The 144179-nt window shown below is 39.7% G+C and overlaps 2 long non-coding RNA genes across 2 annotated transcripts in view; both read left to right on the forward strand.

The window, feature by feature from the left end:
* Nucleotides 1–5040: 5040 nt before the first annotated feature.
* Nucleotides 5041–76007, forward strand: LOC132775418 (uncharacterized). The gene is made up of 4 exons (XR_009631532.2): nucleotides 5041–5111; nucleotides 5701–5751; nucleotides 66211–66265; nucleotides 75867–76007. It is a non-coding gene; the product is annotated as an uncharacterized lncRNA (long non-coding RNA).
* A 20338-nt stretch (nucleotides 76008–96345) lies between these two features.
* Nucleotides 96346–144179, forward strand: part of LOC137097084 (uncharacterized) — a 70556-nt gene continuing 22722 nt past the window's right edge. Inside the window, exons 1-2 of the long non-coding RNA XR_010909962.1 lie at nucleotides 96346–96506; nucleotides 129275–129403. This is a non-coding gene — a long non-coding RNA (uncharacterized lncRNA). The remainder of the gene's footprint in view (nucleotides 96507–129274; nucleotides 129404–144179) is intronic.

Below are 144179 nucleotides of genomic sequence, written 5' to 3' on the forward strand. Positions count from 1 at the left end.
AGCCCCTCAAGTCCCCCCCCCCCCCCCCCCGGCTACATACCTGGCCATGTATAAATACATGAGATGAAGTCACAGGAAGGAGGGAACAAGTTTGTTTTCTGCTGCCCTGGAGACTACAAGAAAGGAGATTCCATCTGAACATTAGGAAGAACTTCCTGACGGTGAGAGCTGTTCAGCAGTGGAACTCTCTGCCCTGGAGTGTGGTGGAGGCTCCTTCTTTGGAAGCTTTTAAACAGAGGCTGGATGGCCATCTGTCAGGGTGCTTTGAATGCAATGTTCCTGCTTCTTGGCAGAGGGTTGGACTGGATAGCCCATGAGGTCTCTTCCAACTCTATGATTCTATCTACTTCTAGGGATTTTTTCCTAAGTTTTGAAAAAAAATGTAAAAAAAAAGTCACAACAGCAATTTCATTGAATACCACACATATTAACCCTAAACTTCCATTTAGGGATTTCTTCCCAGCCAAGCACAGAGATTTACTTACTAGAAGTATCAATCAGTCCTCCTCTTTGCAGGGTCAACAATTTTATGCCTGTTTTATTATCAGTACAATAACTTTTTATTAAGCTGGTGTTGAAAACAACTTGAGAAAATTTACAAGAGTGTTCAGAAAAACAAATTTATATGTTTACATATTTTAATCTCACTTGTTGGACTCCATGCCACTATCATTGCTGTCAGTATCTATGTTAAAGTTTACTATGTCATTTTTAATCTATATCTCGTTTACCTGTTGGTTGTATTATATGACATTGAGTATTGCTGTTATATGTTGTTAACGGCTCTGAGTCCCCATCGGGGAGATAGTGGGGGATACAAATAAAGTTTATTATTATTGTTAGTGCACTGTCCTCAGCACTGCTCATGTCAGATATTTTTTCCTGTCCGCAGTGCATCATCTTTAGATTCATTCATTGCATTAGAAATCTCAGTTTTTATAAAGCTTTTGACAACAGTGTCCTCCGAGATAAGGTCCCAGTTCTTAATTACACATGTGAACATTGGTTCTAAGGACAGGTTCTTCACATTTCCAGCAGGTGTCAATTGATGATCACTACTCATTATCCACTCATTGTAAAAAGTAGTCTTCAAGTGGTCTTCAAAGGGCTTGTTCACTGGTACAGACTGTGATTTTTGAGGCCCTTTGTCCATTCAATCCTTTGCCTGCACTCTTACATGAATTCAATGGGGAAATTGTACTCCCTTAGGCATTCTTTTCCTCTTTGAAAGGATATTATTTATTTATTTATTTATTTATTTATTTATTTGCGATATTTATAGCCCGCCTTTCTTAGCCATACGGCGACTCAAGGCGGGTTACAGATTGGCACAATTCAACGTCAGGGATTCATAAAAGTGCCATTAAAAACAATCACCATTACAATATAAAACATATATAAAAACCATTAAAGCATATAATCATATGTCATCCTGTAAAAAACGTTATCCAGTAACATCGTCTGGCCATTCCATGTTCATCATTCATAGTTCCTTGCTATCTATTTCGCTGCATTCTCAAAAGCTTGCTCAAAGAGCCAGGTCTTTACTTTTTTTTCAGAAGGTCAGGAGAGAGGGGGGCGATCTAATATCCTTGAGGAAGTTCCATAGCCGGGGAGCCACCACTGAAAAGACCCTGTCCTTTGTCTCTGCTAATCGCACATGCGAGGCAGGCGGGATCGAGAGTAGGGCCTCCCCAGACAATCTTTAGCTCCTAGATGGTTCATATATAAGGTGGAGACTTCCTTCCATCAGCTTTAATTTTTATAATGCACTGTAATGTCCCATGATCACTGGTTCTCATGGTGACACTGGATGACCCATTTAATACAATACTACTGTTGTGGGACATATCAAAGAACACTGCAGTCTGATCAGGATTATCAATTTGAGAAAGGTGGTGTGGCTTTTCCTTGCACCTATGCAAGACAAATCAATGAAAGCTTTCAACCTTCTTGGTGTAATCAGGTGACAGCTTTTGATGTAGTACGGTTCTCCTTCACACAGACAGATTGTGTTGCCACATGAACATAACCCAACCACAACTTGCCTTAAACTGAGTTGGGAGAAGGTTGCATTTGCATGCTACCTCCTGTGCTTTCATTTGCAATATCTCATAAGACACACGACAGCCATTATCACACATTTTCTTCACATATACAAACATTTGTGAAAACTTTCCTGTTTTAGGCCCTCTAATTGCACACCGAGTGTTGGTGTTCTCTATTTTGTCTTTACTTTTCCATCAGTTGTGCATCAACTTCTTGTTTACAGAAAACTGCCTTCCTGCAGCTCTCTTTCCAAGCTGCTCAGCAAAAGTAATAACTTTCAGCTTGAACCCTGCTGAATAGCTTTTATATTTACCCCTATTAATTATCACCAAGATATTCTGGCCAGCACACAGCATAGAGGAAGACAACCTCTTCGCAGCAAACAATCTAGCATTCCCTTCCACATGTCTTGCTGCCTTGCCTAAACAGCTTTACCCACTTACCTGCCCTCTTTCAGTAAAAGTACTTCACTCACTCATTCATCCACTCACCCACCCAGCCTATACACCCACCTACCTATACATTCAACCACCCACTACTTCATTCACTCATCCATCCACTCATCCACCCACCTACCTACCTATACACTCAACTACCCACTACTTCATTCACTCATCCATCCACTCATCCATCCACTCATCCACCCACCTACCTACCTATACACTAAACCACCCACTACTTCATTCACTCATCCATCCACTCATACATCCACTCATCCACTACTTACCTATACACTCAACCACCCACTACTTCATTCGCTCATCCATCCACTCATCCACCCGCCTACCTAGACACTAAACCACCCACTACTTCATTCACTCATCCATCCACTCATACATCCACTCATCCACCACCTACCTATACACTCAACCACCCACTACTTCATTCACTCATCCATCCACTCATACATCCACTCATCCATCCACCTACCTATACACTCAGCCACCCACTACTTCATTCGCTCATCCATCCACTCATCCACCTGCCTACCTATACACTCAGCCACCCACTACTTCATTCACTCATCCAGCCACTCATCCAGCCACTCATCCATCCACCTACCTATACACTCAACCACCCTCCCAACTTGAAGTACTTGCACCTCTTAATAGCCAGCATCCTCTTGGACCGGCTCCACACACTCCAACCTTCTTTGTAGTCTTTGCCTTCTTGCGGAAGATAAGCTTCGTCTGGCTACCGTATCTGCTTCTTTGGTTTTCTCGATATTCAGTGAGAGGCCGAGCTTCTCCTAGGCTTCTGCAAAGGCATTTAGAGTGGCTTGTAGGTCTTTCCTGAATGCACACAGATGACATTGTCATCAGCATATTGGAGTTCTATAACAGATGTTGCTGTGACCTTGGTTTTGGCTTTCAGTCTGCTGAGGTTAAATAGCTTGCCATCTGTCCAATAGATGATTTCACTTCAGTGTGAAGCTTCCCATCAACAAAATGAAGTATGATAGCACTGAAGATGGAAAATAAGGTTGGGGCAATAACGCATCCCTGTTTGACACCTATTTCCACCTTACATAAGTCACTTTGGGAGCCATTGCTGTCCAAGACTGTTGCCATCATGTCATCGTGGAGGAGCCACAGACTGTTCACAAATTTGTTAGGGCACCCAATTTTTTGGATGATGGCCCAGAGAGAACTGCGATTCACGGTGTCAAATGCCTTTGCAATGAATGCCATGGACAGAGGTTGATTTTGTTCCCTGCATTTTTCTTGGAGCTGTCGTGCAGTGAAGATCATGTCCACTGTTCCTCAGAGGGGTGGAAGCTGTTCTGGGATTCTGGGAAGGTGTCTTCTGAGAGGGGTAGAAGGCGATTTGCAAGGATTCTTGCAAAGATTTTCCCAGCGGAGGTTAGAAGGGAGATACTTCGATAGTTTCCACAGTCTGTTCTCTCCCCTTTTTGAAGAGGGTGATGATGGTGGCATCCTTGAAATCTGCTGAGATTTTCTTGGTCACCCACACTTTTTCTAGAGTTGTGTCAGCTCAGGTCCTCCCTCTTTAAAGATTTCAGCAGGGATCCCATCAGGTCCACTGGCTTTGTTATTTTTTTGTTGGCTGATGGCATTGCTGACTTCCTCCAAACTAAGGAGTGCTGCAAGCTCATCCCTGATTTGTTGTCGTGGGATTTGTGAGAGAACCTCTTCGGCCACATTGGAGCTGCGATTCAGGAAGCTTTGGTAGTGCTCTTTCCAACGTAGTGCAATTGATTTTTTGTCCTTCAGAAGTAATAAGCCTCAAATCTGCAAGACCAAGTCCCTATATAGAACAATTATTCAGTTATCTCGGGAGGGAGCAAAGATTATTGCCTATCCCTCACTTTTTGTCCCTTGGGAGCCATCTACATTAATGTAGGTCAAGGCTAGCTTCAAACTGTGACAGCCAGACAACAACTACCACAAAAGTGTGCAAAAGAAGGTCCTTAATATGCATCAGTGCTTTGTGCCTTGTGTAATCACTATCCAGGTGTCAAGTTGGTTCCAGGACTTCCTGTGTAACCATCTGCACCATGTAATCACTTACTTCAATATTGGTTTTAAACTGCATTAAATAGTCCCTGTAGATGAGGCCTTGGTGCATGCTATGCTAGAGCACTTCAGAATCTATTTGTAATATGCATGGAAATATCAACCATTGCTGCAGAGTTTCAAAATCCCAGCAGTTTGAACTGGAAACTGAGAAGCCTAATGCATTTTGCAAATGCTGCTTTTCTGCGGAGAGCAGCTGCTGAAGCAGAGCCAAAAGAAGTCGTATTGACCTCTGTATCTATTCTGCTGTATTTGAAAATATATGACTTGGAACTGTAATAGTGTCTGATTGGTTGGCCATGAAAACATAAGAGTTCGGGGAGGGGGGGTGGGCTGACACCATATTTGGACTGTACGGTCGTTGTGTAATCCAATTTTATGCGGTGCAGAATGCTTTGCATGAGATTCTACCCACCAGGAGATGGCAGCAAAATGGAAAAAGTAAGCACGAACTGAGCCTGCAGTGGACAAAAGATTTGAGATTTCCAACAGCCTTAGTTTCACTAGCCTGTTTTGAAATACAAGGTAAGTTAGCAAGGGCATAATCTTGGGCTAGCCATTCCTCAGCAATAGTGTGCATACATCTGACCTATATGTTTGGTATATTTAAGATTTATGATGATGATAATTGTTTTTGCATCACCAGGTTTTTTATGTAAAACTTCAATTTCATGCCTGTATGAAGACCCTACCTCACCCCTACACACACACACATCAATCTTGGTAGATAATAAATGTGTTTTGAGGGGGGTCTTTTATATTATTTGAAACCTATTTTTGTTTTCCGACTGTTTGCAATATTGACAACAAAATATTTCTGATACTGAAGGTTTATTAGTTGCAAATAAGGCCAAAATGCATAGGCAGGTTATTTTCTGGAGTTGGTGAAAACTTAATTGTAATCATTTTACATCATGAGTAACATTTTGCATGAAAAAGAAATTAAATGTATAACTAAACAAAACAGTCCTGCATTTTGAAATCAAACTTTGTCTGTTAGTATTGCTGTTTTTAGGTGTGTGGTCAGTTGCATTTTGCGATCTTCTATTTTGAGATGTGTAGGCATGGAAACAATCCCATTGAAACGAATGTGTGTATGTTTGTTCGATTGTAGGTCTAAAGCTACAGAGTGGATTTCCCGGCTTGATGAGAAGTAAAGGAAAAAGTAAGGAATATGGTTCATAATCTATCATTCATCCGTTTTGCTTTGAGAATAAGTTTTAATTTAAAAGTTTAACAATAATTTTTGAATAATCTTTTAAAACTTATTTTCTGATATAAAACTTATTTTACTCGGTGTCTGGTACTGTTCCTTAATTTTTTTTAACCTACAACATAAACCATATTAGTGTGTAGTTGAGCATTTCCATTTTGATTATGAGTACCAAGAATTCAATAGGACTGCTGTACAGATGCTAGGAATATATAATAATTAAGGGGTGCATATGCTCGGAATAATTATCACTTTATGTTGAAAATACTCACCAAAAGAAAACCTGCGCTGCACTGGATATGTTGATACATATTGTGGGGAATTAATCTGAACTATCCTATTGATGTGGGATATTTTTAATCCTCCTCTTCACCTTATTCACCTTTCTAACCAATATTTTGACAGTTGTAGTGATAATGCTCCCCATTTCCGCTAACTCCACCCAATGTAAATGTTGTGCTGCAAATGTCTTTGATGGTAAATAACCCCAGGGTTAGTTTGCGCATGTCTTTGCTCAATACAGAGCCTGCTGTTTGTGAACAGTTGAAAGCGGCGCATCCCTATTCAGAACTAGAAATGTGAATTTCGGGGTGGCATCTCTGAAGGAGGCACTGGAATGGGCGTTGCATATCTTCTTTCAATTCCTTGGAGAGGCTACAAATAAAAGGCGAAGGGAAAATATATATATACCATGCATCATAAGATACATATTCCCAACCCAGACTGGAAAGATTGAAATGTCAGCATACTGAGATATTGCAGTTTTAGACGGAACATTAGAAAAGTGGATTTATCCTGTGAACCAAGTTAAAATGTAGTTAGCAAAAGCTAGAAAGCTGCATTTCATACATAGAGTTTTGCTCTTTCTTGAATGGCATTACCTCATCAGGAATCCATTCAGGAAAAAATAATTGCTGTACTCAGAAGGGCTGATTTAAGTTAGCCAAGATTTTAGCATGAATGTAATATATTTATTTATAAAAATATAAATATAAATATAATAAAATACAATGCAGTGCAATAAAATAAAATAAAATAAAATGAAATGAAATGAAATGAAATGAAATGAAATGAAATACAATACAATACAATACAATACAATACAATACAATACAACACAAATGTAATATTCGTTTGTGGGATTAACGTAACTCAAAAACCACTGGGCGAATTTGGACACAATACACCTATCAGGCCAACGAGTGACCATCACTCATAAAAACACTGAAAAACACAACAGAAGAGACTTAAAAAGCCAAAAATAAAAAAAAACATTACAATGCATGCACAAAACCACATATATACGCATATACACAAATATATACACACACATATACACATATATATACACATACAAAACACAAAATACACAGACTGGGCCACAGCAATGCGCGGCAAGGGATGGCTAGTATATATATATATATATATATATATATCTTCATTTTCGAGTAAAACACCCCTTGCCTAATAAGTTGCATTTGTTTTGAAGTTTATCATTTTGCATTAAAATGTGTTTGATATGCAAAAGCGCAGGCTCAGTCAACATGGATTTAATCCAGGATTCCCTTAGATGTTATCTAAGGCTGGATCTATGCTGCCATATAAAATCCTGATGATCTGCTTTGAACTGGATTATACGGCAGTGTAGACTTATATAATCCAGTTCAAAGCAGATAATGTGGATTGTCTGCTTGGATCATCTGGATTTTATGGCAGCGTAGAAGGGGTCTAACATGTCAAATAAACAAGTAAAAGAAGAAAATCCCACAAAATGTTTACCTGGAAGTAAATCCCATTCAAAACAGTGAAATTCATTTAGGTGTAAACAGGGCTAGACCAGGACATTACTGTGGGAGGAGAAGAGAAAGTACAAATTTCCCAAAATTCTTGGTTAAATATCATTTTAATGTGATAATAAGACTTCGCTTGCAACAAGTTACACATTGCTTCCATTGAGGATTTTCTGGGATTTTGGTTGACCAATTAATCATCTTCCATTGTATTTTTATATTAGAATTATTATTATTATTATTATTATTATTATTATTATTTGAAACACAACAAGATGAGTCCACAGCAGACAAGCTCTCTCTGCTGGCTGTTGTATTGGAACATTATTATTATTATTATTATTATTATTATTATTATTATTATTATTATTAACACAACAAGATGAGTCCACAGTAGACAAGATCACTCTGCCAGCTGTTGTATTGGATTATTATTATTATTATTATTATTATTATTATTATTGTGTTGTTGAAGGCTTTAATGACCAGAATCATTAATCATTGCTGTGAGTTTTCCGGGCTGTGTGGCCATGTTCCATAATAATAATAATAATAATTATTATTATTATTATTATTATTATTTATATCCAGCTTTATTTCTCCCAAAGTTGCTTAAAATAAAAGCATTAGCATACAATTTAAAATAGACAAATATGCAAACATTAAATATAAACAGTATTTTAAATTGAAATTAATAATTTATATTCTGTCTTAATCTAATAACTATATTTATTTATTATTTATTTACATTATTTCTATCCCGCCCATATCAGCCCGAAGGCTAACTGTAATCCAAATACAAATTTACCTTTGTGGTTTTATTTTAGTGTTTTGTTCCCTCAACTGGGAATGAAGTATAAAGAAGAACACAGCCAAGACACAAATCCAGTCAAAGTTAAATAAATCTGAAAGAGAGCAAAAAATGTCTTTGAGATACACACACACATACACACACACGTACAGTATGTGGGTTTAACAGGAAGGTTAACATAATTTATTTTCTACCTCTTACATTAGTGACGTGTTTGAGGTTAGCATTGGAGGGAGAGAAAATTACATGTAGCTTTGAAACATTTATTAATATTTTGATTTCGCATTAAACTAAGTACACCGTATGTCGGGGGGGGGGGATTCACTTTCAAGGAGGCAAACATATTATTTGGTCTGTACTTTTTTAGACATAACTAAGTGGTGAGTAGCAAATATTAATTTGTTGATGTGAATCAGCTACTTCATAAATACCTTTAAAACAATATTAATGTGGAGGAGAGTATGCAATACCTATGTAACATTACCAGTAGTTAGCTCTTTCAGATGTATGCACCTTGATTTATGAGCTTCTATTTACATATAGCCATGAAGGTACTTTTCCCAACAGTTGAAAATATTAGCACAGACAGTGAGAGTAGATCCTCTAAGAAAAAAGTACGTAAATATGTACAAATCACGTCCATCACATGCAGGGGGTTATTATAACACTGTTGGAATAGTTATTAAATTTTCCTTCACAAAATAGAAAGCTATATTATATCACTACCTCTGAGGATGCTTGCCATAGATGCAGGCGAAACGTCAGGAGAAATGCCTCTAGAACATGGCCATATAGCCCGAAAAAACCCACAAGAACCTAGTGATTCCAGCCATGAAAGCCTTCGACAATACTATATTATAAAATTTTAGTAAAAGTTTCTATTTCTGAGTAGTGTTTTGACATTCAAAAATGTTCGTTATGTACTGTTATTTGAGAGAACATCCTATTAAACACTATAGGATGCCTTTTTCAATTAATATGCATAACTCTGACATGAAGTTTCACAGTTGGTAAATATAACTGAAAATAGTCCATAGACTTAATTTAAAGTATTCGCATTTTTCGGTTATTTTCATCAGAACGAAAAGAACAGACATAATCCTCTTTTGAGGAGGTGCTATAATCTAGAAATATTGTCCAGTCCTAATCTGTGAATCACATAATAAATGGTCATAGCCTTGAATCTTCTCTCCTTCAGAAAATGTAACATTTTTGTCAAATTCGGTGTTAGTAATATAATAAAATGAAACCTGGAAACTTGTGCAAGTCTAATGTACGCCTAGCAAAGAGCAAGCCACACTATATTTAGTGGGACTTATTACAAAGTAAATGGCCATAGCATTACAATTGTAAATTTAATAAAATATTTACATAATACTAGCTGTCCCCTGCCACGCGTTGCTGTGGCCCAGTCTGATGATCTGGAAAATAAAGTAATGAGAAAGTTTTGGTTTCTAATATATGTAATTTCTTTCTGCTTGTGGGTAAACAGTATTTCTTGCTGTTTCATTGTCAGTGTTGATGTGGAGATTGTCTGGTTTGCCTACTCTGGAACATGCAACATATAACTGTCCTTCTTTAGGGGTACTTTTCAAATCTATACTATATATCTCTCTGTGTGTGAATCATATATATCTATCTATATCTATGGCTGGATGGCTCTTTGTCAGGAGGGCTTTGATGACATTTTCTTGCCCTGGTGAAGGGAGTTGGACTGGATGGCCTTAAGTATTTTCTGTTGCTCATGGGGGTTCTGTGTGGGAAGTTTGGCCCAATTCTGTCATTCATGGGGTTCAGAATGCTCTTTGATTGTAGGTGAACTATAAATCCCAGTAACTACAACTCCCAAACGTCAACGTCTATTTTCCCCAAACTCCATGTTCATATTTGGGTATATGGAATATTTGTGCCAAGTTTGCTCCAGATCCATCATTGTTTGAGTCCACAGTGATCTCTGGATGTATGTGAACTACAACTCCCAAACTCAAGATCAATGTCTACCAAACCCTTCTAGTGTTTTCTGTTGGTCGTGGGAGTCCTATATGCCATGTTTGGTTCAATTCCATCATTGGTGGAGTTCAGAATGCTCTTTGATTGTAGGTAAACTATAAATCCCAGCAACTACAACTCCCAAATGACAAAATCAATTTTTTAGTGAAAGACATACATTGGGTTGTTAGGTGTTTTATGTCCAAATTTGGTGTCAATTCGTCCAGTGGTTTTTGAGTTCTGTTAATCCCACAAACAAACATTACATTTTTATTTATATAGATACCTGATATTAGATTTCATAAAGCAAAATCCATTTTTAAAAAATGTTTAAAATATTGTATCAAGGAACAAAATAACCAATATTACGATTATGTAAAATATAGGCAGTCTCTGAGTTACAAACATTCGACTTCCAAATAACTCATACTTAAGAACAGGGGCAAGACAACAGAGTTCTAGTTTTTAATTGTTTAATTTATAGTTATATGTTATTGTTTTGGATGTGTGATGTACTGCTTTTATTGTATGTGAAGCATTGAATTTTTGCCAATGTATTTGATGTGAACCACTTTGAGTCCACCCAGGAGTGAAAAAAAGCGGTATATAAATATAATAAATTAATTAATAAGAAGAATCAATTTCTCAAAAGTGACGTTCACTCCTGGAAAAGTTATCATGGAAAAGTTTCCACCATCTACTTCTCTGGCCCTGGAACTCAACAAAAAAGCTCCTGTTTTGTAGCAGCTTTCCTATGAGGCGGGTGAGGTGGTCGTCCTTTGTGATATTATACATTTTTCTCAGGAGGAGGCGGTGGTTCACAGTATCATAGGCTGCTGACAGGTCTATGAAGACAGCTCCTGTGATCTGCTGCTTTTCAAACCCATCTTCTATGTGCTGAAATGATAAGACATGATTCCTCATGTTTCCATTTTATTAATTTATTTTTGTTAATTTATATACTGATTGCTCTGTACCTGGCAATAATAAGTGTATGATTTATGCTCCTTTCATGTTCAGGAAGTTTAATATATAGTTGATGCCAGTTTTTCAAAATTGGCGACCTTTCCATTTTTGGCTGCCAACTCCATTGTTTTTATCTGCTTTCAGGAAAGAACTGAAATGGAAGATACTATAGTGTTGATCTCTCTCTCTCTCTCACACACACACACACACACACATGATATTTTACATTTGAGGAATAAAGCAAAACTGTAGGTTCTCCCTATGGTAAAATAATAGATTTTTAAAATCTTTAGCAGTTCATATTTGCTACAATCATCACTCTGTATATATATATATATATATATATATATATATATATATATATATATATGGCAGTGCAAAGTTTCTGTTCCTGGAGTTAATTAGTTATGGATGGCAAGAGGAGGAGGAGAAGTGGAGTAAACCAGCCTGGTGATTGCCAGTCAAACTTGCCTCCACTCCCTTATCACATAATCCGGTTTTCTCTTCCTTGCATGCATGTGGCCGGGGGGGGGGGGGGCTTGAGGGGCTCCAGCCCCTCCCCCTGAAATTCTCATGGTGGTTCGCGAAAAGGCCTTACTGGTGCATTATTTAAACTGTTATGTTTATTCATATCATGATCTGATCACCATGCTCAATATATCCCATATGCATGGGGGTATTGGGGTAACGATACAAAAGGTTTGCTAGGCTAGACCCTCTTTCACTCAGACTCAGCCCCCCCCCCCCCACGAAACAAACTCAGCCCCCCCCCCCCCCGAAACGAAATCCTGGCTACGGGCCTGCTTCCTTGTGAAAATATTTCCAGATCCCTGCTGTCTCTTCTGTATTTTTTTTAAAGGGGCTGTCTATCCTTATGACCTTAGCCTGAGGAATAGCTCTTCATCATCAGAAAAAGCTTAGGAGAAACATTTATTTATTTCGAACATGTGTACCCCGTCCTTCTCAACCCCGAGGGGGGACTCGGGGACAATGGCAGCAATTCAATGCCGACAATATACAAAACACATTATATGCAACATTATACAATAGGTAAAAACATTAGGTTAAAAATCCATTTAAAACATTATTATTCACCACATAGCTGAATCCATGTCTGATTTATTGACCAACGAACCAGTCCAAAGCCTGTCATATTATTACTGCCAAACCTACTATCAGAATTCCTGGTCCCAAAACCATGTTCTGAGCTTCTTTCTGAAAGAGAGGAGGGATGTAGCTGACCTGATCTCACTAGGGAATGCATTCCAAAGGTGGGGGCCACCACTGAGAAAGCCCTGTCTCTTGTTCCCATTTGTGAAGCAGGCAGAACTGAGAGCAGGGCCTCAGAATCTTGGATTCCGAGGCAGGACGTAGAGGAAGATGCGTTCGGACAGGTAAGCTGGACCGGAATCATATAGGGCTTTATAGGCCAAGACCAGCACTTTGAAACATCTTAACAATAACAGCAGTTTGATAACGTAATCTTTTATTTAGAGGGCTTCTGGCAAAGGCAGATGATCAATCTAGCTCTGGGTCCCTTAGGTTTTGAGTAAGTGGTAGGATTATATACAGAGGCGGCCCTAGGTAATTTTCAATGGTAAGCAAACAGTATTTTGGCAGCACCGCCGACCCCCCCCCCCCCCCAACCAATCATTGATATATATTTTCTGTTCGTCATGGGAGTTCTGTGTGCCATATTTGATTCAATTACATCACTGGTGGAGTTCAGAATGCTTTTGATTTTAGATGAACTATACATCCCAGTAACTATAACTTGCATATGTCAAGGTCTATTTTCCCCCAAAAGTACCTCAAGAGCACCCCTGGGCAAAATCAACTATACTGCAAATGCTTACTTTGCATAATGGGTTGAGCCGCCCCTGATTATATGGTTTTAGTCCTGTGCCCCTCTGATCTGGGACTACTTTTTTGGTTTCTAGGCAGAAAGATTTGCCACTACATTTGCTTACATTTGTAACATTTGTTCTGATTAAATCAACAGCTCTTAAAGTATGCTCCATGGAGCCCTTGGGGCTCTGGAAAGCATACTGAGGGGCTTTCCTTTCTCTTTCCTGCTCCTCTTCCTCCGAGCATGTCTGGCACGGTGACTTTCCCGCCATGAGGGCAGGAGCGAGGGAGGGGGGAATGGGTGCAGGCCTGGAAAGGAAGGCATTACATGAAGGGAGGAAGGCCCTACTGAGGTGGAAGGCAAGGTCTCTCTCAGGCTCAGTCTCCATGGCCGAGCCTCCTTCCTGCTCCCACCAGAAGCTGCAGCGGCAGCAACATTGTCCTCCCGGGGCACCCCCTTGCTACCCAGACCGCTTCCCCCATGCCCACAAGCCATGCAAACCCTTTCCCCCATTCTTTCTTTGCTTCTAGAACACTATTTCCCTCCCACCACTTAAGGGGTGCTTTAATTTTGCTTTTACTGCATTGCAGAAGGGGATTGGACTGGATGGCCCATGAGCTGGCTATTATTATTATTATTATTATTATTATTATTATTATTATTTGAAACACAACAAGATGAGTCCACAGCAGACACTCTGCTGGCTGTTAAATTGGATCACACATCAGACACTTCCCAAGTGTCTAGGACTGTGTGATGTATCAGCAAATGATGCATGCAGATCCCAGTAAGGTGGCCTTCTGCAGCTGGCAGGTGGTAATTTTGTCAGCTCCAATTGTGTTTAAGTGCAGGCCAAGGTCTTTAGGCACTGCACCAGTGTGCCGATCACCACTGAGACCAACTTTACTGGCTTGTGCCAGAGTCTTTGCAATTCAATCTTTAAATCCTCATATCATGTCAGTTGTTTCTCTTCAGTCCTGCTGTAACCTGGGATTGCAACATCAACAATACATACTTTGATTTTTAACATGACTGTGAGGTCAGGAGTATTATGCTCCAGAACTCTGTCTGTCTGAATTTGGAAATCCCAGAGGAGTTTGACATGTTCATTTTTTGTAACTTTTTCTGGCTTGTGATCCCACCAGTTCTTTGTCGCAGGCAGATGGTATTTGTGGCACAAGTTCCAATTAATCATCTGAGCAACGGTGTTGTGCCTCTGTTTGTAGTCTGTCTGTGCAATCTTCTTGCAGCAGCTTAGGATGTGATCTATTGTTTCATCTGCTTCCTTGCAGAGTACATTTGGGATCTGTCATCGACTTTTCAAATCTGACTTTGATGGCATTTGTTCTAATGGCTTGTTCTTAGGCTGCCAGAATCAGACCCTCCGTCTCCTTTTTCAGAGTCCCATTTGTGAGCCACAGCCATGTTTTTTCTTTGTCAATTTGGCTCTCAATTTTTGCCAGAAACTGTCCACGGAGTGCCTTCTTTTGCCAGTTTTCTCTACTCTGGATTGTGTTTCTATGATATTTCCTCTTTGTCTTTTGCACTTTAAGCAGTTTACTACTGACTTCCCTCAATGTTGGTTCTTGACTGCCTTTCAAATAATCTGCCAGTGCATTTTTCTCTTTTTCTACCATTTGTTTCACTTGCAGAAGCCCTCTCTCTGCCTCCTGATTTTCTGGGCAGGTAAAGTCTGTTGACATCACTACATGGGTGTAATGAGTAGTGGATTGTCATCAGTTTTCTTGTTCTTCTGTCCAGATCATCCAGCTCTGCTCCTATTATTATTATTATTATTATTATTATTATTATTATTATTATTACTACTACTACTACTACTACAAAGGCCCATCTGTCAAAATGCAATGGGTCAAAAAGTTTGCCCATGCATGACATATATACATTAGATATATTATATAATGGGACTCCACAAGAAACTTTTGCTTCAAAAAGGGCTCAGAGGCTGAAAAGGTTTGAGAATCACTGGATTAAATGATAGCTCTTCAAGAACCTCAACAGTTTTACAAAGTCTTTGACCTTTTTTGCCAAAGAATATTGGTGCTTCACCAAACTACAAATCCCTGGATTTCATAGCATTGAGCTATAGCAGTTAAAATGGGGCAATGCTGCATTAATCCTACAGTGTAGATCCTTGTTTGTTTGTTTGTTTGTTTGTTTACTGTATTTGTATGCCACCCTTCTCAGCCCTCAGGCAACTCAGGGTGGTTTTAACACAGCCACAAACTTTCTAAGTGACTTCAGCAATTACTCTTTTATCCAGTGCTTCATTTGCAATGTAAGACTCACACGCACACACACACACACGTATGTATGTATGTATGTATGTATGTATGTATGTAATGTTCGTTTGTGGTATTAACAGAACTCAAAAACCACTGGACGAATTGACACCAAATTTGGACACAAGACACCTAACAAACCAATGTATGTCCTTCACTCAAAAAACATTGATTTTGTCATTTGGGAGTTGTAATTGCTGGGATTTATAGTTCACCTACAATCAAAGAGCATTCTGAACACCACCAATGATGGAATTGAACCAAACTTGGCACACAGTTCTCCCATGACTAACAGAAAATACTGGAAGGGTTTGGTGGGCAGTGTCCTTGGTTTTGGAGTTGTAGTTCACCTACATCCAGAGATCACAGTGGACTCAAACAATGATGGATCTGGACCAAACTGTACACGGATACTCAATATTCCCAAATGTGAACACTGGTGGAGTTTGGGGGAAATAGAATCTTGACATTTGGGAGTTGCAGTTGCTGGGATTTATAGTTCACCTACAATCACAGAGCATTCTGAACCCCACCAACAATAGAATTGGGTCACAGAACCTCTATGTGGGCCACAGCAATGCGTGGCAGGGGACGGCTAGTATAGATAGATAGATAGATAGATAGATAGAGTAGTGATTTTCTGGGTTGCTGTAAAGATAACTAATACACATGTGCTTGAGAGACTGTGGGCAGAAAAGTCCGTGCCAACCTGGGTTTAAAAAACTGTACTCTGCATGCCATCTCAAAAGTCTGAGCTTTCTGCGGGCATTGTCTGCATGTTTTCCTGGTACCTACCAGGAGAACAGGGAGACAACCCACACCCCCTTACCAAACCCCTTAAAACCCCTTTTAAAAAGAAAATTATTTACGGGGTTGACCAGGCCCGTAGCCAGGATTTCGTTTCGGGTGGGGGGGGGCTGAATTTTTTTTCAGGGGGAGTTTCGGGGGGAGCTGAGTTTTGGGGGGGGGGCTGAGTCTGAGTGAAAGAGGGTCTAGCCTAGCAAACCTTTTGTATCATTACTCCAATACCTCCATGCATATGGGATATATTGAGTATGGTGATCAGATCATGATATGAATAAACATAACAGTTTAAATAATGCACCAATAAGGCCTTTTCGCGAACCACCGTGAAAATTTCGGGGGGGGGGGTTCGGGGGCCCCCCGAACCCACCCACCCCCCCCCGGCTACATGCCTGGGGTTGACATTTCCTTTCTGCTAGCCCTCTCCTGACAATTAGGAATGATGCGCCAGGAGAAGGGGGAAATTTAGGAAATTTAGGCATTTAGGAAGAAGCTCAAAACCTGGCTTTTTGAGCAAGCGTTTGGCTAATCAGCGCAATTGTACACAGAATGACGGTAAACTGAACATAGGAACGGTATAAGGATATGAGACTGGATCTTGGTTGCGATCGAGGCACTGTATGAATGGTTGTGTGTTTGTTATTGGGTATGCTGTGTTTTAATTGTTATTGTTGTGGTAATTAATATTGTGTAAACCGCATTGAGTCACCTATTATAGGTTGAGAAACGCGGTATAGAAATAAAGCAAATAAATAAATAAAATAAATAAATAAACAGGAGCAATTTTCCTCCCCCCTTCTCCTGGCGCATCATTCCTAAGCAACAGGAGAGGGCTGGCAGAAGGGAAATGTCGGCCTCATAAGTAATTTTCTTTTTTAAAGGGGTTGGGGGGTTGTGAAGGGGGTTGGAGCCCTCTCACGTTTCCCTGGTTTGATTCAACCCAGAAAATACAAGATAGCTGTGCAGACAGCCCTTTTAGAAGTCCCAGGAGATTAGCCAGTCCAGACAGCGGCCATAGTGGGTTTGCCCCAATTTACAAATGATCTTACCACAAAGCAGAGTTTTCCCCTGAGACATCATCTGGGCACCCCAAGAAAAATGCAAGAGAGTGCGCACTTTAGGTGCTGTCTGGATGTGCCCTGTGTTAGAAAGAGAGACTGGGAGAAGTAGGGATGTGTGTGTCCTTCTGTATATGTATTTTCAGCTATGTGTTTTCTGTATGCATTGCTGAAAATAAAAAACCCAAACAGCTTTATAGACTTGGAGGTTTGGAGTGTGGTGGCTTATTTTGGAACCCTTCATAGTTTGATTTATATGGGCTTCAATAAAACTGTTCATTTGGTTCAGCCTCAGTTGAAGAGACAAGACATCTGCTTCTTTCTGTGAGATTGCCAGTAATTATTCCTTCCTGTGGAAAAGCCACTAAAGCTAAGGCCCTCTTCCTATGTCTGATGTGTGAAAGTTTTAAAGTGTTACTGGTTGCAAAAGTGAGTTATGGCCTACCTATTTCAGAAACGATGCTAGAGTAATTACTGTAGTTCTTCGATTTTAAGATGCATCCCACTCTGCATCTCTTAAAAACAGTGTGCGCCTTAGAATTTCTTGTACTGTTTTAATGTATGTATGTATGTATGTACGTAAAACTTTTGATCTTTCAGTAGTATTGGAATTAATGTGTATCTTACAATCAATGGTGTCTTAGAATCAAAGAAATGTGGTAATTCATTTAGATAGTTGGCATTTTTAATGCTTTAATTGCTATTATTATTTATTACTATTGTTGGCATTGAATGAATGCCTGTTGTGAAACCACCCTCCGGGGATGAGAAGGAGAGTATACAAATATGTGGAATAATAAATAAATAAATAAATAATTTTTGAAAGATGTAAACCTGATGGAGTCCAAACTTGTAATTCAGGCCGGTGTGGATTTGCATGTTCATTGTTTGTTGATCATAACATGAGGTTGATGGGCAAGTGAGTCATCACAAATGTTCAGTCATTTCACATAAGATCTTCCATTCCTCTCCCATTCCTCCAAAGACCACACAATTCACCTACTATTAGTCAAGTGTAGGGAAGAAGGCTGAACAAAGGAAGATAGATGCTTTTGAACTGTGGTGTTGGAGGAAAGTTCTGAGAGTGCCTTGGACCGCGATAAGATCCAACCAGTCCATACTTCAGGAAATGAAACCCGACTGCTCATTGGAAGGAAGGATATTAGAGGCAAAGATGAAGTACTTTGGCCACATCATGAGAAGAAAGGAAAGCTTAGAGAAGACAATTATGCTGGGGAAAATTGAAGGAAAAAGGAAGAGAGGCCGACCGAGGGCAAGATGGATGGATGGGATCCTTGAAGTGACTGGATTGACCTTGAAGGAGCTGGGGGTGGTGACGGCCGACAGGGAGCTCTGGCGTGGGCTGGTCCATGAGGTCACGAAGAGTCGGAAACGACTGAACAAATGAACAACAAAGGGAAGAAAAGTGGTGTGCATGCATTTGAAGCGGGAAAATCACAGTCACCAACCCTCAAAGTCTCTAAGAAATTGTAGCATTATGGCCCAATGAAAAGAAGGTACTTTGTTTGGCTCCAGTGTAAAGCAGAGCTATTCATTCCAAAACAAGGGGCAAGAAAAGAAGTCAGGTGCAAATGTTGAGTAGATAAAGAAATGAGAGAAACTGTGGCCTTTATGTACAATAGTTGCAGGCAATAAATAAAGGGCTGATACTATGGATAGAAGCTAATACCCTCATCTCAAGAAGAATTCAAAGTTCATTTCAATATGAACAGGTAGAATCTCTGCCAGTGTGAAAGTTGTTCAAGAAATAAAAATAGCCACAACCATAGTACAGTGCTGCAGAGGTCCATTCATGTAATTCTGTGTTGCTTATCGCAATTATAAATTTGAGACAAGACTGGAAATTTCTTTCCACTTAAGCAAACTATCAAAAGATGTTGTGAGGAAGCTCACAGGACTTTAGTCAAATTTGCAATACATTCTAAAGATAAAACTTCTATACATTATCTTGCCAGACATAAAGTAAGGAAAATTATCTGATTAATTTGAGCTATATCATACTCGGCCATGAATGATCACCTATAGATAGACATCCAAATGTGAGTCACATCTCACTGATAGGAGTTTGATCATGAGATGTTGTCTACTTTGCAGATATAATTGTTTGTCTTTGGGATTCCTATTCGGAATGCAAAATTATTATTTACATGAATAATATTATTTTAAATTTGTTTTTGTTTTTCTGTATGAGTTTCCATCTGTCATTATGGCTCTGAGTGGAAAATTGTATGAAAAATTCTGCCAGTTTTAAGATGTTTGTTGGTATGTTTGGGTGGTGTTAGAACATCTCTTTTGAACATTGCAAATCTTTGGCTGAAAAACACAGTGTCGACCAGATCTACCTACCTACCTATCTATCTATCTATCTATCTATCTATCTATCTATCTATCTATCTCAGAGTAATGCTGTTGATCATATCAACATTCCAGAATTTGAGGCACATATAAATGCTGTCATGTTATTTCATGCCAGAAGGTTATGCTTTCAGCACTTACCCATGTTGTGGGAGTGGGGATAGGAAAGCCCATCTAGAAACTCAAGCTGAGAGGGCTTGGAAAGCTTAAAAATGATTTTTAGAAATATTTGTAAACACTATGTACAGAGGATGAATTATAAAGACAATGATTGTGTATATAAAGACATATACAATGATGTATATGTATATATGTATATTGTTGTAGTACAGTGTGCTGATCAAGCTACTACTAGTAGTAGAAGAGGAAAGAGGGCTGCTCAGGTGCTAGATCAAGAGCAGCAAAGGAAGCAAATTAGGGAGATATTCATGACACCTACAGATACTGAGTCATTCGAAGGTTTTACAGACTCTGAGATGGAGGAGGCGGGAGATGGGAGTAGAGGCTTGAAACGGGTTACTTGGGAGCAAGAGTCAGATGAAGAGAGGGAAAGGAAGCGGATCCGTGAAATACTTAATGCTCCAACTGAGGAAGAAGACTTTATGGGGTTCACGGGGAGTGATGGGACTGAGAGTGCTAATGGGGAGGAGAATGGGCTGGACTGGACCCGTGTACAAGAGATCAGGGACATATGTACGCAACCCACCTCAAGTGAAGAGTTTGAAGGGTTCTCGGGAGACTGGCAACCTGGAAATACTTGGGGTGATCTAAGTCTTGATAGACGCTGAAAAAGCTGGAGGGACGGCTGGTGGCGAGCAGCTGTGGAAGCAAAAGCACCTGAGAGCGATGAGGACAGGGTGGAGTCCACTCCACCTCTGATGAGGAGTTATAGGATAAAAGAAAGGTATCAAACTATTGGAACTTTGCAGTAGGCAAAGTGTTGTATTGGGCTTGGAACTTTGTTGCTGCCTTTACTGTCGCCTTGGGTCCTGGGACTGCAGATCGTTGTGCTTCCATGATTCTACCAACTGGAATCCTGTAAGTGCTAACTTCTAACCCTTGCTGACTTTGGATTGTTTTTGGACGACGACATCACGTTTTGGACTTAACATCTGTTTTTGGACGTGCCTCGACCTTGGACTGTTTCCTGACTATGTTTTTGCTTGCTCCCACCTTGTTACTTTGTGCTTTGTGAACTCTGAATTTTTGAAGCAGTTTGCTTAAAGTTTTTGTTATACTGGATTATATCTCTGTATAATCCGGATTATTCTCCAAGTTGAGTTTTTTGCTTAGTAGTTGCTACAGACTTTATTTTATTGCTAGACTCACTGAATTCAAGTGTTTCTAAGCTATTTTTGTTTGTTAATAAACCTTGTTTGCACCCTTTTACTTGTGTTTGGCTCCTTTAAGGCTTCTGGTTCACGACATATATATGTATGTGTGTGTATATATATATACACACACACAAACACACAAAATCAGTGGTGAGATCTTAAGTATTCAACTCAAGTTCATTCAATTAAAAAAATATTTACTGTATTTGCATTTATAATACAATAGAGGTCAAAGAGAAGGTTATCTATATATCATGCTTATCTTGGTATTTATTTATTTATTTTTGCTTTTAGTTGGAATGATATTTCATGCCCAATTTTATCCAAATGCAGTGAGAAGAATGCTAGCTGTGTAGTTGCTAGCTGAAAAAATGTGGGGTTATTTTTTTTTCTCATGCTTTCTGCAAGCAGCCCATTTGGATTTACAACAAGAGGTAATCATCGGATTCAGTAAAAGAAAGGCAAGGCAGAAGCAGAAAATTCTTTCCCAAGCAGTCCGGGTAGTCTTGGATGCAAGATAAATGCCTCCCAAACTCTTAGGAACTTGCATACTTTGCTTAATGATCCACTGTCTGTACCTGACCTGTGGCTGCATTGTGCCGCAGTTGATTCATGGAGTGTTTGAGTGAGTGTGGAGAGTCCATTTATCAGGAAAGCTCTCTGGCTGAGGCAAACCAAGAATGTTGAGGTTTGCATCATATGATATGAATATCTGGGCCAGTGGTTTTCAGAAATTGTACTTGGGGACAATGAGGCTCCTTGGACATTTAAAGGGAGCCCTTCCTTCGTGGCAGTGTAACAGACAAGCTTCTGTGAAGGCAGTTCATCTATCATCATTTAAATTCCTTGGTATTATGTGATTATATGGGAATACATATAGTCCCATACAATCACATTCACTTTCGTTGGGCAGTTGATACTTCTCAGTTTTTATTATTGTCCCATCTAAACTGAGCTCTAGCTCTCACTAATATTTATTTGTTTGGGTTATTGTGGGTTTTTTTCAGGCTATATGGCCATGTTCTAGAGACATATGCCTCTAGAACATGGCCATATAGCCTGAAAAAAACCTACAAATGCCTCTAGAATGTGGCCATATAGCCCGAAAAACCTACAAATTCCTCTAGAACGTGGCCATATAGCCAAAAAACCTACAAATGCCTCTAGAATGTGACCGTATAACCCGAAAAAACCTACAAATGCCTCTAGAATGTGGCCATATAGCCCGAAAAAACCTACAAATGCCTCAAGAACGTGGCCATATAGCCCGAAAAAACCTACAAATGCCCCTAGAACGTGGCCATATAGCCCAAAAAAACCTACAAATGCCTCTAGAACGTGGCCATATAGCCCGAAAAAACCTACAAATGCCTCAAGAATGTGGCCATATAGCCCGAAAAAACCTACAAATGCCTCAAGAATGTGGCCATATAGCCCGAAAAAACCTACAGATGCCTCTAGAACGTGGCCATATAGCCCGAAAAAACCTACAACCCAGTGATCCCGGCCATGAAAGCCTTTAACAATACATTTGTTTGTTTGTTTGTTTCATGCATGGAACCCTTTTCTTACTTCTCTGCTTAGGGCAGTGGTTCTCAACCTATTGGTCCCCAGATGTTTTGGCCTTCAACTCCCAAAAATCTTAACAGCTAGTAAACTACTTGGAATTTCTGGGAGTTGTAGGCCAAAGACACCTGGAGACCCACAGATTGAGAACTACTGGCTTAAAGAAATGCAACATTTAAAGCAATCATGTACGTAACCTCCTTGTGGCACTCAGCTTTCTGATGTTACCACCTTGCCAATCCCGGTGAAACAACTGGAAAGACTAAATATGCACCCATGCATTAGATGACCTTAGGTGTAAGTTTGAGGCCATTATTATGGATTTTGATTTGACTTGTGGATACATTTTATGGAGAGGGAAAAGTGCAAGTGTTTGTCAGGAGACCAGTCACTCCTGGCTGTCATCTTCCCCATTTTCCTGCACAGGCATTCAAAAAGACCAGAAGTGGTACCACATCTGAGAGAGTAGTTGGCAGTGGTGCTTCTTTTAGGTTCTCTCAGGATTGACTATGGATCTCATCACAATGTGGTCCTGAAGCTGGGCAACAGCGGAGCAATTCACCAGGCAGCTTGGCAAATCCGTGGGGCAGTGTGAGAAACTGTTGTCCCACACCCCGCATCGCCCACTACATCACTTTCTCCATCACATGAAGGAAAGCATTGCTGCCCAGTTGTAATAAGAAATTCAGTGTGCAGATTTGATAAATGTGAATTTAATATGATGTGTGGGAATGAATGGAAGAATGGAAGACGAATGTATGGATTGAACTAATAATTTTAGAGACACCAGTATAATATTAAGGCCTGCAATTACTAACTACCTGCTTGCTGGACTGTAATTAAAAAATGCTAATAACAAATGAAAAGTAAACTCTGATAAGAACTGGGACAGTGATAACAGAAATGTTTGGAACATTCCTTATGTTAAGAAGGAAGTCAACACAAGCCTTTTGTTTGTCAACACCAATCAATAAGAGTCAATATGTGGCCAGAAAACTGAAATGGATCCAGGATGGAAGACGTCTATCATTAATTTACAACTTTGGAACTACATCAATAAAATATTCTTATAAAAGACTCAATCTAATAATGCTCAAAGTGTGGCAAACCTGAAGAGTCTGTTCCACCCGTTATGCTCTGGTCTATGGGAAGGAGAGAAATAGTGTACCATGGAGTGGCAGATTTGCACGGGAGCAATCTTATCACTTTCTTTCTCAAGGGAAGAGGAAGAAGTGCACTTTTGGAGTCTTGGATTTTGTGCAGGGAGTCCTGCTGTATGGAAAACAAAGACCTGGTCCTTGGCATTGTTCTTAGGGAAAGAAGTTTTGGCATTTCAGCATTTTGAAGTTATGGAACTATGCGTTGGAAGCACTGCAGGAAAGCAGTGTCTGGCCTAGCAGGTGCTTCTCCAAGAGGGAGAAAAGGATATACTATTTGGGTGCATAAGGATGAATGCAAGTTCATGTGTGTAAATGTTGAGTGAAAATATAATTCCCCTTTGTCTGTTTGTTAGTCCAATGTAACTGTAAGTTGTACAGCCAATATAGTTGCGTAGAATCTGTATATCTGTATGTCTAATATCATTCTATGTCTAAATGTTTTTCCGTAATCTGATATACCTTCTCACATTGGAAATTGCAATAAAAAGTGCCTATGCTCCAAAGTTATTGAAAAGTCATTCATGACACACTTTCCCCATTCTATCTAATGAGAACACGAAAAGATTCCTCTACAGAGCCCCACCAAAAGTAGCCTTGCATCATATCATGGGCTCTGTTAGGCTCCATCGAGGAAGCGTCCTGAAAGCATCCTAAACAATGTGAGGAGGTCCTAATCCAGGAGTACTATGCACTAGGGCTGGGCGGTTTCGTTTCGTTAATTCGTAATTCGTTAAAAATTCGTTATTTTTTTATTACGAAGCGATAACGAACCATTCTGGAGCAACTTAAAAACGAAACGAATTTTTAAATTCATTTCGTAAATGCTTCGGATTCGTTATGTATTCGTTTCGTTATCGGTTTGAAGTCGTTTCGTTATTATTTCCGCATGTCTGGGGCAAGTTTTATAGTTGTTTTTTGTTTAATTAGTGAAAAAAAAATATAATATCACACCAACAGTCAACAACAGAGGGAGAGGGAAGCTTCAGAAGTTCCCCCTGTCCCATTTGGAGGTTTTTTAGCGTATTGCGCGGTTGCGTCCGCCATTAACGAATCGATTCGTTATTGTTTCGAAATTGTTTCGTTAATGTTTCGTAAATTTTTTTACATTTACGAAATTTCATAAATATCGAACTTTTTAAAAGAAGAATTTCGGAATTCTTTTAAATATCGAAACGCAAAAAAACCCCAAAAAACGAATCGATTTTAGAAACAAATTTTTCCGTTGTTACCCAGGCCTACTATGCACACTGCACATATTTTATTTGTAGTGCAAAAAAAAAAAAAACCACATGAAGGAGCAATGCAATATTTAAAATGAAGGATTATTTTATTTATTTATTTATTTATTTATTTATTTATTTATTTAGAGCTTATTTATTTATTTATTTAGGGCTTTTATGTCCTGTCCTTTCTCAACCTCTGCATAGGGACTCAGGACGGCTAACAAAGTGGCACCCTATGGCACCCACCTCAAAATATAAATATACAATTAACAGCAATGTAATAATAACAACAAACAGTATAAAAACGTATAAACAATATAAAAACAGACAACAAATAGTCAGTGGTCACCGATTTAAATCATTATCCAAGGGCACTCCATCAGTTCTAAATAAGTCAACATGTCAGTAGGTCAGCCTATTCTCTAAAGGCCTGATCCCGAAGCCAGGATTTTACTTGTTTCCAGAAGGTCAAGAGGGATGCAGCAGATCTAATTTCACTCGGAAGGGAGTTCCACAGCTGGGGGGCCACCACAGAAAAGGCCCTCTCCTTTGTCCCCACCAGGCAGGATTGCGACAATGGGGGGAGAATGAGCAGGGTCTCCTCAGATGATCTCAGGGCCCTAGGTGGATCGTAGCGGGAGATACATTCGGAACCAACAAAAACTTGCCAACACTTCAATGGAAGTGTGACCTGCTTTTGGCTGATGAGATAGTCATATTAATTAAGATTGTGGTTTTTGTGTGCCTTCAAGTCACTTTAGATTGAGGGTGACCCTAAATCTAACATTTATAGCAGGGGCCAGGGCTGCCTTTGTTTTGGGGACTCCTGTACTAAGCTCATTCCTTTTGCCCCTCTACTAAAAGAAGGGAGTGACTCCTTTTTTTGATGTGGATTAAGATTCAGTGCTGTGCTGTCGCACACTGGGCCTGTGCATAAGACTGTAGACAGGACATAAATTCTGTGTGCCCAACCGGACGCCGGGGCTGCCTCAGATTAAAGGCCCTTGGACCTCCCCAAAACAAAGTCTTTAGATTGCTTAAAGGTTCAACAAAGTTCTTTATTAATGAAAACAAACAGGTATTTCAAGGCTTTCTTAACAGTCTATAGGCTCTTTCAATCTTGTCCACAGGGAACAGGCACTATCTTCGTAAATGTTACTAATGGGGAAATCCTTAACTTCTAATCTGGGCAGTCTGTCTTTGCCTCTGTTGGCGTGGAGCCCCTACACCCGGTACAAACTGCTTCTGGCTTCTGCGAGAGACCCTTACCAAGCAGAGCTTTGTAGACTTCCAAGGGAAAAGGAGTTCAGGTTTCGGTGATGGCTGGCTGAAGTCCCTCAGCAAAGGAGCTGTAAGGCTGTATGATCCTAGACCAAGCTGTGGGCTGTATAACCCCGGCCAAGCCGTAGGGCTGTATAACCCCGGCCAAGCTGTAGGCTGTATATATCCCCAGCCAAGCCATGGGGCTGTATCTCCTCGGCCAAGCCGTAGAAGACTAAGCTTTCTACAGGAGCTCTTCGTTTTATGTCCTGTGCAAAAGGCTTCTCTGTGTGGACTGAACCCAAAATAGGCTCCTATTCCCTCCAAAAACCCAAAAACGGGCAGGACCAGGGAACCTAACTATAATTGACAGGTGGCTTGCCCTATGATTGCAGCCAAAAGAAGTCACCTATCTGCAGAGTCCCTGAAACTTAGGACTGCAACAAACATTCAATGCAAAGCAAACAAAACTTGAGCTCCTGGTACAGTTGTACCTGCACAAGTGCTAACAGTGACCCGTGGATATGATGACCTAGGTTTTTGGGGTCAATTTTGAAATAAAATGTCTAGACTTATACATGAGTATATACAGTAATTTACATGTTCCATAGGCATGTTTAACATTGTTTTAGGGATATTTCACAGTGAGCTTTCAAATTGTCAGTTATACAAGTAGCCGAGCTTTCTGGCTATAGGGATAATGTGGTGCACCTTGCAGCAGTGAATGCCTTCCAGATATGATGTCATAATGCACATTTTAAGCAGGGAATGACATATGGGTTGTCCTTGCTATAAAAAACCCACAACCTTCTATTATTGATTTAAATATGCCAAAGAGTGGAGAAAAATGACCAGTCCTGAGGGAAAGTTCTAAAAGTTCTGGAAATGAAACAAAATGCAACATGCATTCATATTGGTAGTTTTAGCAATAAATTAGCTACCACTAAGTAATGGGGTTCTTAGTTAAAAATGTAATGCTGGGTTGCAACCCACAACGATTTTGATTTTGTGCCTGCTAGTTCACACAGGTGGCATGGACTTTCCTGTCTCTTTAGCTGCAAATGTTCTGGCTCATTACTTAAAATAGCTCGTAGTCCATTGGCTGTGTGTCGCTGACTAAGTTGTCAGTTTAATACTCTGGCGGGAATGTAGTGAGGTTAGAGAGGGGGGCAAGATATGAAAAACTAGCAGTAATCCCCTGGAATGGGATGTAGATGAGATCACTAATGGATATGATGAATACTAATATTATGTGATTGCTGATGATCACATCTTCCCAGGGGGAAAACTGTGATTCAGTCCTGCCGTGTGAAGAGGGATGGAGTTTGTTGAGTCCTAACCTTAAGGTAGGTTAAGTCATAACTGGCAGGAGGCCAAGTTGCTTTAGAGCTCAAAGTCCCAAATAGAAGGATTTATAGCAGGGTTTTAAAAATGAGGAGTTTCTATATTTATATGTCACAAGAAATTCAATGTGCAGATCTGACAAATATGAATTTAATACGATGTGTGGGAATGAATGGAAGAATGGAAGGATGTGTGGTTGGAGTTAATAATTTTGGAAACACCGTTATTGTGATTGTGTTTATCAATTTTTTCTATGTAATTTTGATGATGTTGATTGTCGGTTATGCTTCTTCTTCTTTTTTTTTTCTTTTTTTTCTTTTTCTTTTTTGTTTTTTGCCGTGTCAGGAGCGACTTGAGAAACTGCAAGTTTCTGGTGTGAGAGAGTTCGCCGTCTGCAAGGACGTTGCCCAGGGGACGCCTGGATGATTTGATGTTTTTATCATCCTTGTGGGAGGCTTCTCTCATGTCCCCGCATGAGGAGCTGGAGCTGATAGAGGGAGCTCATCCGCCTCTCCCCGGATTTGAACCAGATTTTTTTGGTTTATTTTATTGTAATGTTGTCCGGGCTTGGCCCCATGTAAGCTGCTCCAAGTCCCCATTGGGGAGATGGTGGCGGGGTGTAAATAAAGATTATTATTATTATTATTATTATTATTATTATTATTATTATTAGGCCTGCAATGACTAACTACCTGCTTGCTGGAACTGTGATCAAAACCTACTAATGAGAATTGATAAGAACTGTGACAATGGTTCTTTCAAGTTAAGGAAATATTTGCAACATTCCTTATGTTAAGAAGAAAGTCAACACAAGCCTTGTGTTTGTCAACACCAGTCAAGAAGATCAACATCTGGCCAGGAAAGTGAGAGGGGAGCAGAAGACATTTCCATCTTGTCTTTACTAATAATATAATGTAGTATATTGTATATACATATAATATTTATAATATTATAATGTAATACAATATAATACTAGTAATAATAATACAATATTATAATTATAATTATGTATTTACATTACATGTAATATTATTAATAATATTACAATATAATGGTATAGTGAAATATAGTAATATATAATACTGATATGGTACTATGCTAATAATATAAGATATTGTATGAAAATATATCTTGTAAGCCGCTCTGAGTTCCCTTCGGGGTGAGAAGGGCGGCATATAAATGTTGTAAATAAATTAAAAAAAATAAAGAAAATAAAAAGAACCTATGCTTCAAAATCATTGAAAAGTCATTCATGACATATACCAGCTCTATATTCCTAAAACAAAGGTATCATACTATATATTTATTTAATAAGTTGTGAGCATGAGAGTGGGCATATTTAATGTGTGTGCTATCTTGTCCATAACTGCTAGCAGAATTTCACATAAAGCAATATGCAGGTGATTCCTTTAATACAGTGGTTCTCAACCTTCCTAACACTGCGACCCCTTAATACAGTTCCTCATGTTGTGGTGACCCCCAAGCATAAAATTATTTTTGTTGCTACTTCATAACTGTGATATTGTTACTATTATGAATAAATATCTGATATGCAAGATGTATTTTCATTCACAGGACCAAATTTGGCACGAATACGTCCAAATTTGAATTCTGGTGGGGTTGCGGGGGATTGATTTTGTCATTTAGAAGTTGTAGTTGCTGGGATTTATAGTTTACCTACAATCAAAGAGCATTCTAACTCCACCAATGATGGAATTGAACCAAACTTGTCACACAGAACTCATATGACCAACAGAAAATACTGGAAACAAAACAAAAGGATAGACTAATTTTTCTAATAAATAGTGTTAATTACCTAAGCTGCTTCTGCTGCTCCTCCTCCTCCTGGTGCTGCTGGGCTGCTTTCAGTCCCACATCTGGTGAGAGAGCCTGCCCTGCGCCCTCGCCGAATGGCGAGAGAGCGAAGCAGGTTTCACGCCAGGCCAGGCCTCACATGGAGGCGGCCTCGTGACCCCTCAAAAATGGCCAGGCGACCCCCCCCCCCAGGGGTCGCGACCCCTAGATTGAGAACCGCTGCTTTAATATGATGATTCTCAACCTGTGGGTCCCCAGGTGTTTTGGCCTACAACTCCCAGAAATCCCAGCCAGTTTACCAGCTATTAGGATTTCTGGGAGTTGAAGACCAAAACATCTGGGAGCCCACATATTGAGAACCACTGCTTTAATACCTACAAAAATGTTTTGGATTCCTCAGAACAGGAGGAAGTATATAAGTTACAATAATGAACATATGATGAATTTAAATTTTTTTTAAATGTATTTATTTACTTACTATATTTATACCCGACCCTTCTCACCCCGAAGGGGACTCAGAGCAACTTACAAGTAGGCAACAATTCAATGCCATATAAACAGAATACAAATAAAATACATATACAGTGTTCCCTCTGTACTCTGCCATTCGCTTCCCATGGACTCACTGTTTCACAGTTGTTGTTTTTTTTTTTTAATTAAAATACAAGTACCGAGGGAACACTGTATACACAGATCTATAAATCCCACTTGCCAAAGTTGCGCCAGCAAGGGGCGCGGAGAGGGCTGCCAAGGCAGCTTCTGCTGGGGCTTCTTCTTCTTCTGGGGCCGGAGAGGGGGCCGCCAAGGCAGCTTCTGCTGGGGCTTCTTCCTCCAGGGGTGGAGATGGCCACCAAGGCACTTTCGCCAAGGCTTCTTCCCAGTTGCTCTTCCTCAGGTGACCAGGTGAGAGCCCCATGCCAGTGAGGAAGCAGGGAGGGAGGGAGAAGAGTGGCTCCAGTAAGGGGAGGGAGGAAGGGAGGAATTGAGGGGGTAAGAGGAGAGGAAGAGAGAGGGGGAGGACGGGGAGAGAGGAGTGGGCAGAGCTGTACTGTACATATACAGTCTAGTGTCCCTACATCCCGGTTTTTCACTTATCGCGGGGGTTCCTGGAACAGAACCTCCGCAATAAGTGAGGAAACACTGTACATTAAAACCAAAAAGTTAAAAGCATCTAAACATTAAAACCAATCATTATTAAAATCACGAAATCCAAAATCATAGTCTTGGAGTCATTCCAGACGTAATGGCACTTATTCCATATCCACTTATTGCACTGAATTATTGTTCCAAGGCTTGGTCCCACAGCCACATTTTTAATTACTTTCTAAAGTTCAGGAGGAAGGGAGCTGATCTGACTTCACTGGGGAGGGAGTTTCACAGCAGAGGGGCTACCACTGAGAAGGCCCTGTCTTTCATCCCGGCCAACCACACCTGAGAAGGAGGTGGGACAGAGAGCAGGGCCTCCCAGAAGATCTTAACCTACAAGGTGGTTCATAGAGGGAGATACATTCAGACAGATAAGCTGGGCCAGAACTGTTTAGGGCTTTATAGGCTAAAGCCAGCACCTCAAATTTGCCAAACACCAGTTCATTACCTGAAGAGCCTCCTTAGCAGCAGGTGGAAAGGAGTGATGTAACATGTATATATTGTGTATATTGTATTGATGGGCTTGGCCTCATGTAAGCCACCCCGAGTCCCCTTGGGGAGATGGTGGTGGGGTATAAATATATTATTATTATTATTATTATTATTATTATTATTATTATTATTATGTACCCCTTATTTTTTCTATGTCCTTGCTCATGAAAAGGGATGTTGTCCTCAGAAATAAAGATGGACCTACTATAAGTTATTATTTCTACATACAGACATCAACATTGTCGTTATCCAGAGTGAAGCTTATACCATTTTTACCCTTTCTTCTTAGGGCAATTTACATTGTCACCTCTGTTGCTGTGCCTTTGGATCTCAGCAACACACACAGTAATCAAAGCAAGCAGGAAATATTTTTAATGTGGTTTCCTGCTAGAATGCCACAGAAATTCATTGGCAAAATGTGGGAACCCCTTTAAAGCAAACATTTTTCCCACTGAATTTTAATAGTGTTGAATTTTAGTGACACAATTTCCCAATGAATTTTGGCAATGTTTCCTGCTGAATTTTGGCAACAGTTTGAAGAGGGGGTTCAAAAACAGCTCACATAAAATTTTAGAAATGCTCATCATTACCATCAAGAACCGGAGCATCCATGCTGCCGGAAGAGTTTGAAACGGGGCGTTTTCTAACCAGGTCTCTTCCATATGCTTTGTGATGTGGCGTAGTTGTGCCAAGGGGCCATACCACATGCCCTCCCCTCAAACATCTGAATTTGAATTGACTAATTATATTATATACTGCATAGCTAAGTACCTTATTGCCTCTGCCCTGGAAAATGGATTGTTAATATTCTCCCAATTCAAATTTCGCTCCAGAAAAATCTACATTCAAAAGATCAGGTGGTTAATCTATACCTATGGGTTCTCTCTCTTTCTCTTCATCTCACCGTATTTTACCTTTGGGTTTTAGGAAGAATCACTCAGTAGCTCCTTTTATGCCAGCCTTCTCTTCTTCAATTTGTGCTTGAAGTGTTAGTGTTTTTGATGTGCTGTTGGGTATTCCCAAGCCAATTAACTCCTGCCTTTTTCTATCAGTTCATATTTATTTATCACAGCTATAGGCAAAATATCCTTTGCATTTAGGTTGAAAATTGGGGGAAGCATTTCACAGTTCGCTCAAATGAATTTTTTGATAGAGTTTGAAGAAACCTTGTCAATATGGGATTTTTTGTGGTGGCTTTTACTGCTGTGTATTTGTCACAATGCGTGAAACTATCTTACACCAGAAATTGTATATTTTAAATGGCTATGCTGATGCTTTTATGTTAAGCTGCTTTGAGTCCCCTTTGAGGGAGATAAAGTGGTGTATAAATCAAAATAATAATAACAATAATAATAATAATAATAATAATAATAATGTTGTTGTTCATTCGTTCAGTCATCTCCCACTCTTCGTGACCTCATGGGCCAGCCCACGCCAGAGCTCCCTGTCGGCCGTCACCACCCCCAGCTCCTTCAAGGTCATTCCAGTCACTTCAAGGATGGCATCCATCCATCTTGCCCTTGGTCGGCCCCTCTTCCTTTTACCTTCCACTTTCCCCAGCATAATTATCTTCTCTAGGCTTTGCTGTCTCCTCATGATGTGGCCAAAGTACTTCAACTTTGTCTCTAGTATCCTTCCCTCCAATGAGCAGCCGGGCTTTATTTCCTGGAGGATGGACTGGTTGGATCTTCTCGCAGTCCAAGGCACTCTCAGAACTTTCCTCCAACACCACAGTTCAAAAGCATCGATCTTCCTTCGCTCAGCCTTCCCTAAGGTCCAGCTCTCACATCCGTAGGTTACTACAGGGAAGACCATGGCTTTGACTAGGCGGATCTTTGTTGCCAGTCTGATGTCTCTACTCTTTACTATTTTATTGAGACTGGACATTGCTCTCCTCCCAAGAAGTAAGCGTCTCCTGATTTCCTGGCTGCAGTCTGCATCTGCAATAATCTTTGCAGCTAGAAATACAAAGTCTGTCACGGCCTCCACATTTTCTCCCTCTATTTTCCAGTTGTCAATCATTCTTGTTGCCATAATCTTGGTTTTTTTGATGTTTAGCTGCAACCCAGCTTTTGCGCTTTCTTCTTTCACCTTGATTAGAAGGCTCCTCAGCTCCTCCTCAATAATAATAATAATAATAATAATAATAATAATGGCAGATCCAAAGTGTAGACTCTGCAAGGAAGCAGATGAAACAATAGATCACATCCTCAGCCGCTTTGAGCCCATCTTTAAATCTCTTTTCCTGTCCTCCAACATTCCGTTTTCCATTCTTGAGTTCAGAGTAAAGCAACTGCTTTGGGAGACGATCAGGCATCCAGACAATGCGGCCGGTCCAGCGGAGTTGATGTCAGATGACCATCACTCCAATGCTGGTAGTCTTTGCTTCTTCCAGCATGCTGACATTTGTCCACTGATCTTCCCAAGAGATTTGCAGGTTTTTCTGGAGGCAGTGCTGATGTAATCGTTCCAGGAGTTGCATGTGACGTCTGTAGACAGTCCATGTCTCGCAGGTGTATAGCAGGGTTGGGAGGACGATAGCTTTATAAACAAGCACTTTGGTATCCCTACAGATGCCCCGGTCCTCAAACACTCTCTGCTTCATTCAGAAAAAAGCTGCACTCGCAGAGCTCAGGCGGTGTTGTATTTCAGTGTCAATGTTGACTTTTGTGGAGAGGAGGCTGCCAAGGTAGCGGAAATGATCAACATTTTCTAATGTTACACTATTAAGCTGCATTTCTGGAACTGGAGAGGGATTGGCTGGTGACTGCTGGAAGAGCACTTTGGTTTTCTCGTTGTTCAATGACAGGCCGAGTTTCTCGTATGCTTCTATGAAGGTGTTTAGAGTGGCTTGTAGGTCTTCTTCTGAATGCGCACAGACGACGTTGTCATCAGCATACTGGAATTCTATAACAGATGTTGCTGTAACCTTGCTTTTGGCTTTCAGTCTGCTGAGGTTAAATAGCTTGCCATCTGTCCAATAGATGATTTCCACTCCAGTGGGAAGCTTCCCATCAACAAGATGAAGTGTCATAGTGATGAAGATGGAGAATAAAGTTGGGGCAATAACACATCCCTGTTTGACACCTGATTCCACCTTTAAAATTGCACTTCTGCAGAGGGGCAATATCAAAGGTGCGCAACCTGTAATGTATCCATTATCTGTGCTTATGCAACTATAGCAGAATAATGATGTGATAAAGTCCTTAAATACATTATCTTTTCAGTTACAGCTGACAGTATGTGATAGGTAGTATTCTTTTTGATTATTTTAATGGATGAAAATTGATGAAATAAATGTTAAAAGGTTCCTCTAAAAGATGAAAACTGTTGTCCAATTATATGATATTTTTTCAGGTTTTAGATATTTCAGTGGCTTCATTTCCTCTTTATAAAGAGTTAATTTGAACCTGATTCTATCATCGGCAATTTTCACCCCCTCTCTGTTGTGTAAGGCATTTATTAGCACTTGTAGGGAACACTTTGTCATTTACAAATCCAATGATACATATTCAGTGAAGGCTGAGATTTAATTGGAAGAGGAGGAGACAAGCTGTGAGGTGTCCAAACAATGTCCTGCATCATGTAGATTCGATAATTAATAAAAAAAATGTGTAGGCAAATTGTGAAATTATGGGGTGGGGGTGGTGGGGGTGGAAGGGTGAAACCTTCTGGTTTACTGGAAGCAAGCCTACAAGTGTAAATCTCATAGAGGAAGAATATACTAGCTAGAATATGCTGGAGCTTTGTCCAAAATTCAAATATTTTCACTCTATATTGAATGGTACGCTGATGTTTTGTGATCTTCTTTAAGCTCCTTTCATATCCACAGATCCCCTTCCAAATATTCAGAGCAAAAGCACACTCTTTGAGAAAGGGTTTTTTTCTGATTTATAGCACCTCTAATGCAGCGTTGGGGGTCAGGACCCCGGGGGGGGGGGGCAGGGGTGTCAGAGGGGTCACCAAAGGCCATTAAAAACACAGTATTTTCTGTTCCTGGATTAGTGTATTTGCAAATACACTAATCCTGGAACACTATCCTTACTCAGACAACGAGGGATTGCCTAAGTAAGTAAGTAAGTAGTATTTTCTGTTGGTCATGTTTGGTTCAATTCCATCATTGGTGGAGTTCAGAATGCTCTTTGATTGTAGGTGAACTATAAATCCCAGCAACTAAAACTCCCAAATGACAAAATCAATCCCCACTAACCCCACCAGTAATCAAATTTGGGTGTACCGGGTTCCTGGATTAGTCTATTTGCAAATGCACTAATCCTGGAAGACTATCCTTACTCGGACAACGAGGGATTGCCTAAGTAAGTAAGTAAGTAGTATTTTCTGTTGGTCATGTTTGGTTCAATTCCATCATTGGTGGAGTTCAGAATGCTCTTTGATTGTAGGTGGACTATAAATTCCAGCAACTAAAACTCCCAAATGTCAAGGTCTATTTTCCCCAAACTTCACCAGGGTTCACATATGGGCATATTGAGTATTCATGCCAAGTTTGGTCCAGATCCATCATTGTTTGTATCCACAGTGCTCTCTGGATGTAGGTGAACTACAACTCCCATACTCACAGTCAATGCCCACCAAACCCTTCCAGTATTTTCTGTTGGTCATGGGAATTCTGTGTGCCACGTTTGGTTCAATTCCATCGTTGGTGGAGTTTAGAATGCTATTTGATTGTTGGTGAAATATAAATCCCAGCAACTACAACTCCCAAATGTCAAGGTCTATTTTCCCCAGACTTAACCAGTGTTCACATTTGGGCAATTTGAGTATTCATGCCAGGTTTGGTTCAGCTCCATCATTGTTCGAGTCCACGGGGCTCTCTGGACGTAGGTGAACTACAACTTCCAAACTCAAGGTCAACGCCCACCAGACCCTTCCAGTATTTTCTGTTGGTCATGGGAGTTCTCTGTGCCAAGTCTAGTTCAATTCCGTCATTGGTGGAGTTCAGAATGCTCTTTGATTGTAGTCAAACTATAAATCCCAGCAACTACAACTCCCAAATGACAAAATCAATCCTCTCCACTCCACCAGTAATCAAATTTGGCTGTATTGGGCATTTGTGCCCAATTTGATCCAGTGAATGAAAATACATCCTGCATATCAAATAAGATGAAGTATTTTGGCCACATAGTGAGAAGCGTGAGAAGACAATGATGCTTGGGGAAATGGAAGGAAAAAGGAAGAGGGGCCAACCAAGGGCGATATGGATGGATGGTATCCAGAGGCGGCCCTAGGTAATTTTAAATGGTAAGCAAACAGTATTTTGATCCCCCTCCCCCCAATATATATTTATTTTCTATTCGTCATGGGAGTTCTGTGTGCCATATTTGGTTCAATTCCATCATTGGTGGAGTTCAGAATGCTCTTTGATTGTAGGTGAACTATACATCCCAATAACTACAACTCGCATATGTCAAGGTCTATTTTCCCCCAAGAGTGCCTCAAGAGCGCCCCTGGGCAAAATAAACTACACTGCAAATGCTTACTTTGCATAATGGGTTGAGCCACCTCTGATGGTATCCTTGAAGTGACTGGCTTGACTCTGAAGGAGCTGGGGGTGGTGATGGCTGACAGGGAGCTCTGGCGTGGGCTGGTCGACGACGTCACGAAGTCGGAAGTGACTGAACAAATGAACAACAACAACAAATATTTACATTACAATTCATATCAGTAGCAAAATTACAGCTATGAAGTAGCAACAAAAATAATGTTATGGTTGGGGGTCACCACAAATGAGGAACTGTACTAAGGGGTCACGGCATTAGGAAGGTTGAGAACCACTGCTCTACTGTGTTCTGGTGTACAGTCTAAATATTAGAGGTGCAACTGATCATAGCATTTTTCAGCAAATACTTGAAATTACCACCTGCTTTAGTATTTCTGGTAGAATTCATATTTGCGGAGCGATCCTTTCCCCTTTCTAAAATGTAGTAACATTTATTAAAATGTAGTAAAAAGAGTCCTCTTTAATAAAATGTAGTAAAAATATTGTTTTTCCCATATAAAAATTGTAAAGAGCTCCATAGTTAGAAATGCGGAGAGCAATGTATGTTTCCTTAAATAGCTGTTGGCAAGCCCCATCACAACAAGTATGATCGTCAGTTGTGTGTGTTTGTTTTGTAATAGGGAATATTTGTGGAAAAATAGACAAAGAGCATGGAGTGTTAGTTTATCTTCGCTATGTGAAATGCAGGGAAAATACCAGCTGGCACATGAATATGGTCCAGGTGAATGGAAGCCAAGACGGAAAAAATGGGCAGTTCATGCGGACAGCTTGAAGGGCGTAGTCTAAGAAAATGAATATCATTCACAGCATTCTTGGTTCTTAACTGTCGCAATGTTGTTTGCCTTGCACATTTACATGATTGTTTCTCAAAGTACTACTGTATCTCATGTTTACTAGTACTGCTTCAGCCTCTAAGTTCACAGAAAAGGTTTAGTATGACCGAGCATGTGCAGTAGGGCAAAAAGTAGAAGTTGAAAAGGTTATTTGTCTGGTCTACAACTCTAGCTGGGAAATTTTCCATTTTTCCCTAAAGGTCTGGATAGTCGCATTTAGCAAGCTGTGTCCTAACTGACACACAGTCACTGAATGTTGACCGCATTTCTGTGTACAAACCCACACGATTTCTTCAATCATCTGGAGAGGCCCTGCTCATGCTCCCACTTCCTTCACAGGCGCGATTGGTGGGGACGAGGGAGAGGGCCTTCTCGGTGGTGGCCCCCTGACTCTGGAACTCTCTTCCCAAGGACATCAGACATGCTCCAACTCTGGCAGTCTTTAGGAGGAGGCTGAAAACGTGACTGTTCCAGTCAGGCATGTAGCCAGGGGGGGGGGGGGGGCTCGGGGGGATTCAGCCCCCCCCCCTCGAAATTCTCATGGTGGTTCGCGAAAAGGCCTTACTGGTGCATTATTTAAACTGTTATGTTTATTTATTTATTTATTTATTTCTGCTACTTATACCCCGCCCTTCTCACCCCCCGAGGGGGGACTCAGGGCGGCTTACAAAAAGAAGGCACAATTCGATGCCCTTATCCAAATACATACATATATAAAACAATTACAATAATTAAACAATTAACAGTTTATTCATATCATGATCTGATCACCATACTCAATATATCCCATATGCATGGGGGTATTGGGGTAATGATACAAAAGGTTTCCTAGGCTAGATCCTCTTTCACTTAGACTCAGCCCCCCCTGAAACTCAGCCCCCCCCAACCCCCCCCCCCTGAAAAAAATTCACCCCCCCCCCCCCCCCCGAAATGAAATCCTGGCTACGGGCCTGGTTCCCGTGTGCCTTCCCAGAATAAGGAAAATTCTCAGCAATATGCCCTCAGAATGCACTTTACTACTGGTTTAGGACTGACTGCGCTCCGTCATCTCTCTTTGAAAACCCTATACCAGTTATATCCTACCTTGTTCATGCCCAGCATTTATTTTTTAATTTTTAAACTATTACATTTGGCCCGGCCATAGATTTTTAAATCCTTGTGTGTTACCGTTTATTGGTTATTGTTTATATGTGATTTATATTAATTGTATTGTATTGTTTTTGTTTATTGCTTTTGTTTATTGATGTACTGTTGGTCTTGGCCTCATGTAAGCCGCTCTGAGTCCCTTGGGGAGATGGTGGCGGGGTATAAATAAAGTATTGTTATTATTATTATTATGTTGAACATATCCTCGTGCCGTAACATTCAGATGAAACTGGTCATTACACATTTTGGAGTGGAGACTGCTGGAGAGGATGGAGCTACACTTGTGTTTTTCTAACAGCAGCTTTAGGCAACTTTTTGCATACTTTGTGAACACAATGCTGGACTAGGAAGGCATTTGGTCTGATTCCTGGTCAGAAGCACCATGGTTTCTCTTATGTTCTTGCACTCCTGGCTCAAAGAACTGGATGAGGGCCAATACATTGAGATACAATTACGATGCTGATGGTGGAAGGTTTTCCTCTTCTAGAGTTGTGTTGTTATTGTGCCATTGGATGATTGTTTCTCAATCTGATCTATGTGGGGTTTGCTGTCATAGAATCATAGAGTTGGAAGAGACCTCATGGGCCATCCAGTCCAACCACCTGCCAAGAAGCAGGACAATTGCATTCAAAGCACCTCCGACAGATGGTCATCCAGCCTCTGTTTAAAAGCTTCCAAAGTTTACGGTATCATAAGCCGCTGACAGGTCTATGAAGACAGCTCCTGTGATCTGCTGCCTTTCAAAGCCATCTTCTATGTGCTGAGTCGGGTTCAGCACTTGCGATATGCAGCTTTTGCCTTTCCTGAAACCAGCTTGCTGTGGGATCAGACAGGGGTCTATTTTTTCCATAATTCTATGCAAAATAAGTCTCTCTAGAATTTTGTAAAGGTGGCACAACAGGGAGATTGGTCTATAGCTTTTTGGATCATTACGGACTTTGCCTGGCTTCAAGATGGCTATGACTCTTGCTTTCCTCCAGATTTTGGGGATCTGACAGGATGCCGTGCAGTTGTTCATCAGCTCCAGCAGCCAGCGCTTTGCTTTTGGGCCAAAGTTCTTGGTTTGTTCCATCTGTAGATCATCCAGGCCAGCTGCTTCGCCATTTTTACATTTATTGAGAGCCATGTCCAATTCAGTAGGTGTAAAGGGTTCATGGAGGTTGTTGTTCTCAATCTCTGGTTGTCTGGCTATTGGTTTCTTTCCTACTTTGGTGGCAAAGTTGGGTTTCCCATTCTTCAAGAGTTGGTGTGCTATCTGATCTGCCTTTATGTTGGTATGGGTATTAGTTTGTGAGGGGTCATTGCTCAGCCGTCTTAGCAGCCTCCACGCCTTCTGGCTGCGCCTGCCCATGTCGACTTCTGTGATTAGCTTGATCCACTGTTCTTTCTTGGATTCAGAGATGGAGGACACAATGCTATGCGCTACCTGAAGAGTTTGTTCACTAAATGGGTCTTCGTTGTGGAGCCTGTAGTAGTTTTCCAACAAGGCAGCTGTTTCAGGAGTAATGCCCTGAAGGTAGTTGGTTCTGCAGCCTCTCGGTATGGAGGCCCGTCAGGAGGTTTTCACTATTTCAATAAAGTGCTCGTATTTCTCAGGGATTGGCGCGACCGATGTGATCATGTCATCTAACATGTCTGAGAATTTAGTCCAATCTGCCTTTCTGAAGGTGAATCTTCATTTAAATCGAACTTCCTGGGGCCTTATAGTTGGGAACAGTTGGCATACTATTGGTTGATGCTGTGTGTTTGGGATTGGTGGTCCCACTGATTTAGTGCGTTGCTGCACAATGCTGTCGCTCACAATGCTGTCCCCTGGGCAACGTCTTCATAGACGGCTGATTCTCTCGCTTCAGAAGCGACCAGAAGCAACTTGCAACATGCAAGCAAAACAACCAACTGACCTTTTCAGGACCAACCATGCCAATAATAAATGTACTGATAATCTCAATTTTCTTCTTTTTAAATGAAAATCCTGTTATAACTTTTTAAAATGTGTTGGTGAAGTTTGATGAAATTGCATAAATCAAAAGAGGTGGGGAATAATTTTTCTAGTGGTTGCAAGTGGATTTTTCAGAGAAAATAGATACCTTTGCCCACCTTCTTTAGATCAAGTGAATCAGGATACATCCTAAGAGTATTCTAATGCAAAATGTTATTTTTGTTGTTTCTCCATTTTTAAAATTTACAGAGGCCACAGAATTCAATCATTTTTTCATATATCATAGATTGCCAGAGGACAACATTTAATATTTGCTATTTTGAAGGGAGCGGGGTAGTGGTAGATTGCAATGGGTAGGATAAGCTTTTCCATCAAGCTTCATTCACAGGAAAATTCCATCATGAGTAAATGGCAATGCCATAAGTGTGTGTTTCGTCCTTGCTTCTTAACTGAAAGCTAAACAAAGATTTATTACCGCCTGTTTTGTTAGGGCACCTGCCCAAGCAGTTACTGTTTTTCACAGCTCAAGAACAGAAAATAGAATGTCGGTAGATAGCAAAAAAGATTTTAAAATGGGCTTAAATCCAAACTTTAAAATGTGGAATAAATGTCGAGAACTAGGAAGTTCTGGCCCTTAAGCTTTCTAACTGGAGTCCAGCTGTTACCAATGGTGCTATGGATTTTGAAAGGGTATGACTAGAGCAGTGTTTCTCAACCTGGGGGTCGGGACCCCTGGAGGGGTCGCGAGGGGGTGTCAAAGGGGTCACCAAAGACCATCAGAAAAAACAGTATTATCTATTGGTCATAGGGATTCTGTATAGGAAGTTTGGCCCAATTCTGTCGTCGGTGGAGTTCAGAGTGCTCTTTGATTGTAGGTGAACTATAAATCGCAGCAACTCCAACTCCTACATGTCAAGGTCTATTTCCCCCAAACTCCACCAGTGTTCACATTTCGGCATATTGAGTATTCATGCCAAGTTTAGTCCAGATCCATTATTGTTTGAGTCTACAGTGCTCTCTGGATGTAGGTGAACTACAACTCCAAAACTCAAGGTCAACGCCCACCAAACCCATCCAATATTTCTTGTTAATCGTGGGAGTTTTGTGTGCTAAGTTTGGTTCAATTCCATTGTTGGTGGAGTTCAGAATGCTCTCTGATTGTAAGTGAACTATAAATCCCAGCAACTACAACGCCCAAATGACAAAATCAATCCCCACTAAGCCCACCAGTATTCAAACTTGAGTGTATTGGGTATTTGTGCCAAATTTGGTCCAGTGAATGAAAATACATCAGATATTTACGTACAATTGATAACAGTAGCAAAATTACAGTTATGAAGTAGCAACGAAAAGGATTTTATATTTGAGGGTCACCACAACATGAGGAACTGTATTAAGGGGTCCTGGCATTAGGAAGGTTGAGAAACCCTGGACTAGAGGATGAAAGGGAGAAACGTGTCAAGAGAAAGAGGTGTCAAACTCTTGTCATGATTGTCTTCCACCTTGAAATCTATGTCCCCATTGCAAAAGACCGTGTGGATCCACAATTGGTCTCTACAGTCACTTATGGACCCATTGCCAAGATTCTACTTTTGGAAGACAATCATACCTGGCCATGAGTAATCGCCTATAGAATACAGGCATTTATCTGAACAAAAAGAACTGAACCATTATACCAATGGACCTAGGTGCACATTGTTTCAGTGCTGTTCACTTGGAGAATCAATTAAAAGCACACCTCCATGTAAATGCAAGTGCAAGAATGTAATAAACACCTTGTATATTAAGAAGCAACGCCTTTAAAATATGTGTTGCATCTCTCAGTGTATCCTGGCGTTGTTCAATTAATAATTCCCAGGATTACAAACTAAAATGAAACATGCCCAATTCAGTGTCATGGTGCTAAATTTAACAAACCAAATATGATATTATGTGAATGTAGTGAGGTAGCTTTATTCATCCACACTTGTGTATGTTTAATTTTATCTCTCTATAACCAATATAGGGGAGGGTATTTCTAATTAATAGAATTCAATATGTTCTTTCTTTCTCCACAAGAATCGATCTCAAGACATATCACACAAACATTAAATATAAAAAGCAATATAAAAAATCAAAAAATTAAAAATGAGACTGTACAGAAGTGTTTATAATAATATGCTTATAACTGTATTTATGTTTGCATTGGTTGCCCTAAGGCTGGAGCGGCCTAGCTATGAGAAATGTGTTACCATGGAAACGAGGCAGAAGAGGAGGTGGGAGGAGCTTAGAGAGTGAAGGTTTTAAAAAAGTGACAGTTAGAGTCAGTCAGGGGGAAGACTCTGAGAGAGCAGCAGAGTCAGTTTTTAGACTCTGAGGAGTGAAGAAGTGAAGAGTCAGATTTTAGTGTTCGTGAATAGTAGAGATTTCTTCAGCTAGGAAGCTGAAGGGAAAAACCTTGTTAGTTGCTTTAGTTAGAAAGAACTAACAGAGGCTTGTTAGGATCGCTAGTCGGAGGAAAACTGGAGATCTGTGATTTGATCAAGTATAGATCAAACAGAAAGACTATTCATTGCAGGGAACACTGGTTAATAAAGCGCTTCACCACAGCAAGAGTTCATAAGTTGTAACATCGAAAGTCTGAATTGTATCGCAACCAAGTTACATGTAACCATCAAGTATTTGCCAAGCTTAACATCTTCATACTGCAACCATACGCTTTGTTTAAAAATAAACTTGTTCTCTTTGGTTTTTAAAACTGCCTCATCTCCATTAATTTTACGTTCTGCGCACCCACTCTACCAAAATTACCTCACAACACAAACAGAGCCTTAATACCAGAGCCTTTTACAAATCAGTGGCTCCTCTCTCCTAAACCTAGGCGCTTCCTCACTAGTTGGTAGCGTCTCTCTACAATTGGGTGGCAGCTTCATTACCAGTGGCGGAGGTTCTTTACAGAGACGTTTAAATAATAACCCACACAGCACAAGAACCATTGACTTTATTAATATTTGTAGTCAAGAAGCCCTATTCTTCCACAAACTGAATAGAATAAATTTATGTATTGTTATTGTCTTTTATCCTGCTTCTGTTTGTGTGCCAAGCATTGATTGTAAAATTTCAAAAGCTAGTTTTCAGATTTGGGGCCCAAGTGTTTGATCTGCTCCATCATTAAGTCATCTAGGCCAGGTGCTTTACCAGTTTTACATTGCTTAATAGCTTCTCTGAGTTCTTTCAGGTTCATGGGAGATGTCAACCAGGCATGTAACCCCCGAAATTCTCATGGTGGTCTGCGAAAAGGCCTTACTGGTACATTATTTAAACTGTTATGTTTATTCATATCATGATCTGATCACCATGCTCAATATATCCCATATGCATGGGGATATTGGGGGTAATGATACAAAAGGTTTGCTAGGGTAGACCCTCTTTCACTCAGACTCAGCCCACCCCTCCCGGAAACAAACTCAGCCCCCCCCCCCCCGAAACAAAATCCTGGCTACCAGCCTGATGTCAACTGATGGGTTTCAAGATCTGGCACCCTGTTGATTTTTCACCTTTCCTTTGCTGCAGTTGGTTTTCCCATTCTGAATTAGCTGGTGTGCTATCTGGTCTGGTGTTATGTTTGTATGTCCACAATTGACCAGAGGGTCACTATCCAGACATCTCAGTAATTGCCAGGCTCTTTGACTGCTCTTAGACATATCAAGATTCTCAACCGTGAAGCCAACAGGAAATTCAAAGTCACCTGGGAAGCTCAAGATCTTGAACACTGTTTCCATCCTAAATATCTCGGTGTCACCTTAGATCAAACACTAGCTTATAGGAAACACTGCTTGAACACCAAGTACAAAGTAGCTGCATGCAATAACATCCTGCGAAAACTTACTGATAGCACATGGGGTGCAGACCCAAAATTAGTAAGAACATGAGCCCTAGCCTTGTCTTACTCAACTGCCAAGTATGCCTGCCCTGTTTGGCATAGGTCTGCTCATGCAAAGCAGGTGAACATAGTATTGAATGAAACATGCAGAATAATCACAGGTTGTCTTAAACCTACAACTGTTGATAAACTCTACAAGCTTGCTGGTATTGCCCCCACTTATGTGCGATGAGAAGTTGCTCCTAAATGTGAGAGAAATAAGGTTAAACACTGTGAAAGCCACCCACTCTCCTCCCAGTAGACTCAAATCAAGGAAAAGCTTTATGAGAACTACTACTCTTCATGCCCCCCGCTCCCAGCAACAGCAAGGGTATCCTTCTGGGCAGCTAAACCAGGAAATTCCAACTGGATGGCCCCCCACAAGGGTGTTTCTCCAGGGGCAAACCAAGAATGGGCAACTTGGAAGTCCCTGAACAGACTCAGAAGTGGAGTGGGCAGATCAAAAGACAATCTGGCAAAATGGCACTACCTAAAAGAATCCCACACCTTGTGTGACTTTGGAGCAGAACAGACAACTCCACATCTGTGTGCCTGTCCACTATGCCCTGCCTCATGTACAGAGGAAGAATTGTTGGAGGCTACAGACAATGCCGTTGCTGCTGCCTGTTTTTGATCGAAAAATATTTAACCACCTGCGCTCCTTCTATTTTTATCAGTTTTATATTAATTTATGCAATGCTTTTGATACATAATAATAATAATAATAATAATAATAATCCTGCTTCTCAGAGTATTATACACCATAGTCTTGCTCATGTGTTCATCTGAACATGCAAATGGAACAGACTTGGAATGGGGACAAACATGTATGGATAAGTTCCAACCCCAGTAGCCTAAGCCCTTGGAAACAGATCAGACCTTTGTGACTTGAATATGCTTGACAACATATCTTCCCCCTTTTAGTTACAATCCCAGATAGAACAATGGGTTCCTCAAGACAGGGCAAATACAGTAGGCAGGCCCGTAGCCAGGATTTCAATTCATGGGGGGGGGGGCTGAGTTTGTTTCAGGGGGGGGGGGCTGAGTCTGAGTGAAAGAGGGTCTACCCTAGCAAACCTTTTGTATTGTTACCCCAATATCGTTACCCCCGGTGGCGCAGTGGGTTAAACCCCCCAAGCCCCCCCCCCCCCCCCCGGCTACATGCCTGACAGTAGGAGTTTGCAGTATTTGTTTTTGTCACATTAAGGAGAGAGCCAGCTTGTTTTCTGCTGCTCTGGAGATTAGGACACAGAGAAATTGATTGCAATTGCAGCAAAGAAGGTTCCACCTAAGCATTAGGAAGAACGTCCTGGTGGTCAGAGCTGTTCAGCAGTGGAATATACTCTTTCGGTGTGCGGTAGAGTCTCCTTCTCTGGACATTTTAAAGCAGAGGCTCGATGGCCATCTGTTGGGAGTGCTTTGTGGTTTCCTGCATGGCAGGGGGTTGGACTGGATGACCCTTGTGGTCTCTTTCAACTGTATAATTCTTTAATTCTATTAGCACTGGTCTCCAGAGTTGTAGCCCAATGCTTGAGCAACTATACCATGCTGTTTTTTTTAAATTTGATTTTATTTTTTTACTCTGACATAATAAATAAATAAATAAATAAATAAATAAATAAATAAAGCAATAAGAGATCAACAAATCCTCAGCCTCTTAGGTACTCCTACTCGATTCAAAATGTTAAGCCAATTTGTGTTTATAATATACACAGATTCTCCATGGATCTGTGATCCATTCATAGGAGACAATGTTAGAACTGCCACAGTATTTACTTCTTCAAATGTCTTTCAGAAGTGTCACCAATGATTGACATAATGACCATTTTAATGGCTGCCATCCTACGTTTCACTTATTTGCTCTATTTCCATTGGGTGTTTCTTTTCCCCCAGAATTGCCCTCTTCCATGCACCCATTTATAGCACATGTTCAATTGCTACTACATCTGGCATATTGATGAGCGGATTGGCCCAGTTTGAATGTTAATGTTCTAATTTTATGCAGAGTAAGAGTAACTGTAGTTACCACATTGTCTTTCATTGACTCTGCTGTTACCACATTGCCTTTCAAAAGCAAACATCTGATCAGACACACAGTCTCTGTGCAGAACCACATGCTAGTTCCATTCTATGTATTTTTAAATTTTTGTTTTGTAAAATACAGCTGTAATTTGAAGGGGAAATGGTACAGGGAGAGAGAAGATCCTTCTTAACACATTCACTTCAACCCTCCCCCCCCCGACACACACACACACACACACCCTTCCAAAGCATCCCTTTTCACTTGTTTTCCCCAGGAAAGAAAAATAGAAGAGTTCCTAAGTAGTTTCATCAGGTCAGCAATAAGAATAATTTGAGATGAATTTTCAACAGGGAAATGTCTTAAAAGTCCTGTAGCCTCACATGCTAGACCAGGGATCCTCAAACTATGGCCCGGGGGCCGAATACGGCCCTCCAAGGTCATTTACCCGACCCTCACTCAGGGTCAACCTAAGTCTGAAACAACTTGAAAACACAACAACACAATTCGTTCAGTCGTCTCCGACTCTTTGTGACCTCATGGACCAGCCCACGCCAGAGCTCCCTGTCGGCCGTCACCACCCCCAGCTCCTTCAAGGTCAGTCCAGTCACTTCAAGGATGCCATCCACCCATCTTGCCCTTGGTCGGCCCCTCTTCCTTTTGTCTTCCACTTTCCCCAGCATAATTGTCTTCTCTAGGCTTTGCTGTCTCCTCATGATGTGGCCAAAGTACTTCAACTTTGTCTCTACTATCCTTCCCTCCAATGAGCAGTCGGGCTTTATTTCCTGGAGGGTGGACTGGTTGGATCTTCTCGCAGTCCAAGGCACTCTCAGAACTTTCCTCCAACACCACAGTTCGAAAGCATCTATCTTCCTTCGCTCAACCTTCCCTATGGTCCAGCTCTCACATCCGTAGGTTACTACAGGGAATACCATGGCTTTGACTATGTGGATCTTTGTTGCCAGTATGATGTCTCTACTCTTTACTATTTTATCAAGATTGGAAATTGCTCTCCTCCCAAGAAGTAAGCGTCTTCTGATTTCCTTCTGATAACAATCCTATCATCAGCCAAAAGAAGGCTCACACTTCCCACTGAAATACTAATAAGTTTATATTTGTTAAAATTGTTCTTTATTTTAATTATTGTATTGTTTTTAAGGGGGGGGGGTTGCACTACAAATAAGACCGCCTCACCCCTACCAACCCCAGAGATCCCGTCGTTCTGAGGACCAAGATTTATTGAAGTTCCCAGTTTTAAAACCTTGCGTCTAACAGCAACCAGACGCAGAGCCTTTACAGCAGTGGCACTATTACTCTGGAACACTCTGCCACCTGAAGCCCGTGCCTTGCGGGACTTATCAGCGTTGGTGGGATTCAGAACACTCTTTGATTGTAGGTGAACTATAAATCACAGCAACTACAACTCCCAAATGTCAAGGTCTATTTTCACCAAACTCTACCAGTGTTCACATTTCAGCATATTGAGTATTCATGCCAAGTTTAGTCCACATCCATTATTGTTTGAGTCTACAATGCTCTCTGGATGTAGGTTAACTACAACTCCAAAACTCAAGGTCAATGCCCACCAAATCCATTGTAATTGGAATTGTAGTTCACCTATATCCAGAAAGCACTGTGGACTCAAACAATGATGTATCTGGACCAAACTTGTTGTGAATACTCAATATGCCCAAATGAGAACACCGATGGAGTTTGGGGAAATAGACTTTGACATTTGGGAGTTGTATTTACTGGGATTTATACCTACAATCAAACAGCATGATAGAATTGAACCAGCCGCAGAATACAGGACTCCCATGACCAACAGAAAACACTAGAAGGGTTTGGTGAGCATTGACCTTGAGTTTGGGAGTTGTAGTTCACCTACATCCAGAGAGCATTGTGGACTCAAACAATGATAGATCTGGACCAAACTTGGCACGAATATTCCATATGCCCAAATATGAACACAGATGGAGTTTGGGGAAAATAGACCTTGACATTTGGGAGTTGTAGTTACTGGGATTTATAGTTCACCTACAATCAAAGAGTGTTCTGAATCCCAACAACGACAGAATCGGAGCAAACTTCCCACACAGAACCCCCATGACCAACAGAAAATACTCAAGGCCATCCAGTCCAACTCCCTCCACCAGGGCAAGAAAACATAATCAAAGTCCTCCTGACAAAGAGCCATCCAGCCATAGATGTAGATAGATAGATAGATAGATAGATAGATAGATAGATAGATATGATACGATACACACACAGAGAGATATAGTATCATAGATTTGAAAGGGACCCCTGAAGAAGGACAATGATATGTTGCATGTTCCAGAGTAAGCAAGCCAGACACTTTCCACATCAACACTGACAAAGAAACAGCAAGAAATACTGTTTACCCACAAGCATAAAGAAATTACATATATTAGATACCAACACTTTCTCATTCCCTTTACTTTCCATATCAACAGACTGGGCCACAGCAACGCGTGGCAGGGGACAGCTAGTAATAATAATAATAATAATTATTATTATTATTATTATTATTATTATTATTATTATTATTTATGTATATACCGCTCTATCTCCCCAGGGACTCGGGGAGGTTTCCAAGCAACAACAGCAAAACATAGAGTCACAACATGAACAAAAAATAACAGTAACAGCAACATAAGCATGGAATTATCCAACAACACAGAAATATTAAAAGAAAAAAAATCCTGTCTGCTCTTCATGTCTGTTTGTTAAGGCATGGAAAGGAATGGGTCAGGACAATTAAGGCTGAGTCATGACTGATACAAATTGAAATAAGATGGGACCGGCATTTGGGTACAGTACTGCAATAGGTAAATGACAAAAGCGGGGACGGGCTATTTCTAGGGGCCTGTTAGGAGAATGAACAGGTTAATCTATATAATAATAATATAATAAGGTCGTGTTTGGACAGTGTCTGGGCTGAGCTAGCACTGGTCACTCCCGAAGATTTGTTGAAACCACCAAGTCTTCAAACTTTTATGAAAAGAGGGGAGGGATGGGGCCTGTCGTATTTCCCTTGGAAGGGCATTCCAGAGGCAGGGGGCCATCACCCAGAAGGCCCTCTCTCTTGTCCCCACCAACTGTGCTTGTGATGGAGGCAGGCATGTAGCCAGGGGGGGGGCCTTGAGGGGCTTCAGCCCCCCCCCCGAAATTTTCATGGTGGTTCGCGAAAAGGCCTTATTGGTGCATTATTTAAACTGTTATGTTTATTCATATCATGATCTGATCACCATACTCAATATATCCCATATGCATGGGTGTATTGGGGTAATGATACAAAAGGTTTGCTAGGCTAGACCCTCTTTCACTCAGACTCAGCCCCCCCCCCCCGAAACTCAGCCCCCCCGAAAGCCCCCCTGAAAAAAAATTCAGCCCCCCCCCCCCGAAACGAAATCCTGGCTACGGGCCTGGATGGAGGTGGGAGCGATAGGGCCTCCCTGGAGGAGGATCTTAAAGTCCACGCAGGTTCATAGATGGAGATGCGATTGCGAAGATAGCTGGGGCCCCGAATCATTTAGGGCTTTATAGGTCATTACCTGCACCTTGAATTTGGCTCGGCAACTTATCAGCAGCCAATGAAGCTGTTTTAATAGGGGCGTTGTATGCTCCCTATGGAGCCCCTGGTGGCGCAGTGGGTTAAAGCACTGAGCTGCTGAGCTTGTTGACTGAAAGGTCGCAGGTTCGATTCCGGGGAGCGGCGTGAGCTTCCGCTGTCAGCCCTAGCTTCTGCCAACCTAGGTCGAAAACATGCAAATGTGAGTAGATCAATAGGTACCGCTCTGGCGGGAAGGCAACGCTGCTCCATGCAGTCATGCCAGCCACATGACCTTGGAGGTGTCTATGGACAACGCCGGCTCTTCAGCTTAGAAATGGAGATGAGCACCACACCCCAGAGTCAGACATGACTGGACTTAATATCAGGGGACAACCTTTACTTTACTATGCTCCCTATAGTTTACTTCAGTAAGGAGCCTGAGTGCCTCCAGTTGTACCGGTTGTCATTTCCGGGCCGTCTTCAAGGGCAGCCCCACGTAGAGTGCATTGCAGTAGTCCAATCTGGATGTAACCAAGGCGTGGACCACTCTGGCCAAATCAGACTTCATGAGGTATGGTCACAGCTAACACACAAGTTTGAGTTGTGCAAAGGCCCTCCCAGCCACCTGACACCTGAGCATCAAGGACTCCTGACACCTGAGCATCAAGGACTCCCAAGCTACAGACCTGCACCCTCAGGGGGAGTGAAACCCTGTCGAGCACAGGTTGCCACCCATCCTGTGAACTACAACATCCAGAATCCTTCAGCTAATCAGTTACCCTTCTGATTCAGGGTTATGAAAGCTGTAGTTCAGAAAAGTCCTGCTGACTGTTCCATATCCTAACTGAATATCCAAAGGGTGTCACATGTACCTCCGCAATTATTTGGGGGTCTCTTGAAATTTGCACATACGTACCTAATGATCAACAATTTTCTTTCTGAATACTCACTTAAAGATTTGGGGTCCACCCCCCCCCCCCTTTCTCTCAGTCTCTCTCTTTCTCTTTTTTGCATGCCCATACACTCTTTCGGCATTTGATGCCAAGAAATGCAGACAAAGAAAGATGGCTATTATGCTGTAACATTCTCTGGTTTTGTATCTCAAGTGCTTTTCTAAAGCCATTTCCCCCAGCCCTCCCCATGCTGCGTGTTTTGCATGGGTGGGACAGTGGACTATTGTTTGGCTGTTAGACACAACTCAGCCTGAATGCCCTTCAGTAGCTTGTGAAGCAAGTCAGCTCGATTTGCATTTGTTCCAGTCACAAAGGTTTATAGGTCAGTCGAGGCTGGCTGGAAAAAAAATCACCCTGCCTCTTCACCATTCTTCGGTGGGTTGTCAGGAATTCAAACGGGCTGGTCTGTATATTTCTTCTCAGCCATGAATATATGATGGCGCAGTCTGAAGTCGCTTTGTTCCTTGGGAGCTTGGTACCAGCTGGGACTAAGATGGAGGACATGGCTTGATGCCAGGGTGCCCATCCCTTCTCTCCCTCCGTGCCTCTTCTCTTCCACTTCCCTCCGCCCCTTTGCCCATACTAATCAGCAGCTGCTTGCATGTTAGTACATCCAGAGACAGTGAGAGGGCACCACTCGCTTGTGCACATTTCTTCCATTCCTTCTCTTTTGAGAAAAGGATCCAGACACATAAAAGAGTTCTTGCCGTTTTCATTGGCACTTTTGCAGGAGCTTTTGTTGTTTGTGGATTTCGGTTTATGCAAGTTTACATCTTGGACTGGTGGCTACGGGCAGAACTTGATAACAGTCTTTTATTCAATGGATACATGAATTTGGAGAGCCTTTTGTTTTTGTTATAGCGGTTGGTGAAAAAACCGCTTTATGATCCTTTTTTGTGTGCAAAACGGCACAGAATCCATTCTGTTTTTGGGAAGATTCTTCGCGAATCAAAAATGCAAGTCAGGGATCCAAATTACAAATAATAATAATAATAATAATAATAATAATAATAATACGAGGGGTATTTTTTAAGTAAGGTCCGTTGGAACATAAGTACACAACGAAAGTTTATTTCAAAAAAGTAAATTTATTTTCAGAAAGTACATACTTCACTATTTTTCGACATAGTTGCCAAGTTTGTTCAAACACTTATCACACATTTAAGACCTTGCATGGTCTGGGGCCAATGTATCTGAGGGATCGTCTCACCCCCTACCAACCCCAGAGATCCCTCCGTTCTGAGGACCAAGATCTATTGGAGGTCCCCAGTGTCAAGACCTTGCGTCTAGCGGCAACCAGACGCAGAGCCTTCACAGCAGTGGCGCCATCAGTCTGGAATGCTCTGCCACCTGAGGTTCGTGCCCTGTGGGACTTACCAGCTTTCCGCAGGGCATGTAAGACATACCTGTTCCGACAGGCTTTTAATGTTTGATACTGTTGTTTTTAAATTGTTTTAAATTGCTTTTAAACTTTGTTAGATTTTAGCTATTCTTGTAAGCCGCTCCGAGCCCCAGGGGAGTGGCGGCATATAAGTTTAAATAATAAATAAATAAATAAATAAATACCTCTGAACCAATTTTAAAATACCCTCTTCATAAAAACTTGCCGCCTGCTCCGATAACCAAATTGTCTGTAATCAAAGAAGGGCGATCGGAGCGGTCCTCATCATGGACGTTGTCACGGCCATCTTTGAATTGTTGTACACACTTTGCTTTCACTCATAAGAGTATCACCGTACACTTCACAAATCTGTCGATGAATTTCTGCAGCAAGCAGGTTCCTTGCTGACAAAAACCGTATCACTGAGCGAACCTCACGTGCGGAGGGTGAGTTGATAGTCTTAAACATTTTTAAAGCACAGAACAGAACCGTACAGGTTAGCTACAGAGCGGAAACGGAGCACAGTTGTTCCCGAGGCATGCCGGTACACGACGCATGCACTCGTTGCGGTATGCGCGCGAACTACTAGTGTCTACAACAAAACGGACCTTACTTTAAAAATACCCCTCGTAATAATCAACTTTATTTATACCCCGCCACCATTTCCCCCAATGGGGACTCAGGGCGGCTTACATAAAGCCAAGCCCAAACAACAAATTACAATAAAACAAAATGCAAATTACAATAAAATAAACAATATATACAATAAACAATATACAGGAAACATTAAGAAAAAGCAGTAAACCAAACATAGTGACAGTGAGCAGGCCACATGTACATAAAATGATTTTAAAAACCTCACTACCTCTGAGGATGCTTGCCATAGATGCAGGTGAAACGTCAGGAGACCATGGCCATATAGCCCGAAAAAACCTACAACAACCCAGTGATTCCGGCCATGAAAGCCTTCGACAATACATTGATTTTAAAAACTCAGGGTGAGATAAAGGAACCGCCCCCCCCCTCCTAATCTCCCAGAATCTTCCCAAAAACAGAACTTGGAGGTGAAGGGGGCACCCAAAATTTATGTATTTATTTACTAGCCGTCCCCTGCCACGCGTTGCTGTGGCCCAGTCTGTGTATATGTGTTTTGTGTGTGTATATGTGTGTGTGTATATTTGTGTAGATGTGTATATGTGTGTTTGCATATATATGTGTGTTGTGTAGTTTTGCATATGTATTATAATGTAATTGTTGTTTTTTGGCTTTTTAAGTCTCTTCTGCTGTGTTTTTCAGTGGGGTTTTTTGAGTGATGGTCACTCCTTGGGCTGATAGGTGTCTTGTGTCCAAATTTGGTGTCAATTCGTCCAGTGTTTTTTGAGTTATGTTAATCCCACAAACAAGCATTACATTTTTATTTATATAGATTTATTTACTATATTTATATACTGCCTTTCTCAGCCCGAAGGCAACTCAAGGCGGTTTACAGTCGGCAATCAAAGCCTCCAACAACATAAAATATAATTAGAAACATTAACATATAATATAAGCCATATAAAACAGTAAAAACACAAAATTTGAAACAAAAACAGAACGAAAATAGAACGGATTCGCACAACTCTACTTTTTTGTGAGTAAAATGTAGCAACAGAATCGTGTCTTCAATGGATACTAATAAGCAAAAAAAAGGACATACACATTATAAAGTTGCCCTTTATTTGTTTAAAGCTGCTAAAAGGGGATTTGGGGTACATAGATCAGATTGGGGTGCAGTGTAGGGGAGATGAGGATAGTTGATGCATATATCTATGGCTAACCGTATATTTGTATTTTACTTTAAGAGGACTAGATGTATGTTGTATGTTGTGTCTGCACTGTTTGTTTTTGGTAAGGCCAACTGGCTAATCAATAAAAGTTAATAATAATAATAATAATAATAATAATAATAATAATTTTTTGTCGTGTCAAGAGCGACGCTTCTGTTGTAAGAGAATTGGCCGTCTGCAAGGACATTGCCATGGGGACGCCCGGGTGATTTGATGTTTTATCATCCTTGTGGGAGGCTTCTCTCATGTCCCCGCATGAGGAGCTGGAGCTGATAGAGGGAGCTCATCCGCCTCTCCCCGGATTCGAACCTGCGACCTGTCGGTCTTCAGTGTTGCCGGCACAGGGCTTTAACCCACTGTGCCACCGGGAGCTCCTAATAATAATAATAATAATAATAATAACAACAACACTTTATTTGTACCCCGCTACCATCTCCCCAAGAGACTCGGTGCGACTTACATGAGGCTGAGCCCAAATACAACAATACAAGCAATAAAACAACAATAAAAGCAATTAAAAAAACATAGACAATAAAATATACAACATTATCAATAAAACAACACACAATTAAAACAGTGGGAAGGCCAAATGTAAAATTAAAATTGGAAGTAATGCTGGGACATGGACGAAAAGGTGATAGTGGTGTTTGTGGAAGTTGTTGTATTATTATTATTATTATTATTATTATTATTATTTAAAGCATTTATATTCTGCCCTTCACACCCCGAAGGGGACTCAGGGCGGAGCACAACATATAAACAGCAAACGTCACACATTACTGAACCCTCCTTTTTAGAACAAATCCACAATTTTGAAAGGAAAATAAAATGAAACCAGAAAGGGACATTAAATTAAAGGATACCATAGCAAGATGTCGATTACTAAAATATTAGCAACTCTCCTTCTGACAGATGTAAGCTTACCCTGAAATGTGATTTTAATTGCACTTTATATAAGAGTACTCTTTTTCTCCAGGCCTGATGAGAATATCACTTTCAGTTGCAAAATCCAGTTCCTCTCAAAGCTGTGTCTAAGATCTGTAGTCCAGAGATGTTCTTTACAGATACATCAGCCTTTGCCAAGCCTAGTGTTTAATGCCCCCATTTAAATGCAAACAGTGATTTTCCCTTTCTGAGTCTACTTGAAAGAGGCTTTCTGTCGAATAAGGATTGTTTTCCCGTTAAGAAGCTTCACTTGGTAGGGAGGTGGCATCTGTAAACTAGTGATACCCCGACTAAATCCCATATTGATGCCTCCATTTGAAATGACCAGGAAACCTATTTGAATATGTGAATCGCTGCCAGGTTGGCACTGCCTTTCATTGGCTGATTAGAATGCAGCCCGTGTATTTTAACTCTTCAGCTGCACAGACTACAAAACAACATTGTCCCAAACATAACAGCCCAGGTACAATCGCTGTGTTGTCTCTCGCAGTCTCCCTCCCTACTTTAGCAACATGTACAGTTTGGTGATCAGGCACCAGATCTTTTTCACTGGAAAAGAATTACTGTGTTTACATATCTTATTATGTTTAAATATCTGTGGTTTTATTAAATATATACCAACTATAACTAGAACTGCAAAATCGAGTAGTCTGCGTGTTTCTATGTATGTGTGCTTTCAAGCTGCCTGTCAACTTATGCCAACCCCACGATTTATAGTTTTCTTAGGCAAGAAATACTCAGATGTGGTTTTGCCAGTTCCTTCCTACTCGGAAATAAATCTCATTGAATTCAGTAAGGTTTAGTGCTCACTTACTACCAAATTAATTTACTGAGATATTTCTGACTATGCTAGTTAGCTGGTTAATTGTGTGTGTGTGTGTGTGTGTGTGTGTGTGTGTGTGTGTGTGTGTTTGTGTGTGTGTGTGTGTGTTTGTGTGTGTGTATACCGTATATACTCGAGTAGAAGCCGAGGCACCTAATTTTACCACAAAAAACTGGAAAAACATATTGACTCGAGTATAAGCCGAGGGTGGGAAATTCAGCCACTACAGGTAAATTTCAAAATAAAAATAGATACCAATAAAATTTCATTAATTGAGGCATCAGAAGGTGACTTTTTTAATATTTACATAAAACTGTAATTTGAGATAAGACTGCCCAACTCTGATTAAATCATTACATATCTTCAATGTAAATGTACTTACGTATCCTTCCAACAATAATAAAGAGAGTAAAATAATAAATATAATAATAATAATAATAATAAAGTAAAATAATGGAAATGCAATGATAACAGTATTATTATTATTACTATTATTATTATTATTATTATTTACTTCATTTATATATCGCTTTTTTCAGCCCTTGGGCGACTCAAAGCGGTTAACAATAGCAAAATTCAATGCTAAACATCATAAAAAGAGCTAAAAAAACAGTTAAAAACAATGATATAATAAACAATCAGTTAAACATAACTATAACACCTCATTAGCGTCTCATAGGTAGAATCAAGATCCAATCTCATAATCCGTTGTTCCATGTTCCTATATTCAATACACTAGTATTGTCATTCTAGTCCGTGTCCTTTAAATTCTACTGTCTGAAGGCCTGATCCCAAAGCCATGATTTTAATGGAGTAGAATAATAAATGTAATAATAGAGTAAAATACTAAATGCAATAATAATAACGTAAAATAATAAATGTAGTAATAGACATAAATAGTGTAAAATAATAAATGTAATAATAATAGGGTAAAATACTTTAAATGTAATAATAATAATAAAGAGAGTAAAATAATACATGAAATAAAAATAATACTAATAACAGAGTAAAATAATAAATAACCTTGACTCGAGTATAAGCCGAGGGAAGGTTTTTTCAGCCTAAAAAAGGGGCTGAAAAACTAGGCTTATACTCAAGTATATACAGTGTGTGTGTGTGTGTGTGTGTGTGTGTATCTCACTGATAAATCTGAAATGTTTGTTTATGGATAGTCAGATATTTAGATGGAAAGAGGACCCTGCCCTGTAACAGCAGATGATTAATCAGTTTAAAATCCTTTTGCGGTAGATGGTTGTATTTATAAATATTGCCCAAAATTGCTTTCATATTTTATTCTTTTCTTTGTTGTCCTTTTGCTAATAGAAAAAAATATTTTTCATACAGGCTTCTGACAACGAAGTGGCTGCAAAAGAGATAATTTTTCAAAAGAAGTGCTATGTGTTTCCACCTTTAGTGTGCTTTCAAATTACATTAAAATGTATTGTCGAAGGCTTTCATGGCTGAAATCACTGGTTTGTTGTGAGTTTTCCAGACTGCATGGCCATGTTCCAGAAGCATTCTCTCTTAGAACATGGCCATACAGCCCAGAAAACTTACATTAAAATGGGTTGTTGTAGGTATTTTCGGGCTATATGGCCATATTCTAGAGGCATTCTCTCCTGACGTTTCACCTGCATCTATGGAAAGCATCCTCAGAGGTTGTGAGGTCTGACAATATATTAAAATGGTTTGAATTCAATTATTGTCATAACTGAGTTGTGTTTTCATGATTTCATATATTGTAGTTTGACTTCTACCTGTTTTAAAATCATATTGTGAGTTATCTTGGATCCCAGCATTAGGAGAAAATGTGAGATAGAAAACAAAACAAAATGAATAATGCACGTGGCACACGAATAGGCTCAGATAGTGAGGTGCTTCACTCGGTTGCCAGATTGAGGCATATGCCTCATGCACCAGATCTGAGATCATAGGAAACGAAAGCAAATCTTTTCAGCATTTCAGTTTTCTTCTTCGTATATTTATAATGCCTGGTAGAACAGCTATTGGTTAGCTTTTCTGCCTTGGATGCCAAAATGCATTGGCTGGCTTTGAGTACTTTTTGCCTTGACTTGTGCGGGGAGGGGTGCCATTTGCTGTTCTGCCTTAGGCAGCAAAATGTCTTCCGCAGGCTGTCTACATTATGTGCCCCCCTATTAAAGTTATAGCTCATTTTTCCTTTGACTCGAGTGAGACTCTCTCAGCTTGCGTGCATTTTTTTACTTTTTAAATTTAGTTTTTCAGACATTATCCTACCAAGCAACGGGACCTCACCTTGGCAGGTGAATTGTGGTATTAGTAAGCATTAAACAACCAAGAAGGTAGGGTTTAGGGCACCGTTTTTCCTGATTTACCTGAAATCCCACTGAACAGGGAGAGCTATTTCTGAATAAAGTCATGACGGCTGCATTTGTAAAATCCCTGACTGCTGGCAATTGACACTTTAAAAGAGTCAAAGTGATAGAAAGCATTCACAGCAATCAAGTCAGCCCAAACTCACAGTGTTATTAGCATCGCATTAGAGGAAAGCTATCTTTAACAGTGTGTGAGAGAGAGAAGTCGTGCATGCTTTTTAAAATTTAAAATATTTTCAGAATTGCAAGATGTGGCGTCAGATCAAAGAAATCCTAAATCATGATCCAAGCACAGGCAGAGCTTTCTTTTCCCCACTCTCATTTTTTCCCCTTAAAATCTATTTTGATGGCTTTTTATAGCAAAGGAGGACATTAATTGTTCAGTGTAAATATATAATATATAATTAATACAAATGAATCATATTTTTCTGACTTTACTGTACTGAAGCACATTTTTATCAAATGCAAATTTAAAGTTCTGAATTCTTTCTGTGTGCTGCAAAATTCCTGGTTTACAAAATTAAGCACTGGGTTGTTGTAGGTTTTTTCGGGCTATATGGCCATGTTCTAGAGGCATTCTCTCCTGACGTTTCACCTGCATCTATGGAAAGCATCCTCAGAGGTTGTGAGATCTGACAATACATTAAAATGGTTTGAATTCAATTATTGTCATAATTGAGTTGTGTTTTCATGATTTCATATATTGTAGTTTGACTTATACCTGTTTTTAAAATCATATTGTGAGTTATCTTGGATGCCAGCATTAGGAGAAAATGTGAGATAGAAAACAAAACAAAATGAATAATGCACGTGGCATACGAATATGCTCAGATAGTGAGGTGCTTCACTCGGTTGCCAGATTGAGGCATATGCTTCATGCACCAGATTTGAGATCATAGGAAATGAAAGCGAATCTTTTCAGCATTCGGGCTATATGGCCATGTTCTAGATGCATTCTCTCCTGACGTTTCGCCTGCATCTATGGCAAGCATCCTCAGAGGTAGTGAGGTCTGTTGGAACTAGGAAAGTGGGTTTAGATATCTGTGTAATGACAGGATGGGACAAAGAACTCTTGTCTGTTGGAGCTAGGTGTGAATGTTTCAACTGACCATCTTGATTAGCATTTGATGGCCTGGCAGTGCCTGGGGCAATCTTTTGTTGAGAGGTGATTAGATGTCCTTGTTTGTTTCCTCTCTGTTGTTTTGCTGTTGTTATTCCTTTTTTAAAAAAATACATCATCATTACTTTTCTCTCAGCCCACACATTGATATTTGGACACCCAATTTCCTCCTTAAACCACCTCTTTCCAACTAAAACCTGAATCTAATGAGACTTAAATGTATTTCCTCACCTCCACCTGTATTTTCCGACATCTCCTTTTCCCCTCTTGTTATTTGTATGACAACCGTGACAGGTACTTGATCACAACTATATTTTTAAAAGTACAGCAGTAACCCATTCAGCTTATATTTTATGTCTTTTTTTGTTTTTGTTGTTCTGTTTCTTTTTGTTATTTTATTTTTCTTTCTCTCTCCTACCCCTTCCCCTTTTTTACCCAAAGACCCCTACCAATTACCCTAAGACAGCCTCCTCACAAGTTTTATCTGATTGTAATTATCGAAATCCACTTAATAAAAATATTTAAAAAAAATAAAAGTACAGCAGTAGTACCACACAGATCCTGTAAGGCTGGATTTACACTGCCATATAAAATCCAGATTATCTGCCTTGATTATATGGCAGTGTAGACTCATATAATCCAGTTCAAAGCAGATAACGTGGATTATCTGCTTTGGTCATCTAGATTATATGTCAGTGTAGATCTAGCCTTAACTGTACTTCAGACTCAAAACAGAAGATTATTAGGTATTATCCCTTGCCTTACAGTAATTTACACCGCCATAGATTTCAGCAGAGAAAGAGCCCTTCCACACAGCCATATAACTGAGAATATCAAGGCAGATAATCCACAATATCTGCTTTGAATGGGTTATCTGAGTCCATACTGCCACACAATCCAGTTCAATGTGGACTTTATAAAGCTGTGTGGAAGGGGCCAAAGAGAGATAGTATGTCAGAGTGACAAGCTTCACCTCATGATATAAGAGTCTGAATGTGATTGTACAGCATACAAAATTTAACAGCAACAAGAGAACTTCAATTTAGGAAAATTTGTTGCTCTACTTCGTATTCCTTAAATATCTATATAAATAAAAATGCAATGTTCGTTTGTGGGATTAACATAACACAAAAACCACTGGACAAATTGACACCAAATTTGGACACAAGACACCTATCAGGCCAACGAGTGACCATCACTCATAAAACACTGAAAAATACAGTAGAAGAGACGTAAAAAGCCAAAATACATTGCAACTCATGTGCAAAACCACATATATACACAAACACACATATACACACATATATTTACACACAGGCTGGGCCGTAGCAATGCGTGGCAGGGGATGGCTAGTGTATGTGTGTATCTATATAATATATAAATGCTCTGTGCATAATGAGTGCCTTAAAAACAAAAGAACCAATGAACGAAATAATGCCAAATTTGGCAACAAGATGTCTCACAGCACAAGGAATGACCATCACTAAAAAATTTATGATTTTGCCATTTGGGAGTTGTAGTTGCTGGGATTTATAGTTCACCTACAATCCAAGAGCATTCTGAACTCTATCAATGATGGAATTGAACCACACTTGGCACACAGAACTCTTATGACCAACAGAAAATACTGGAAGAGTCTGGTGGGCAGTGACCTTGAGTTTGGGAGTTGTAGTTCACCTACATCCAGAGAGCACTGTGGACTCAACCAGTGATGGATCAGGACCAAACTTGGCACAAGCACACAATATGCCCAAATATGAACACAGGTGGAGTTTGGGGAAAATAGACCTTGACATTTGAGAGTTGTAGTTGCTGGGATTTATAGTTCAGCTACAATCAAAGAGCATTCTGAACCCCACCAATGATAGAATGGGGCCAAATTTCCCACACAGGGTCTGGTGGGCATTGACCTTGAGTTTGGGAGTTGTAGCTCACCCACATCCAGAGAGCACTGTGGACTCAAACAATGATGGATCTGGACCAAACTTGGCACAAGCATTCAATATGTCCAAATATGAACACAAATGGAGTTTGGGGGAAATAGACCTTGACATTTGGGATTTGTAGTCACTGGGATTCACAGTTCACCTACAATCAAAGAGCATTCTGAACCCCACTAACGACAGAATCAGGGCAAACTTCCCACACAGAACCCCCATAACCAACAGAAACTACTCAAGACCATGCAGTCCAACTCCCTTCACCAGGGCAAGAAAACGTAATCAAACCCTCCCAACAAAGAGCCATCCAGCTATCAATATAGATAGATATTATTCACACAGAGAGCGATATAGTATCATAGATTTGAAAGGGACCCCTAAAGAAGGACAATGATATGTTGCATTTTCCAGCGTGGGCAAACCAGACACTCTCCACATCAACACTGACAAAAAACAGCAAGAAATACTGTTTACCCACAAGTATCAAGACTTTACATATATTAGAAACCAACACTTTCTCATAACTTTATTTTCCAGATCAACAGACTGGGCCACAGCAATGCATGGCAGGGGACAGCTAGTATTCAATAAGGAGACACATATATGTGACAATGTCTGTAGAACCATATAGAATACAAACCCCACAATAAATAATATTATACTGATTATCTATCAACCTTTTAAATCAGCGTATTGGTTGTGCTTTCATTTATTTATCTCCCCTATCCCACTGAAAGCAAAAAATTTAATAGACTGAGACAAAAAAATGTGTGTGTGTGTGTGTTTTATTTTCGCAACCACATGGAGCATTTAAAAACAATGCAAAAACCCAGACATCCAATTCATTGCAGGCAGACAGGTTCTGTCAGTTGCCAACCTCTTTGGAGAAACACTGAATGGAAGGTGAAGTTGCCGACAGAGGCCATTTGGATGCCAAGGCTGCAACTGGGTGCTCTGGAATTAGCATATCCGTCTCGCCACCAGTACCAAGCGTAGTTTTTATGTTGTTGATAATAGATGGGTAAAGGAGAACAACAAAGGATGTTTCTTGCCGTTGGTTGGCAGCAGAAAACAGGCTGTGGGAAGGATTGGGGTTGGGGAGCCCTAGAAGCATTTCGATACAGTCCACTTGAAATTGGCTTTGTATAGGTTCTGGTGGTAGCTCTGGCAACACCACTATAAAGATTTTTTTTGTTCTTTGGCTTTTTCACTTGAAGAACCATTAATTCAAGTTTTATTGCAGCAGCTAGCTAATGCACTGCAGGCAAAGGGTGGGTTGTTGTTTTGTTCCTTGCTCAAAAAAAGCACCTGAAATAAAACAAGTAATGTCCTTAAATTTGATTCCCAGAGGAAATCTTAACATCAGGAACATGATCCAGGCAACATTAATAATAATAATAATAATAATAATAATAATAATAATAATCTACATATATATAAATGCTCTGTGCGTAATGAGTACCTTAAAAACAAAAGAACCAATGAACGAAATCGCACCAAATTTGGCAACAAAACGTCTCACAACACAAGGAGTGACCATCACTCAAAATATTATGATTTTGTCATTTGGGAGTTGTAGTTGCTGGGATTTATACTTCACCTATAATCAAAGAGCATTCTGAACTCCACCAACGATGGAATTGAACCAAACTTGGCACACAGGACTCCCCTGACCAACAGAAAACACTAGAAGGGTTTGGTGGGCATTGACCTTGGGTTTTGGAGTTGTAGTTCACCTACATCTAGAGAGCACTGTGGACTCAAACAATGATGGATCTGGACCAAACTTGGCACGAATACTCAATACGCCCAAACATAAACACAGATGGAGTTTGGGGGAAATAGACCTTGACATTTGGGAGTTGTAGGCACTGGGATTCACAGTTCACCTACAATCAAAGGGCATTCTGAACCCCACGAATGACAGAATCGGGGCGAACTTCCCACACAGAACTCTCATGACCAACAGAAAATACTTAAGACCATCCAATCCAACTCTCTTCATCAGGGCAAGAAACCATAAACAAAGTCCTCCTGACAAAGAGTCATCCAGCCATAGATATAGATAGCTGGATAGATAGATAGATAGATAGATAGATAGGGTATGATTCACACACAGAGAGAGATATAGTATCATAGATTTGAAAGGGACCCTTAAAGAAGGACAATGATATCTTGCATGTTCCAGGGTGGGCAGACCAGACACCCTCCACATCAACACTGACAAAGAAACAGCAAGAAATATTGTTTCCCCACAAGCATAAAGAAATTACATATATTAGATACCAACACTTTCTCATTCCCTTTACTTTCCAGATCAACAGACTGGGCCACAGCAATGCGTGGCAGGGGACAGCTAGTTTATTTATATACCGCTCCATCTTCCCGAGGGGACTCAGAGCGGTTCCCAAGTAATATCACAAAACATACAGAGTAAAAACAACATAACCATAGATTAACAAACAAAATATAAATATAAAATTTGTCGCCATAACACACATATATTAATAATCCTGCCTGTTCAAGGCAATTAAAAATTTAAAAGGCTGGGCCAAGATTTGTGCAAGCCCAAAAAATCTAGGGGGCCTGGGAATTAAGTGCAATGCTATGGCAGGCAACAATAATATTAGTACGGGTCTGTGGCTATCCATTTCAGGGGTGATTAGAGGAAAGAATCTGGGTAACTGGTAGGAAGAATAAGGCCATATTAGACAATGTGTGGGGCTGAGTTAGAACTGGTCATTTTCAAAGGCTTGTTGAAACCACCAGGTCTTCAAGCTCTTACGAAAGGAGCGGAGGGATGGGACCTGTCTTATTTCCTTTGGAAGGGCATTCCAGAGACGGGGGGCCACCACTGACAAGGCCCTCTCTCTCGCCCCCCCCCCAACCGCGCTTATCCTTTTATGTGTTTGTGAGTGATTTGGGGGCTCGGTGTACAGAACATGTAGGGTAATTACTTACTTAAATAATGTGTATATCCTTAAGAAGTACTTCTCATTATTATATGATATATTATTCTTTTCTCCACATTACTGGCATAGCCAAAGACAGGGCATGAATAAAAAGAGAGTGGGCCAAAAGGCAAATTGTACCTGCACTCAGGTTTTTTTTTCCAATTTACACCATTTATTTTTTCACACATCCATTAGTTTTGTAGCTCAAAAAATGTATGATTTTATTTGCTGAAAAATATGACTGCATCATCTCCATGAAATGGAAACCATTTGTTTCCATGGGAACAGGTGCCCGCAGCAACAAGTTTGCCAGTCTGTATCATCACTGAATTTGCATACCTGAGATTTTATGAATCTTAATCTAATTATATATTTTTGTATCATCTACTGTTCTGTGCCTGATCTTCTGTATGGACTTACATTGAATACATAGATAACATGTATTAAACTGTTCAGGACACATGTTGACACACACACACACCTCAGAAAATAAGCTTTACATCGCCAGGCACCTTTAAATACATAACATCAGCAGGAAATCAGAAGGCGCTTACTTCTTGGGAGGAGAGCAATGTCAAATCTCGATAAAATAGTGTAGAGACAACGAAGATCCGCATAGTACCCTACGGTTGTGAGAGCTGGACCATAGGGAATGCTGAGCAAATGCTTGTGGTGCTGGAGGAAAGTTCTGAGTGTGCCTTGGACAGCAAGAAGATCCAACCAGTCCATACTTCAGGAAATAAAGCCAGACTGCTCATTGGAGGGAAGGATATTAAAGGCAGAGATGAAGTACTTTGGCAGAAAATACAGAATTTTCTATTGGTCATGGGGGTTCTGTGTGGGAAGTTTGGCCCAATTCTATCGTTGGTGGGGTTCAGAATGTTCTTTGGTTGTAGATGAACTATAAATCCCAGCAACTACAACTCCCAAATGTCAAGGTCTATTTTCCCCAAACTCCACCACTGTTCACATTTGGGCATATTGAGGATTTGTGCCAAGTTTGGTCTTGACCCATCACTGTTTGAGTCTACAGTGCTCTCTGGATGTAGGTGATCTACAACTCCAAAACTCAAGGTCAATGCCCACTAAACCCTTCCAATATTTTCTGTTGGTCATGTGAGTTCTGTGTGCCAAGTTTGGGTCAATTCCATCGTTGGTGGAGTTCAGAATGCTCTTTGATTGTTGGTGAACTATAAATCCCAGGAATGCAACTCCCAAATGACAAAATCAACCCCCCCCCCCCCAACCCCACCAGTATTCAAATGTGGGCGTATTGGGTATTTGTGCCAAATTTGGTCCAATGAATGAAAACACATCCTGCATATCAGATATTTACATTACTACTCATAACAGGAGTAAAATTACAGTTATGGAGTAGCAGCAAAAATATGGTTGGGGGTCACCACAACATGAGGAACTGTATTAAGGTTGTGGCATTGGGAAGGTTGAGAAACAGTGCCCTAAAGACTCTGAGAAGTAGGTTTGAAACCTCAAGGGATCCAGCTACCTGAAAGTTCCTTGCATTTGTTTTAAGAAATAGAGTTACTCTGGCAAAGGTGACTACTCTGAAGTCCACTGAAGTGAAATTTAAGAAATGCTTTCCTTTCTATTGCATGACCACTGCCAGTCTCATAATATGACTTCTTCAAACAGACCTTTTCACTGTATATATTTAAATGCATGTCTGTAGGCCATGTTCTATATTCCTATGGTGTGATAATGAGAACCCGAGAACCATTGGTGTGTTTAGGAGATCCTGGCTCACATGTAAGCACTGGGAGGAAAAATGGTGGTGGGCTTCTCCTCTGAAAATTCTTATCCTGAAAATGCTGAGCTCTGCCCATTTGTTGATGTCTGTTATTCTTTCAGAGTTGACAACTATTTCTTTTCATTATCCCCAGCAGCTATAGAATATGGAGATTTTCTACCATTTTATCCTACCAACAACCTTGCGAGGTAAGTTAGGATAAGAGTTATTTCTTTGACTTACATCCTACTTTTAGTGTTTAATGTTAGTGTTTAATGTTTTGATTTTTTACTGTTGTATTGCTTATTTCATTGGTTCTGTATTTTGTGTTATTTTATTTCTTGATTTTGTTGTGTTTTGTGTTATATTCTGTTTACTGTATTGATCGGTGTGGCCTCATGTAAGCCACCCCGCGTCCCCTTTGGGGAGATGGTGGCGGGGTATAAATAATGCTATTATTATTATTATTATTATTATTACTTTTAACGTAGTGCAAGATTTGAGGTTGGACCTTGAATGGCCCAAGGTCACTCAAAGAACTTGAGGACACGATGGGAATCTGAAATGGAGTTTCTGGCATGAACCACCACTCAAAGGACACTGCAGCCTTCATGATATCCACACTTCATTCTCCATGATAAAACTATTTGGTAGTTTATCAGTTTTCATGCAGTTTGTTTCCTGGTCTAAAAAACTTAAAGTGGTTCCCCCGTGGCTTAGTTACTGGTAATAATAGCTGTAAAATAAAATATAATGGCATTTTTGTCCCACCCTTTTTGCCTTTGATCCTGCCACTACTGAAATTTCTGAAACAGAGTTCTGCACTCCCTGCCTTGGTATTACACTATGTTTGATCTCTACTTATACTTGCATGGTATAAGTAAAATTCCTGTGCCAAGATGCCTACAGCTCTTGGTTGCTGGTGTCTTCTAGGTGGAAAGGCATAGGGCCCTTCCACACAACCCTATATCCCAGAATATTAAGGCAGAAAATACCACAATATCTGCTTATTTCGGGATATAGGGCTGTGTGGAAGGGCCCATATACATGAAATGGACTGGCAGTTCTGTTGCTAATCTTGCAAACAGATGGGAAACCAATAAATTCTTGTCTGGGTGAGATAAAGGGGAGCAAGAAACGGGATTCTTGTATTGTTAAGGAAATACAGACCTAGGAAAGAACGGAAAGGGTTAGGATGAACTAAGTAAAAATACTTACCGTATATACTCAAGTATAAGCCGACCCAAATATAAGCCAAGGCACCTAATTTTTCCACAAAAAAACTGGGAAAATATATTGATTCCAGTATAAGCCGAGGGTGGGAAATGCAGCAGCTACTGGTCAATTTCTTAATAAAAATAGATACCAATATAATTACATTAATTGAGGCATCAGTAGGTTAAATGTTTTTGAATATTTACATAAAACTGTAATTTAAGATAAGAGTGCCCAACTCTGATTCAAGCCTTATTCTGACCTCCTTCAATGTAAATGTGCTTACACATCCATCCAATAATAATAAATAGAATAAAATAATAAATGCAATAATAATAACCATAATAGAGTAAAACAATGGAAATGTAATAATAACAGTAATAATAGAGTAAAATAATAAATGTAATAATAGCAACAATAATAAAGTGAAACAATAAATGTAATAATAATAATACATTTATTATGTACTAGCTTGGGGACCCGGTGCTGCCCGGTTTATTACAGAAAGTGGGTAATGGAGGTTCTGTATGCCAAGTTTGGTCTTTATTGGTCATTGGAGGATGATTGCATTGTTTTCAGGAAGTGAGTGAAGGTACTTGAAGTCCCATCATCCATGGCCCACCCTCCTCCAAACAGCAGCAGGATATAGAGTTGGTCATGGGGGCTCTGTGTGCCAAGTTTGGTCTTGATCAGTCATTGGATGAGGGTGGCAGTGGTTTCAGTAATTGAGTGAAGGTACTGCAAGTCCCATCATCCATGGTCCACCCTCCTCCAAACTGCAGCAGGATGTAGAGTGGGTCATGGGGGCTCTTTGTGCCAATTTGGTCTTGATCAGTCATTGGATGAGGGTCGCAGTGGTTTCAGTAAGTGAGTAAAGGTACTGCAAGTCCCATAATCCATGGTCCATTCCCTTAGAACTGCATCAGGACGTAGAGTGGGTCATGAGTACTCTGTGTGCCAAGTTTGGAGCTACAATGTTCTGTGGGAAGTGAATTGGGTGAAGGTACTGCAAATCCCATCATTCGTGGCCCATCCTGCCCTAAACCACACCAGGTTGTAAAGTGGGCCATTGGGCCTCTGTGTGCCAAGTTTGGTCCTGATCCATCCTTGGTGTGGGCCACAGTGCTCTAAAGAAGTGAGTTAAAGTACTGCAAGTCCCGTCATCCATGGTCCATCCTCCCTCAAACTGCACCAGGATGTTGAGTGGGTCTTGGGGAGGGGGGGGTCTGTGTGCCAACTTTGGTCTTGTTCTCTCATTGTTGGGGGCCACAAGGTGTTTTGGACTTCAACTCCAACCATTCCTGACAGCTTCGGGCCCCTTTCCTTTTCCCTCTGCTAGCTCGGAATGTTCTGGTGGCCAATCAGAGACCATATGCAAATAGTACCACAGTGGCAGCCAATCAGAACGCTGTCACATACACCTCCCGTCCTCCCCCCGCATGCAAACACTGCCTTTTATCAGATAGATAGATAGATAGATAGATAGATAGATAGATAGATGATAGATTTATAGCAGAGTAAAATAATAAATAACAATGACTCGAGTATAAGCCAAGGGGACTTTTTCAGCCTAAAAAAAGGGCTGAAAAACTAGGTTTATACTTGAGTATATACAGTATATAAACCACTTTGGGTCTTTAGTGATACAGAAGGATGTGCATGGCTCAAAGAATATAAGGGGAACATAATTACTGAGTAATACATTGAATGTTACCGGTGCAAGAACTGTGATGGGTTACTATGTATGTGTATGCATTGATTTTTAGACAGGTTGCACAAGAGGCTCCCGGGGCACATCAGATCTGTCTTCCATCCTTGATCATCCCTTTCTACCATAGACAAACTGTTTCACAATAACACTACCTTAGAACTGATCAGTCAGATAAATTATTTAACAATCCAGATTTCTTCTCCAAGACTGTTCTATGGCTGTTACTTTTTCCCCCACAAAAAGATTAAAACCTTCCCATTTGGACAGATGAATGATATCCAAACTCTGCTGCATTTGATGAGCTGTCCAGGAACCTGAAGCTACAATTTTAGTCATACTCAACTGGGCAGTAAACCACAGTGAACACTGAGTCTTGGTTCCGGATAAACATGAGTAGGATCAGGCTGCACAACTAGCATTAGAAAAGAACGGCTGAAAAACACCAGAGAGATGTGTAAACGCATATGAGTAATACAGGATGATACAAATCACTTGAATCTACTTTAGATGGGGAAAGCGGAGGAGTATAATTTTTCAGTAATTTAAGACTTAGGTTTGCTTAAACCTACTGTTTTGCATTCAAATATGCCCAAAGAGTAGAGAAGGTTTTTTTAAAAAACAAAAAACAAAACAAAACAATTCTCTATTATTATCTGTAAAAAGTAGTAATTCAGAAAAATATGTCGAGTTCTCAACCAAAACCAGTTGAAATCTGAACCAGTTTGCTTTCCTTCAAAGAACCAGAAACATCTGCCATGGGAGTATCTGACACACAATCACCTTGGCCCTGTTGAGAGAACAAACCTGATTGAAGGTTTTCTCATAGAAATATCTATGCAAACCTGGCAGTGATGACAAAATTGGTGCCACAAATCAATGAGGGCCCGTCCAGACAGTAACTTTATTAGGTTCTTGTGGGTTTTTTCGGGCTATAGGGCCATGTTCTAGAAGCATTTTCTCCTGACGTTTCGCCTGCATCTATGGCAAGCATCCTCAGAGGTAGTGAGGTCTGTTGGAATTAGGACAATGGGTTTATATATCTGTGGAATGGCTGGGGTGGGGCAAAGAGCTCTTCCCTGCTGGAGCTAGGTGTGAATGTTTCAACTGACCATCTTCATTAGCATTTGAAGGCCTGGCTGAGCCTGGGAAAATCACACACCTTTTATCCACTTGTACATATTGTATTTCTTTATAGTTATTATTATATCGTTTTCCCCCCTCTTCCCCTTAGTTTGAAGGCTTTTAAACAGAGGCTGGATGGTCATCTGTTGGGGGTGCTTTGAATGCAATTTTCCTGCTTCTTGGCAGGGAGTTGGACTGGATGAGGTCTCTTCCAATCTATGATTCTATGTTTTTTCTGCCCTATCTTTGTGTGCATTCCCTGCCTAAAGAGTTAACTGGCTTTCTGGAAAATTTGGATGAGTCAGAGAAGCTTCCTCCTCTGCTTTTTTTTTCCTTTTTCTTTCCTGGTTGCGATAGGGATAAAGGGAGGAAGGAGGGGGTTTCCTGCTCCTTAATTAATCATACACTGCTCCCGCGATTTAAATATGGAAATGGCAAGCCGCCCGCAATTATTAATGAGCCCCGGGGCTGCCCTGTGGCGCTTGGGAGGCCTTCCCTGGCACGCGGGAGGGGGCCGCGCGCAGGGTCCCAAAGAGCATGCGCGGGCCCGTCTGCAGGGGGAGGGGCCGCCCGGGGAGCGGCGGTGCCCTTGACTGACACCGGCCTTTGCGCGAGCAGACTTGGCCGCGCGCCCGGTTCTCACCCGCCAAGCAGCCAGAGAGGGGGAGGGGGAGCCCGCGGAGGGGACAAGGCGGCCCTTGTCTGAGGAAGGGAAGGGAAGGCGAAGGGCCTGGCCGGCCAGCATCTGCTCCAGGGGCACAATGGAAGAAGGCAGAGTTAAAGGGGCCGCCGCCTGGAGACATGCTGCAGTGTGCTAACAGATCGCATCAGGCCTCAGCCAGTGATTCTCCAAGTTTGCTTATGCCAGTGGTTCTCTACCTGTGGGTCCCCAGGTGTTTTGGCCTACAACTCCCAGAAATCCCAGCCAGTTTACCAACTGTTAGGGTTTCTGGGAGTTGAAGGCCAAAACACCTGGGGACCCACAGGTAGAGAACCACTGGGCCATAAGCAAACTTAGGCCTTCCCTCCAGGTGTTTTGGACTTCAACTCCCATAATTGCCTTTCATCTCAAGATCAGACAAGCATCCCGAGCTGTGAAGATCACCTGGGAAGGAATCCCACTGGACCATTGCAGCACACCCAAATACCTGGGAGTCTCTCTGGACCGTGCTCTTACCTACAAGAAGCACTGCCTGAACATCAAGCAAAAAGTGGGTGCTAGAAACAATATCAGACAAAAGCTGACTGGCACAACCTGGGGATCACAACCAGATACAGTGAAGACATCTGCCCTTGCGCTGTGCTATTCTGCTGCTGAGTATGCATGCCCAGTGTGGAACACATCTCACCGCACTAAAACAGTGGATGTGGCTCTTAATGAGACATGCCGCATTATCACGGGGTGTCTGCGCCCTACACCACTGGAGAAATTACACTGCTTAGCCGGTATTGCACCACCTGACATCCGCCGGGAAGTAGCAGCCAATAGTGAAAGGACCAAGGCAGAGATATCTCCAGCTCATCCCCTGTTTGGGTATCAGCCAGACTTAAATCTAGAAATAGTTTTCTAAGATCTACAGAGACACTCGCCGGAACACCTCAGCAAGCGAGAGTCCAAAAGTGGCAGGCCCAAACCCAGAACCTCAACCAATGGCTGATACCAAATGAGAGACTCTCCCCTGTGCACACAGAGGACTGGGCGACTTGGAAGGTGCTGAACAGACTGCGTTCTGGCACCACAAGATGCAGAGCCAACCTCCAGAAATGGGGCTACAAATTGGAATCCTCGACATGTGAGTGTGGAGAACAAAACACTGACCACCTGCTGCAATGCAACCTGAGCCCTGCCACATGCACAATGGAGGACCTTCTTGCAGCAACACCAGAAGCACTCCAAGTGGCCAGACACTGGTCAAAGGACATTTAATCAACTACCAAACTCACAATTTTTGTATTTTGTCTTCTTTTTTTTTTGCTTTGTTCTGTTAGAAATGTAATATAACCGACTGGTTGCACTGACACGATAAATAAACAACTCCCATAATGCCTAACAGCTGGTAGTCTGTTAGGAATTGTGGGAGTTGAAGTCCAAAACACCTGGAGGGAAGGCCGAAGTTTGCTTATGCCTGCGTTAAACCCAATCCTCTCTGCCTCTTATACAGAATAGTTTGAACTTGGGAGTTTTCCTGTCTCTCAATCACATCAGGAGAGAGCAGCTTTTTTTTAGTGAAACTAAAGGCCCTTCCACACAGCCCTATATCCCAGAATATCAAAGCAGAACATCCCACAATATCTACTTTGAGCTGGGTTATCTGAGTCCACACTCATATAATGTGGGATTTCCTGCCTTGATATTCTGGGATATAGGGGCTGTGTGGAAGGTTTTGGGGTTGTTGTTTTTATCATATCAGAAGCGAATTGAGAATACAGTTTTGTTGTTGTTCATTCGTTCAGTCATTTCCGACTCTTCGTGACCTCATGGACCAGCCCACGCCAGAGCTCCATATCGGCCGTCACCACCCCCAGCTCCTTCAAGGTCAATCCAGTCACTCCGAGGCAGGCCCGTAGCCAGGATTTCGTTTCGGGGGGGGGGGGGCTGAATTATTTTCAGGGGGGTTTCGGGGGGGGGCTGAGTTTCGAGGGGGGGGGCTGAGTCTGAGTGAAAGAGGGTCTAGCCTAGCAAACCTTTTGTATCATTACCCCAATACCCTCATGCATATGGGATATATTGAGTATGGTGATCAGATCATGATATGAATAAACATAACAGTTTAAATAATGCACCAGTAAGGCCTTTTCGCGAACCACCATGAGAATTTCGGGGGGGGGGGGGGGCTGAAGCCCCCTGAGCTCCCCCCCCCCCCCCCCGTCTACATGCCTGCTCCGAGGATCCCATCCATCCATCTTGCCCTTGGTCAGCCCCTCTTCCTTTTTCCTTCCATTATTCCCAGCATAATTGTCTTCTCTAAGCTTTCCTTAGAGAAGAATTGAGAATACAATTTTGTTGTTGTTCATTCATTCAGTCGTTTCCGACTCTTTGTGACCTCATGGACCAGCCCACGCCAGAGCTCTGTGTCGGTGGTCACCACCCCCAGCTCCTTCAAGGTCAATCCAGTCACTCCGAGGATCCCATCCATCCATCTTGCCCTTGGTCGGCCCCTCTCCCCTTTTCCTTCCATTTTCCCCAGCATAATTGTCTTCTCTAAGCTTTCCTTAGAGAAGAATTGAGACTACAGTTTTGTTGTTGTTCAGTCATTCAGTGATTTCTGACTCTTCGTGACCTCATGGACCAGCCCACGGCAGAGCTCTGTGTCGGCCGTCACCACCCCCAGCTCCTTTAAGGTCAATCCAGTCACTCCGAGGATCCCATCCATCCATCCATCTTGCCCTTGGTCAGCCCCTCTTCCTTTTTCCTTCCATTTTCCCCAGCATAATTGTCTTCTCTAAGCTTTCCTTTCTTCTCATGAGAGAATACAGTTATGATACATTCAAACCATAAACAAAATTTTAAAACTTACTATACTATTATTTTTTTATTATTATTTACAACATTTCTATCCCACCCTTCTCAACCCCCGAGGTGGGACTCAGCGTGGCTAACAGTGGCAACAATTCGATGCCACAATATCACAACCACTAAATTTCTTTTGACCAGAAGCTGGTTTCTGGTGTCACTGTAAGAAGGTTGCCGGCTGATGTCTGAACAGAGGAAGGGCCGGGGATGTCAATGCCTTGGTCCTTTCTACACTGGCTGCTACTTCCCAGCAGATATCAGGTGTGCAATACTGGCTAAACAGTGTATTTTCTCAGGCAGTGTAGGGCGTCAACTTCCTGTAATAATGTATCATGTCTCATTAAGAGCCATACCCACTGTTTCAACAATAGAGAAAAGTGATTCCCCGAAGTACAAGGGCAAGAGGCCACTATACAACAAAAAGTAATACAGTTATCTATATAAATAAACATGTAATTTTTTTGTGGGATTAACATAAAAACCACTGGGCAAACTGACACCAAATTTGGACACAATACACCTTTCAGGCCAACAAGTGACCATCACTCAAAAAAACACTGAAAAACACAGTGGAAGGGACGTAAAAAGCCTAAAAACAAAAAAGCATTACAACGCATGCACAAAACCACATATATACACAAATATAGACACATGTACACAAACATACACATATACACATATATACACACACAAAACACATATACACAGACTGAGCCATAGCAACGCGTGACAGGGAACAGCTGGTATAATCATAAGAATGAATGTAGTATCTATGCTATAGTACTGCAACATGCAATGTACTAGCAGCTTGTACACAGTATATGTAACAGCAATTCACAATGCAAATTTCTAAACCAAAAAACTCCCTTATATGGGATAAACAATTAATTCCTACAGAAAAATACACAAGTTTGTGAGTCCTTTTTGAAAACCAAAAGTTATTCAATGACAAAGTTTGTAAGTTCTTTTTTGCAAGTCTCTTAATCACCAACTTCTTGATATGAAATAACCGGCTGATTCCTACAGCAGACTTCTTATATAACTCTATTACTTTTTGTTGTATATCTTGCCCTCATATGTATTCAGCAACAGAGTTGCAAAGTGCAAGGGCAGATGTCTTCACTGTGTCTGGTTGTGATCCCCAGGTTGTGCCAGTCGGTTTTCATATGATATTATCTCTACCACCCCCCTTCTAGCTTGATATTCAAGCAATGCCTCTAGTAAGGCAGAACACAGTCCAGGGTGACTCCCAGATATTTTGGTGTGCTGCAATGCTCCAGTGGGATTCCTTCCTTGCAGTGAATTACAAGAAACAACTTGCAGTGAAACTAGATGCTATCATGCTGTTAGAACAGTCTGGAGAGCATGATTTTATACCTTTTAAATAAGACATTTTCCCCTCCTGTGTTGTTCCTATTAGTTCAATATGCTAAGCGTGACCAGGCTATCAAAACGTAACAGGAACATCTCAATACAGTTCGATAGAAGGAGCTGAAGTTTACTAAGGGCCCTTCCAGACAGGCCCTATATCCCAGGATCTGATTCCAGGTTTTCTGCTTCAAACTGAATGATATGAGTCCACACTGCCAGATAATCTGGGATAAACAGAAAACCTGGGATCAGATCCTGGGATATAGGCCTGTTTAGAAGGGCCCTTAGATACATTAGGATCGCACATTAATCCCTGAAATATTTAATCATTCACAGCTCCCCAAAACCCATTTGGTTCTTTTTCTTGGATGACTATCATATCTTTTCCCTGTAAGAGAAGCCTTAGGGCACTTCCACACAGCCCTAAAACCTGCACTGAAATGTGTTAAAATAATCTGCTTCAGTGCGGGTTCCAGTCTATACCCACCCAAACTCCGGGCTTTCCAAGAAGGGGGGTGGCTGGTGTTCCAGAACAACTATATGGCCAACTTCTGGTGGAAGAATACCATAGAATTGTGCAGGAAGACCAAGAAAATGCTTTGAGAGAACATTTTTTTTAGGTATGGTTAAGTTAAATTGCAGGTACCAATCTCATAAATACAGATGTCAGATTGTATTTCTATTCAGCTCACCTTCAGCTAAAAATGTTAAACTTGGAGCCGTATTTGCTGCAGGTTGTGCCATAATCATAGTTGTTGTAACCTTGCCTTTTGTGATTTCATGCTAAAATAGAAAACTATAAGTAAAGAAATGGTTAAAATAACTTGAGCTAGTTATGGCAACAACTGCTTCTTATTTTGGATGATGTTTATTGCAGATGATATCTTTGTATGAAGAAAGTGCAATCTGGAAGAAGCAAAGGCATATGCTGAGTTTGGGAACAACTAGGTAAATCTAAGTACTTATGTGTTAATTTTCTCAACAAGACTTAATGGATTAATATATTGATCAACAGGCATCACCATTATAGCTAAAATCAATTAGTTGTCAATATATTTCCTCTTCCCCTGATAAGGCGTAAAATAATTTTGCTTGCTTGTAGCTTTTACTGTTTCTGTGATATAATACATAAGAAATGTTGCCTTGTCCTTTTTTATTGGTTTCAAGGGAAGGAAGTGGACAGTAGAGATCTAAGGTTATGCAGAACTGGATATGTCAACAATCTGTTGCTTTTGCTTGAAAAGCACCAATTGTACTACTGATACTTGCAAGCCATAGCTGGAATCCTGTAGCAGCTACTTTTGGTGTTGTTAGCTTCTTTCAAGACGAATTCAACATACAACTCTGTCAGTAGGACCTCAAGGTCACCCAGTTATCAACACCTCCACTTAGGTCTTTCAGACTCAGAGATGTCACTTCCCTGATTGAGTCTATTCATTTGCAATGTGGTCCATGCTATAGCTGCTCAGAGTTGTTAGCAAGATGACATCACTGCAGACAAACAAGGCTAATTTAGAGTAAAAACTGTGCTTCTTCTATCTCACATCACAACCTCATAGATTCCTACTGAAACATAGTTCCTAGGCCACCATGTCCAACTGCTTCCCTCTCAGATCAGATTTAGATAAGATTCAGGCTGGATCTACACTACTCTGTGGACCCTTCTGTGGATCCAGATTATCTAACTTCAACTAGATATATGGCAATGTAGACTCAGATTGACAACTGGAAAATAGAGGGAGAAACCGTGGAGGCCGTGACAGACTTTGTATTTCTAGGTGCAAAGATTACTGCAGATGCAGACTGTGGCCAGGAAATCAGAAGACGCTTACTTCTTGGGAGGAGAGCAATGTCCAATCTCGATAAAATAGTAAAGAGTAGAGACATCAGACTGGCAACAAAGATCCGCCTAGTCAAAGCCTTGGTATTCCCTGTAGTAACCTACGGATGTGAGAGCTGGACCTTAGGGAAGGCTGAGCGAAGGAAGATCGATGCTTTTGAGCTGTGGTGCTGGAGGAAAGTTCTGAGAGTGCCTTGGACTGCGAGAAGATCCAACCAGTCCATCCTCCAGGAAATAAAGCCCGACTGCTCACTGGAGGGAAGGATACTAGAGACAAAGTTGAAGTACTTTGGCCACATCATGAGGAGACAGGAAAGCCTGGAGAAGACAATTATGCTGGGGAAAGTGGAAGGCAAAAGGAAGAGGGGCCGACCAAGGGCAAGATGGATGGATAGCATCCTTGAAGTGACTGGACTGACCTTGAGGGAGCTGGGGGTGGTAACAGCCGACAGGGAGCTGTGGCGTGGGCTGGTCCATGAGGTCACGAAGAGTCGCAGACGACTGAACGAATGAACAACAACAACAGACTCAGATAATCCAGTTCAACTCAGGTAATATGGATTATCTGCCTTTCTATTCTGGATTATATGACAGTGTAGAAAGGATCTATATCACAGCATCTGATTCCAGATTATCTGCTTATCCCAGATTTTCTGGTAGTGTAAACTCATAAAATCCAGTTCAAAGCAGATAATCTGGGATCAGATCCTGGGATTTAGGGCAGTGTAGATCCAGTCTGGACCTGACTTTTGGGTAAGGGGAAACTAAACCAATTACAAATTTGAGAAGTATTTAGTTATATAATTTTGTTGGCTTTGAATGGAAAACCCCCCACAATGCTGAAATAGAGCCATAGCAACCTATGTGGAGGGTAAGCAAATCCTGTAATTTGGGTAGATTTAGGACATAGTGCTATTTCCATATTTAAGGAAGCATGGGATAGATGCATACTAGAGATATCTGTTAATGACAAAGGGGCCTTCATATCATTAATTTCAAATGGTGCTTGTGCAAGGAAACATTTTAGTACAGTGAGACCAGAAATCTCTTCTTGGTTTTACAAACATCTCCCTTGTCAGGTCACTGGCAATGAACTCTTGCTTGGGCAGCTTGTGCCTTTCAGGCCCATATTAACTTATGGAACAGTTATAGAAACTGGATATTCTAATTTACCACAAATTCAATAAAATAAAAATATTGATATTTCACATTACCTACTTCTATATTTATAATTTATTAGCTTTTTAAATTTTTTGACAAAACCAGAAATGGAAAACATCAAAATTTAAACATGCCTCTTCTTCTTTTATCTTTCTCTTAAAAATATGCAAGGAAAAAAATGGGTGATTTAAAAAATCCGAGATGATTTTGGTGCCTAAGGAGAGTTGCCACTTGTTTGAGCTATATCCCTGGGGATATGACCCTTTTAATCCTCTTTAGTTAATGTATTGGTGATCTTTACTTAGACAAAGTAAACAGTACTGATCTGAACAAAGAGGAGGTCATGCTTCCTGCATTACACTCTGACCCAGAGGTCATGGCCTTTGTTCACTTCTCAATGGGAATTACTCTCAGAGGGCCACCACAAAATGGAGAACTAATTTAGGCACGCGCTAGCACTGAAAGGAAGAGTATCAGGACTACTTCATCAAAACTCTTCAGTAGCAATATTTGCACAAAACCGAAGTATAGGTTGCTATTTCCCTCAAACATCTTGTATAACTCCTTTTTGCAATTACTGCTGAAATGGTCAATATGAACAATGTTATAACATTAATTCTCTTAGGCTCTGAGCTGTTAAGCATCCTGAAAAGATAAAAGCAGCATTAAAACCTTAAATGATGTGAGTGATATACTTAATCTGAAGGTAAAACAAACTATATTATTTTAAAATATATAAAGTATATTCTGGCTTTGGGTTAAAATAGATTGTTAGATAGTACTTTTGAATATTAGCAGATTTTTCTATTATATGGTTCAAAATATATAATGAAAACATATTCATCATAGGCCCTTACTTTATTTGAAAAATAAACTTATTATATAAATAGATTTTGGAAAATTATGAAAAATTAAGTGAAATTTAATGACTTAGGAAGAACAATCATCCTAGTAATGTATCTAAATATAAGAACAATAACTATATGGACAAATTATTTATGGAAAAACTAAAATCCAGTCCTATCTGCATTGCTGTTAAACGTCTTGATTATTTTTTCACATTTTGTGCATGCATTCACAAAAATACATATTTACTTCTAAATAGCAAAATATGGTTTGAATGAAAATCTTCAATATTACAATGTACATGACATCTTTAGGGATTAGTCTGTATGTGAGAGGGAAGTCCTTCTAATGTTACATTACAATTTTAACATAATAATCAATTTTGGCTTTATTATGAGATAAAACAGAATAGAATTAATCAGACCACTAGTAAAAAAATAAATGCAAATTCATCAATTTAAATACAGAAAAGAAACAACACACAAAACAATGATAAAGACAATGGGGCCTATCATTAAGGAGTCTTGAGGAAATACTTGTCATAAGTAGACTCCAGTTCAGATTATATGGGAAATGTGTAACCGGTGGAAATCTGCACAAAACCTCATATTTTGTTTTGTTGATTTAATATCCTGTTCCTTATGCTTGTTTCAGATAGTGACAGATCCATATCAGGATTCAGGCTGTTGCAATAAACGGCATAGATTCTTCTTTCCATATTACATTGTAGAGAACTCAAATTTTGTGATCCAAGTCACCCTATACTCGTTTATGACCTACTTAGCTAAAAAAGAGAAATATCCTATTAAAAAGCTTTTGTGCATGTGTGTGTGCGCACATGCATGTATTAGAAGTCTGAAATTTGATTTGTATTTAAGAGCCCTCACCTTCTTAAATTCTATAATGACAAAACAGGTTGTGGGTAGTGTAATATGAAAGCACTTTGGAAAGTACATTTACTGAAGTGTTAGTTTAATTTTATTCATTTTGCTAAAGTACAGGAGTAAGCTTTTAAACAGTATGTATTGGGAATTTTTTATACTAATAGACTTTCGGCCTCTGTCACTAGGCTATGTTTATACTTTAAAAATTATGTTCAGGGAAATGAATCACTTTTTTAGCCTTTTTTCATTTCAAATTATTTTAGCTTCTGAATAAAAGGGATGTCTGAAATTTTGCAGTATACAGTATTCCAGGCAGTATATTAAAGAAAAAATGTGACAGGAGAACTTCTATGCTTTTACATTATATTCAAATCAAGAAAATACTGAGATAGCATCAAGTATTTTTATATTGTAATATATTACATTTTGTAGGGATTATATTTTCCAACTGACCAATAAAATATACCTGACAAGCAGTTTTTGAATGTTATTGGCAGTTGCATTCCAAAAACAATGGACCCTTTTATCTATTTCCATTTTTTAAAAATAGCTTAGGTTGTGTAGGAAAATTGAAGGCTTTTATTCATCATCTCTACAAAAGACAAATTTGCAAAGAAGTAAACAGAGTTTCTTACATTTCACTTGGCTGGCTTTGTGGAATATCTTCAAATACATAATGAGACCAATGGTCAAGATTAGTATTTCTCTTTGGAATTGGCAAAATGTTCAGAGGTTAAAAGTTTGAGTTTATTTAATTATTGTGATTATAGTGCTTACATAGCACTATTATAAAATGAATGCATTTTTTATCTAGCAAAAGACTTCTTTTTCAGCATTGTCACATTATTTAGAAGTACACTGTGTAACTTGAAAGCCTGAATACGGTTCTGTCTTGGATATGGAGGATGTGATGCTTACTTATTCTTCATATATTTGATATATCAGAAAGTAAAATTTGGTTGCATTTTTCTGTGGCGTTGCGTGCTTATGATACTTAATGTTGTTATTCTATAAACTATATGATAATTTTCTCATAAAGTTTTGAAATTTTGAACTTGCATAACTGGCTACACAGTAATGCCTTTTCAGTATTAAAAAGAGAATCACAGGAAATCAACAAGTATAGATTTGCATAGTGGCTGAATCTGTAATAATAAATACATTTCACACATCTAAAAATGTTTTTCTGTGGCAGGAAGAACAATGTGGCACCCCAAAAATATTCTTCATATGCTTGAAATGGCTATGTAAATTGGTATATATACTGTAATGCAAAGAGAAAACTTTTCTTTATACGATAACAAAATTCACTTAGTGTTTGCTCTAGGGATATATACACATCTATTTAGCATGCACTAATATACAGTAAATGTTAGCATTTAATGTATATCTGGAATTATAATATCATCTTGAGATTTTCAAGCATACTACGATGCATTCTAAAACCGGTTCCATTTATTTTTCACAATTCTTTCATAATTTTTTCAGTTGCAATAATTATAATGTAATTTCATCCTTGTTAAACCACTCAGTACCTTCACACAGTAATGAGCTGTCTGAACTCAGATTCTGCTAAAATATGTCAGTTTATTGCAGTTACTCAGGCCCATTTTACTGAATACTGGAGAAGATTATATACATTATTGAAAGAGAGGTTCTATCATGCTCAGATCAAAGGTCATATGCATTCACACGATATCTAAAAGTCAAAAGTATAAAACAATATAAAAATATAAAAACCAACAATTTAAAACAGTATAAAAGGACAATGGTATAAAATATTATAAAAGTACTACATAAAACAATTGGCATAACCATCTTGCCTGTTAAAATTAAATACTATTAAAATACAGTATAACAACAAATACAATTTTTTTGGCTTAAAGCGTCCCCGTAACAGTTAACTGCAATGTCAACAAGAAATTTCGCCCAAATTTTCGTTGCTACCAGGGAAAAAAGAAAAACCTTGAGAGTTGCCATAAAATTGTTGTCATACAGAAGGTAGATTTTTTTCTGACATATTGTTGTAACATAGGTGAAATAGAATGGATCCGAACAATTTGGATCTTGGTTCTGAATATAATGTGCAGAAGTTTAAATAATGTGGCAAACCCTCAATTTCTGCAGCCCCAGAAATACACAAATGGAGGGCTAGAGGGGTATGTATATCTCTCTCATCAATCATACACACTTAGAGCTAGGATCTTTACAGTTATCACTGTACAGCAAACCTATATAAAGTGCTGAATTTAGTAATATGTCCATCTGTCTGTGTAATATATGGTAGGGCCAATAAAATTTGTCACCTCCTGTACAGTTGAAGGATCATGAAACCTCACCCAGATTTGGGGCTAATTTAAGAGGTGGGTACACTTAGTTGATGTTGTATTTAAGTCCATTTTATCCGTGTTGTAGATATTTGTAAAAAAAAAAAATCCAGTCACTAGATCAGTGGTTCTTAACCTGTGTGGGCTTTGGACAAAAATCTGGTCCGCAAACCTCCTTCCTCTTTATTTATTTCATTTTATTTATTTTATTTCTGCTCCTTTCGTGCCGCCTGCCACTCCTTCCCTGTTGCTGACCCTGGCATATGTTCTGTATCAGAAACTAGAGCTGATGTAGTCTGTCCAATGCAATTTTCTGAATCAGCACCCCAAACCAAATCTAAAGTTGACCAAAAACTGATTCGTAACCCTTTTGGTACTAATGCTGGTCAAACAAAGGTTGGGAACCACTGCACTAGATGAATAGGTTTGCGGAAATACTACATGTATGTTCCAGGGCACCATATTCCATTCAGACAAAACAAAACGATAATGGAATTGGTTCTAATTAAGCTACTCCTTTCTCTTGTATGAAGTGTGATTCTGCTTAACAAGAAAGTCCCTTTAGTTTGTGTAATGTGAGATAGTTCATTCATAAATGACATGTCCCAATTTTGGGAGAAAGGTGGAATGTAAATAAAATAAATAAAACGTGTTTATCGGAGTTTGTAGCAAAACTACAGATCAGGTAAACATCCATGATCTTTCCCTTTACCTCCCAGTAGAAAGGGGCTTGCCGTAGACCCCTTACAGTTGGATCTTTGGATCCATGATACAGTAAGTCTTTAGGAACAAATTAAATAACAGTGTGACTTGTACGTGCTTACTCTGAAATAATCAGTGGAGAAAGATGGAAGACCGCAATCCTATATGCAGTACACTCTCAATTAACCAGAACTCAAGCAGTCGATAAAAAACCCAAAGAAATAATACCGCATTCACAAAGCTGTTTTTATAATACAGGCAGTCCCCAAGTTACAAACAACTTACATACAACTCCTTAGTGACCCGGGGGGGGGGGGCACAAGAAATGAGAGGAAATCTCGCCTTAGGAAAGGAAATTCACTCCTGTAAGACTTATCATTGGGAAAAGATGTCTCCACTGAAGCTTTGTCACAAATTTCCCATGATAACCCAATATTTTCAAAATCCAATTATTGCAGGGACAGAAAGTGAGGTGAAATCTTCTGAATGGGCACAGACAGCAAAACAACCACCACAGGGGTGTTAACCCACGTCTCCCATGCTATCCAAAGATAGATAGATAGATAGATAGATAGATAGAGTATTTGGCTGGAGTTACACTTAAAATGTACCTTACTTAGAAGTAAATTTCACTTACTTGCTTCTTGGTGTATGCATATTAGGACTGTAGTCCAAATCTTTAAATGAAATATAGGGCTTGTCAGGAAAGAATCAACTTCATTTCATACAAAAAACAAAAAAACATTCCCATTGAGAAGGTTAAGCTGTGCTCCAGGAAACTACTTAGTTTTAGATTTATTTTTCCCCAGTACTCTGAAAGAAGAGAATTCCTAAGTGAGGAAATGACCACAATCTTTGCATGCATATGCTAGTAACATGGTACTGTTCAATTTACCAAAAGATTTGACTCTAGAGAGCAGCACAAATTGACATTCCATTGGTTTAAGTATTAAGATTAAAAATATGCTTTATTTTCTTCCACTTAAATGAGAAACAGACAATCTCAATCTTTCTCTCGCAAATTGATAAAATCAAAATGCCCTCCATTAATTAGATACATACTCTCGGATATCTGCAGACATAGTCAACCTGGCTTTGGGAACATTTCATTTTGGTTTTCTCTTCCAATTCTGATGAATGTTGTTCTATGCAAATCACAGAGCTAACTAGCAGAGTTTATGAATGAGCAACAATGTAACATATTACAGAGAAAATAAAATTGTTACATCTTGTGATGCTAGCACATTTGAAATGGTGATTACCCACTCAGATTTATGTATGCTTCCACTGTCTTGCAATAATTGACTAAAGAAAAGTAGAAGCAGCCAACTTTCAGATGGCCTAATTAAGCCATCACATGAACATAGATTTAGGATTTTGCTAAAAAGTCTTCTCTTTGCTCTTTAAAGCAAATACCTATCAATTTATTGACAATACTGTACAAATAGAAATATTTAACATTGTAATGCGCTTCATATTTTTATTTTCTTAAACATAGTATTGTGACCTGACTTTATATTGGAAAACCACTTCTGTTTTGGAGTACATAAAGACCGCAGTGATTAAACAATGGGTCAGTCTCCATTTTCATCAAAGAAAAAAATATTTATTATAAAATCTAGGCCAAACATTTTGCTTGGCTTAGTTGGGAGATACAGATGGAACCACAACCAAAATGTAGTGCTATATAGGCTACATAGATACTGTTGACTCCCATCTCCTTGTGACAAATATGAAGGAAAAGCATCTTGTATGAAATTCAATACAAAAAATGGAAATTAAATTCGCCCAATCCAATAGTTTTGACATTGAAGTAGATGTATTTAGTAAATACCAGTTTTGTTCCAGCTTGTATAAAAGGTAGATGTATAAAATCTGAATTTGAGGGTAAAACAATTTATCTCTCCTTTATATGCAAAAACCAGATGCTGATTATTCTTGAATGAAGCTAGTAGCATTATTTACTATTGTCACAGTGCTGATAAAAATGAATTTATTGTTTTCAAGCCATTTTGTTTTTATATTCTAGAAAAGACTAAAAATAACCTTTTTGCTTTTTCTTGATTAAGTTGAGAGTTGATTCATATTAAGTACCTATTCTTTAAATTACTTGGCTGAACTGATAGATCATTAAGGTGCAGTCCTATATCCATTTAAATCAATGGAACTTCTTCTGAAAAGGAATTTATAGAGGTGTGTTGCCAAATCAAAGATTCATTAAGTAAACTATTTAAACTGTAGTACACCTTTAAAATTAGATATTTTCTCTTATGTCTATCATTTTAGGGTTTTCTATTGTTAAAATGTATAGTATGCTTGAATTGTTTCAGTAAAGGGCAGGGAGTTATAAAAAAAAAATCTTATTTTAAGAATCAGTGGATAGAAATTGTTATTGCTGGCTCTAATACCAAGAAAAATAGTCATAATAATGCACTCCCCTTCTTTTCTCCTTTTTCCGCCTTCTCTTACTTTTTTAAAAAAAATGTACTTACATTCATTACAAACTAAGGTAACTTAGATGTTTTGTTCTCAATTTTATTGAAATATTATAGAAATCATAGTAACTGTATATCCGTCTGTGTTGGAACACTTTTCATTGCCTCCATGTTTGTGATTGTTTTTTAGTGTGTGTAAGTTGCACTCTTTCTCTTATATTTCATTTATAGCTAGATAAATGTATATGTGTCTTTCTACTTCTCTGCCAAATGTGGCTGTATAATTGTAAGTATATATAAAAGCTGGAATAAAACCAAGCTGAGTAGGCATGAATTAACTATAAGCAGTTAAGTAGCATTTATTAAATTCCATTGATTCAGTGAATCCACTGGTTGGGTTTAAGCCCATTATCCATAACATTGCATAGGGTCTAATAGAGTGAATTTACTATTCAGTACTGCTATAAGTATCCCCATATCCATGGGGATACTCCCAGACTTGTAGTGGATATGCAACCCACATAGCAAACCACGTTGAAATGTAGAATGTCTGCCTCTAGAATACCATGGAGTCACAGTGAAGTATCTAGACAATGCCCAAAGAACTCATATTTTGTTGGGTGTGGATAAGTGAAACTACAGGTACCAATCCTGTGGATACAAAGGTTGTACTGTACTGAATTCTACCTTCCAACAACCTCAGGTGTTTAGTGAGGTGGAACAGGGGTATGTGTTATAAAAATATATTTTTATATAACATATCACAAAGAAAAAGCAAGTTGTCATCTTCAGATAATGTGATGCATTATTGAATACAGATTCATGTTTGCTTCCTTGATTGTGAAGTGGCTTTGGGTAGATGTTTACTTGGATAGAAAAACTGCACAGCCCTATAAATTAGATGGTTTGGGTCCTTAAAAGTGAGTGTTTAATCAATTTATTGAATTTTTCATTTTCTATTAGGAAAACAAGTGTTTACAATCTATCTGTAGATAATATTTCTAAAACCCAGTGCTGGAATCTCTCTCCTTTGGATCAGTATATCAGTATAAAACCTGTATCTTCTGGCAGACCTATTCAGTAGATTTTAAAATATGAATTTTGAAATTACATTTTATTAAGATTGGTGTTTAATTTTTGTTCTATATTTTAATGTATGTATTTTATAGTCCTTTGTTTTGTCTATGTATGTTAACTATATTGTACCCCACTTTGAGCCATGAGGAGGCAGGTAACAAATAAAAATTATTATTATCACCTATATTTCAGTATCACTAATTTCAGTATCACCAACAGAAAAAAAAGCTTTATTTATATAGATAGGAAAACATTTGTGGTTCTAAGAGGTACCCCATTTTCCAAGATGTTTATATGGTGGGAAAATGCATCTTAGTATCAATGAAATACTGTATTATTATTATGGGAGGGTGTGTTTTCAGAATTATCACATTTTTGTTCTAATATTTTCCTTCATTAATTATTTAAATAAATTCTTAGATCAGAGAACAGCATTTTTATAATTGCTTCATCATAAGTAATAGCACTAAAAATAATGCTGCACCCACAACTAAAAGTATTCAGATTTGCTATTCCAAATTTTAGAAATAACATATAGGATGTTTAGTTTAACACAGTTGAAAATATACCCCACTAAACCTTAATATTTTACTTTGTAAAAGAGAGTCGAGGAGGTAATAGGTTGCAATAGGTTGTAGTACCGGTGCATACTATGCTGTTTCTTTTTGTACATCTTGCACTTGGCTTAGCATTTAAAATCTAGAAAACAGTAATCAAATAAAGGGTGCTTCTGCTCAAAATTTAAGGAAAAGAAAATATATATTACAATCTGCAATTTAATACAATTTTAAAGCTATTTTTAATACATGATATCTCTGTTACTGTGAGCATGAGGAGCTTTAATCATTGTAAAATACATTTAAAATATGATCACAGATAACCTATTATGTAATTTATTTAAACTCAAATTAAAGGCTAATTTAAAATTAGTAGGAAAATGAAAGTGAATCTGTCGTCATTAAAGTAGTCTTTAATTCTCAAGAAGAAAAGAAAAAAGGAATATTATGAGAAAAGAAAAGGTGGTGGTACAGTGCTGTTACTATCACAACAAAGCAGAAGATTTTTAAAGGAAATAGATTAATATATATTTTATAAATTATTCAGAAAAACAGGAATAAAATTCAAATAGCTCACTAGTCTAAAATATTACAATATTAGCATATATATATGCCATATGCATTCAGCATTTATATATATATATATTTAACACATGGACATTTGTAGGCATTGTGTGAAGAAACTTGTTCTTGGATATCCAACAATTTTGGGATTGCCTGTGTTTTTGAATGATTAATTTCCCCCAAAAAGTGATGAATATGGAATTATACTTTTCAAGGCATTGGGTATAAGGAAATGCATATTTAATATCTCTTACTTTCTTGATTTCATTTTTAATGTTAGTTTGATTTTGAGCTGATTTTTTTACACCCATATTCAGTCTTATCACTTTTAGCAGAAGATAAGGTAAAGGGGCATTATAGTAAAACAAACTTTTAAAGATTTTTATTTTCATTTCAATGATATGCAATTTAAATTAGCTTTAAAAATGACTGTTAATACTGAAAGTAAACTAGCACTGGGTGAATGCCTAATTCTGTTCTGCTTATGTGAAAATATCGGCATTCTTTCAGCCTGTTTTAGAGCAAATTCCTCTGCTTGTTCTTATTCCATTTTGAAGAAAAGATTCTGTTAATAATGCCTTTGTCTTTTTTTTTAAGTACATGCAATACAATGTTTTCTTGCTGGTGAAAAAAAGTGAGGGTGTGTATGGGGGGAGCAATCTTGTTCAGCTTTCGAAGTCCCATTTACATGATTAACACTAGCACTAATTTGCTAAGGAATGGGACTGTTAAAATATGAAACAGACAATACTGTGACAGACTACATACCTAGAGAAAGAGTAGGAGGCTTACATTGCCTTTTTTTAAAAAAAACTATAATTGGTATTCTATGGCTATGTGTTATAGAAGGGAATATAGCATTTTGTTTAAGTACAAGGTTAACCATTTTGCAAACAGTAGAATTTTAGGTATAGAATTTGGCTCTGTATGCCACTGAAAATTTAAGCATTGAAAGGCTATTACATTTAACATTTGCAGTTTTAACTCTCTTCTTGAAATCCACCCCCACCCCCCTTATGAGATAGCAAGCATGCCTTTTTCTATAACATTTAAGCCTGAGTCTTTCCCCTTACTAAATAAAGCTGTTACAAAAAGAAAAAAAATGAGAGTGAACACAAACAGGAACACGAAGAATCAGTCATGGACCTTTTAAAATGCAAGACTCAGAATGTGAAGAATTTCAACAGTTAAAAAATCCCAGTTTGCTTTGGCACACAGACAAACAATAGCTACTAAATAATCTGTTGATTTTATTAAATTATTATACAGTACAAGAGTGATTTAAAAGAGTTTTTTTTATTTTGCTTTCTACAATAATCGAACATTGGGAAGTAAAAGCTCTTAAGAGGTACAAAATAAGGGTAAGATAGCATTTTTGACACTTTGTTTTTTATTTAATAAATTCCAATGTCAGTTAAAATTACCACTGCAATCTCGATCAATTTAAACTACAAATACAACATTACAGTATTCAAAAATTACTGTTGTTCTGAAATAAGTGAAAGTACTAACTCATTAGACTGAGTTTCACATTTTCATCTTCCCAGATGAAAGGGAAGAGGTTTACTGTCTGAGAGAACTGACCAAACATCACAAAAGGAAAGAAACACACATATATATGGGACTTTAAAGATGATTTTGAGACAGAGAAGGTGTGTCATTTTTAAGAACGCATAGTGTCACGACTAATGTAGTAACATAGGAAATACTTTTTCATCATTTTGAAAAATAAATGCTTTAATACTGTGGCAATCATTTATAAAACAAAGCCAGCAAAATACATTTTGTCAGTGGTAGACTTTCATAATTTATGTGAAAATATTGGTGTGAGAGGCATATACTATTTTTTACTATACACACTTGGTTCACAATTATTTCCATATTTAGGAAAAATGGCAAATAAAACAGTTAATTGCTATTTGGTTAAATGGCTTCGTACAATTTTCTTATCCTGTTTTCTTTTAAAAAAAATACATTAAAGGCACTTGTGGATCCTCTCGGTCTTGGAGGGTGGGGATAGTCACACATAAAAACCTTTGCCAGTCAGGGCCCAAGTCAATGGGAAACCAGACTTGCAGAGATACAATTTTTCTAAAGCTGGTTAAGTGGCGTTTGAAAAGGATAAAAGTAAGGAAAGGTTTGATTTGAAAAGGTGGAATTTGCCATGGATAGCAATATTAGTTGGTTGAATCATGTTTTCAGATTGTACCTTTAATTACAAACAATGGATTGCTTTATATCTGCTGTTAGTTACAGTTGTGAACTTTGCTAGTTTAAAATAATGTTTGCCGTAGCCTCAGTCACTTGGTATAGAAAGGGAGGCCAAATAGTTTCAGTACTGTACATTTATAGGGATACTGTAATAGGAAAAGATGAAGTTGACCTTCCATTTAGGAAAAAAGAAACTGCTGGAGATTTTTGTGTCAGGGACTTGTGGAGCAAACGATTCAGTGGGCCTCATCATGGGAGTGAAAATACAACTTCCATTACAACACACAGCCAGGAAATCTCTCGGCCAATATTGCCAGGAACAAAAGGTGCTATTTTGAAAAGGAATTGTGGACATGGAAGCAGAGGACAGCACCAAAATTCATAATAACTTGCATAACAACGGGGACAAGGACCCACTGAATTTAGACGGACCTCTTAGTAGCCTCTTAGTATTAAATTGTGCTGTCAGTCTCTTTTTGCCCCCTCCCTTGCATGGCAAGGCCTAATAAAACCAGGAGACTAGAGTATTATGGAGGCTGGTAAAGCTCCGGTTAAATCATGCTTGTGGCATGGTGAGATTGGTATATGTGTCTCCGTGAGCTCACAGAATGCGCTAATTTCCAAATACACTAATGGGAGAGGGGGAAATTAATATCTATTAATACGATAGTGGGGTTGCAATTGGTTGATTGAAATGGTGCGATGTGACGCAAAAGGACACTTGGACGGGTAGAAACGCTGATGTCTGCCAAAACAGGCACACTAAGAAACCCTGTTGTTGCTATGAGAATGAATGGGGGAGGGAGGGCGGGAGGGAGAGTGGTGCAGGCCTTGTATCCCTCCTTTTTGGCTCACCCCACCAGAAGGATATTTTTCATCTGAAACCTCAAGAGCTGTGTGGTATCTGTACCTATGAAAGACAGGGTGGAGACAGGTGTTAAAGGATGTGGCTGTTTAGCACATGGAAACCAATGCCTGGGAAGGCTTGTGGGAAGAAGAGAATATGTTTCAATCACTTTTGCCCCACTCCCATAGTGTCTCTTACTGAAAATAAGGCAGAAAAGAAAAAGATGTTTCAGGCTGGACAGGATTTATGGCCAGGAATATGAAGTATATGTTGGGGCTCCACTTTCCTCCCCACAAAGGAGATGCAAAGCAGCTCTTCTTCAATGAGCATGGAGAGATGTCTTCTGTGGGTTAGATGGATAACTAGGACCTATTCACTTTCCAATCTATATAAAGTTAAGCTTGACTCTGCTCCTGAATTGCTTCAGCTCAGTTGCTCTATTGCTGGCACCAGAAGCTTACAATTTGTTGGACTGGTGCTACAGCTGTTGTTACTAATTTACCTTTTTAAAATGCTGTTTTTTCCTTTTGAAAAAATTTCCCTAGCATTCTAAAGTGGATTAAATATATTTCTCTAGCAGGGAGGAAGCTAGCAAACAGGCATGTAGCGAGAAGGCCTTACTGGTACATTATTTACACTGTTATGTTTATTCATATCATGATCTGATCACCATGCTAATGCATGGGGCTATTGGGATAAGGATACAGATCCTCAGCACCCCCCCCCTTGAATCAAAGTCAGCACCCCCCCCCCCGAATCAAAATCCTGGCTACGGGCCAGCAGCCACTCCCATAGTCTCTCTCTCGCTCTTCCACTGACTCACAGACAGCCAGAGATGTAGGTTAGATGACTGAATGCAAACAGAAAAGTGTTGGGTTGTTGTAGGTTTTTTCGGGCTGTATGGCCATGGTCTAGAGCAGGGGTCCTCAAACTAAGGCCCGGGGGCCAGATATGGCCCTCCAAGGTCATTTTCCCAGCCCTCGCTCAGGGTCAACCTAAGTCTGAAACGACTTGAAAGCACACAACAACAACAACCCTATCTTATCAGCCAAAAGCAGGCCCACACTTCCCACTGAAATACTAATAAGTTTATATTTGATAAAATTGTTCTTCATTTTAATTATTGTATTATTTTAACTGATTTTTGCAGTACAAATGAGATATGTGCAGTGTGCATAGGAATTCATTCATGTTGTTTTTTTTTTCAAATTATAATCCGGCCCTTCAACAGTTTGAGGGACTGTGACCCGGCCCTCTGTTTAAAAAGTTTGAGGACCCCTGGTCTAGAGGCAGGGGTGGCTCAACCCATTACGCAAAGTAAGCATTCGCAGTATAGTTGATTTTGCCCAGGGACGCTCTTGAGGCGCTCTTGGGGGGAAACAGACCTTGACATGTGCAAGTTGTAGTTACTGGGATGTATAGTTCACCTACAATCAAAGAGCATTCTGAACTTCACCAATGATGGAATTGAACCAAATATGGCACACAGAACTCCCACAACAAACAGAAAATATATATCAGTGATTGGTTTGGGGGAGGAGGGGCAACTACTGTTTGCTTACCATTGAAAATTACCTAGGGCCGCCTCTGTCTAGAGGCATTCTCTCCTGACGTTTCGCCTGCATCTATGGCAAGCATCCCCAGAGGTAGTGAGGTGGTATGGCAAGCATCCTCACTACCTCTGAGGATGCTTGCCATAGCTGCAGGCGAAACGTCAGGAGAGAATGCCTCTAGACCATGGCCATACAGCCCGAAAAAACCTACAACAACCCAGTGATTCCGGCCCTGAAAGCCTTCGACAATACAGAAAAGTGTTGGCGGAAAGGCGGCTGAGTGGCTCCAGCGACAGGTTCACAAATGTATGACAAGCAGCGTAATAGGCCGCATTATCCCTCCGTGGGGGTCACGTTGAGGATAGGAAGCCAGGCGCAGATACGAACCAGAATGCCCCACCTTTTCCCCCGGCAGCAGAAGAAGTCCGCCTCAGGAGGGACCCCGAAGTGGCTGGGAGAGTCCGAGGGAGGGAGGGAGGCAGGCCTGCCCAAACGTCGCCTTCAAGGCCAAAGTTAGGAAGGCTGTCAGGAAAGGCCTAACAGACCCCTTCGAAGAGGGCACCGAAGGGACTTTTCCCCCAAACAATCCCCGGAAAAACAGGCAGTGGGCTTTCAGTCCCGTCTCCTCGGGTTTGTGGGCGGAGGGAAGAGAGTTCTCAGAGGAGAAGGCGATGCCGGTGCCTGTCGTTCCTCCTCGAGCCTCCTGCGCGGGCGCGCGCTCCGGGAAGGTGGGGGCAGTGCCCAGCGCGCGAGAGAGGGAGCGCTTCCCCCCTCCTTCCCTCAACCCCCCCTCCCCTCCCCAAACCCCCCCCCTCCCCTCCCCTCCCTGCGCTCGCGGCAGCTGTTTCCCTCCCGCGCGGCAGTCGGGCCGTCTCGCCCAAGCGCTCCTCCTCAGCCCTTGACTCGGTGCCAAGAGAGAGTGGCGAGGGCCCGGCGGAGGCCTCGTCTTGGGCTGCGCAGCTGTCGGGAAGGGAGAGGCGGAAGGGCGGGCACCAGAAGAGAAAAGCGGGCGCGGGGGGGGGGGGGGAGAAGAAGGCTCCACAAAACTGAAGTAACCCCGCGGGCCTTCACAGAACACCGCCCCCTCCCTCCTTCCCTCCGCCCGCCACAGAGGCCCGCATTGTGCCGGGAGAATAGCTGTGTGGGGTTTCTGCGCGCGCGCGCGCACACATACACACACACACCCTCCGTGCCCGCCTGCGCGCGAGGGGAGGGAGGGTGCGCGCGCCTGTGTGCGTGCGATGACAAGGAGCCCTCTCGCGCTGACGCAGGGCCGAGTCTCCCTTTCATCATCAGCAACAGCAGCAAAGGCCTCCTCTCTCCCTCAAAAAGAGACACTCAATTCCCGGCATCGGGACGGACGAGGGGAGCAATGAGCCCTCCCCCTTGCTTGCCTGCTCGCTCCAAAAGCCTCCTTCTCCTCAGGGGGGCGTCTCAGAGCACCCCCACATTCTCCAAACAGGACCCTCTCTTCCAGTATGATGTGCCCTGCTGCCCCTCCCCCGCCTTTGCCTTACTTTGATTCGCAACTCTGTACACGCGAGGTTACCATCCCTTGTGACCCCCTCGATGGATTGTCAGGCGTCAAACAGGGATGTGTTATCGCCCCAACTTTATTCTCCATCTTCATCGCTACCTTGTTGATGGGAAGCTTCCCACCGGAGTGGAAATCATCTATCGGACAGATGGCAAGCTGTTTAACCACAGCAGACTGAAAGCCAAAACCAAGGTTACAACCACATCTGCTATAGAACTCCAGTATGCTGATGACAACGTCGTCTGTGTGTATTCAGAAGATCTACAAGCCACTCTAAACACCTTCACAGAAGCATACGAGAAACCAAAGTGCTGTTCCAGCAGTCACCAGCCAATCCCTCTCCAATGCCAGTGATACAGCTTAATGGTGTAACATTAGAAAATGTTGACCATTTCCGCTACCTTGGCAGCTGCCTCTCCACCAAAGTCAACATCGACACCGAAATACAACACCGCCTGAGCTCTGCGAACGCAGCATTTTTCCGAATGAAGCAGAGAGTGTTTGAGGACCGGGACATCCGTAGGGATACTAAGGTGCTTGTTTATAAAGCTATTGTCCTCCCAACTCTGCTGTACGCCTGCTAGACGTGGACTATCTACAGACGTTACATGCAACTCCTGGAACGATTCCATCCGGAAAATCCTGCAAATCTCTTGGGAAGACAAGTGGACAAATGCCAGTGTGCTGGAAGAAGCATTGAAGCGATGGTCCTTCGCCATCAACTCTGCTGGACCGGCCACGTCCGGATGCCCGACCACCGTCTCCCAAAGCAGTTGCTCTATTCTGAACTCAAGAACGGAAAACGGAATGTATTGTTGAAGGCTTTCATGGCCGGAATCACTGGGTTGTTGTAGGTTCTTTCGGGCTGTATGGCCATGTTCTAGAGGCATTCTCTCCTGACATTTCGCCTGCATCTATATCAAGCATCCTCAGAGGTAGTGAGGTCTGTTGGAACTCGGAAAATGGGTTTATATATCTGTGGAAAGACCAGGGTGGGACAAAGAACTCTTTTAGAGTTTTTAAGAGTTTTTTAATATTGGTAGACAAATGTCAGCGTGCTGGAAGAAGCAAAAACCACCAGCATTGAAGCGATGGTCCTCCTCCATCAACTCCGCTGGACCGACCACCATCTCCCAAAGCAATTGCTCTACTCCAAACTCAAGAACGGAAAACGGAATGTTGGTGGACAGGAAAAGAGATTTAAAGATGGGTTCAAAGCCAACCTTAAAAACTCTGGCATAGACACTGAGAACTGGGAAGCCCTGGCCCTTGGAGGTCAGATGTGACCAGCAGTGCTGCAGAATTTGAAGAGGGTGAAAGAGAGAAACGTGCCAAGAGGAAGGCACGTCAAGCCAACCCCGACTGAGACCGCCTTCCACCTGGAAACCATGCCCTCACTGTGGGAGAAGATGCAGGCAAGAATAGGACTCCACAGCCACCTATGGACCCACAAGAATACTGATCATGGAAGATGGCAAGCATCCTCAGAGGTAGTGAGGTCTGTTCGAGCTAGGAAAATAGGTTTATATATCTGTGGAAAGACCAGAAAACGGAATGTTGGTGGACAGGAAAAGAGATTTAAAGATGGGCTCAAAGCCAACCTTAAAAACTCTGGCATAGACACTGAGAACTGGGGGTCAGCTGTGACCAGCAGTGCTGCAGAATTTGAAGAGGCACGAATGGAGGGCGAAAGAGAGTGCCAGGAGGAAGGCGCGTCAAGCCAACCCTGACCAAGACCGCCTTCCACCTGGAAACCAATGCCCTCACTGAGGGAGAAAATGCGGGTCAAGAATAGGGCTCCACAGCCACCTATGGACCCACAAGAATACTGATCAAGGAAGACGCTGGCATAGACACTGAGAACTGGGAGTCAGCTGTGACCAGCAGTGCTGCAGAATTTGAAGAGGGTGAAAGAGAGAAACGTGCCAAGAGGAAGATGTGTCAAGCCAACCCTGACCAAGACCGCCTTCCACCTGGAAACCAATGCTCTCACTGTGGGAGAAGATGCAGGTCAAGAATAGGGCTCCACAGCCACCTATGAACCCACAAGAATACTGATCATGGAAGACTCTGGCAAAGACACTGAGAACTGGGGGTCAGCTGTGACCAGCACTGCTGCAGAATTTGAAGAGGCTAGGGTTCGCCTAAGTAAGTGACTTTTTTTTTTGGCTTTGTATTGATGTTGGTCTGGATTCATGTCGACCAAGCTGGGGATGGGCATGGAAGAGGGGGAGAGAAGGGCTGTGGAAGGCGAGGGTGCCTTGTTGTCCTTGGCGGGAAGGGCTTGTGCAGCCACAGCGGGCGCCTGTGGGAACGGCGCGCGCGAGAGAGAAGCAGCAGAGGCAGAGCTCCCCACCTGCTCCCCTTCCTTCCCCAGAGTGACATTTTCCCCTGCCCTCCCCCCTTCCCTTTCTTCAGTGTGAAAGGAAAACTGAGGGCGACGCCGGGAAACGCTCTGCCTGGGACAGGTGCCAGCTCCAAGGTAAAAAAAGGCAGCCAGATCTTGTGTGTGTGTGTGAGAGAGAGAGAGAGAGCGTTTGGGGAAGGGATGCCAGCCCTTGCAGAAGCATCTCTCAGCCTGAACCATTTGGGTTCAGAAGAAGTCACCCCCTCCCTCCCTCCTTCCTTTGCCTCCCTTCTGCACCAGCCAGGGGTGGACCCAGGGAGGGCCATTAGCATGCACCAGGCACGCTGTTTGTCTGTTTGCTAACATTCTTCATTCAGGACTTGTTAACTGCCAGACAAGCTTAACATCCCTCCCTGCCTGCTCTCCTCTCCCCCATTGTTTTTTACCAGTGGAGAGGGGGGGGGGGGAGAAAGAGAAAGAGGGAGGGAGAAGGAAGCAAGGACCGCCTCCAGGCCTGCGGGCTCTTCGCTGGTGCAAAACCCAGCCATGCCACAGAGAGAGATCACCCATCTGTTTCCAAGGTGGACCTTCCTGCGGCTGGATCCCTGCTCTCTCTTTCTCTCCCTTTGGTAAGGACTTTCCACTCGTTGTTTCGGGTTATGCTGGGTCGGCAGCGCATCTTTGTACGGACTTCTCATTCAAGGGCATGGGAAGCAGGGAAATCAAACTTTCTCCCAACTCAGCCTGCATTAGGATGGTTGCATTAGGCCAGCATCTTTTCCCCTCCCGCCTGGGTCTCTCTCTCTCCTGCTTGGATGCCTGGAATGAACAGCCACAGACCCGTCCTCCCTAATATTATTGTTGCCTGCCATAGCATTGCATTTAATTGGGTTGTTGTAGGTTTTTCCGGGCTATATGACCATGTTCTGGAGGCAATTTTTCTCCTGACGTTTCGCCTGCATCTATGGCAAGCATCCTCAGAGGTAGTGAGGTCTGTTGGAAGTAGCAAAAATGGGTTTATATATCTGTGGAATGACCAGGGTGAGACAAAGGACTTTTTTGCATTTAATTGCATTTAATTCCCGGCCACCCTAGAATTTTTGGGCTTGCACAAATCTTAGCCCGGCCTTTTAAATTTTTTTAATTGCCTTGAACAGGCAGGATTACTTTTAATATGAATGTGTGTGTTATGGCGACATTTTTTATGCATATTTTGTTTTGTTAATCTTATGGTTATCTTGTTTTTACTTTGTATGTTCTGTGTTTTTTACCTGGGAACTGCTCTGAGTCCCCTCAAGGAGATAGAGTGGTATATAAATAAAGTTTATTATTATTATTATTATTATTATTGGGTTGTTGTAGGTTTGTTATTGGGTTGTTGTCGGTTTATTATTATTATAATATTATTGTATTGTCGAAGGCTTTCATGGCTGGAATCACTAGGTTCTTGTGGGTTTTTTCGGGCTATATGGCCATGTTCTAGAGGCAACGTCAGGAGAAATGCCTCTAGAACATGGCCATATAGCCCGAAAAAACCCACAAGAACCTAATATTATAATTATTTATTTATATTATTATTATTATTATTATTATTATTATTATTATGTACCTTCCTTAGGCTTAACATTTAATTTTTTTCTTGCTACCCTGCTGCTTTAAAGCTAGCAAGCTTTTGGGCTTTGAAAGTTGATAGCATGATCATGATCTCTATTTTATTTTTTTGTTTTATTTTATTGCTGTGTTGGTTTATACTGATGTGTTGTATCATTGGGCATGGCCTCACGTAAGCCGTCCCGAGTCCCCTTGGGGAGATGGTGGCGGGGTATAAATAAAGTATTATTATTATTATTATTATTATTATTATGTACCTTCCTTAGGCTTAACATTTAATTTTTTCTTGCTACCCTGCTGCTTTAAAGCTAGCAAGCTTTTGGGCTTTGAAAGTTGATAGCATGATGATGATTTGTATTTTGTTTTGTATTGTATTTTTGTTTTATTTTATTGCTGTGTTGGTTTATACTGATGTATTGTATTGTTGGGCATGGCCTCACGTAAGCCGCCCCGAGTCCTCTTTGGGAGATGGTGGCGGGGCATAAATAAAGTTTTTTTATTATTATTAATATTATTATTATTATTGTATTGCAGTACAACGGTTTGGTTTGCTCCTGACACAATAAATAAATTATTATTATTATTATTATTATTATTATTATTATTATTATTATTATTGGGCTGTTGTAGGTTTTTTCCGGGCTATATGGCCATGTTCTAGAGGCATTCTCTCTTGACGTTTCGCCTGTATCTATGGCAAGCATCCTCAGGCGAAACGTCAGGAGAGAATGCCTCTAGAACATGGCCATATAGCCCGAAAAAACCTACAACAACCCAGTGATTCCGGCCATGAAAGCCTTCGACAATTCATAATAATAATTATTATTATTTCTTAAATATACACATGTTTATGAATCTGAGGCTTGTGTTAATGGTGCTTTCCTTTATAATCCACCCTCTCCTTTGATTGTGTGGGTGTATTTATATAGCTGATGCATAGATTATATGTTTTGAAACCAAACATCATCTTATTTTGTCAGTACTAAAGCAAACAGCGTGGCTTGTGTTCGGACATTTGTTGGATAATGTTCTTTTATCGCTGGGTTTTGGAACTTCAAGCCCTTTCTCTTCTGTAGTCGGTTTTATTGGAATTTTTCCTATTTTGGAGCCGACAGTCCCATAGAACTACGATTTTTCTGTAGTCTGTTTTATTGTATGACGACAACAGGAACTGCTCCTATTTTGGAGCCGATAGTCCCATAGAACTGTGATTTTTCTGTAAGCAGTTTTATTGTATGCCTACAACAGGAACTGTTCCTATTTTGGAGCCAACAGTCCAATAGAACTACAATTTTTCTGTAGTCTGTTTTATTGTATGTCGACAAGAGGAACAGTTCCCATTTTGGAGCCGACAATCCCATAGAACTATGATTTTTCTGTAGTCGGTTTTATTGTATGCCTACAATATGTTCCTCTTTTGGAACCAACACTCCCATAGAACTATCATTTTTAGTAATGTAATGCTGTTTTAATAAGCTTTTCCTGAGGATTGCAGTAATGTGCATTTAGGAACATCTGTAGGACTGTGTGAAGAAGGAAGAGAGGGGGTGTTTATTTATGATTGACATCCCCATTGTAAGTTTGAAATTCTCTCTGAATGGTCTGCCATACTATTATGTGTAGAGACTGAGAGGCACTTCCAATACACATGGTGTAATGCTTCATAACAAAGGCCATTTATGCAAAAATGTGATGCTTTTTTAAAGATGAGGGACAACTTATATATATGAAAACAACATGTGGATGTTGGTGCTCTTTTGGTGAACCTAATAATTGGCCAGTTTGGCAAACACTTTGGAATATTAATATTTTGCATAAGTTGAACCTATGATATGGCTGGTTTTGGTCTTGTTGCCAATTTAAATACACATATGGAGATTTTTTTTAAAAAAATGTTGTGTTTTTGTTTCTGGTAGACAGTTTAATTACTGTATTACTTTTTTTCCTCTAGTTGAGGACACTATCGTTTTGGTTTATCCAATGATGACAATGCTGTTGCTTTGGGTGCATTTTGTACCAACTTAATTTAAATGTTAAGAAGCATAACCAGAATTACACACATTTGCATACATGTACAAACAGTCAGATTTTGTTTGTACGGAGACTTTGAAATGAAGATATTCCTGAGATCATAATTTCGCAGTACTGCTTTCATACAAGTGTTCACTGTAGCCGAAAATACAAATCACCATTTTGTTGTATCGGGCATGGTACAGCAATCTGGAAAATAAAAATAGAGAACATGATTGAAGATAGCCTACCACTAATTTAGTTGGGAGTTAATTTGGGACACCCTAGATATAACATCAACAAAGCAACAGTAACAGAAGTTTCAGTACTTTTAAATTCCTACCACTTTTTAGGATCTGTAATATCAGCATTTTGGAATTATGCATATAAATTACAATTCAGATTCCAGGATTTTTTAAAATTACTATTGCTGACTAAATTTACCTTATTCTTTTTCAGTTTGTAATGCTTTGGCAAGAAAATAAGTCTTATACAAACATGGCTCCTTTCACAAAATTCTCCAGTATTGCAGAGTTTGTGTGTCAAGTAAAATAATATTTTACCTTTAATACTAGACCTGTAAATTGAATATGGGTGGTGGTCCTACACAACATGATATCGTTAATAGTCCAAATATAAATACATTGAATTACATATCTGCATGTAAAATTATACTTGGCTTCGATACAGAGAAGCACAAACAGAGCAGGCCATGTTTATAAGCTAAACTCGATCTAATCAGCTAGTTGGGACTGAATCCAGATCCCCATTTTGGTCTCCCAAATTGCTTATCAGCAAGATTTGGATTTTTTAAAGCGGCACAACTGGTGAATTTGTGATAGTAAATCCATGTACAGAACCTAATTGGGTAAATATCTTTCTATCTGACAGTTAGCTGTTCTTTTGTGCACCTAACTATATTTCTAATTCGAACGAGGCAAAAATATATTATCTAAGGCATTTTAAATACAACATTCGAGACTACCTATAAAAGGAAAGTAAGGCTTTATCGAACCCTCACGAGAAATGGAGAGAATATAAAGTTAATGAATTGCATATGGAGATGATAAACTCAAAAGTATTTGCTAAGAATTTTTAATTCATATTAAATAGAAATATAAAATGACTACCATTTCAACCTGCAACAATGTTGTCTTGCAAAAACAAAGCAATATTACCGTACGTTTAGATTTTTCCTGTTAGCAAGGAGTATATTTATTTTTGCTAAGGAATACACACACACGCACAAAAACCCCACCCCATAAATACACACGCACAAAAACCCTACCCCATAATCACCGTCCCAGTGATTATCAATAGTAATATATTGATAAAAATCCTTACAATTAATTTTAAATCAATTAATGGTATGTTATTTCACATCTTCCATACTTTCAAAAAAAGCAACAATGATAAAATTTGTATTATCCATATCATATTACACAGCATTTCTGTTGAAAAAATAGGATATTATTTTAAAATTAGCCTCTGAAACAGAATAATTTTGATAGGCTTTTTATTTATGTTGCAGGATCTTTTCTATTTTGGCTGAACATTGATACACAGCTAGTGTTTTGTTTTAACATGCATGAAGGATTTTGTAATACATATAGACGTGCAATCTGTGTGTGATACCAGAGGTTTGTAGGTAGTAGTTTCAAGGAATATTGTGATAGGTTGTTTGTTGCTTTCTGTCTGGAAAGACAGTGCGAGGAAGACGATTATGAAGAGGTTGTGTTATCATGAAGAAATATTCCTCTTTGAATAGAGTGTGAAGTAGCGAGCCCTGCTGCTAAGAAACATGTTATATTCCTTTATCACAATCTGGCATGGTTACAGGTAACTATGCCTTCTTTTAAATTATGTGATCTGAGTAAAAAATGTAATCATGGATAAGTAGGCCAAAATCTTCTTTGGTCATATTCTGTGTCAGCCAGGGTGCAATGTTTAGCACATAGACTAACACAATTTTGACAAGTATTATGATAATACCATATATATTGTTGATTCAAGCCAATTCTTAATCTTTTGTAGGGGGGAGTGTTGCTTATTTCTATAAAAATACAATAAATATTATGGACCCTCCTCCATAGCAAAATACCCATGATATTTCATTTTGTTTTGATGTTTACATATTTGTAGATTTTCAGTTGTACTGAAATGCTTTTAATGTAAGCTGCTTTGAGTCTTCTTGCAGAGAGAAAAAGTGGAGTATAAATAAGCTTAATAATAATAATAATAATAATAATAATAATAATAACAACAACAACAACTCAAAAATACAATTTTCATAAATTTTAGTTCAGTTTGTGGCCTGCAGGTTATAAACTCCTGAGTACAGAAAGTATTATTTGCTTGCAACCAAATTGATTGTTATACGACGTCTATTTAATATTCATAAATGCAGGTAGACAAATTAGAGGCTCAAATAACGAGAGTCCTTATTAAAGAGCATATTATGCTGTGAACAAGACCTGCTGTTATAAGTTCTATAACAAATATATATATACTCAAAGAATTGTTTAAAAAGATAAAGCTAGAAGTGCAAGGTTGGCATTTGAGAAATTCCTGTGTTAATCCTTTTATGATGCTATCAGTACCTCAGCTCCATGCTTTCTTTCAAAAGTCAAGCTGGTAGACCATTCCCATCTTTTGGGTGAGTTGAAAACTAATTGATATGACTGGAAAGTTTTTTGAGCATAAAGAAGCAAGACTAGTACATTAATTTTGCAGTATTATTAGCACACCTACCTCAACAGAAGCCCCACATAAACCCAGTTTGATGTGTGTCCGAGAAAATATGCCTGTCAGTTGCTTGGATACTACTTACCTTAGAGCATCTGAGCCTTTGTTAAACCGATTGTACATTTAGATCTCTTTGGGAAGGCTTGTTCCGTCCATTGTGGCTTTCTGAAGTTAAATTGGCCAAACGCCAATTGTGAAACTCCTTTTCTCAAAAAACTTGCATGGTCCTTGATTGTCTATCAAAATATAATAGCTTTTTCAAAAGCTATTCAGGATGGCATGATACGCTATTACTACTGTATGCCACTGAAGAAATTTCTGTGGTTTTTGTTAGATTTTGATGCTTTGTAATCGGCAATGGGACAAAAATCCAAAAGCCTGAATACAGTTCTTGATGATCGACCCACTAGATCAGTGGGAACTTGGTATATTGCTACTCTACATATTTAGTGAGCCTACCCTATTTGAGACTAGCAGTTGGGTTTAGCTTCAGTTTTGGAATTGAGGAGATAAAAACTTTTAACAGTGATCATTTTGAAGATAATAATAATAATAATAATAATAATAATAATAATAATAATGGGCTGTTGTAGGTTTTTTCAGGCTATATGGCCATGTTCTAGAGGCATTCCCTCCTGACGTTTTGCCTGCATCTATGGCAAGCATCCTCAGAGGTAGTGAGGTCTGTTGGAACTAGGAAAATGGGTTTATATATCTGTGGAATGACCAGGGTGGGACAAAGAACTCTTGTCTGCTGGAGCTAGGTGTGAATGTTTCAACTGACCACCTTGATTAGCATTTGATGGCCATTTTCCTAGTTCTAACAGACTTCACTACCTCTGAGGATGCTTGCCATAGATGCAGGCGAAACGTCAGGAGGGAATGCCTCTAGAGCATGGCCATATAACCCAAAAAAACCTACAACAGCCCAGTGATTCCGGCCATGAAAGCCTTCGACAATAATAATAATAATAATAATAATAATAATAATAATAATAATTCCGACTGACAGAGTTTTGGAGAACAATACTCCTGACCTCACGGTCGTGTTAAAAATCCAAGTATGGATCATCAATGTTGCAACCGCAGGCGATAGCAGGATTGAAGAGAAACAACTGGAAAAGCTGACACGATACGAGGATTTAAAGATTGAACTGCAAAGACTCTGGCACAAGCCAGTAAAGGTGGTCCCAGTGGTGATCGGCACTCTGGGTGCAATTCCTAAAGGCCTTGGCCTGCACTTAAACACAAATGGTGCTGACAAAATTACCATCTGCCAGCTGCAAAAGGACACCCTACTGGGATCTGCACACATTATTTGCCGATACGTCACATAGTCCTAGACACATGGGAAGTGTCCGACGTGTGATCCAATGCAACAACCAGCAGAGTGATCTTGTCTGCTGTGGACTCACCTTGTTCTGTTTCAAATAATAATAATAATAATAATAATAATAATAATAATAATAAACAACTTTATTTGTATCCCGCACTATCTCCCTGATGGGGATTCAGGGCTGTTAATGACAATATTTAGTGCCATATAATACAATTAGCTAATAAACAAGATATAACATAAATTAAAAATGACACAGTATAGCTTAACATAAGCAATAACAAGATGTAATGAAAAATCTATGTACTGTATTACTTTGTTTTAAAAAAGAGAGAATATCAACCCTGAGCAATTTCTTTCCATTCGCAAACTCTCCTTGTGATTTGAGACAAATCATGGTACCATTCATTTTTAATCCATGCTGTTCCAAAGGAACTTGAGACTGATCATGCAGGCCTTTCCTTTGTAGTCATAAAGGATTATATGCATGAGAGAGAGCTGCAGAGTGGGCTCCTCTAATGGCTTAATTTTTAAAAGAGTGTTATATAAAGGAATACTTTGAAGCCTCGCACTATCATTATTTCCTGGTCCATAGACTGTTTTACTCTGCCGTTTTTGTGGATTTGTTTCCCACTGGAAACACAGAAATTGGCCTGATGGCGACGGAACTCTTCCCCTCTTATTTGCAAATAGGTTGGAAAAGGGGGTATTGCTAAACTGTGGCTTTCTTGATGCAAATAGAATAATTAGCCACGATTAATGAAAACCATCCTGAAAGCCATGATTTCCAATCATCAAGGGAAATAAACCATAGTTAAATTTTTATATTTAAGCCCAAACTACAGGTAATGTTGGGGGTGCTTTCGGCTGACAGCAATGATTCTATTTTGGCTTTAAGGATTCCCTGTTAATTTAATCAAAGGTACATGATGGACAGCAAAGATTTTTACGCACCTAAAAGCAGGGCTACTTTTTGTTGGTGGGCTTGACAGGATATGAAAGGGTTCTCCGGGGACGCCCCCATTGTCAAGGCAACCCGGCTGATGCTCCCTGTTTTGGTATGCTGCAGCAGTTTCAATCCTTGTCTTTAAAACACGACAGAACTAAAAGCTTTGGCCGGGTTACCCTCGTAATGTAGGAATACATTTCATCTCCCAATGTAGAGAGGGCAGGGAATAAAATAACCACAGAGCAATGGACAAAGGCATTAGTTCTGTTGTCACAGCAATATGAAATCAGATTCACTGCATAGACTTGTGATGTCATCACAATAACGACATGATCCCTAAGCGTCCTGATGAAGAAGGAGGCCTTAACACAAAAGGGGTGTGACGGTGCTGGAGCAAACTGCAAACAGGCATCAAACTGAAAGTAAGAAATGGAGCGTTTCAGGGGCATTTCCTCCAACCTTATAAAATGAAAGCGAGCATTTTGCACTGGAAATATTTTGAGGTGAGCATTCAAGATATGTTCTTTACAATCTTCTGCTTGTGTTAGAGTGTACTTATAAAACAAAGCATTGTGTCTTTTTAGAAGAATGATCTTTGGGGTTTATAAATGTGTATAGTCATCCACACAGCTTTGTCTCCTGTTTTGTCAAAAGAGTTTTTGAGGCTATTTTGCAGGACCTTATAGAATAGCCAGGTTTCTTTTTGACGTTACAGTTATTTGTGGTTTTTCGTGTGCTCTTTCTGATGCTTTCTTCCTGATTAAAAGGTGTTTAGTTGTGCTGTCCCATCTCAGAGGAGAGTTAAGAGATTTTTTGATGAAGTGGTTTGACTGCTGCAGCAAACAACAATGATTAGTAGGTTCTTGTGGGGTTTTTTTTGGGCTATAGGGCCATGTTCTAGACGCATTTCTCCTGACGTTTCGCCTGCATCTATGGCAAGCATCCTCAGAGGTATCCTCACTACCTCTGAGGATGCTTGGCATAGATGCAGGCGAAACGTCAGGAGAAATGCCCCTATAGCCCGAAAAAACCCACAAGAACCTAGTGATTCCAGCCATGAAAGCCTTCGACAATACAACAATGATTAGTTTGCAAGGGTTGAAATGTGCACAGTTAGGTTTATTTTAAGAATCATAGAATCAGAATCAAAGAGTTGGAAGAGACCTCATGGGCCATCCAGCCCAACCCCCTGCCAAGAAGCAGGAATATTGCATTCAAAGCACCCCCGACAGATGGCCATCCAGCCTCTGTTTAAAAGCTTCCAAAGAAGGAGCCTCCACCACACTCCGGGGCAGAGAGTTCCACTGCTGAACGGCTCTCACAGTCAGGAAGTTCTTCCTCATGTTTAGATGGAATCTCCTTTCTTGTAGTTTGAAGCCATTGTTTCGTGTCCTAGTCTCCAGGGCAGCAGAAAACAAGTTTGCTCCCTCCTCCCTGTGGCTTCCTCTCACATATTTATACATGGCTATCATATCTCCTCCCAGCCTTCTCTTCTTCAGGCTAAACATGCCCAGCTCCTTAAGCCGCTCCTCATAGGGCTTGTTCTCCAGACCCTTGATCATTTTAGTCGCCCTCCTCTGGACACATTCCAGCTTGTCAATATCTCTCTTGAGAACGGATTTTGATTGTGCTATTATTGTTTTATTAAGGCCAAACACTTTTTTGTAGGATTTGCATCCTAGCCCATCACAAATCACTATGGTGAATGTCTCTAGAGACCTGCATTCGAATTCAGCTGAGCCATAAAAATCCACTGAATAAGTCACACACTCTCAGCCTCCAACCAAGGAAGACAAAAATGCTTCTGAACAAATCTTGCCAAGAAAACGATGTGATAGGTTCACCTTCGAGTTGCCATAAATTGGAAACAACTTTTAAGCACACAACAAAAACAACCTGGATGTATACATGTTGTGTTTTTTTTTTCAAGGAAGTGTGTTTGGCATTAAAGGGGGCTATGGAGTTTCTTGTATCCTTCCTTATTATCTTTCCTGTCAACTGCAATTGCATCAAACCCTTTTCTAATGACCACTCTCCCCTTTTAGTCCTGCTTTTTTACATGGATAGTTTTTTGTAGAGTTGGTCACCTAGGACAGATGATATCATTTCAAAAACATGCACAGTGAAGCCATCATATATGCAAAGATATTAAAAGATTGAATATTTATTCTAATTTACTTGCAAGTTACATTAAGATGCTACCACATGTTGTCGAAGGCTTTCATGGCTGGAATCACTGGGTTGCTGTGAGTTTTTCAACAGACCTCTGAAGATGCCAGCCACAGATACAGGCGAAATGTCAGGAGAGAATGCTACTGGAAGATGGTCATACAGCCAGAAAAACAAACAGCACCCCACTATCTACCATATATTTTGGCTTTCTTACTTTTGTGTGAGTAGAAGTTTCATTAATGACGATAAGTGTGCAACTTGAAAGAATTATGTCTACACAAGAGCTCTTATGTTTTAGTCCTTTTAGTTAACCACGTATAGCAAGGTAAAACTACATTATTCTGAAAAGAATCAATGCTCAGAATTTTTTGTAAGGAATATTTTGCATCTGGAGCATTTATGTTACACAAAACAAATTTGTTTGCATTCATATGGCAAACTAAGGAGCACATTTTTAGAAACAATGCTATTGGTTCTTTCCCTAGACTCCAATATATTCTGGAATGAAGTGACTAGTTTGAAAGAACTATCTGTAATGCATTATAAAAAATTATGATTTTTTTCAAAATATAAAAATATGAAACAGAAAGCATTTATAATGAGATGGGATCCTGAATACATGTAAATTAAGTTTTTTCTATAAATATATTTTGGCAAATAAAATGGATTTTGTTATTATTTTTGTTTAGTAAATATTATGTTATACACAGATCATAAAAACATTTAAAAGAAAAAAAATCCAAAGTAATATGCAAAGAGATCTTGGACACATTTATTTATTATTTATTTACAGCATTTATATGCCGCCCTTCTCACCCCGAAGGGGACTCAGAGCAGCTTACAAGATATATTTTCATACAATATATTATATTATTAGCATAGTACAATATCAGTATTATATATTACTATATTGCACTATAGCATTATATTGTAATATTATTACTAATATTCTATGTAATGTAAATATATAATTATAATATTGTATTATTATTACTAGTATTATATTGTATCCTGGAACTGTGGAATAATTCAGGTCTGCTGTTCATACCGTGCACAAGTGTGTATGTGTTTAGTCAGCAAATTTTACTATCACATCACACTTGCTCTTGTAGTAGGCATATTATGTATGCTAATCCAAAGCCTGTTGAACCTATTGATTCCAATGGAATCAATTGGACTTTGATTGGACCTGTGAATTACTTTGAGTCAAAATCAGTAGCAGAGACATCTGAAGTTGTTATATAAACATGAGGGTTCTGTTCAGTTTCTGAAGTAATGTATGCTTTGGACTCTGTTTTGAATATCTGATCACTTTGACTATGTGCATTAATGTAAGCAAATAGTGGTTTAAAATGCTGCCTTTATATTTTTCATGCTGACTTATCTTGTTAGTGAACCATAGGGTGCAAGATGTTCAGAAGTTGGAAGAAAATACATTCTACAGAGAAAGATATCCCCTGAGAGCGTGAATTGATTACCTCTGCTACTAACGGTCACTATCCCTTTTTTGCACTCTGTATGCCTCTCATGTGCACTAAGGGCAAGGCTACAAAGCAATTTGAGGCCAGGTTCCATGTTCAATGTAATCTCCTTCCTGGCCTCAAACTGGTACCAGGCATGGCAATATGATCACCCATACAGTGAAACCAGTTCTTCCCAAACCGTTTCCAAGATGGATTATATTGTCAGTGCAGGCTAGCACAACCTGTGGCCCTCCAGGTGTTTTGGATGTCATTTCACAAAATGATTGACCTTTGGACAATAATTTGGCTACGACTTCCTTCAGCAGGTTGTGCAGGCCTGGTGTAGAAGCATCTTTAGACTTCTAGATCTCCTTCACATGTACGCATCCTATAGCTGTGCATTTTATTTTTTTCAACCTAACTGTAGTACTTCAGATTTTTCCATGTTGAAGGTTTTTTTAAATACAGTCAAAATGTGCCGTCGCACCTGGGGGCTATAGCTCTTAGTGAAAGAGGCATGGTCATGGCATCTTTCCCCAGGGGATTGCTTCTTGCCCTCCTATAGGAAACTGGAACTCCCAAAGGCCAAAACACAACAGATAACTCGAAATGGTATTTATTGTTCACAATGAGTTATTTCTTTAAAGCAATGAGCTGGAAGCTCCAGAGGGGTGAAGGAAAATATACTTTACAGTCTCAGTTAGTCTTGGGTCCAAGGAGTTTGAAGCTGAGAAGCCTTTCCAAGTTTCCTCTTTCCTCAATGGCTGTGAATGCTGGAGCAATCCACAACCCCAGTTCAAATGGCCTGTGTTTGAAGACTCAGGATCTTCCTCTGGTGCCAAAAGAACTGGTCTGAAGGCGCTTGAGACTTCCCAACGTTGTTCAGGTTGGTCTGAACATGAAGCATAAGTCTCAAGGGTAAAAAACCTCAGAATTGGTGCTGAGAGGTAATTTAAGCAGGGGCTTTTAGAGCCAAGGCTCTTAGTTACGTCCATCTGATAGAAACTCTGATGGCAGAATGAAAAAGGAAGGGAAGCACTCCCCTCCTCCAGGAAGAGGTGGAGCCAAACAATTGAGCTTGAGAAAGCAATTCAACTGGAGCAGACAACACTGATTGACAGCTATAAATAACCAATCAATCCACCTATACATAAGCAAGGTAAAAAGGCAGGATTAAGCATGATACAACAATTTAAATCTTGCAACTAACAGTTCTACACATAGGTGGCGCCACTCACGCCGTCACACAAAAATTAAAAGTAAAGCAACTATTAAACGAGCACTGCAGCAATATAATAAGCTATATGAAAATAATTAAAACCTTAAGTAAAGGTAAAGGTTTTCCCTTGAGATTAAGTCTAGTCGTGTCCGACTCTAAGGGGTGGTGTTCATCTCCATTTCTAAGCCGAAGAACCGGCGTTGTCCATAGAGGCCTCCAAGGTCATGTGGCCGGCATGACTGCATGGAGCGCTGTTACCTTCCCGCCAGAGTGGTACCTATTGATCTACTCACATTTGCATGTTTTTGAACTGCTAGGTTGGCAGAAACTGGAATTAACAGCGGGAGCTCACCCTTCTCCCCAGATTTGACTGCCAACCTTTCGGTCTGCAAGCTCAGCACCTCAGCGGTTTAATCCACTGCGCCACCAGGGAGCCCAACTAAAACCTTATCAGATACTAAATTAAATATCTGTCAATATTAATAACACAGTTTTGTAGCACTTAAACCTCATTGGTTAAACCTCATTACCAGAGGAGGCTACCTGGAAAAATTCTACAACTGGGGTGTCAAAATACCAACAAGCTCTTTTAACCTGATTGACATCTGTTTCACCTCTGAGGAGAAGGGGCTGTGGAGTAGGGTTTCTGATTTTAGTGAAAGACTGGCTGATGTGCAGGACTCTGAAAATAAGTACCAACGCTTGGAATTCGGCTCCAAACCACTTTCAGAGATGGTAGGACTACTTAAGCTTAGTGAGATGTGGCCTTTGTGACTAGTTCCCATAGCCAAGCCACAATGTTTGGAATTACTGACTCCATCACAGTACTCAGCAGAATAAGTTGAGTGTGTAAGGGTAAAACCTTTAAATATTTGCATCCAAAGGCTATTTTTGTGACTGTTCAACCCACCCACTCTATCCAAGTGCCATTTCACAGACAAAAATGGTTACTTTTTTGGTAAAGAGTATCCCCTCTTCACATAATTTCAAAAACAATGTGTTTCTCATCAAGCGTTTTTGTGTTGACATCCATCCATCCCTACTTCTAGTCTTAGCCAGTTGATTGAGATTGTGGAACAAAATAGCGACTATAAAGGGACTTTTATATTGCTATATGAAAACTACAGCAAAAGAGATTCTACCATGAGGAAAAAAATCATGACGGTAGGAATGGAATGAGCTGCTTTGGAGTGTGGCAGTGTCTTCATCTCTGGAGGGTTTTTTAAAACAGACTGGATGGGCATCTGTCAGGAATATTTTGATTGTGTATTCTTGCATGGCAGACTGTTGGTTGAACTAGATAGCCTTTGTGGGTTTTTCCAGCTCTATGATTCTATATTCAGTTTGTGCCAAAGATAGATGTGCAGTTGAGAAAGCTTCAGAGCTACCTTTAGATACTTATACTAGCTGTCCCCTGCCACACGTTGCTGTGGCCCAGTCAGTTGATCTGGAAAATAAAGTAATTTATAAAAAGTGTTGGTTTCTAATATATGTAATTACTTTATGCTTGTGGGTAAACAGTATTTCTTGCTTTTTCTTTGTCATTGTTGATGTGGAGAGTGTCTGGTTTGCCCACCCTGGAACATGCAAGATATCATTGTCCTTCTTTAGGGGTCCCTTTCAAATCTATGATACTATATCTCTCTCTGTGTGAATCATCTATCTATCTATCTATCTATCTATCTATCTATCATCTATCCATCCATCCATCCATCCATCCATCTATGGCTGGATGGCTCTTTGTCAGGAGGACTTTGATTACATTTTCTTGCCCTGATGAAGGGAGTTGGATTGGATGGCCTTAAATATTTTCTGTTGGTCATGGGGGTGCTGTGTGGGAAATTTGCCCCAATTCCATCATTCGTGGGGTTCAGAATCGTCTTTGGTAGTTTCTTTTTCTTAAAATGTGAGGCTGGTGGCAATATCCCCCACCCTAAAAGCCGTAAGGTTTGGGGCCTCTGCCTAGCTGATTTCTATCAGGTTTTTGGCCTGTCTGGAAAGCCACTTAGTCACTCTTTAGAAATTTTCTCTTTTTAAGGGGTAGGACAGGGTGGGGAAGTCATAGTAGTTTCCCTGGCAAATTTTGAGTTCCTATTGTTATTTCAATTGTTATGTTCCTGATTTGTCCTCATGCTATTTAAAACTAAGCACTTCATAGACTTGGTGTGCCAGACTGAGAATTTCTCTCTTACCATGTCTTGAGATGAGAGAGAAAGCAATTTGCAGAAAGAAAACTACCATATATACTCGAGTATATGTCGGCCCAAATATAAGCCAAGGCATCTAATATAAGCCAAGGGTGGGAAATACTGCAGCTACCAGTAAATATCAAAATGAAAATAGATACCAATAAAATTACATTAATCGAGGCATCAGTAGGTTAAATGTTTTTAATGATTACATTAATCTGTAATTAAAGACTGTCCAACAGATCAGATTTTGATCCATACTGGTCGGTTTTTAATAAATATGCTTTAGAGAGTAAAAATAGAAAACAATATAACCTTGTTGGTCAGGAATTTTAGATATGACATTTGATTAATGGTTGACTTATAAATATATGGCAAAGGAAATGATACTTGTTCAGGCGTTGGTGGTGGGGTTATGTGTTTGTAACATGCTCATTGTTTTGTGTTCTGTTTACACTGTAAGCTGTTAATATATGTAAACAAAATTTATTTTTAAAAAGACTGTCCAACTTTGATTAAACTATTATTCTAACCTTCTTAATTGTTGATATAATATGTTTTAATTGCATTATACTGTTTTGTGATATTTTGCATTGTTGTGTAAACCGCTTTGAGTCGCCTAAGGGCTGAGAAAAGCGGTATAGAAATAAAGTAAATAATAAATAAATAATAATAATTCTTCAATGTAAATGTGCTTACCTATCCTCCCAATAATAATAAAGAGAATAAAATAATAAATGTAATAAGAATGATAAGAATAAAGTAAATAATGTAAATGTAATAATAAAAATTATGATAGAGTAAAATAATAAATGTAATAATCAAATAGAATAAAATAATAGATGCAATAATAGCAATAATAAATAGAGAAAAATAATAAAAGTAATGATAATAGAGTAAAATAATAAATGTAATAAAATAAAAATAGAATAAAATAATGTAAATGCAATAATAATAATAATACATAGAGTAAAATAATAAATGTAATACAAATAATATTCATAACCCAATAAAACAATAAATAACTTTGACTCAAGTATAAGCTGGGGGGGGGGGGGTCTGCCTAAAAAGGGCTGAAAAACTTGGCATATACTCGAGCAAATTCGGTAGTTTTGGAGTGCCAAAACTATCAGAAAATGTTTTAAGGTATAGAAGATACCAGAGGATTATCCACATAAGCCATTAATATGTATTTCATCCACTAGCCCTGAAGGGGCCACTCAGAGCAGACAGAGGCTTGGTAGCCATCTTTTCACCCCTCTGTGAAATTGCCTCAGATATAAATTGAAAACTCTGGATAAAACACGCTTCCATCAACTTAATGAAAAGTGCAAATATTACGAAGTTCATAAAAATAAGATATATATCTCTGACTAAACTCAGTCTGGAAGATCAAAGAGCCAGATTCTTACAGTAGCTGAAGAAGACATGCTCCCCTCTCCTTCTTTTAATGTCGGAAGCAGGACTCTTTTGGTTTGAGTTGTTGGAGGCTGAAAGCTTGTCTCGAGTTGAAAACAATTTATTATTTCTAATTGGATGATATTTTTGGATAAACCCTCAAAACTAAGATGTTTTAAATTACAGAGACTTTGATTGTGGATAATTTACAACATTCCTGCCAGCAAGTAACATTCCTATCTTCACAGGACTAAATCATTTCAACAACAACTAATCTATGTTTGCTGTTTGCTAGAGAAAGCCGTTATTAATCCATTATAAGTCTTTAATTTTGTTTCTGTTGACCCAATATGATACAGTTTGAGGTTTTGGAGAAATTATTGGACATTAAAAAGCTATTTTTCCACACAGAGACAAGTCTTAAGCAGGATATCAAAGATAGAATATCTGAAGCTAAACAAATGTTTGCAGCCACAAAACAAATTCCAGAAAAGCAAGTAGCAGCATGCCAGGGGTTAGCAGATGAATCATATCAGATTGATTAGGGATTATAAGATGAGTACCAGATTGATCAAGAAATACCAGATGAATTGAAAGTTCATAAAGAAGAGTCAATGTTAGAACAACCAGCCTCCCAAAAACAAAGTATGCACACAGACAAGTGGATACAAATTCACCTTCAGAAAGAAGAATCTTTTATAAAATTACTGGGAGAAAAATGCTCAAGTTTACAAATTTGAGATGGAAAAAGAAAGAATGTGCAGAGAGGAAGACTGAGTGGATGCTTTGAGAGTATTTTTCAATGGGAGAAGCACATGAATAATTAATTGGACATATCGTTACCTGAAGAATAGTTTGGATTGTAAGAATAATATTGAGACTGGACTGGAAAGAACTAAAATGAATAATTCGATAGTTGTCTTTGCTTGAGGGGAAAGTCCATTGTGGGGTTTTTTGTTTGTTTGTATTTCTGTTCCATGTGGGTAAGGGGGTGAGGATTCAGAATGGGTCATGGTGGGGCTTTTTGATTTGGAATTTACGTGCGGTTTTTGTTGTTGTCTTAGCTAATAATAAAATGAAATGAAGTTCAACAGTGACAAATGCAAGATACTCCACTTAGGCAGAAAAAAATAAAATGCAAAGATGCAGAATGGGGGACGCGTGGCTAGAGAGCAGTATGTGTGGAAAAGATCATGGGGTCCTCGTGGACAGCAAGTTAAACATAAGCCAACAATGTGATGCTGTGGCAAAAAAGGCCAATGGGATTTTGGCCTTAATCAATAGGAGCATAGTGTCTAGATCCAGGGAAGTCATGCGTCCCCTCTATTCTGCCTTGGTCAAACCACACTTGGAATACTGTGTCTAATTCTGGACACCACAATTGAAGAGAGATACTGACAAGCTGGAATGTGTCCAGAGGCGGGCGACTAAAATGATCAAGGCTCTGGAGAACAAGCCCTATGAGGAGCCGCTTAAAGAACTGGACATGTTTAGTCTGAAGAAGAGAAAGCTGTGAGGAGACATGATAGCCATGTATAAATACGTGAGAGGGAGTCATAGGGAGGAGGGAACAAGATTGTTTTCTAATGCCCTGGAGACTAGGTCGCAGTACAATGAATTCAAACTCCAAGAAAGGAGATTCCATCTGAACATTAGGAAGACTTTCCTGACTGCAGGCATGTAGCCAGGGGGGGGGGCTCGGGGGGCTTCAGCCCCCCCCGAAATTTTCATGGTGGTTCGCGAAAAGGCCTTATTGGTGCATTATTTAAACTGTTATGTTTATTCATATCATGATCTGATCACCATACTCAATATATCCCATATGCATGGGGGTATTGGGGTAATGATACAAAAGGTTTGCTAGGCTAAACCCTCTTTCACTCAGACTCAGCCCCCCCCCGAAACTCAGCCCCCCCCCGAAACCCCCCCTGAAAATTTTTTTAGCCCCCCCCCCAAAACGAAATCCTGGCTACGGGCCTGCCTGACTGTGAAAGCTGTTCAGCAGTGGAACTCTCTGCCCCGGCGTGTGGTGGAGGCTCCTTCTTTAGAAGCTTTTAAACAGAGTCTGGATGGCCATCTGTCAGGGGTGATTTGAATGCAATATTCCTGCTTCATGGCAGGGGGTTGGACTGGATGGCCCATGAGGTCTCTTCCAACTTTGATTCTGATTCTATGATTCTTAAAATAACCCTAACTGTGCACATTTCAACCCTTGCAAACTAATCATTGTTGTATTGTGGAAGGCTTTCATGGCTGGAATCACTAGGTTCTTGTGGTTTTTTTCGGGCTATAGGGCCATGTTCTAGAGGCATTTCTCCTGACGTTTCGCCTGCATCTGTGGCAAGCATCCTCAGAGGTAGTGAGGATACCTCTGAGGATGCTTGCCATAGATGCAGGCAAAACGTCAGGAGAAATGACTCTAGAACATGGCCCTATAGCCCAAAAAAATCCACAAGAACCTACTAATCGTTGTTTTGCTGCAGCAGTCAAACCACTTCATCAAAAAATCTCTTAACTCTCCTCTGAGATGGGACAGCACAACTAAACACCTTTTAATCAGGAAGAAAGCAACAGAAAGAGCACACGAAAAACCACAAATAACTGTAACGTCAAAAAGAAACCTGGCTATTCTATAAGGTCCTGCAAAATAGCCTCAAAAGCTCTTTCGACAAAACAGGAGACAAAGCAGTGTGGATGACTATACACATTTATAAACCCCAAAGATCATTCTTCTAAACAGACACAATGCTTTGTTTTAAATACCCATAAAATAATTACCACTGCCAAGGGTATAATGCTATTTAGGAGGCTGGATGGCCATCTGTCGGGGTTGCTTGAATGCAATTTTCCTGCTTCTTGGCAGGGGGTTGGACTGGATGACCCATGAGGTCTCTTCCAACTCTAGGATTCTATGACAGTGAACTCCACATAGATCAGATTGAAAAGCAATCATCCAATGGTGTAGGGAAGTAATGCTACCCTTCTACTCTGCCTTAGTTAGACCACACCTGGAATATTATGTCCAATTCTGGGCACCACAATTGAAGAGAGATATTGACAAGCTGGAATGTGTCCAGAGCAGAGCGACTAAAATGATCAAGGATCTGGAGAACAAGCCCTATGAGGAGCGGCTTAAAGAGCTGGGCATGTTTAGCCTGAAGAAGAGAAGGCTGAGAGGAGATATGATAGCCATGTATAAATATGTGAGAGGAAGATTACGATGAGTCGCCTGTTAAGGGCTGAAAAATGCGGTATAGAAATAAAGCAAATAAATAAATAAATAAGTCACAGGGAGGAGGGAGCAAGCTTGTTTTCTACTGTCCTGGAGACTAGGACACAGAACAATGGCTTCAAACTACAAGAAAGGAGATCCCATCTGAACATTGGGAAGAACTTTCTGACTGAGAGCCGTTCAGCAGTGGAACTCTCTGCCACGGGGTGTGGTGGTGGAGGCTCCTTCTTTGGAAGCTTTTAAACTGGATGGCCATCTGTTGGACATGCTTTGAATGCAATTTTCCTGCTTCTTGGCAGGGGGTTGGATTGGATGGCCCACGAGGTCTCTTCCAAATGTATGATTCTATTGTATGAAATTAAAAAAATAAGAAATAACTTAACATTTTAATGTACTATTGTTTCATCTCATTAGCACTCAATCCAGTTTCCATTATTTTGTTGTGTGTTTAGGAATAACCACTAGGCTGAAAACTTGAATAGAATTTGTCTGTCTTCAGAAGTGGATCTGGAACATTTTTCTAAATTTCAGATTGATATTAGTACAGTAACAGGAAAAATAACTGCTGCTTACCATGCAGTTTTACAGAGGTCAAAGTTATGTTTTGGATTGCTTAGAGCAGGGGTATTAAACTCATTTTTACCAAAAACCACATCAGCTTTATGGTTGCGTTCAAAAGGTCAATTGTAATTGTAAAACTGTATAAACATAACTATGTTGCCTGTACATTGACAGCTTCATGAGTGACATAAAATGACGCGTCTGTCTGGATTTAACCCATGGTCTTTGCGTTTGACACATATGGCATAGAAGAGTACGCTGTGAGTGTTGAAAGGAAGTGGCTTTCTCTTCTGTTTCTGAGCATTTTAAAAGACTACTCTATTGTTGTTATGTTCAAATGGCTAGTTTAGCTCAACATGATAAACAAATTAACATCAGCCAGAATATTGTGGATGATTACCATTTTAAAATCCCGTGCTCTCAGTTTTCCTGCATAAAATTAAAGCAGCATTTTAAAAATCAGGTCACCTCTGCATTTGTGACATATTCTGACAGCCTAAATCACAAAACCAATTCAGAAAACAAATAAGACACTGTTCTTTTTATATAGAGTCTCTAAATCCCTATTAATCAGTACCAGACTTCGGTAGAAGATAATACTGCAGCCCCCAATATAAAAGGTGTTGTTCACAGCTACCTCCCACAGAAAGAAAAGATAAATGACACTGCATTACTTAAGACAACATATGTGAACACATAGCCTGTAATGTATCCCTTAATTCAATAAAATATTCACTTGGAAATGAAATGCAGTAATTTCATATTTTCAAACCCATCCTTCTTGGGATGTTCGTGAAACTGTTCCACATTCCTCTTAGGTAAAGTTCATATTCTAGAGATATAAATAGAATAACAAAGCTTTTTATGTTTTATGGGGGATGATAAATATTTGAGATGAGTAAGATGTATCTTTGTGCCTGTCAGAAAATATATAAACTATGTATCCTACAATTGAACAAAACAGCCCAGAAAGATTACTATGGCATTGCTGGTATACTTCTATATGTGAGTAATCAGAAGTAAGACCAAGATTTTAATCCCATATTGCCTCCCGTGTGTGCATAGTGTTGCATCTTAAAATTGTTTGGCACTTTTTTAAAACCCAAGACCAGAGCTTTCCAAATGGTGTATCGTAACACATTAGTGTGCCTGCTTCAGTGTGTAAGTGTGTCACGTGAACATAATGAGAAACCCCTGAACCTATGTGAAATAAGATATACATAAAATATTTTAATGAGCTATGTTGTGTCTCCATACATTCTGTTAAATATGGCTGCATCTCCTATAAGAGGTTGGTTTAACTTCCAGCTTGCTAGTAAAACTGAATTACTATGTTGTAAAATGATGCACATATAAATATGGTGTGCCATCAACATGAAATGTTTGGAAAGCTCTGCCCTAGTCCAGTGGTTTCAAGTGTAATTTCAAGTAATTATTTTGGATTTGTTTGTTTGTTTGTTTGTTTTATTTACAGTATTTATATTCCACCCTTGTCATCCCACAGGGGATTCAGGGTGGGTCACAATGCACACATACATGGTAAACATTCAATGCCATAGACACACAACATACATAGACAGAGACACAGAGGCTATTTAACTTTCCAGTTTCATGAGGGTATGCTTTTTGAATTCTGGCCACCAGGGGAGCTGTCGCTTCACCATCCACTTGTGACACCGATGAAGTACTTCCTCATTTTTTTGCACACTGCTGAAGAGTTTTTTTTTTTTATGGTGTCATAAATTAGTTAAATTAGTCTCCCTGCATAAGCGGTACCTACATTTCCTACTTGACAGATGCAACTGTCTTTCAGGCTGCAAAGGTCGACAGCAAACTAGACAAATGGCCGGAAGCTCACTCTGACCTGGGCTAGCTTTGAACTCATGACCTCTCGGTCAGTAGTGATTTTAATGCAGCTGACTCCCAACCAGCTGCGTCATAACCTTGGATTATTTTAAAATAAAATAATTTGAAAATAGCAACTCTAAGACAATCAAAATTTTAACAATTTTAAATGCTAAATTAAATATAATTACTTTAACTTTTATTTGTTAAAAAACGTGAAACATCCCAAGGGATGAGAGAGCGAGAGCGAGACAGAGAGAGAGAGTCAGCCAGTCAGTCAGTTATTATGTTTCTCTCTCACTGACATCAAAATCTAGCTCCATACATGTACTTGGGGTATGCCTGTTTGTCCTGACAAGAGAATTTCAAGGACACTCACAGAGAGAGCTCATCTGAAAACTGGTCTGGATGCTAAGAGAACATTATTAATTGGTTACTAAGATCATGTTGGAGCATAATGCAGCCCATACAATTTTTAAAATGATCCATTCACTTATATCAGTCTGATGGGGGTGGTCCTAAATTACTAGACATAAGGTTTCAATATAAGGCAGTGCTAAGTGATATGTCCGATTTTGAAAACATTACATGTGATGTAAGATAGACATAGCTAGAATGAGCTGCCACATGTGAGCCCAGGTAAGCGGGGGGGAAGTGGTTGGAAACAATGGCTGCAGGGATGGTAATGGCAAGAGGAATAGATTAGAAATGTTTATATGTGCACCTTTCCAGAACATAAGATGAATCAGACTAAAAAGCTATCTAGTCCCACATTCTGTTCAATAAGTAGCCAGACAAATGCTTGTAGGAACCCTATTAGAAGAGCCTGAGTACAACTGTCTTTTTCATCTTCGATTTGTCAGCAATTGACAATTACAGTTGGATTGCCTCTGGGAGTAATATATGGTTTCCCTAATTCATACCGAATTAACTGATTACTCTGATTGAATTTATCTAATCCCTACTAAAGCCATCCAAGATGGCAGCTGTATAACTGCATCTTATAGCAGAGCATATCTACAGCTTAACTATGCATTGTGTGAAGAAATCATTTCTTCTATTGTTCCAAAATTCCCCAGGATTCAGGTTCAATGAATTCCCTTAAAATTAGACTACAGTAGGCCCTTCACTTTCACAGGGATTAAGTGTACAGGACCCTTACAAAAGAGAGAAAACCATGAATAAAAAGACCATTATTTATTTTATCTGAGAAAACACTTCTCAAAGTCCTTTAGGGTGAGTCTATAGACAACTTCCACCATAGAATCACACTGGAGGACCTACAGATTCCTAGCAATAACATAATATCTCTAGGAATCTGTAGATAATATGTCTACAGGAATCTGTAGACAAATTTAGAGGACTACCTGTACAATTCCCCAACCTTCACTTGATTATAAAAGAACTTCTCGGCCTTTTGGCTAAGATCAAGTGTAGTGTAGTATAAAAGAACTGAGGGCGCAATCTACATTGTCCACTTAATGTAAGAGTGTCCCAGATCATCTCTGTGACAGCCAAACACTGTCTGGAACTTATCTGGGATAATGCACAGGCACAGATTTATTCCAACATGAAGATCCTGAATTGGATTAGTGTTGGGTGGTCACGTATACATCTTTTCTGTTTGATATTCCAGTAATGTTGTGTAGAGCTTGTGTGGCTTTGGAGCTACATGTTTCCCTCCCCAAGACTCCTTCAGACTGACAAGAAATCATCCAGGTTAATATGTTGCAGATGTCCTACACAACACAAAACCCCATTCCTTCAAAACCAGAAAAACCCTTGGGGCCAATCACTGTTACCCATCCCTGCATGTGGATGGGCACACAAATTCTTCAGAAGAGCAACACAGAAATATTAAAGGCAAATGTTCATTTCTTTTTGGTTCCCCACACTGATCTCCAAGTCAGCCTGGCAATAGTGGTCAAGCGAGAAAAGAAAATAAGCTGATGAGTAATATGATGAGTACAGAGAAGGTAGCTGGAGAAATCAGCTCACAAGCTTTGACACTTCAAATCCAAGTTGCTTCCCTAAATCTGTTAGCTCCAGGCAAAGCCAAGCATTGTAGCTGCCTCATAAAGTTCAAGAAGGAAGACCAAATTCTTCCTTCTTGGATTTGCTGGATTTGATTTGTGTTGTGGGCAGCTTGTCTCATTGCACTTAAAATGGAGCAATAGCAGACTGCGTTGTAACCACAGTCTTTAAAATTCCCTTTATTCCTTCATTTGAACTGCATTTTAGGCTTTCTAGGGCCTGGCCAAGTTGTTTTGGACTACACTTTCTCATTTTCTCTATCTTATTTGTAGTGCAAAAAACACTTAAAAACAATACAGTAATTAAAATGAAGAACAGTTTTAAGAAATATAAACTTAGTATTTTATTGGGAAGTGTGGGCCTGCTTTTGGCTGATGAGATAAGATTGTTGTTATGTGCTTTCACATCGTTTCAGACTTAGGTTGGCCCTGAGCAAGGGCCAGGTAAATGACCTTGGAGGGCCGTATCTGGCCCTCGGGCCTTAGTTTGAGGACCCCTGCTATGGACGTTTGTAGGTCCTCCAGCATAATTCAGTCGTCAGCGTCTGTAAGAAGTAGACCATAGAGGATCTACAGATATCTAGAGATAACTTTTTTATCATGTGTAGGGCAACAGTGGTGACGGCAAATACAGCAATCTGCAAAGAAAAATGTCCACACATACTTATTCTGCAAATGTGGAGGGATAACTGTACTCATATAAATAAGAGTGAGCCACAGTGAGTCAGTGTTGTGGTCAGTGTGTCATCTTTCAGTTTCTCCCTCTTTGCATTCATTTTGAGAAAGAGTCCTGATAAACTGAAACTTGAAATGTACTTTATATGGTAATTTTGTTGCAGGACCATTTGCTTTAGTGAAACCAGGTAAATTATACAAATGTGATCACTAAGGACAGAAAACTATTAACCACAAATCCTCACTCAGACCCTACCTCACCCTATTTCCATTCATCCTGTTTCCATTCATTTCGGTACAGGAAATAAAGAACTGTTGCACTTCTGATCAAATATGCATTTTCCTTCATCTTTACCAATGTGGCAAGCATTAATCTACTGCAGGAAATAAGTCTTTGTGATTATTATAATTTTAGTGTGAAGTCATATATGTTTATATTCAAGTCTCAAGATCAAAATATTTCTGGCTCTAATTCTGTTACATAAAGTTGGGTATTGGATCTGTTCCTGTGCTGTTGCACTATTCTTATTTCAAACCTAGTTTCACTTTGTTTCATTTTTCTTCAGCATGAATCAGCTAAAATGGGATTTTGTTGTTCTTTTCTATCAATGTATAGCACTCCTATGAATAAGACACCTCTAAGAGGCCAAGTCACCAAATTCAAGGTGGCTTCCTCGTGTCATGTAGTTTTATTCACTCACTTTTTTTTATACTTTACCATGCATCATTATCTTTTCCAAGAAGTCACGTTATTTTATGATATGTCATCATTTTAGTTATCTTTGCTTCTAATAACAGTGCTTATTTGTCAAACAGGTTAATTCATTTCCTGTCAGCTTTTTTCACTGATTGGTTTTCATAACCATGCGAGAATACTATGGAATAAATAATAATAATAATAATAATAATAATAATAATAATAATAACAACAACAACAACAGCAACAACAACAGCTTTATTCTTGTATCCTGCTACCATCTCCCTGAAGGGATTTGGGACGGCTTACACATGGCACCAAGTGTCAAAACCATAATACACAATTTAAAATACCATTGAAAAAACATATAGACATGTTGAACGATAGATGATTCTGATTTAGTTAGTAGTAATCGTAGTCCGTAGTAGCTGCTAGTAGTCTTGTAAGTCATACTTTATTGTCAGAAAGAAGAATGTACACAACTGTGACCATGAATCTCCCAAATCATGAAATAATCCTTGTATCTATGGTAGTTTGGCCAGATACAAAAAAGATAAAACATCCTGCACCTTTAATCCTTTTTTCAAATGGTTATACCTCATTGTTGTTGTTCATTCGTTCAGTTGTTTCCGACTCTTTGTGACCTCATGGACCAGCCCACGCCAGAGCTCCCTGTCGGCCGTCACCACCCCCAGCTCCTTCAAGGTCAATCCAGTCACTTCAAGAATGCCATCCATCCATCTTGCCCTTGGTTGGCCCCTCTTCCTTTTTGCCTTCCATTTTCCCCAGCATCACTGCCTTCTCCAAGCTTTCCTGTCTTCTCATGATGTGGCCAAAGTATTTCATCTTTGCCTCTACTATCCTTCCCTCCAATGAGCAGTTGGGCTTTCGTTCCTGAAGTATGGACTGGTTGGATCTTCTCGCAGTCAAAAGCACTCTCAGAACTTTCCTCCAACACCACAGTTCAAAATCATCTATCTTCCTTCGCTCAGCCTTCCCTAAGGTCCAGCTCTCACATCCGTAGGTGACTATGGGGAATACCATTGCGTTAACTATGCAGATCTTCGTTGCCAGTGTGATGTCTCTACTCTTCACTATTTTATTGAGATTGGACATTGCTCTCCTCCCAAGAAGGAAGCGTCTCCTGATTTCCTGGCTGCTCTCTGCATCTGCAGTAATCTTTGCATCTAGAAATACAAAGCCTGTCACTGCCTCCATGTTTTCTCCCTATATTTCCCAGTTGTCAATCATTCCTGTTGCCATAATCTTGGGGTTTTTTAATGTTTAGCTGCAACTCAGCTTTTGCGCTTTCTTCTTTCACCTTCATTAGAAGGCTCCTCAGCTCCTCCTCACTTTAAGCCATCAAAGTGGTATCATCTGCATATCTAAGGTTGTTAATGTTTCTTCCAGCAATTTTTACCCCAGCCTTGCATTTGTCAAGCCCTGCACATCGCATGATGTGTTCTGCATACAAGTTGAATAGGTTGGCTGAGAGTATACAACCCTGCCGTACACTTTTCCCAATCTTGAACTAGTCTGTTGTTCAATGATCACTTCTTACTGTTGCTACTTGGTCCTTATACAGATTCCTCAGGAGAGAGACAAAGTGATTTGGTATGCCCATACCACCAAGAACTTGCCACAATTTATTATGATTCATACAGTCAAAGGCTTTAGAATAGTCAATAAAATAGAAATAGATGTTTTTATGAAACCTCCTGCCTTTCCCCATTATCCAGTGGATATTGGCAATTTGGCCTCTCGTTCCTCTGCCTTATACATTTTCCTCATACATTTTCCTCATACATTTTCCTTTTCTATACTCCTGTTTTTGGGGTTTTTTTAAATTATTTTTTTAATTTAAAATGTACAAGCATGATAAATACACACTATACACATAACACAACATGTAAGACATCTCTCTTGCCCACATCCCACACAAAGTTAACCCTTATCCCACACACACATGCACGCTGTACCTTGACTTCCATCCATACTGTTGAAGGACTTTTGCACTTGGTCACTTTACTTGTGTTCTAGCATATTGAATTGCATTGTCCATTATGGAATGAAGTAACAAGTACCACAGCATGGATTAATAATCATAGATGGAAGTGTTATATTACCCAGCATGGACGTAAGTGTAATGGGTTTCTATAGAAACTTCGATATGTTGGCTTGAGAATTACTCAGGATGGTTCTTATTGGCATATGTAGTCACCTGAATTTTCTGCCCATCATACTGACAACTGAATAAGCGAACGTACTTTACTGAAAAGCATGGAGTTTGTGGCTAGGGGCCCTTCTACACTGACCAATAATGTGGGCCTGATCTTGTGTCTGGGATACCAGATTGGCCCTTAATGATGGCCAGACAGAGACTCCCTGAACTGTTTAGGAGGTGACAGGGAAGTCCCAACTGCCCAGCCACACAAAACACAGTTTGGAACCGCTGAGCAGCCGCCTGTGGGTTCCCAGCCATGACAACCGACCTACCTTGGTCTACACTGCTTCCAAACTCCTCTGTTGCTGTTTGGATTCTTTGGCTGACATCAGCCAGAAAGCCCAAGACTTGTACGTGGTGTGTTGCAGCTGTGGGGCAACAAGGGACAAGGCTACTAGGCTTGTAATGTGCCCCTCCCATCCCCTTTAATGCTTTGACCCCTCCTATCAGTCCTCCCCCCCCCCTGTCAGTTCCATACGTGTTACATTAACTTGTTTTCTAATCTTTTTTAATAACTGCGTCACCTGATTCCCCTTCCCAGGGCGCTTGTGCCCCACTTTGTGCTGGTCAGTGACCGTAATAAAGTTTTGTTGTAACAGGGAACAATGAAATGGCCCAGAATCTTCACTTCCCTAATTCAGGGAAAATCTTAAGATAGCCATGCCCCAGGTTAAGCTGAATCATCCCCATACAGCTATGAGGCTGATACAAATACACACCGACCTAAGTGTAAATGAACTCTATGAGACAGCTTACTTGCTTACTTAGGCAATCCCTCATTGTCTGAGTAGGATGATCCTCCAGGGTTAGTGTGCAGTGTGCGGTGGGTCCATAGGTGACTGTGGAGCCCTATTCTTGATCTGCATCTTCTCCTGCAGTGAGGACATTGGTTTCCAGGTGGAAGGCGGTCCCGGTTGGGGTTGGCTTGACGCGCCTTCCTCTTGGCACGTTTCTCTCTTTCGCCCTCCATTCGTGCCTCTTAAAATTCTACAGCACTGCTGGTCACAGCTGACCTCCAACTGGAGCGCTCCAGGGCCAGGGCTTCCCAGTTGTCGGTGTCTATGCCAGAGTCTTAAAGGTTGGCTTTGAGCCCATCTTTGAATCTCTTTTCCTGCCCTCCAACATTCCGTTTTCCGTTCTTGAGTTCGGAATAGAACAACTGCTTTGTGAGACAGCGGTTGGGCATCCGGACAATGTGGCCAGTCCAGCGGAGTTGATGGTGGAGGACTATCGCTTCAATGCTGGTGGTCTTTGCTTCTATGAGACAGCATAGGAGACTTTAATGTAGTGTGAGATTTGAGAATGTCCATTCTAAGATGTAGCTCTTCTCATTGCATATGTGAATCATGAAATAAAATATTTTTATATATGTTGCATAATATCCATCCATCTACTCCGAGTCATACCATAAATACAGTAAACTCTCTGTTAAATGGAACCCAAACAGCTGGAACTCTCAAGCAACTGACCAAAATTCATTCACTTTAAATGAAAAAAGCAGTTTTTATAATACAATAAAACTGTGTTATGTTAACTTTTTATTTGTCTTATTTGTTTTTAATTATTTCAATATCAATATCAAATTAATACAAAGTTTATGGTATGGAGTAGTATGGGGTATAAGGCCTATTTTTAATAGTAATTTTCAAGCAACTAGACATTAAATTTATCCACCATCTATCAATCCCCATGGGTGCCAATTATCTGAAGGTCTACTGTATGTTTGTGTGTGTCTACATGTATGTATGTATGTATGTATGTATGTATGTATGTATGAAGTAGCATCTTAAAATGCCTGTTTGAGATTCTAGTTTGTGTTTTCTTTAAGAAGAGAAAGTTGGGCTCTCTCTGTAACTAAAGCTTCATAATAATCCAATTATTATGCTCCCTATTGCTTGTCCTCTGGCATTGGTGTGGGCTGGTGCTAATAAAAGCAGCTCTTTACTGAATTGGCAGTGGCAGATGCTGCAGATTAGTAATATTAAGAGTGATATTCTTTTTCTAGCTGTACTAAACTCTGTTTTTCCTTCCATGAATGCCCCCAGATTCTGCAAAAAATAAAATAAAAAATCAAGTTTCTTTTGCAAAACCAATATTTTGAGAATGTGAAAACAAGTGAATAGAATATGAAAGTTATTTTAATATGGTAGATAAGTTATATAAAAGTACACATTGTGTGCATCTATATGTCCAAATAGACTAAAGGTACACAAGCTATCTCTGTATCACAGTTCCACGCATTGCAAGATGCAGAACATAGTTTCGTAATACCTACAATGTTTATTATTTAAAACAGATTTCATTTTTCATAAGTAAGTTTCTAGTCCTTATAGTTGCAACGGTATACTGAAAAATTGATGCTAATTGAAATTTCTGGTGGATAGAGAAGACACAGCCACTAATGCAGTTTCAGAATGCATATTCACTGAATTGAACTGGATTATATGTATAACCATATAATCCAGTTCAGTGTGTAGTTCAATCTGTATTATAGGAGTCTTCACTGACCATATAACGTAATTCAAACTGCATTATATGCAGTGTAGATACATATAATGCAGCTTGGGGACCTCAGATTTAGCATTAAGGAGTACAGTCAGCTCTTTATATCCATAGATTTTGCACCCATGTATTCAACCATCCATAGATTCAATTTTTTTCTCAAAATCCAAAAAACATTCCTTGATTTGGACATTTCAGTATGGGACTTGAACATCCAGGGTTTTTTTGTGTCCACAGGGAGTCCAGGAACCAAACTCCAGGGGATACCAAGACCCCACTGTATACTTCAGTCCTGTATTTAATTTCATTACAATTCTTGCACAGATTTGGATTGTTTGGCAAAGAATTTTAATTGATTAGCATGAATCATGTATACATTTTTTCTACAAAGAGCAGAAAGTACACAAATAAAAGAAGAGCTGTGGCCTTTATCTCATTTTGGGTTGTCTTCTATATTTATTTTTCTATTTCGTTAAGACATTCCGGAAGCTTGTTAAATTTTGTCTTTAAAAGGATTCAGCTAACAGTTGTCTGGGTGCAGATGACAATGGGAAATGAAGCAATATGATTAACTGAATCTCCCATGGATTTCGGGGAACTTGTACAGATTAAGTTTGTTTTCTTGATGAATGTGTTTTCAGCTAAAGCCCTTTTTTTTCACATGCAGCAGAAGATAGGGCTATTTTAAGATATTAGTGTTGTATGTGTCCACAGGCTTTGTAATTGCCTAATATGCTGTATATACCCAAGTATAAACCTAGTTTTTCAGCCCCCTTTTTAGGCTGAAAAAGTTCCCCGGCTTATACTTGAGTCAAGGTTATTTATTCTTTTACTCTGTTATTAGTATTATTTTATTACATTTATTTATTATTTTACTCTATTATTATTATATTTACATTATTTTGCTCTATTATTATTATTACAGTTACAATATTTTACCCTCTTATTATTATTACATTTATTATTTTAATCTATTTATTATTATTATTTACAGTATTTTACCCTATTACTACTACATTTATTATTTTATTCTATTATTACTGTTTTTATTGCATTTTCATTATTTTACTCTATTACTTTTATTATATTTATTATTTTAATAATAAGTACATTTACATTGAAGGAGGTTAGAATAATGGTTTAATAAGAGTTGGACAGTCTTATCTTAAATTACAGTTTTATGTAAATATTCAGAAACATTTAGCCTATTGATGCCTCAATTAATGTAATTTTATTGGTATTTATTTTTATTTTGAAATTGACCCATAGTGGATGCATTTCCCACCCTTGGCTTATACTAGAGTCAATATGTTTTCCCAGTTTTTTTGTGATAAAATTAGGTGCCTCGGCTTATATTTGGGTCGGCTTATACCCGAGTATATACGGTAATTGTCTTGCAAGATTACTGCACAGTTATTACAAAGCTTTTGGGGGGAAAGGATAAGGCGAAAGGATATTTTGAAGTATCCCTTGAAACATTTTTCCCATTGCTCAAAAACAGAAAATTTTCACAACTCCCCATTGACTATTACATTTTAGGATTCATAAAAGAAAGGCTTGGGTGAATTATTTTTCCTGTTCTGTCTTCTTCTACTTAAGGGTTTTTGTATCTTACTTTCAAGTAGGTGCCACTGGTGAGTGTTTTGAAGCAAGATTTCCCATACGGACAATGTTCATTTTACCCTAGGCCTGCATACAATACCACCTATTAAGCTATACAAAACTTACCTGTAATGTTTCTGGTGGCTCAGCAGGTTTCCTCTTGCTGTCATGCCTGCTTGCCTCAGTGGGTCACAGATTGTCCTGGCCTCTCTTGGTCACTGTAGTTGCTTGTCATTATGCCAGAAAAGTAACAGATGGTATATTGACAGTGCACTTAGCAAGAGTGTCTAGGGTAGATCTTTCCCCACTTTCATAAACCGTGATCTATTTATTCTTCCCTGTGAAACTCGGCAACACTGTGTTTATTTATATCTGCATCATTGTATACTGTTACATTATAATGAAACTAAAAGGTGCAGCCTTAGCAGGAATGATCAATATTAGCAAACTTGTATTCCAATGCATAATTCCACCCACACTGAAATTTTGGTCCAATATTTCTAAATTTTCAGAGTATCTTATTTTTGTGAAACCTTACCTATTTCCAATCTCAAGCCAAACTGCATTTTGAAATGAATTAACTAAAAAAAAGTTTCACGTTTAAGTAGTGGCACAAAAAACACGTGTCTCTCCTCCTCAGTGCCCTCAACAGGAAGGTGGGCCTTGTGGCCTCGGTTCCAGAAGGCAGGAAATGAGACTTCTATTCCCAGCATTATTCCCACTTTCCTGTATGACCTTTGGCAAGTCACTCGACATCACTATTTCTAGTTATGCTAAGTATAAAATAAGGATAAATATACCCCGTGTAGCCATTATAGTTGTGACGATTTAAATTAGACAGAAATAAGTGAGATTGTTTCCAATTGTTTTCTTCTCATTTGGGTGTACAAATCTTTTTAAAGTTTTTTTTTTACCTCTTTTCCATATCATTTAGATCGCCAATGAGGATGCCAACTCCTTCACAACTTCCAAATTGGCTAAGACAAGACTAGAATTTGGAGAATTCACTCTTACAAATTGTAACAACATGGCGACTGAGAGATTCTGGGATGTAACTCAAAAGGTAACTTTTCCAAATTCTGATATGCAGGTTCTGTGTAAGATTTTACAACTTTTATCTGTCATTACAGTAGCGACCTGCAAAGCACACTGTTAACTCTCTCTAAAACTATTTTTCAAATTGTTTTAGCTTCCACATTTTCTCAAAAGACAGTACTTTGTTTAATTGAAAATGTTTCGTTTGGGACAATCTGTTCCATCTTTGTAACTGAAACTTCTAGGTCACATAGTCTAATTGCTATGACAACTGAATTGATCTGAATATGGTTAGAGTTTATAGTTATAGAACCTTTGTTTTTCTGGAAGAATTGTGGGCTTTCATTAGTTTCTAGTCCCCTTTTCCAATCTGCTGTCCTGCCAGATTTGTTGAACTTCAACAGCCATAAGCTTCAGTGAAAACACTTCCGGAAGGTAGTTTGGAAAAACTAGTTATTCTCATGTACCTACAAGTTGTTTCTAACTTATGTTAACTATAAGCAGATCCTTTCACTGAATTTTCTTAGCATGATTTTTTCAGAAGGGGGTTGTGTTTGCCTTCCTCTTAAGGCTGACCACCCAGAAGGATTCCATGGCCCAGCAGGGAATTAGACACTGGTTTCCAGAATCATAGTCCAATTTCTCAAATCATTATACCAAACTGGCTGTCATGGGGAAGGCAAGGCTAAAGCTTAGTTATGCATTACAGCAGTGGCTCTCAACCTTTCTAATGCTGTGACCCTTAAATACAGTTCCTCATGTTGTGGTGACCCCCAACCATATTTTTGTTGCTACTTCATAATTGTACTGTGTGTGCAGTAAGGGCCTTCCAAAAGTGTAACTCTGACTGTCAGTATCTCCTATCCACAAAATAAAATATGGTATATAAATGGTTTATACAAGACAAACCTTTGTTGGCAATTCCTAAATGACTTCTGATCCAATATGATTACTATAGGGATTGGGTTAGGAGTTCATTTTAAGAGAAGAGATTTTTTTCCCCTTGTTAATCATTAATTGTTTCATTGTATATTTCCTTCTTGTAATACATTATTGGGACAGCTTAAAGGAAAGAGTGAAACCACCATAAAATAACAGATACGTTAAAAGAAATTTAAAACGGCATTCAAATAAAATAAAATAACAAAAAATTAGAGCTTGGAAAAAAAGACTTTCCTCAGTATTGGAAAGATGTGAGCACCAGGAAATTTCATAGGAAACTGTATTCCATAGACTGAAAAGACACGTTTTCCTGATAGTCTCCTCTGCCACCTGTCAAATTGCTAGGAGCACAGGGGGATCTTTACAAGGATTTCAGATAAGAGATAAGCGCAAGACTGGGCAAGTTTCCTTTTGTTGTCCCACATAGCCACTGTCATCAGCTTGTGTCTGGATTTGCACGACAGAGTGAAAAGCTGAGGTACACAAGATAAATTGGCACAGACATTATTTATTTATTTATTTATTTATGGCATTTATGTGCCGCCCTTCTCACCCAAGACATCTTGCAATTTATATTGAACGAGGAGAAAGGATGTAAAAGAACTTTGCCTGGGCCTGTGTCTAAAATTGGGAGAAAGTGACCGAAGAATAAAATCAGTAGGGTGGAACTGACATTGAATCATAGAATCACTGAGTTGGAAGAGACCTCGTGGGCCATCCGGTCCAACCCCCTGCCAAGAAGCAAGAAAATCAAATTCAAAGCAAATCGTATTGAGATGAGGAACTGTACTGAGGGTCAAATTGTATGAATAAACCCTTGCCCTTGGGGCTCCTAAGACTAGAAAAGGAAGTACTGCCTCAAGTGTATTCGAGATCTTTGATTGCTGATGTAATGTTGCAGCCAGAAAGCATAGGAAAGAACCAGGAAACCTCGGGATCTTTTCAAGAATCTGAGGATGGTTCTACACTGCCACATAATGTAGGGCACAACTGGCTCGCAAAACACTGCTCCTGGCCTACATTGTGGCCTGACAAGGGCACTCTGAGCTGCCTTGGCAGTGGAAAGGTGTCCCGACTGTCCTGCCACCCAGAAGTCAAGTAGGCGCCGCTAGGCAGGGCCCATATTTTCACCCTTTCTCTGCCCATATTGCTGCCAGTTGAGCAATGACAGTGGAATCCACCTTCTTGTTGATTGCCTTTTTTCTTGATTTTCTGCAATGCAACTGGTAAAAGAGCTTGGGAGAAGCAAGATGCGAAGGCCCACATCTCCCTTCTTGTCCTTTGCCAGTCTCATAGCATGGAAGCAGGCAGAGGGATTGCCGACCACAAGGTTGGCCCCCTGTTGCTGCTGTAGCTAGCAGCAACCGGGAGGAAGAAGTGGGAGTGAACAGCACCCTATTTATTTATTTACGACATTTATATAGCACCCTTATCACCCCAAAGGGGACTCAGAGCGGCTTATAAGATATATATACATACAATATATTAAATTATTAGCATAGTACAATATCAGTATTATATATTACTATATTGTAGTACACCATTATATTGTACTATTATGAGTAAAATAAAATATATAATTATAATATTGTATTATTATTATTATTATTAGCAGTAGTAGTAGTAGTAGTATTGTATTACATTATAATATTATAAATATTATAAGTATATACAATATATTATATTATTAGTAAGGCCCAGGGAATCTGAGATGGCTGTTTGAAACACCCACAGTTGGTATCATGTAGGAACCAGCAGTAGGTGTTTACATATCCAGAACACAGGGAACAGCCAGAATTCTGATGTAGGATAAATGCTGCCCCTTGTGTTTTTTTAACCTGGGGTGGAATCACATTGACAGGCTTTTCCCAGGTTGAAACAGATCAGTTTGTGTGCATTTTGTAGCCATTCGCAGAATAACCCTCACTCATACCAACCTAAATGGTCAGTGTAAATAAAACCTAAGTTTCTAGGCATGCTGCAGTCTCTCAGAACCAACACCCTCACTTCCACCTTCTTCAATATGGGGATAGTACAGGCTATATCGTTGCATACTGAGCATATTAGCATGCCATAATACTGCTGAATATGTTAATTTCTCCCCCAGCCCAGGGAGTCCTGAATTGCTGTATGTGTGTGTGAAGTGGCAGCTTGTTCTGCTCCATGAATCTGCAGGACAGAAATGCTCATGAATGCATGGGGAACAATGGCCTTAGCCAAGAGTGGGGTGGAGCATGGAGCCTACCAGCACATTGAAGTGGATGAATGATTAGGTATGCACAGTAAGAATGAGAGGCAAGGGAAACATTAAATTGGATTGGGGAGAAAGCTTGAATAAATTTGAAATTTACCTGTTCAGATCCCCCTCTACAGAAAAACCTCCACATCAATTCCACATGTAACAGATTTGATAAACATGTTAATAACTTCTGGAGAAATTTCACTGCTCTTGCCAACACCACTTCTTTGAACTCATTCCCAATTCCTTAGTTAGATATTTCCAAATATAACGTCTTAGTTTATTTTAGGTTGAATCTCTTGATAACCTAAAGTATGGATTCTGGGGGGGGAAACCACTAGCTTTATTAAAACAACTTTTGGTTTCCCTCAAAATTCTTCAAATTGTTCAAAATTAGAAAAAAGATTCAGTTGCTCTGGCGAGTTCTCTATTATAATGTGTCACAAGCACAGAAGAGGAATCAGCGAGAGAGAGAGAGAAACAGTGATTCTGGGTTGGCAAAGAATGTAACTAATAGGAAATAAAAATCCAGATGGATTCTGACTTGGATAAATCCTTTTCTGACTTGGATAAATACCGTATATACTCGAGTATAAGCCGACCCGAATATAAGCCGAGTCACATAATTTTACCACAAAAACTGGGAAAACGGATTGACTCAAGTATAAGCCGAGGGTGAGAAATTCAGAAGCTACTGGTTCATTTCAAAATGAAAATAAATACATTACATTAATTGAGGCATCAGTAGGTTAAATGTTTTTGAATATTTGCATAGAATTGTAATTTAAGATAAGACTGCCCTAACCTTCTTCAATGTAAATGTGCTTACGTATCCTTCCAAGAATAATAAAGACAGTAAAATAATAAATGGAATAATAATAATAACAGAGTGAAATAATAAATGCAATAATAACAATCATAGAGTAAAATAATAAATTTAATAACACTTATAAAATAAAATAATGTAATAATAATAAAGTAAAATGATAACTATAATAATAAGAGTAAAATAATAAATGTAATAACAACAACAATAATGAGAGAGTAAAATAATAAATAACTTTGACTCGAGTATAAGCCGAGGGAGACTTTTTCAGCCTAAAACAAGGGTTGAAAAGCTAGGCTTATACTTGAGTATATAAAATACGTTTTAATTCACAATAATCTCTAACTAGTTCATTAAGTTTGCTTGTACATTGTCCTGAGAATTGTTTCAAATATTAGGAGAAAGTTTACAAATGAGAAATCTAATCTAATCAGTGTAACTCACATACTGGGCTCTTAGTTTGTGATTGGAACTGCATCTTTTTCCCATAACTTTGGGGGGTTTTTTTATGTCATTATAGCTAGCATTAAAGCATCAGAACCAAAATATTAAACTTAATTTTCTTCCTAAGCTGTTAAAATACTGAGTAAAAATACTGAAAAGAAACCAAATCCATTTGTAGGTTTATGATTACGATTTTATACTGAGCCAGTTATTTTTTGGCATGCAAGTAATTTCTTGCACATTTAATTATCCAGTATGTTTCCCAGTGCTGATCAGGCATAATTATACAGCCATCCAGATGTGTATGAAAGGCAACCCCCCCCCCCCATTAGAACCATAAAATTGTGTCTTCCTTGAGGAACCCAAAATTGAGTACATTTTGAATAACTAAACACCTGTTTCTAAAGCTTAGATTGCACAGTTTTCTACACACTTAAAAAAGTGAAGTATAAATGTCCTTCAGAATTAACTGAAGATACAAAGCAAATTGCATCACTGAATTGCATTAAGAATAATAATAATACAATAATAATAATAATAATAATAATAATAATAAGCATCCCATTTTCAGATGGGATGCATACTGATGCAGACACCACAATTTAAAAGAGATATTGACAAACTGGAATGTGTCCAGAGGAGGGCATCTAAAATGATTAAAGGTCTGGGGACCATGCCCTTAGAGGAGCATCTTAAAGAGCTGGATATGTTTAACCTGCAGAAGAGAAGGTTGAGAGGAGACATGATAGCCATGTATTATTATTATTACTAGTTATTGTTATTGTTATCAATATCTTGTTGTGTTTCTAATAATAATAATAATAATAATAATAATAATAATACATGTCTATCATGTCTCCTCTCAACCTTCTCTTCTGCAGGTTAAACATACCCAGCTCTTTAAGATGCTCCTCAAAGGGCATGGTCTCCACACTTTTAATCATTTTAGTTACCTTTCTCTGGACACATTCCATCTTGTCAATATCTCTTTTAAATTGTGGTGTCTGCATCAGTATGCATCCCATCTGAAAATGATATGCAATCAGTCATTAAAAAATGGAATGAATAGTGATATAAATGGATTATGTCTCAATGCGAGTGTCTTTCTGCATTTTTCCTTGGCAATTTCCCTGGCTCTAATCAGGTTAATCTGGTTAGGGGTCAGTTAGACTTAATAGTGCAAATCTATTTTTTACATTATCTTTGAATTCTGGAGGGATGTGTGTTAGTTTGTATTTTGGCATGATGGTTGTTTTAGTCAAAACTGTATCCAGGTGGTGATTTCATTTGGGATGGCTTTCCTTTACCTGCATTGTTCCAATATTTATATCAAATCTGCTTTGTAACAAATACTTTCTTCCTTTTAAATGTTCAACAGTGAGGTTTTTATCTGAAATATCCATACATAGAAGTGCACTGGGTTCTCTGCATTTTCACCTGTGATTATGGACAGTAATGTTGTCCTGGTTGAATTCAGATTTATTTGCTGTCAGGTGATGTGCATGGTGCAATGCCAAACTGAGTACAGGTTGATTCTCCCTTATCTGATAATCTTGTGACCAGAAGTGTTTTGTTTTGGATTTTGGAATACCTATATTTTCATATATGTTCATCATGAGATATCCTGGAAATGGGACTCAAAATTCAAAATAAATTTATGTTTCATATATACCACAAGGGATTTTCATTCATTATTTTAAATAAGGCTGTGCTTGAAACAAAGGTTGGGTGCCTTGAACCATCAGAAAGCAAAGATGCTGCTTTCTCAGCGAACACATGGAGAGTTCTGGAGTGCCATATTTACTGGAGTCACTTTTTTTTTAGCTAAATTACATTGTTAAAACTGAGGTGTTCATTAGATTCAGTGGTGTGTTAGAATAACACCCCTAAATCCATCTGTGCTGTTATTGGGCAAGAGATCCCATCAGGGGACAGCGGAGGACAAGGCAGCGGTGGCCACAAAATGGCTGATATAAGGCCTGATGGACATGCAGCTTCCCATGAGCCTTTTTGTGGCCAGCAATGTTATGCATTACATTTGACAGCAAATCCTTTTTTTTGGTAATGCTCACAGTCAAAATGGAGGTACAAATTGCATTTGATGGTGCATTATATTTGAGTTTATGGGTATATCAGATTTCAGAATTGCAGATAATCTGCATAATTTTCCAGTATTTCTAAAGCCACAAATTTGAGCAGGGTAAAGAAGATTAATTATGAATATTTGTATTATTATTTTACTCTATATGCTGTATCTTGAAGACAAGATAGCATAAATACACCTTGCTTTTTGGAAACTGGTGAGAGCTGGAAGGAGACCTTGTCTATAGAAATAGCAGATCACCTGGTAAAAATGTTTGTATTTTGTAGTCAAATACATATGGAGAATTGCATGACTGATGATGGTGGTACTGATGATGTTGATGGTACGTTAATGCAAAGCATAGGAAGTTGCTTTATGCCAACCCAGGCCATCAAGTTAGAGCTTGAGGTTCTGGGCCTCTCGGCCCAAAAGTTGTACCTTTTCCCAAGTTCTCCACACCTTCCGCACACTCTGACCTTCTCCTCACATTGCTTGGAAATATCTGAATGGAGAGTCTAACTGCATTTCACCTGAAAAACACAGGAATCTCTAGTTAGAGTCCTCTTCATAGTTGGGAACCCTGTTTGCAAAGAGTTTCTGATTCCAATGAAGGCTGTAGCTATACTCTGACTGGAGTCCTCAGGGACTGCATGGGTACACATCCAGAGTACAGGCAGTCCCTGAGTTACAAACATCCAACTTACAAAGGACTCATAATTAAGAACAGGATGAGACAACAGGAAATCTACCCCTCGGAAGGGAATAATAGAGTTGGAAGAGACCACATGGGCCACCTAGTCCAACCCCCTGCCATGCAGGAAAATCACATTCAAAGTACTCCTGACAGATGGAAATTCAACAGGGGTACAGACAGCAAAACAAACACCACAGGGTTGTTGACCCTTCTCTATGCTATCCAAAGCTTATGTGTGTGTGTTTGGCTGGAGTTACACTTAAAAATGCACCTGTTCCAACGTATATACAAATTCAACTTAAGAACAAACTTACAGAATCTATCTTGTTTCTGACTTGGGGACTGCCTGTACTGTGTTTAGTCTTAGATGTCACATCTTAAGAAGGATATTGATGAGCAGAACCATAAGACTGTTAAAGATCAGGCTAGAAGCTGATGTCTCATGAAGAACAATGGAAAGAGCTAGATATGTATAGCATGGAGAACAGAAAACTGAAGAGATGTATTCTTCAAATCTCTGGGAGGCATTCATGCAGAAGCTAAAGCAGGCTCATACTTTGTTGCTCTGGATAGGACTAGAACCAGCTGACATTTCAGGGAGCTGCTGTGTGTAGTATTCTCCTTGTTGCTTATCTCCTATTTTAACTCACGTTGTTATACTTTCTGGTTTTAAGTTTTGTTGCATACTATATCTGGAGCATTTCCCCTAAGAGCTGGCTTTCTTTATTTCAAGTAATTGGATAATGTTTTAGTGACAACTATTTTTGATGTAGCATATTGTACTTTCTCAAGTTAAGCTTATATTTGATTCTATTAATAAGTAAAACAATAAAATAAAGATGCTGTAGGAATTTTATTCGTACATGAAAGAATCTCAGAAAACATGTAATTGTTGTTTTTTTTTAATGTACCTTCAAGTCGATTCTGACTCTTAGGGTCATCCACTGGTCTTGGCAAGATGTGTTCAGAGGAAATTTATCATTGCCTTTACTTAAACTTAGAGAGAGTGACTTGCCCACATCTCCCTAGTGGATTTCCATGTCTGAGCAGGACTCAAACCCTGAAGTTCTAGTCCAACACCAAAACCACTGAATCCCACTGACTTTATTGGAAGCATTTGATCTTCCTTTTTTTTTTTTTAAGAAGAAGTTGGTCGCAATTAAGTTCTTCTCAGATGCTGGAGGATACCTGAAAATATGTCTCAGCTATTGCAGACAATGTCTTATATGACAGTAATGTGCTGCTTTAAAAAAATGTAACAAAAGGCGGCATACACAGACAAGTCCTTATATTAAGGGGATACGCAATTTAAAATCCATAAATTGGTTTTAAGGAAGGAAGCACACATCAACTAACAGGTAAAACAAAAATTACAGCTTGTTACATTTTAGAAGAAGTCACAAGCAAATCACTTGTAAAATTATTGTGTCAGGACAATTACAGTGAGGGTAAGAACCTGAAAATATGTAGAACTAGGCCTTCAGGATCACGACTACTTGTTCTCCCTACACAACCATGGATATTAAACACAGTAAGATTCAGACTATTTTTAAATCTTTAGCAGGTGCAAACGAACAAATAATCTTAAAGCTATGTAGGAAGTGAAAAAGGATGAGATAGAATGTGGAATTGGCTTGTTCTTCCTGTGCTGGCAAACTCCTTTGCATCTGAAATTGAACTAGCAGGTCTCTGCAGTGTGTGGGAAAGGTGGGGGATAAGGCTATGCAAGATCAGTTTCGGACACGCCAGAAAAACTCCAGGAACAGGAAGTGCAAATCCATTATGCAGCTGGCATTTCTTCTTTTGTACTGTTACAGGTGGTCCTGAACAAACATTTTGTAGAGGGTTAGTCCTATTGACTAGTGGCCCTTTCAAGAATGGCCTAGCAACATCCTTCAGTAATGGCTAGTTAGATTTCATTTGAAATGTGTGTGTGTGTGTTTCTGTGTGGATTTGTATTTATAGCATTTTACTTGGATGATTGTATTCTACATGCTTGGTACAACTCAGAAGAGCATCAATTGGAACAAAGGGCAAAGTGTTTAATCGATCTGAGATTAGAAAAGATCAGGTAGAAGTCAACATATAATCTCTTTGTAAACATGGCTGTTCAGTGGAATGGAAGGATAATGTATATAGATAAGTGTGAAATATGTATTTAGATTCTAGACATTTATCTGTAAGAGGAGCTACATGCTTTTAATGGTGCAAATACTATTCTGATTCTTAGGTTGGGAGTTATTTACAATTGGCTTAGCTGCATATAATGTTCAGCGTGCTATTCTTTAGAACAGAACTTTCCAAACTGAATGTAATGGAAAACCTCTGAGGGCGCATCCAGACAGCCCCTTTATTACGGGAACTTCCACAATAAATGGGGGCTGTCCAAATGATGTTCTGGGCAACCCACAATTAATTTGTCACAAATCAGGAAAACCCTGGTTTGTGGTGAATTAATTAAATAGTGAATTGGAAGGTGCGGGATAAACCCACTACTTCCAGTGTCTGGACTGTAGTCCAGATGCCATTCCCACAGTTTCCAGCACTAAATTAGTCCAGAAAACTGTGGGAATCCCAACCCCCACCCCCAAGGCCCTAAAACTGGGAGTATTTCTAATTAAAAGTGGGAAGTAAATCTCCCAAATCCAAAGGGCACATGACACCCTGGCCCTGGGAAAGTTGCTCACCCCCATGCTCACTCTAGCAGTGTTTAGTCTGCTGTTTCTTCACAACATTAATCCAGAACACCCTCTAGAATTATATTCATGCTGAGCTAAGGTTTGATTTCATGAAGTTTGGGAGAAAAGCAACTTCAAAAAGTCCCCCAGTTACCATATTCACTGTTGCCAGTTTTTTATTTTTTGAGGTGGCAGCACTCTTAGTTGGATGTGGTATTCCTCCGGTTAGTTTTATTTCTTGCAAGTCCCATGAGAATGGTGCTTGTGGTGAGACAATCATTCTTGTGGGATTTATGGGGAAATAAAATTTTCAGTAAAGAAACAGCAGTGGTGAGACCTGGATGTTGCCCTATGTATCATCATGTTGCCTTTCTCTTTAAAATTGCCGACTTCCATCCTGCCTTTCAGTTGCTCTCAGTGTGAACAGAGGGGCCATTTGAGGTCAACCCTTGTTTAAATGGAAATCCACAGATAATATGTTGCTTCTAGATGTAGGTAAATGTTTACCTTCATATATACAGGGATCTGAGACTTGTACACACCTGTTACTTTGCTACCCGTGTAAACTGTATTAGTTTGCTTGAGACTTCAGCCCCTTCTACACTGCCCTATATCCCAGGATCTCGTCCCAGATTATCTGCTTTAAACTGAATTATGAGTCCCCACTGCCAGATAAGACCCCTTCTATACTACCATATAAAAGCCAGACTATCTGCTTCAAACTGGATAATACAGGGTGAGGCAGCATAACTTCCTTTTTTAAAATGCGCGCCATTCAGTCGGTTGAAGACGTACCGGAGCGCTAGTGGTCACGCTTGAGAGGCGGGAGTATAACGATTTGTCCTGACACAGTTCAGTCGCCATCATGCGTTGGAACAGTGAGGAGTGTGCTTTTGCCGTTGAGGCCTACTTTTCAAGTGGATTTGGAGTGGCCGGCCTGCTCTCCAGATTTGGCCCCTTGTGATTTTTTTCTATGGGGTTTTTTGAAATCCCGTGATTATGTGAACCGTCCAAGGACCCTACAAGATTTGAAGACCAACATCCAGGAAGAAATTGCCAACATAACACCTGCTATGCTGGCAAGAGTCATGACAAACTCCAGAAATCAGCTTACTCAATGTATGGAGAATGGGGGACGTTGCTTACCTAATTTCATCCTCAAAACAACGTAAAACAAAACTTTAGATATGCGGCTACATTATTAAAAAAATTCGGATTCATACAATGGGTTTTATTAAGTTTTGAAAAAAGGAAGTTATGCTGCCTCACCCTGTATATAGACTCATATAATCAAATTCAAAGCAGATAATGTAGATTATCCGATTTGATAATTGGATTATATGGCAGTGTAGAAGGGGCCTTAGATGGCTGGGAGAGAATATTTAATCTAGACAACCTCACGCCTAACCCTGCACATGAGCAGTTCTGTACAAGTCTACTCAGGTGTAGCAACTGCTCAGTCGACAAAGTTCAGCTCCGCATCACAGCTTCCTGGGCTTTCAGTTTAATGGCCTCATACTTCCTGGCTACAAATCGCTGTATGGGCAATGATTGAAAGATGTTTATGGGCCAGCTGGGAAACTGACATCTAACCATATCCCTAGAAATGTTACTATTCATATTGAAAGTTTTATAATTTTTACTGTTGAGCTCTAAGCTCTTTGGCCAGAGGTGGCTTTGGATTCCCTTTGAAATGAAATTTCAGTAACAGTTCTCTCTAAGAAAAGAAAGAGTAAAATGTTTTAAATGTACATTTAATTCCCGTCTGCAAACATTCAATAATTTAATTGATTTTTTTTGGAGTACAAAAAAATAACTAGTACTCTCAACCTCTTTTTTTTAAGAAAAGGAAATCTAATGTTTGGTTATAGATTCTATCCAAGTTATATGAATCTCTTTAAGGCTGCATTCGATTTACATAAAGGCAAACAATTTGTAGCATTTTAGACAAAGTATGATATTGTTTAGACTGCCAATGAGAATTTTGTCTCTCTTCTCCTGTCTAGACAATCAGGCGGTTTCCTTAAAACGTTAAAAATTGCCTCCTATTACCAAAACCGAAAGCCTGTTTCGGAGTAATTGTTTCTCCCTTTTGTGCTGCACTGCAACCAAGGCTTTTATTTTGGTCTATAAATGGCAGTATTGATTGCTTAGACCACTTAAAGGAAACTTCAATTGGCACAATTATAATCCATTATAAAAATACAGCATTTTAGAAACATCAGCCCCCAAACCTTAAAAACACATAAATTTAGCTGCCTACAAGTTTATTTGGTGACACATTTATTAAATTGCTCGTGTGTGCTTGTGCTATTTTTCTTTTCTTCAATTTCAGACAATACTATACATATGATTTCATAAGGTTTATGGATTTCTCTCAGTATTTCATAGAACCTATTGATGGAAAATGTCATGGGAATAGGCTTACCTATTGTAATGGATCATGGTATATACTGATGCCAAGCAAAAAGGGAGTTCTCTTTGTATATCTTTATGGATGTTTTCTAATGGGTCATTTCTGCTAATGTTTTGGAGAGAATCTAAAAGGAACAGTGACACAGTTTTAATTTGATAAGAAAAGAAACTGGTCTCATTATGGGATAGACTAGAAAAGCCTTCTTGCTAGCTTTCAAAGTGACTTCAGAGGTGTTGAGTAATATATGTATGGTACACTTTGAGATATGAGCTATGACTGTCATGCTCCTATGTATGAGATTTCCTGTCCTCTTTAAATGTACTATATATATATATATACACAGAGAAGCCATTGAAATCCACAAGCATGTGGACAATTTCAACAGAAAGGAGACCATGAAAATGAACAAAATCTGGCTACCAGTATTAAAAAACTCTAAAATTGCAACAGCAAAACAGCAGAGAGGAAACAACCAGGCACATCTTAACACCTCTCAACAGAACATTTTCCCAGGCTCAGCCAGGCCTTCAAATGGTAATGAAGGTGGTCAGCTGAAACATTCACACCTAGCTTCAGCAGAGAGCTCTTTGCCCTACTCCAGTCATTCCACAGATATATAAACCCATTTTCCTATTTCCAACAGACCTCACTACCTCTGAGGATGCTTGCCATAGATGCAGGCGAAACGTCAGGAGAAATGCCTCTAGAACATGGCCCTATAGCCCGAAAAAACCTACAAGAACCTATATATATATATTCATGTATAAATCTCAAAATGTTTAAAAAATCAACAATCCAAAACTAAGCTGACTTTTCACTTTAAGTACTGTACCTTCTCTGAGTAGAGGGGCAAAAGGCAAGAATGCAGTCCATCTTGGAATAATCTATATAAATAAAAATGTAACTCAAAAACCACTGGATGAATTGACACCAAATTTAGACACAAGACACCTAACAACCCAATGTATGTCCTTCACTAAAAAAAATGACTTTGTCATTTGGGAGTTGTAGTTGCTGGGATTTATAGTTCACCTACAATCAAAGAGCATTCTGAACTCCACCAATGAAGGAACTGAACCTATCTTGGCACACAGAACTCCCATGACGAACAGAAAACACTAGAAGGGTTTGGTGGGCAGTGTCCTTTGGTTTAGGAGCTGTAGTTCACCTACATCCAGAGAGCACTGTGGACTCAAACAATGATGGATCTGGACCAAACTCTACATGAATACTCAATATGCCCAAATGTGAACACTGGTGGAGTTTGGGGAAAATAGAATCTTGACATTTGGGAGTTGTAGTTGCTGGGATTTGTAGTTCACCTACAATCACAGAGCATTCTGAACCCCACCAACGATAGAATTGGGCCAAACCTCCCACACAGAACCCCCATGACCACCAGAGTTTTAGGATACAGTACTTTAGGTATTATCAAAAAGGCAACTGTCTCCTTCTCTGTGTTTAGTTGTCTTTTTAAATGCCTCGACAGGAAAATTACCCTCAAGTTGGGTCAAAATCCATAATTTTGGCCTGAAAATGTAATCACCAAGCTCTGCATTATCTCGTCCTACACTACATCCTCCCATCCCACAAATACTCCTAGACCTGCATTTGAGATATGTGGCACACCCCCATTGCAAATGAAGTCCAAATATGTTGCTATGTGCTTTGAATTACTCACATCTAAATTAGGTAGGTGGGATGGAGTAGAAAAGGGCTTCATTGTGCCCACTGTGGATTTTCTCCCACATAAACAGGTGTGCGGATGCATATATCTGTGGGCTCAGGAAGGGATAGATTGCACTAATTGGTTTTTCTGCTTTTTTAAAAGTACAGTTGAGCTGAACTATTGAACTACTGTAAATGTTCCCCCATTTTTAATTCAGGAGGTGGGAGTACTTTTTAGGACTGAGTGTCACAAACCCTTATTACTCTAATCCCGCATCTTCCCCCCCCCCCCAAAATGATGCTGCATTGTGATGTTTTGCTCTAGGACCATAATGGAAATTGAAGATGTTATCCAGCAACAGTTGAAGCTGCTGCTTAAATTCCTGCTTGAAAATGTAGTTGAAAAATTCCTCTTGTTCACCGAATGTGTGTAGATCAGCAAAATGGGAAAGGAGTTTAGTTCAGCCCCATTTTAAAATTTCCCTACTTTCCAAAAGATGACCGAAACAATTTCTATTCAGTCAGCCTGATATCAATACCAGGAAATATTTGGAGGCGATCGTTAAGGACGCAGTCTATAATCACTTAGAAAAGAATGCTATGATTACTAAAAGTCAGCATAGATTTCTCAAAAACAAGTCACACTAAGCTTTTTTTAAATAGTGTTACAAGTGTGGTAGATGCATATCTTGCATTCAGCAAGACCTTTGACAAGGTCTCCCATGATCTTCTTGCAAACAAACTAGTAAAACTGTGGGCTAGATAATACTACTGTTAGGTGGATTTGTATTGGTTAAGCAACGGATTCTCACCA

The sequence above is a fragment of the Anolis sagrei genome, chromosome 5 (genome assembly GCF_037176765.1).
Source record: "Anolis sagrei isolate rAnoSag1 chromosome 5, rAnoSag1.mat, whole genome shotgun sequence".
In the NCBI taxonomy this organism is placed as follows: domain Eukaryota; kingdom Metazoa; phylum Chordata; class Lepidosauria; order Squamata; family Dactyloidae; genus Anolis; species Anolis sagrei.